Here is a 144,179-nt window from a genome sequence, read left to right on the forward strand (position 1 = left end):
TTAAGAAGGAGGATGTGCTGGAAATTTTGAAAGACATGAGGATAGATAAGTCCCCGGGGCCAGACGGGATATACCCAAGGTTATTACGGGAAGCGAGGGAAGAGATTGCCGCGCCTTTGGCGATGATCTTTGCGTCCTCACTGTCCACTGGAGTAGTACCAGATGATTGGAGGGTGGCAAATGTTATTCCCTTGTTCAAGAAAGGGAATAGGGATAACCCTGGGAATTACAGACCAGTCAGTCTTATGTCAGTGGTGGACAAATTATTGGAGAGGATTCTGAGAGACGGGATTTATGATTATTTGGAAAAGCATAGTTTGATTAGAGATAGTCAGCATAGCTTTGTGAGGGGCAGGTCATGCCTCACAAGCCTTATTGAATTCTTTGAGGATGTGACAAAACACATTGATGAAGGAAGAGCAGTGGATGTGGTGTATATGGATTTTAGCAAGGTGTTTGATAAGGTTCCCCATGGTAGGCTCATTCAGAAAGTAAGGAGGCATGGGGTATAGGGAAATTTGGCTGTCTGGATACAGAATTGGCTGGCCCATAGAAGACAGAGGGTGGTAGTAGATGGAAAGTATTCAGCATGGAGCTCGGTGACCAGTGGTGTTCCGCAGGGATCTGTTCTGGGACCTCTGCTCTTTGTGATTTTTCTAAATGACTTGGATGAGGAAGTGGAAGGCTGGGTTAGCAAGTTTGCCGATGACACAAAGGTTGCTGGAGTTGTGGATAGTGTGGAGGGCTGTTGTAGGTTGCAAGGGGACATTGACAGGATGCAGAGCTGGGCTGAGAAGTGGCAGATGGAGTTCAACCTGGAAAAGTGTGAAGTGATTCATTTTGGAAGGTCGAATTTGAATGCGGAATACAGGCTTAAAGACAGGATTCTTGGTAGTGTGGAGGAACAGAGGGATCTTGGGGTCCACGTCCATAGATCCCTCAAAGTTGCCACCCAAGTTGATAGGGTTGTTAAGAAGGCGTATGGGGTGTTGGCTTTCATTAACAGGGGGATTGAGTTTAAGAGCCGCGAGGTTATGCTGCAGCTCTATAAAGCCCTGGTTAGATCACACTTGGAATATTGTGTTCAGTTCTGGTCGCCTCATTATAGGAAGGATGTGGAAGCTTCAGAGAGGGTGCAGAGGAGATTTACCAGGATGCTGCCTGGACTGGAGGGCATGTTTTATGAAGAAAGGTTGAGGGAGCTGGGGCTTTTCTCATTGGAGCGAAGAAGGATGAGAGGTGACTTGATAGAGCTGTACAAGATGATGAGAGGCATAGATAGAGTGGATAGCCAGAGACTTTTTCCCAGGGAGGAAAGGGCTATCACCAGGGGGCATAATTTTAAGGTGATTGGAGGAAGGTTTCGGGGAGATGTCAGAGGTAGGTTCTTTACACAGAGTGGTGGGTGCGTGGAATGCACTGCCAGCGGTGGTAGTAGAAGCAGATATATTAGGGACATTTAAGCGACTCTTGGATATGTACATGGATGATAGTAGAATGAAGGGTCTGTAGGTAGTTTGATCTTAGAGTAGGTTAAAGGGTCGCCACAACATCGTGGGCCGAAGGGCCTGTACTGTGCTGGACTGTTCTATGTTCTATGTAACAATATCTTTACAACTCACCAACCAATCACCTATCTTCTCACCTAATTAATGCCTCTGGGCTTCAGCTCTCAGGTCTCGCTGTCTCCTGCTCACTCTCTTCGATCACCCGTTGTTCTGTAAAAGACCAGAATAACACCTCCTCCCTTACTGCACTGAGTTCCCTCACTTAACAAATTCCCCAAGTTAAGCACTCTGTCATGCAGCATTCAGTTGAGCTGGACTTTGCTCACCGGTTGAGCAACATTATTAACTGACTTTTGGAAGCCCATCGAATCCATACACATTCCCTTGTCCACTACTTTTAGTCATTTCTTCAAAAAATTCGATCAGATTTTCAGCCATGACCTATCCTTTACATATCCATGTCGGCTCTCTCTCATATGTTGAGTCACCCTATCCTAAACTATAGACTGTGTTTACCTTGTTGTTGTGACATATGTGGACAGCTTATTGTAGCCAATTTGAGTGAGTTAGAGCAGAATAGTCAATGGCCTAAATTACTGCATGGAGCTTGGCATACTGTCCTGTATTTCCTTATGGAGTAATCAGCGCAGTTTGGATTGAGTTCTCCAATCCAGCCTCGTCCACATTGAGAGGTATAAACGTCTTCAGTCAATGACCCAAGAACTTCAGAGGATAATCTCAACTGGAATAACAGGGCATGCATTTTTGCCGCCAAAAATTTACACACGGTGAGTTTCTGGCTATGCTGCTGTGTGGAGTCACTAAATGAAAGTTCAGAAACTTTGTTTTTCTGGAGGATATGATAGAGAGGCATAATCAAAATTCTGGAATTTTCTCAATATTGCAAGTATAAGTGACAGCTTTAAGAGCATATCTCCAATCCATATGGAAGGTGATCTCCCCCTGTAAAGTGACATGTTACAAACTGGTTTGCCAAACGTATGACTTTCTCTTATTTACCTGCCCCAGCAAGTAGTAACGTCACGTGACCTGCGTGACTGGCTCGCCCCGCCCCCCACCCCCCCCGTTCATCGATCCATGTCCCAACTCGGCGCTCGATTAACTCGTGAGGAAGGAAAATGGCGGACAAAACAGTGCGGTGCTTGGGGAAACATGGTGTGTACAGCGGTCGCAAGGTAAGCGAGAGGCGGCGGGCGCGGCTGGGGAGTCGGCTAATTCATCGCAGCCCAGGGCTGACGTTGCCTTATAATCTTGTTTTGGAAGGGTCGCGGCGAGTTCCGGGCCTAAGAGCCCGAGTACACGCGAGGAGGCCTGAGGCATGGGCCGAGAGGAGGGGAGGACGGCAGCTCCTTGCCGGGGTTGGGGGCAGAGGGCACCGTTCCTACCGGCGTCTTTTAGTCATAGGACAGCGCCACGGTGCCGTATCCTGCCGAAGCTGCGGCTTTAAAGTCTTGATTTGTAAAATATTGTGTTTCTTTGTTGTTTGGTGTTTTTACCCGAGATGGGAATTTAATCAAAGCGCAACTATCCGCATCCATCTCGCACAACCCAGGAGGATGTGGATCGCCAAACTCAGGCCTACTGCAATGCTTCAGTCACCTCTGTAACTGTCACACTTAAGAGCATGTTTGTTTAAAGCGCCAAAAATAAACGTTAAGCTCCAAGAGCGCATTCTCCACAATGAATATGTTTTTTAAACTAAGCAAATGCTCAAAAGTAAAAATCATTATTTTGAAATACTTTTTAAAAGTACAGTTCTCGGGATATAACTGAGGGTTCACTTCGGGCTAATTTTGTAGACAGGTGGAAATGGGTGCTGTTTTATGTCATTGGGCTTTTTCCTGATTGAAAAGCTGGACAACTTTTGGAAAGGAAGAGGATAGAATATTCCATAGATGAATCTTATTTTAAGTGTCTCAGGTGTTGCTGTTGTGGAATGTCAGTCATTTTGATGCAATTTAAGCTCGACTCAACAATGTTACCTTAAATTTTAGTATATGTTTTGTGAAATCTATTTTTTTTGAGAAAATCTATTTTCTTGTCTTGTGCTTGATGATTTAGTGATGTGATAGGCTTTATTGAAAAAAGTGTTTCAGATTTGCTAAACATCAATACATTTTTCAAAGTAAATTGAAAGCTAGTTAATTTTACTTCCCAATTTCTCCAGTTTGTTGCCTCTGCTTGACCTACCTAATCAGATCTGGCTAAATTTAGGAGCTCAGTAATTTTGGGAAGAATTGTGGAAGGAAGGTGCTACATCCCATCATTCTGCAATGTGCTAGTACATGATGTGGATTAAGATTGTTCAATTAATTAGAAAACTGATTGTGGGCAAGGTTGTGTTAAATGTTTGATTTATTTCCACAGGTACAAATGATGCATTGCTGAGTTGTCCAACTCCAAAGTTACAAGGACTTGTGTGTTATACAAACAGGCATGTACTATTTTTTTCATATGGCAAGTTTTAAACTTTCATGAAAATTGCAGGTAATTTTCAATAGAAATGTCATCCATGGATATTTGAACAATTCTTTGAATAGTGTTTAGGAAAATATCCAATTTTTGATTGATTTATCATTGTCGTGTGCTGTAGTTACTTTTTCATAAGCAATTTTTCTTCGAGTACCTTGATCAGCAATGTACTGAGTAGTCCTTGTATTTGCGTTAGTTTAATATTTGGATGCTTGGGGATATACTTGAATTGAGGTTAGATACCATTGTGAACCCTAACCTTAAGTCTTCAATAGTTCATAAATATCTGAATAGCTGATCAGATAACCACCTTGAACTCAGATTGCATCTTGTCTTACATACCATAAAACATGTTTTGATGATCAATATATGCGCCGGTGTGGAGAAACATTTGCTTCTGAAGTAAAAGTTGTGGGTGTGTTTTGCTTTTATATTTGTGTATATGCCTGTTTTTAATATTGTTTATTTTACAAACTTTTATACTAAATTGGAAGCTACAACCAGCCTTGAGTTCAGCATGATGAAAATCTATACTGAGATTCATGAGAAGGTTTAGTACCTCGTTTATTGTGGAAATATTGTCACGAATTAAAAAGCCTTGTGTACAGTCCATATTCTGAAGGTACAGTGAATGATGGAGAGATGTTTGAGCTGCTTGTGCTTCAGTCAATTTAATACATACAAACATATGAATTAGGAGCAGGAGTAGGCCACTCGGCCCTTCGAGCCTGCTCCACCACTCAATAAGTTTACGACTGAGCTGATTACTCCATATTTCCACTTACACCTGATAACCTTCCACCCCCTTGTTTATCAAGAATCCAACTACCTCTGCCTTAAAAATATTCAAAGACTCTGCTTCCACCACCTTTTGAGGAAGAGAATTCCAAAGACTCACGACCCCCTTAGAGAAAAAATTTCTCCTCATCTCTGTCTTAGTGAGTGACGCCCCTTTTTGAATAGTGACCCCTAGTTCTAGATTCTCCCACAAGGGGGAAACATCCTTTCCACATCCACCCTGTCAAGACCCCTCAGGATCTTGTATGTTTCAGTCAAGTCGCCTCTTGCTTTTCCAAATTCCAGCAGATACAAGCCTAGTCTGTCCAATCTTTCCTCGTAAGACAGCCCGCCCATTCCAGTATTAGTCTAATAAACGTTCTCTGTACTGCCTCCAACGCATTTACATCCTTCCTTAAATAAGGAGACCAGTACTGTACACAGTACTCCAGATGTGGTCTCACCAATGTTTTGTATAGCTGAAGCATAACCTCCCTACTTTGTATTCAATTCCCCTCGCGATCAATATTAACATTCTATCAGCTTTCCTAATTATGTGCTGTACCTGCATACTAACCTTTTGCGATTCATGTACTAGGACACCCAGATCCCTCTGCATCTCAGAGCTCTGCAATCTCTCACCATTTAGATAATATGCTTTTTTATTCTTTCTGCCAAAGTGGACAATTTCACATTCTCCCACATTATACTCCATTTGCCAGGTCTTTGCCCACTCACTTAACCTATCCATATCCCTTTGTAGCCCCCATATGTCCTCTTCACAAGTTACTTTCCTATCTATCTTTGTGTCATCAGCAAATTTAGCAATCATACCTTTGGTCCCTTCATCTAAGTCATTTATATAAATTGTAAAAAGTTGAGGCCCCAGCACAGATCCCTATGGCACGCCAGTCGTTACATCTTGCCAACTGAAAATGACCCATTTCTACCCACTTTCTGTTTCCTGTTAGCTAGCCAATCTTCTATCCATGCCAATATGTTACCGCCTACACCATGAGCTTTTATTTTCTGCAGTAACCTTTGATGTGGCACCTTATCAAATACCTTCTGGAAATTAAGTACAATACAGCCACTGGTTTCCCTTTATCCACACACATGTAAACTCCCTCAAAGAACTCCAATAAATTGGTTAAACATGATTTCTCTTTCACAAAACCATGTTGACTCTGCCTGATTAGCTTGAATTTTTCTAAATGCCGTGCTATACTGTCTTTAATAATAGCTTCTAACATTTTCCCTAAGACCGATGTTAAGCTAACTGGCCTGTAGTTTCCTGCTTTCTGTCTCCATCCCTTTTTAAATAAAGGAGTTACATTCGCTATTTTGCAATCTAATGGAACCTTCCCCGAAAGTAAGGAATTTTGGAAAATTAAAACTAACTCATCAACTTTCCCACTAGCCACTTCTTTTAACACCCGAGGATGAAGCCCATCAGGACCCGGGGACTTGTTAGCCCGCAGCTCCAACAATTTATTGAATACCACTTTCCTGGTGATTGTAATTTTCTTGAATTCCTCCCTCCCATTTCCTGACTTACAGCTAATTTTGGGATGTTACTTGTATCCTCAATAGTGAAGACCAAGGTAAAATATCTGTTCAATTCATCTGCCATCTCCTTATTATCCATTATTAATTTCCCAGACTCACTTTTTATAGGACCAAAGCTCAATTTTTAACTTTTTTAAAAATGTCTACAGAAACTCTTACTATCTGTCTTTATATTTCTAGCTAGCTTTCTCTCGTACTCTAACTTTACCTTCCTCATCAATTGTGTAGTCATTCTTTGCTGTTTTTCATATTCTTTCCAATCTTCTGACCTGCCTCCCATCTTTGTGCAATTATAGGCTTTTTCTTTAAGTTTGATGCTATCTTTTGCTGTATTAGTTAACCACAGATGGCGGGTCCCACCCTTGGAATTTTTCTTTCTCATTTAAATGTTTCTATAGCCCCTTAAATGTCTGCCACTGCATCTCTGTTGACCTATCCCTTAACCTGATTTGCCAGTTCACTTTAGCTAGTTCTGCTTTTATGCCCTCATAATTGTCCTTATTTATGTTTAAAATACATGTCTTGGATCCACTCTACTCTCCCTCAACCTGAATGTAAAGTTCAATCATATTATGATCGCTGCTACCTAGGGGCGCCTTAAATAAGGTCATTAATTATTCCTATCTCGTTACTGGACAATACCAGGTCTTGTATAGCCTGCTGTCTGGTTGGCTGAAATACGTATTGTTCCAAGAAATTATCCCGAAAACATTCTGTATACTCCTCATCTAGGCTACATCTGCCCATCTGATTTTTCCAGTCTATATATAGGTTAAAATCCTCCATAATTATCGTTGTACCTTTCTGACATGCTGCCATTGTTTGTTTCTTTTATACCCCGTCCTACAGTGTGGTTAATGTTAGGTGGCCTGTACACCACTCCCGCAAGTGATTTCTTGCCTTTGATTTCTTATCTCTACCCAAACTGCTTCTATATCCTAGTCTCCTGAACTTGGGTCATCCCTCTCTATTGCGCTAATACCATCATTAATTAACAGAGCTACCTTTTCATAGCTTCCTGTCCTTCCTAAAAGCCATATACTCTTCAATATTCAGGTCCTAATCTGTGTCGTCCTGTATCCATGTCTCTCTAATGGCTATCAGATCGTACTTATTTCTATTTGTGCTCTCTGTTCATCTGTTTTGTTTCAAATGCCACGTGCATTCAGATACAGAGCCTTTAGTTTTGTCCTTTTATTACTTTTGTAATCTCTAGCCTTATCTATTTATTTACTCTTGGATTTCATTTCCCATACTAATAGCTTACTCTCTTGTCCCTACTGCTTGATTTACCACATCTTCCCAAATTTGATCTCTCGCACTCACTATTCAGTTTCAAACCCTCTCTACTTCCCTAGTTATATGGCTCGCTAGAACACTGGCCCCAGCATGGTTCAGGTGGAGACCATCCCAACGGTACAGCCACCACTTTCCCCAGTGCTGGTGCCAGTGCCCCACGAACCGGAACCCACTTCTACCACACCAGTCTTTAAGCCATGCATTAATTTCTCTAATCTTATTTGCCCTATGCCAGTTTGCACGTGACTCAAGTAATAATCCAGAGATTATTACCTTTTGAGATTCAGCTTAATTTGGTGCCTGTTTCCTCATACTGACTATGCAGAACCTATTTCCTTGTCCTGCCTATGTCATTGGTACCTACATGGATCACAACGACAGGATCCTCCCCCTCCCACTGTAAGTTCTTCTCCAGCCCTGAGCAGATGTCCCGAACCCTGGCACCAGGCAGGCAACACAGCCGTCCAGACTCTCGCTCTTTGCTGCAGAGAACAGTGTCAATCCCCCTAACTATACTGTCCCCCACTACCGAACAAGAACAAAGAACAGCACAGGAACAGGCCATTCGGCCCTCCAAGCCTGCGACGATCTTGATGCCTGCCAAAACTAAAACATTCTGCACTTCCGGGGTCCGTATCCCTCTATTCCCATCCTATTCATGTATTTGTCAAGATGCCTCTTAAACATCTCTATACCTGCTTCCACCACCCCGCCCGGCAACAAGTTCCAGGCACTCACCACGCTCTGTGTAAAGAACTTGCCTCGCACATCCCCTCTAAACATTGCCCCTCTCACCTTAAACCTATGTCCCCTAGTAACTGGCACTTCCACTCTGGGAAAAAGCTTCTGACTGTCCACTCTGTCCATGCCGCTTATAACTTTGTAAACCTCTATCATGTCGGCCCTCCACCTCCGTCGTTCCAGTGAAAACAATCTGAGTTTATCCAACCTCTCCTCATAGCTAATGCCCTCCAGATCTGGCAACATCCTGGTAAACCTCTCCAAAGCTTCCACGTCCTTCTGGTAGTGTGGCGACCAGAATTGCACGCAATATTCTAAGTGTGGCCTAACTAAGGTTCTGTACAGCTGCAGCATGACTTGCCAATTTTTATACCCTATGCCCCGACTGATGAAGGCAAGCATGCCGTATGCCTTCTTGACTACCTTATCCACCTGCGTTGCCACTTTGTGACCTGTGGACCTGTACGCCCAGATCTCTCTGCCTGTCAATACTCCTCAGGGTTCTGCCATTTACTGTATACTTCCCACCTGCATTAGACCTTCCAAAATGCATTACCTCACATTTGTCCAGATTAAACTCCATCTGCCATTTCTCCGCCCAAGTCTCCAACCGATCTATATCCTGCTGTATCCTCTGACAATCCTCATCACTGTCTGCAACTCCACCAACCTTTGTGTCGTCCACAAACTTACTAATCAGACCAGCTACATTTTCCTCCAAATCATTTATGTATACTACAAACAGCAAAGGTCCCGGCACTGATCCCTGTGGAACACCACAGTCACATCCCTCCATTCAGAAAAGCACCCTTCCACTGCTACCCTCTGTCTTCTATGACTGAGCCAGTTCCGTATCCATCTTGCCAGCTCCCCTCTGATCCCATGTGACTTCACCTTTTGTATCAGTCTGCCATGTGGGACCTTGTCAAAGGCTTTGCTGAAGTCCCATATAGATAACATTCACTGTCCTTCCTTCATCAATCATCTTCGTCACTTCCTCAAAAAATTCAATCAAATTAGTGAGACACGACCTCCCCTTCACAAAACCATGCTGCCTCTCGCTAATAAGTTTGTTTGTTTCCAAATGGGAGTAAATCCTGTCCCGAAGAATCCTCTCTAATAATTTCCCTACCACTGATTTAAGGCTCACCGGCCTATAATTTCCTGGATTATCCTTGCCACCCTTCTTAAACAAAGGAACAACATTGGCTATTCTCCAATCCTCTGGGACCTCACCTGTAGCCAGTGAGGATGCAAAGATTTCTGTCAAGGCCCCAGCAATTTCTTCCCTTGCATCCCTCAGTATTCTGGGGTAGATCCCATCAGGCCCTGGGGACTTATCTACCTTAATGCTTTGCAAAACACCCAACACCACCTCCTTTTTTGATAATGAGATGACTGAGACTATCTACACTCCCTTCCCTAGGCTCATCATCCACCAAGTCCTTCTCCTTGGTGAATACTCATTTAAAGTACTCATTTAGTACCTCGCCCATTTCCTCTGGCTCCGCACATAGATTCCCTTCTCTGTCCTTGAGTGGGCCAACCCTTTCCCTGGTTACCCACTTGCTCTTTATATACGTATAAAAAGCCTTGGGATTTTCCTTAATCCTGTTTGCCAATGACTTCTCATAACCCCTTTTAGCCCTCCTGACTCCTTGCTTAAGTTCCTTCCTACTGTTTTTATATTCCTCAAGGGATTCGTCTGTTCCTAGCCTTCCAGCCCTTATGAATGCTTCCTTTTTCTTTTTGACGAGGCTCACAATATCCCGCGTTATCCAAGGTTCCCGAAACTTGCCAGACTTATCCTTCTTCCTCACAGGAACATGCTGGTCCTGGATTCTAATCAACTGACGTTTGAAAGACTCCCACATGTCAGATGTTGATTGACCCTCAAACAGCCGCCCCCAATCTAAATTCTTCAGTTCCTGCCTAATATTGTTATAATCAGCTTTCCCCCAATTTAGCACCTTCACCCGAGGACTACTCTTATCCTTATCCACAAGTACCTTAAAACTTATGGAATTATGGTCACTGTTCCCGGAATGCTCCCCTACTGAAACTTCGACCACCTGGCCAGGTTCATTCCCCAATACCAGGTCCAGTACGGCCCCATCCCGAGTTGGACTATCTACGTATTGTTGCAAGAAGCCCTCCTGGATGCTCCTTACAAATTCTGCCCCATCCAAGCCCTTAGCACTAAGTGAGTCCCAGTCAATATAGGGGAAGTTAAAATCACCCACCACTACAACACTGTTACCTTTACATCTTTCCAAAATCTGTCTACATATCTGCTCCTCTACCTCCCGCTGGCTGTTGGGAGGCCTGCAGTAAACCCCCAACATCGTGACTGCACCCTTCCTATTCCTGAGCTCCACCCATATTGCCTCGCTGCATGACCCCTCCGAGGTGTCCTCCCGCAGTAAAGCTGTGATATTCTACTTAACCAGTTATGCAACTCCCCCACCCCTTTTACATCCCCATCTATCCCGCCTGAAGCTTCTGAAGCCTGGAACATTTAGCTGCCAATCCTGTCCTTCCCTCAACCAAGTCTCTGTAATAGCAACAGCATCATAGTTCCAAGTACTAATCTAAGTTCATCTGCCTTACCTGTTATACTTCTTGCATTGAAACAAATGCACTTCAGACCACCAGTCCCGCTGTGCTCCGCAACATCTCCCTGCCTGCTCTTCCTGTTAGTCTTACTGGCCTTATTTACTAGTTCCCCCTCACTTATTTCACTTGCTGTCCTACTGCTCTGGTTCCCACCCCCCTGCCACACTAGTTTAAACCCTCCCGAGAAACGCTAGCAAACCTCACAGCCAGGATATTTGTGCCCCTCCAGTTTAGATGCAACCCGTCCTTCTTGTACAGGTCCCATCTGTCCCTGAAGAGATCCCAATGGTCCAGATATCTGAAACCCTCCCTTCTACACCAGCTGTTCAGCCACGTGTTTAGCTGCACTATCTTCCTATTTCTAGCCTCACTGGCATGTGGCACAGGGAGTAATCCCGAGATTACAACCCTAGAGGTCCTGACTTTTAACTTTCTACCTAACTCCCTAAACTCCCCCTGCAGGACCTCATCACTCTTCCTGCCTATGTCGTTGGTGCCGATGTGTACCACAACGTCTGGCTCTTCGCCCTCCCCCTTCAGAATGCCCCCTGTCCGTTCAGAGACACCCTTGACCCTGGCACCAGGGAGGCAACATACCATCCTGGAGTCTCTTTCACGTCCACAGAAACGCCTATCTGTGCCTCTGACTATAGAGTCCCCTATAACTATTGCTCTTTGCTTTGTCCCTCCCTGCTGAACAACAGTGCCAGCCGTGGTGCCACTGCTCTGGCTGCTCCTGTTTTCCCCTGATAGGCCATCCCCCCCAACAGTATCCAAAACGGTATACTTGTTCGAGAGGGGGATAGCCACAGGGGATTCCTGCACTGACTGCCTGCCCCTTCTCGCGGTCACCCATCTATCTGCCTGCACTTTGGGTATAACCACTTCTCTAAAACTCCTGTCTATGACACTCTCTGCCACCTGCATGCTCCTAAGTGCATCCAGTTGCCGCTCCACCTGATCCATGCGGTCTGTGAGGAGCTGCAACTGGGTACACTTCCTGCAGATGTTGTCGTCCGGAATGCTGGAAGCATCACTGACCTCCCACATCTCACAGGTGAAGCACTTCACGTCTCTAACTGACATTTCTAGCACTAATTAATAAAAATAAATACTTATTAAATCCTTACTAAATTGTTATAATTAACTACATGGTCCCTAGTGCTAGATTCCTACTATAAATATTAAATGCTAACTAAATATAGTAATCTCCTCCCTCTGGTTTAGTTACTCTACTTATCAATTAGTTAATTAGGGTTTTAATCAATTTTTACCAATGTTTTATTTTCAAATTCAGTTCAAATTCCCTATCAGCCAATCAGGTCACAGCTTTCCCGTGACGTCACTTTTCATTTTTATTTTACCAGAGGTAAGTTTTTTTTAATACTTGCCAGTCTGGAACTCCGCCCTCCGAGTCTTCTCCGTGAATTCCACTAAATTCCTTTTTTCTCCCTGCACTTGAATGGCTTCCTGTACCATGGTGCTATGGTCAAGTTGTTCATCCACCCTGCAGCCCCCACTCTCATCCAAACAAGCTGAAAGAACCTCAAACCTATTGGACAATCGCAAAGGCTCAGGCTCCTGCACTCCTGCCCTCTGGATCCCCTTACCTGCCTCAGCTGCAGCCACGCTCTCCTGTCCCTGACCACTGGCCAAATCAGAAGACCCTATCCTCGGGTGTTACCGCCTCCTGGTACCAAATGTCCAGGTAACTTTCCCCCTCCCTGAATTGTCAGTGTTTAAAGCTCAGACTCCAATTCAATGACTGAGCCGAAGCTCTTTGAGCCACACTCACTATAGACGTGTTTGCCCTGGATCACACTAGCATCCAGGAGCTCCCATATGCTGCAGCCATGACACATCACCTGTCCTGCCATCCTTAATGTGTTTTAATTAACTAATTATTTTATTCAATTGTTTATTCTCTTTTATATACATATATTTAGCTTACCACTAGTTCCTTTACTATTTTAAACGTGAGGATTAGAGTGGTCCTTAATCATTTACCAGATACTCACCAAACAGGTAGCTACTTCCCAAACCAATCACCTACTTCCTTGCCTGTGATGTTTGATGCTATGTTTGTTTTAAATTAATTTAAAAGCTTACCTGTATAATCACCTGGGCAGCACTCTGTTTCCCTGCTCTCTCTCTCGATTGTGACGCCGCACAATTTTTCTTTTTGCCCTGCTCCACTCCTGTCGTGCTCCCCTCTCTCTCTCGGTCTCCAGTCTCCGACTCTGGGCTTTTGGTGCGCTTTTTAAACCTCCACTCCCGCCGTGCTCCTCTCTCTCTCGCTCTGTCTCCAGTCTTGTTAAATCTTAGATCAATCATTATTGCACTTGTTGGAGAATTTTTAACAGGATTTTATTCGTGCAATGGTACCTTTTTGTTTCTGTAGAATTTCTAATTCTTTTGAGTTTGTCAGGAATCATACTTGCCAACTGCTAATAAAGCATATGTAGACTTTAGTATTGCTTAAGAAAAGGATCATAACTTTCATGGAATATGAGTTAAGATCCGTTGACTGTTGTATGGACCTCAAACTTCAAAGGGAACCCTTGCAACACGAGTATGACATTTCCAGTGTTCATAACAGTTCATACTATGAGTTTTCTGGATAAAACTGGTCCATTGATTTTTCTTCCAGTTTTATGGAATAGATTCACATGCCTAAGGAATTGAATTGTTTTTATCCAGGACTATTAGAGTTGTCAGAGGAGACTTTTTGTATGGGGATGCAGATTTCAGAATTGAAAGGACAAAGTATATGGATTAGCCCCTGGATGTTAGCATGAGTTATTTATGTTAAAGGACCTGACCAAATAACTTGAACTACAAATTTAGTCTGTAGCATTGTCGTAAAGTGCAGTGGTAGTCAGGAAGTTTTCTACTGTGTCCAGGTGAACTGTTCAAAATAAAACTTAAGCTGTCGGGTGCAGTTTGAATTGCGATATTACAGAAAGAACATGGCATTGAAACAAATGCAGCAAAGGCCCAGCTGTCGGATACCTGGCATCAGATATGTGAGGTGCACAAAACTACAGAAGCTGAGTTTGAATGTGCAAAAGAAGATTGCGATGGCATCTTATTAAGGAATTCATAATTCTTAAGTGAGCCATGAGAAACTGTTGACTGTCACACTGAACAGCAACGAGGGGCCATGGGTTGAAGCTTAGTACGATAGAGGCAAATGGACATAAAATATAACTCAGCCATAGGCTGGTTATTATTTGGAATTGACTGCTTAGCGGGTAATTTTTAAGAGGGGTGTTCGACAGGCATTTGGCAAGAAATCGAATGAGGGATTTAGCTAGTAAAACTTTTATTCTGTCTTTGAACTCTTGGGGCTGGCCAGGTGAATTGAAATAATATTTTTTGATCTTGTATATTCCTGTCTTCATTTTGTTTCTACAGTAGCAGAGATTTTCCTTCCAAATTTGGGTTATACTTGAAGAGAGAGCACTTTCAGTTTCATAGCACCAGAGTAAAGTACTCATAGTTACAGCTGTCATTATTCATAGTGTTATTTGGGACTAACTTGAGATGAATTCAGTTATCACAAGAAGTATATTGGCACAGTATTGAAACATGGCTTGTGAGTTTTCCTATATAGTATATTAAATATACTGAATGATATGCTCTGTAGTGCTAATATAAGGCCTCCTTGTAAATATCAGTTTTCAGTTGACTGTACATTTTAAAATAATATGTTTAGGGATGTGATTGTTATTAAAATATGGTACTTTTTAAAATTAAACTGGCATGGTCATTCTTTACTGTGGTGGTGGAATGGTACCAACACAGTCCAGTGGAGCAGCAATCTTCTTGGCTTTGAGATTGTAATATCACATTGACCATACTTTTTATTAAATATTCTTCTATGTCTTGGTGACCTTTTGATGCAGTATTCAGTTGAAATATTTTTTGACTGCAGGTCGGTCAATACCTTAGACTTTGTTGTTAATCTAATTGAAATATAGACAGGGTTGTGGGCAGGAGTGAAGTTGACACACATCTGAATAAGCTCATCTGAAAGGATAAACCTTCGGATTCCCCTCACCAGAAAGAGCATTGACAGTAAAACAAACTTACTTAGATAGTGGCTATGTTCATAGTTCATTTGGAAAATATGAATGACTGTTAGAGGAGCATGTCACTTGAAGAGGGCTGGATTTATATTCAAAATATTCCTCTGCACTTTTTCTTTCAATCTTGATTTTCTCGAGTAAAACCTATTTAAAAAGATAGCTAAATTGGTCTGTTCCCTGAGGGAAGAATATTTGATTCGCCTTAGCAACTGTTGATATAAACTGAGGTTGACATCCGTCCCAACTAAAGGTGCTGGTCCTGTCCTGAAAGGAATTGGAATATTTGGTACTGTCTAGGAGACTCTGCTGATTGCAGTGATAATAGACATGTTGTGCTGCAAGAGGGTAACTGAGATTGCCGCATCTTCTAGAACATAGAACAGTACAGCACAGTACAGGCCCTTCGGCCCACGATGTTGTGCCGATCCTTTAACCTACTCTAAGATCAAATTAACTACCTACCCTTCATTCTACTATCATCCATGTACCTATCCAAGAGTCGCTTAAATGCCCCTAATGTATCTGCTTCTACTACCACCGCTGGCAGCGCATTCCACGCACCCACCGCTCTCTGTGTAAAGAACCTACCTCTGACATCTCCCCGAAACCTTCCTCCAATCACCTTAAAATTATGCCCCCTGGTGATGGCCCTTTCCACCCTGGGAAAAAGTCTCTGACTGTCCACTCTATCTATGCCTCTCATCATCTTGTACCCTTCTCTCAAGTCACCTCTCATCCTTCTTCGCTCCAATGAGAAAAGCCCTAGCTCCCTCAATCTTTCTTCGTAGGACATGCCCTCCAGTCCAGGCAGCATCCTGGTAAATCTCCTCTGCACCCTCTCTAAAACTTCCACATCCTTCCAATAATGAGGCGACCAGAACTGAACGCAATATTCCAAGTGTGGTCGAACCAGGGCCATATAGAGCTGCAGCATAACCTCGCGGCTCTTAAGCTCAATCCCCCTGTTAATGAAAGCCAACACCCCATACGCCTTCTTAACAACCCTATCAACTTGGGTGGCAACTTTGAGCGATCTTTGGACATGGACCCCAAGATCCCCCTGTTCCTCCACACTACCAGAAATCCTGTCTTTAAGCCTGTATTCCGCATTCAAATTCGACCTTCCAAAATGAATCACTTCACACTTTTCCAGGTTGAACTCCATCTGCCACTTCTCAGCCCAGCTCTGCATCCTGTCAATGTCCCGTTGCAACCTACAACAGCCCTCCACACTATCTACAACTCCAGCGACCTTCGTGTCATCGGCAAACTTGCTAACCCAGCTTTCCACTTCCTCATCCAAGTCATTTCTAAAAATCACAAAGAGCAGAGGTCCCAGAACAGATCCTCGTGGAACTCCACTGGTCACCGAGCTCCATGCTGAATACTTTCTATCTACTACCACCCTCTGACTTCTATGGGCCAGCCAATTTTGAATCCAGACAGCCAACTTTCCCTGAATCCCATGCCTCCTTACTTTCTGAATGAGCCTACCATGGGGAACCTTATCAAACGCCTTGCTAAAATCCATATACACCACATCCACTGCTCTTCCTTCATCAATGTGTTTTGTCACATCTTCAAAGAATTCAATAAGGCTTGTGAGGCATGACCTGCCCCTCACAAAGCCATGCTGACTGTCTCTAATCAAACCATGCTTTTCCAAATAATCATAAATCCTGTCTCTCAGAATCCTCTCCAATAATTTTCCCACTACCGACGTAAGACTGACTGGTCTATAATTCCTAGGGTTATCCCTATTTCCTTTCTTGAACAAGGGAACAACATTTGCCACCCTCCAATCATCCGGTTCTACTCCAGTGGACAGTGAAGATGCAAAGGTCATCGCCAAAGGCGCAGCAATCTCTTCCCTCGCTTCCCGTAATATCCTTGGGTATGTCCCGTCTGGCCCTGGGGACTTATCTGTCCTCATATCATTCAAAATTTCCAGCACATCCTCCCTCTTAACCTCAACCTGTTCGAGCATATCAGCCTGTTGCACGCTGTCCTCACAAATGACCAGGTCCCTCTCTCTCGTGAATACTGAAGCAAAGTAATCATTTAGGACCTCCCCTACCTCCTCCGACTCCAGGCACAAGTTCCCTCCACTATCCCTGATCGGCCCTACCCTCACTCTGGCCATCCTCTTGTTCCTCAGATAAGTGTAGAACGCCTTGGGATTTTCCTTAATCCTACCCGCCAACACTTTTTCATGTCCCCTTCTAGCTCTCCTAAGTCTATTCTTCTGATATAATTTTTCTTGGATCTATTTTAAATTAGAGAAGGGGAGGTTGAATGTGGTGACATAACCATGCATTTGGGATAGGAGTGAGGAATCCAAGTTGAATTTGTTACTGAAGTTAGCATCTATACAAAGTGGCATCAGCTTCACATTGGCACAAAATTGTTGTTTCATGTATAATAAAAATGAAGTGCTGGAAATAGTCAGTCTGTCAGCATCTGTGGAGAGGCGAACAGTTGCTTTTCAGGTCAGTGACCTTTTGGCTTTAGGTCAGAGCTAAATGAAGTTGCACATCAGGTTCTACCTAAGTATGGAAGGGGGGGACAAACAAAAGGGAAGGTCTGTGAGGGTGGAAGGCAGGGGAGATTAAATCATCGAAATGTGGAATGGTTACTGTACAGGCAACCATTCGGCCCGTCAAGTCTGTGTCAGCTCTCTGCTAGAGCAGTTTAGCTAGTTCCAGTCCTCTGCCCGTTGTCCCTTAGCCCTGCAAATTTTTTTCCTTCATGTACTTATCCAATTCCCTTTTGAAAGCCACAATTGTAACTGCCTTCACCAAACTTTTAGACAGGGTATTCCAGATTGTCAACACCCACTGCATAAAACGCTTTCCTCATGTTGCCGTTGGGTCTTTTGCAAATCATCTTAAAACGCTGTTCTCTGCTTCTCAACCCTTCTGCTAATGGGAACGGTTTCTCTCGATCTACTGTCTGAATCCCTTATGATTTTGAGTACCCCTATCCCCTCTTTTCCTTCTCTAAGGTAAACAACCTCAGTATCTCCAGTCTATTCAAGTCTGAAGTCTCTCATCCCTGGAACCATTCTTGTAAGTCTTTTCTGCACCCTCTGTAAAGCTTTCACGCCTTTCTTAAACTGCGGTGCCCAGAATTGGACACCAATCCTCCAGCTCTTTGACCAAGCTTTTATTCATCTGACAATATCTCCTTCTGTGGCTTGGTGTCATTTTTTTGTTTATAATGCTCCTGGGAAACACCTTGAGATGCTATCGAATTAAAGGCGCTATATAAAAATAAGTCATTGAGGTCTAATCAGTATATTTTTAAAGTTAAAGTTTGATCATTTCCTTGCTTTTGTACTCTATGCCTCTATTTATAAAGCTCAGGAGCCTGAGAGTCTTTTTAACCACTTTCTCAACTTGCCCTGCCACTGTCAACTATTTATACACATATACCCCCAGGTGACTGTTTCTGCACCCCGTTTAGAATTGTACCCTTTAGTTTCTATCGCCTCTCCTCATTCTTCTTACCAATCTGTCACGTTGCACTTCTCTGCGTTAAATTTCATCAGCAATGCATCTGCCCATTCCACCAGCCTGTCTTGTCCTTTTGAAGTATATCACTATCCTCCTCAAGTTTTCTCATCTGCAAATTGTGAAATTGTGCCTTGCACATCCAAGTCATTAATATATATCAAGAAGATGACAAAACGGATGATGATGCAAGGCAAGAAGAGATTGTAATGGGCCAAGTAAGAAACAAAAGATGGGTCTCGAAGAAGTGCAGATAGAAAAAGCAGCATCATCAACAGCTGCTGTCCAAAAAGATAGCGTTGAGTCCGTAAGGCTGTTTTGAGTTTCATTGGAATGGTATAGGAGGCCTGGGGGGGTGGCAGGTGGGCAGGCAGAGAATTAAAATGACAGGCAACCAGAAGCTCGGCTTCACACTTGTGTACTTGATGGAGATGTTCTGCAAATTGGTTGCCCAATCTACATTTTTTTTCTCCATGATGTAGAGGAGACTGTATTGTGAGTAGTGAATACCGTATACTAAAATAAAGTAAATACAAGTAAATCGCTGATTCACCTGCAAGAAGTGTTTGGTTAGTGAGAAGAGAGGACGCAAAAGGGCAGGTGTTGCATCTCCTGCACTTGCAAGGGAAGACGCTGGGGGAGGGGATGATTGAGGAGGGTGATGTGGAGGGTATGGTCCCTTTGGAATGCTGGGAAGGGAGGAGATGATGTGTTTGGAACAAGTTGGAGGTGGCAGTAATGGAGGACGATGTATGAACTTCTGGTCATTTTAATTTACAGCCCCATTACAGCTCTGTCCTCTGGTTGTATTCCCTTGAATTTAGATGCTAATGGGAAAATTTAATCGAAGTTTCACGATATTAAGGGGAACAGATAGGAAGAAACTATTTCTCCGGGTTGGGGAGTCTAGGACTAGGGGGCATAGTCTAAAATTTAGAGCCAGACCTTTCAGGAGTGATATTAGGAAACATTGATCTTTGAATAGTGGTGTAATCTTAAATTGTAGGAGTCAGATTTGAGATGGGGCTGTTATTTTGCAGATGTGCTGCTGTAAATGGTCCTTACTGATTCGTGTCTTCTGCATATCGCTATCATTCTGTTGAAAAATAAACGCCTAAAAATGGAACTTGTCACAGATCGCTTTCTGCTCTTGCTGCTAGCAGCAGCCATTGCTGGTTTCATCCAAAGGCAGGCAATTTAGGGAGTCATAATCCAATGTGGAAAGGCAATATTTGCTTCAGTCAGTTCAGGTCTTAATGTCCAATTTACAATACACAAGACTGCAGTGTTTTTGTACCATTGCAACTTACAGTGTAACTGGGTGAGGTGGAGTTTGTCAAATTTGTGTTGGATGGGCATAATCTGGCCACTCTATTGGAGTTAGTGGTGTGCTCAATTTCCTGTCATGTCAGACTCTAAATCTACTTGAGCTGAATGTTCTTGGGAGGTTTTCTTCGTTGCATATGAGGGATAAAACCAGCAAAATTTGGGACACCTTTAAGGTAGAACATGCTTATCTTTAGGTTGAAGGGTTTTAGAAAAAAAACTTTATACTAATATAGTGACTTCCATGACCTCGGAATGTCCCAAAATGCTTTACAAACAATGAAGCAGTTTTGAAGTGCAGTCACTGTTGTAATGTCAGCAACACAGCAACCTATTTGGAAACAGCTTTACATTGAATAGAATATACAATACAGAAATGGGCCATTGGCCCAACCAGTCCATGCCTGCATTTATTCTCCACCCGAACCTGTCTTTCCTCATCCAACACTTATCAGCATAACACTCTGCTCCCTTCTCCCTCTTATGCTTATCTTGCCTCCCCTTAAATGCATCTACACTATTTGCCTTAACTACTCCCTGTGGTAGTGAGTTCCACATCTCACCACTCTCTGGGGTAGGAAGTTTCTTCTGAATTCCCTATGTGCTTTTGTGATGATTATCTCATATTGATTGCCTCTAGTTTTCCTCCCCACAAGTGGAGAAACGCTTTGTGTCTACTTTATGTAGAAAAAAAACTTTTTATAATTTTAAAGACTTGTATTAGGTCGCTGTCAGCCTTCCCCTTTCAAAAGAAAAGAGACCCAGCCTGTTCATCCTTTCCTGATAGCTCGAACTATGCATTTCAGGTATCATCCTTTGTCTTTTTGCACCCTCTCTAGTGCCTCTACGTCTTTTTTAATGATATGGTAGCCAAAACTGTACATGCTACTCCAAGTGTGTTCTAACCAACACTTGATTCAAATTTAGCATAATTTCTCTACTTTTCTGTTCGTCTAGAAAGAAACCCTTGTGCTTGGTTTGCTTTTTTAAAATTACCTGATTAATAGTGATTTGTGTTTGTACTCTCACACCTCTTTGCTTCAATACCCCATTTAGATTCTTATTTTCCATGTGAGCATCTAATTTGTTTTCTTACCGACATGTAGTAGCTCCCACTTATCCAAGTTGAAATTCATTTGCCAATGCTTTGCCCATTCTGCAAATTTATTAGTGTCATTCATAATTTGCAGTCCTCTTCAGTATTGATTATCCACCCCAATTTGATGGTGTCTGAAAAATTAGAAATTGTGTTTTTGATTCCAAAGTCTAAATCATGAAATAAATTATGAACAACAATGGTCCCAACACTGATCTTTGTGGGTAAGATGGACGCTGAGAGATTGTTTCTGCTGGTCGGGGGATCTAAAACGAGGGTGTCCAGTATCGGGATAAGGGGCCAATCATTTAGGACTGAGATGAGAAATTACTTCACTCAGAAGGTTGTGAATCTTTTGAATTCTCTACCCCAGAGGGTTGTGGATGCTCCATCATTGAATATATTTAAGGCTGGGATAGAGAGCTTTTTGGTCTCTTGGAATCTAGGGATATGGCGAGCGGGCAGGAAAGTGGATTTGAAGCCATGATTATATTGAATGGTGGAGCAAACTTGATGGACCATATGGTCTACTCATATTTCTTGTGTTCTTGTGAACCCCACTTTCCTTATTTTGCTACACTGAATAGCTACATTTTACCCTACACTGCTTTTTGTCTCGCAGCCAGCTAGCTGTCCATTTTGCTACTTATCCCGATTCCACCTTGTTCATTAGTCTACTATGTATCATTTTATCAAAGGCTTTTTGGAAATGGATATACCTTTAGTCTATTGCATTACATTTGTCTGTCCTCTGTTAGATCTTCAAAGAGTTCATTGAGGTTGGTCATACAGGACTTTCCCTTTTGAAATCCATGCTGACGATTAATATATTTTTGGTTTCTAGATATTTTTCTGTTTTCTCCTTTAGTAAGGATCATAAGAAATATGAGCAGGAGTTAGCCCCTTGAGCCTGCTCTGCCATTCAATACGATCTTGGCTGATTTGATTGTGACCTTAACTCCACTTTCCTGCTGGCCCCCAACTCCACTTTCCTGCTGGCGCCCATAACCCATGACTCCCTTGTAAATCAAAAATCTGACTAACTCAGCCTTGAATATATTCAATGACCCGGCCTCCACTGTTCTCTGGGGAAGAGAATTCCAAAGATTAATGACCCTATGAGAGAAAAAATTCCTCCTCATCTCCATGTTAAATAAGCGTCTCCTTACTTTTAAGCTGTACCCCATAGTTCTAGATTCCCCCATGAAGGGAAACATCCTCTCAGCATCTACCCTGTTAAGCCCCCTCAGAATCTTAAAGGTTTCATAAGACCGCCTCTCATTCTTCTAAACTCCAATGAGAATAGGCCCATCCTGCTCATCCTTTCTTCATACAACCCCTTCATCCCAGGAATCAGCCAAGTGAACCTTCTTTAAACTGCTTCCAATGAAAGTCTATCCCTCATTTGGTAAGGAGGCCAAAACTGTACACAGTACTCTAGGTGCAGTCTTGCCAATGCCCTGTACAGTTGTTGCAAGACTTCCCGATTTGTATACTTCATTCCTCCTTGCAATAAAGGCCAACAATCCATTTGTCTTCCTAATTACTTGCTGTATCTGCATGTCAAATTTTTATGATTCATGTACAAGGACACCCAGATCCCTCCACTGCAGTCCATTTAAACAATCTGCTTTTTCTATTTTTTATTCATGAGTGTTGCTGACAAGGCCACCATTTATTGCCCATCCCTAATTGCCCTCGTGAAGGTGGTAGTAAGCTACCTTCTTGAACTGCTGCAGTCCATGTGGGGTAGGTACGCCCACAGTGCTGTTAGGGAGTTCCAGGATTTTGACTCAGCGATAGTGAAGGAACAGTGATATTGTTCCAAGTCAGGATGGTGTGTGACTTGGAGGGGAACTTGCAGGTGGTGGTGGTCCCATGCATTTGCTGCCCTTGTCCTTCTAGGTGGTAGAGGTCGCGGGTTTGGAAGGTGCTGTCGAAGGAGCCTTGGTGCGTTGCTGCAGTGCATCTTGTAGATGGTATTCACTGCTGCCACTGCTTAGGTGGTGAAGGGAGTGAATGTTTGTAGATGGGGTGCCAATCAAGCGGGTTGCTTTGTACTGGATGGTGTTGAGCTTCTTGAGTGTTGTTGGAGCTGCACCCATCCAGGCAAGTGGAGAGTATTCCATCACGCTCCTGATGTGCGCCTTATAGATGGTGGACAGGCATTGGGGCGTCAGAAGGTGAGTTCCTCGCCACAGGATACCAAGCCTCTGACTTGCTCTTATAGCCAAAGTGTTTATATGGCTACTCCAGTTCAATTTCTGGTCAATGGTAACCCCTAGGATGTTGATAGTGGGGATTCAGTTGTTGTAATGCCGTTGAATGTCAAGGGGAGATGGTTAGATTCTCTCTTGTTGGAGATGGTCATTGCTTGGCACTTGTGTGACATGAATGTTAGTTGCCACTTATAAGCCCAAGTCTGGATATTGTCCAGGTCTTGCTGCATTTCTACACGAACTGCTTCAGTATCTATGGAGTCACGAATGGCGCTGGGCAATGTGCAATCATCAGCGAACATCCCCACTTCTGACTTATGATTGAAGGAAAGTCATTGATGAAGCAGCTGAAGATGGTTGGGCCTAGGACACTACCCTGAGGAACTCCTGCAGTGATGTCCTGGGACTGAGATGATTGGCCTTCAACAACCACAACCATCTTCCTTTGCGCTAGGTATGACTCTAACCAGTGGAGTGTTTGCCCCCTGATTCCCATTGACTCCAGTTTTACTAGGGCTCCTTGATGTCATACTCGGTCAAATGTTGCCTTGATGTCAAGGGCAGTCACTCTCACCTCCCCTCGAGTTCAACTCTTTTGTCCGTGTTTGAACCAAGGCTTCCCGCCAAAGTAGATCTCACATTTTCCTAAATTATACTCCATCTGCCAAATTTTTTCTCATTAACTTATCTATATCACTTTACTGACTGTGTCTTCCTCACAGCTTGCTTTCCTACCTATCCTTTGTATCGTTAGCAAATTTGGGTACAATACACTCAATCCATTCATCCAAGTCATTAATATTGATTGTTGATAGTTGAGGCTGCAACACTGATCTCTGTGGCACTCCATTAGTTAGTTTGCCAACCTGAAAATGCCCCACTTATCCCTTCTTTGATTCCTGATTCCATTATTTTTCCTACCACTGACTGGTTTATAGTTCCCTTAACACTTTTTATCTCCCTTCTTAAGTCCTCTGATATGACATTTTTTCTAATGAATTATTAAATATGAAGGGGAAAAAAAAGGTGGGCTAGCAGTACTGATTAGGGAAGACATTGTGGTGTTGGAAAGAGAGGATGTCCTTGAGGGGGTAGAAATAGTATCTATTTAGTTAGAGTTGAAATGCAAAAAGGGGATGAAGATGCTACTGGGGTATTCTATGGCATCCAAATTGTGAGAGAGAGAGAGAATAGTGGAGGAAATCTGCAGGGAAATCAGAGACGTGCAAGAGCTATCAACTGGTGGTATTGGCGGACTTTAATTCCCCAAATAATCGATTGGGATGATTTACCAATTGGAATTGGTAAATCCCAATTGGGATTGGTAAATAATAAATCAATTGTTTACTCCAAATAATCAATGGGAGTAAAGGGGTGCACATGAGACTTTATCAAATGCAAGAGTTTTTATAAACAAAGTAGTTTTAAATAAGCCTATAGGCCAGTGATGATTGTCAGCTGTTAATCATATTTCCTGGTGTTGCTGTAACTTTACTTTTGAACCAAGTTGCTGTAAAAGCTGCTTTCTATACACTGAAATAATTTTGGTAGGAGATGAATTGGGAAAAATAAATGCTGGAAATATACAGCATGCCTGTCAGCATCTGTAAAGAAATAAGACAGGAAAATATCGGGTGTAGACCTTTAGTCTGAACTGGATTCTGACGAAGGGGTTCTATCAAAAGTTGTCCTATTGTGTCTTTTAACAGGTGCTGCTGGAGTTCCAGCATTTTCTGTTTTTATTTTGCTAGCTGATTAGTTGTATGGAACTTGCAAAGCTATGTGATGCCTTTAATTTGTATAGTGTTAATGTTATTCAGGTGTTCTCTGCTAATTTTAAATGCCAAAATGATTTGCATTTAATTCTCTGTAAAGTTCACATTTGAGAGGATATTGCTTTGAATGTTTACTGCTAGTCATCAGTTGCAAAGATAATTGTGCTTTCTCTTCTTCAGTGTGATTCTGATTAACAAAAAACCTACGGAACTGAGAAAATGACGGCCTCAAAGAGGACCCTTAGTAAAAAGGAACAGGAGGAAATTAAAAAGAAGGTATGGAATTTTTATAGTATACATGGAAGGCGCATTGGGAAAAAAATAAGTAGAAACAAAAAAGGATAAAACTGCAAATCTGAAATGTATACAGAGTGCTGAAAATACCCACTAGGTATGCTAGTATCTGAAAAGAGAAAAAGAGTCCTGCCAAAGGGTCTCTAAATCTTTGTCAACGTATCTTTTTCTGTTCCGGCTGCTTCTATTTTCAGCATTTCCTGCTTGTGTGTGGGAAGAGAGAGATGAAATACCGCTCACAATATAAATAATTCAAAAGTATACCATATTTTACCCACCATACTTGGAGCTGATTTTGATCCTTGTCATTTTTAGTGGTGTGCATTAATTTTTAAAAATCACTTAATGAGAACAGAATTTCATCAATGTTGGTTATAAAGTCACCATAATTCAAAATATCTAAAGAAAGCACACTACATTTTCCAATTTTATTTTTTCACCTAATCTTTCCTGCTTGAGAAACTGACTCATTTAGGCCATGGTTCCAATGGTCCTCTGGTACTTGATTTAAGAACCTGTTTTTAATTTTTGTCTTAGACAGTGACTGTTGGGAAGGGAAGGAGGAAGTCATTACAACTGAGCCCCATCCTTTCCTTATACAACGTCTGTGAAATTGTGCGCTTTGCAGCAAGGGTCATTGGATAGTGACTAGTGACAGGAGCCCCATTAACTTTTTTCCCCCTCCATTCCCCCCCCCCCCCCCCCCCCCCCCCCACAAAGGGTGCAGAAACCAACTGTTGAACCAAATTGCCATCCACAGTGAGATCACCTAATTAGGCACAGAACAGGATATTTTAATCTGCTTGGCTTGGGTATTGTCTTTACCAGCTAGTCATTGAGGAACCAACATACTATTGATAGCAGAAATAATGTAATGAATGACCATAGAGCCTTTTCCTTTATAATTTGCAACTAGGGTGTTTAGACTCTAGGACGTTATTAGATTTCCCTGTCCTTTGAGTTTCCGTGTGTTGCATTAATTTGTGTTCTGCGCATATACGTGTTGTTACAACCAGGTGAGAAGGGGTCTAGGGGTTCCCTGTCAGCCTTTGCCTGGTTTAACCGTAACGGGGTTTAATTTTAGAAACACCGTGATTTTAGCTCCCCCTTCAGTGAATCCTTGTTCGCTGCTCCAATTGTAAGGCAAAAAAATCAGACAGGTTTCCTTAGATTTGAACAAGAAAGGTAGAAGTTAATTAATCTTAAACTCTAATCCGGTTCACAACTACGAATATGCGATGCGACCACGCTAGGATGCATATGTGATAAACACAAACGCAGATAGAGACAGAAAAAAGTAGAAGGAAGAAAGGGGAAATGTTTGAGCCAAAATCTGTTTGTTATAATAAAAGCAAAATACTGCAGATGCTGGAAATCTGAAATAAAAACAAGAAATGCTGGAAATACTCAGCATGTCTGGCAGCATCTGTGGAGAGAGCAGCAGAGTTAACGTTTCAGGTCTGTGACCTTTCATCAGAACTGTTAGTTATTTACTGTCCTTTGAGTTCAATGTAGAGTCTTTGGTTGCAAGTAAGACCTGCTATTCGTTGGGGCGCAGTTCATGCTTCAACTTGTTTTGATGCCGGAGTCTTTTCTCTCTCTCTTGAGATGTATGTGTCTTCTGTGAGTCCGGTAGCTTGGGAGAGGGTGAGGGAGATAGCCAGGAGAGAGGCTTGCTTGTTCCAGCTTCAGTTGCAAAACTGCCTTCTGTTCCTTTCTGTGTGGCACAATTCAAAAAACCCCAGGTTGTCCAGCTGGTTAGTCATGTGACTAGCTCCTTATTTGGAAGTCTCTCCTGTGATGCTTGTGGATTGTATTAAATTAGCAGGCCCTGGAATGTGCCTCTACATACCTTCAATGTCGTGATCAAAATCCATTTGGGTTAATTGGATCAGGGAATAGTCCTTTGTCTCCACAAGCAGCGTCTCTTAGTATGCAAATGTCCTTCCAGCCCAAATGTCTGGTGATCTCTTTAACAAGTCATTTCTTCACTCCAGCAGCAATTAAAAATCAACGTTCATATTGCAAAATTAATATGCCTCATTCTTGGCAGTTGGGGTTCTGCATGACACTCCCAAATCCAGCGGAATGAAATGCGATTTTTTTTTTAAAGAGAGCATTTCGTTAAAAGAGACTAGAGAGATGAGAACAAGAAAACACACATGCACCTCTCTCATTCATTCAGAACCCTAACAATTGTTACAGCCTGTCTTTTCTTGGTAGCAGTGCTGCTTCAAATGACCCTTTTTTGGCATCCGAATAAACATGTTTTTGAGGAAGTTTTTCCAGTTTGCACATTTCCATGACTGCCTAAGGTGTCTTTGTTCTTGTTGAGGTGTGTAGGGGGAGGGTTAGGTTTAGCTAGCCCTAGGTTGGAGTTCTTCTCAGGGGTGGCAGCAGTGGGCTGTTCCGCTCTCAACTCTCAGTGCTTTGATGAATCATGCAAGGGCTTTTCGCCTCGGGATGGCTGGTTTCCTGACTGTCGGGGAGGATTTTTTGCTAAACTTCCCTTTGCCCTCTGGGACACTCCTGCTGCACTTCGATGTGAGGCATCACCCTCATGGTTTCTCTGTCCTCTTGAGGACTTTCTTTGTCTCTGCAGGCTCCTGTAAATGCTCTTAGCAACTCTGGTGTGATGCTTCTAGTGTCTTCATTTATATAGGAGGATGTGGGGTCTAACTTTTCAAATATTTCCGGGTTGGCTGACCGGACAGTAGGGGTTTTCATCCGGGGTTCTTCCTTTAATCTGCCCTCTTGGTCCCTTTTTCGCCATTCCTTTCTAACCTGTTGCTAGCCTTGTGCCTACCGCTCCCCTTCTGTTCTCGGCAGGGGTCCCTTACAGTTCACCAGTCCTCTGCTGGAGGGTCGTCCAAACACCAATACAGGACTTAAGGGTGCAGATTTTACTGTAGGTTGGGGTTTCCCCTCAACCTGGTGCATTTGGCAACTCCTACAGTACTCCACCACATCGTTGGGTTTTGGCCAGTCAAACTGCTGTCTTATGCGGGCTTTGGTTTCTCGTATACCGACATGTACAGTCACTGCAATCTCTTGGGCCATTCATACTATTTCTTTCCAGTACCTCTGCAGTACCACTAACTGGTGAACCACTGTCTACTCCTTGCTCTCAGGTCTGTGAAAAGAACTGGACTTCCTCATCAGTACCTCATTCTTTAAATAGTAGCAATCAGGGACTCCCTCTGCTTCAATTTCAGACTGGGCAACCTGTCCTAACTCTCTCAATACTGGGTCAGTTTGCTGAGCCTCAGCTAGGGAAAATCCATTTAACTCATTCCCTGGGTCTGCTGACTTTCCAAAGAAAGTCTCAGATAGACAGACCTCATGGTCATCTGCCTGCAGTGCCAGTTCATCGTCTCTGGGGGAGCTGGTTTGATCATGGCCTGAGTCATTACACATTCTGGGAAACTGCAGGGGACTGTCTCCTGCCACTGCCTTATCTCTCTGTCCTCCTGCGGTCTTTCTTTTTACTACTGGGGGGACTACCACCTTAATCCCCACCAGATCATTCCCTAAGAGCAGGTCGACCCCATCCACAAGCAAACTAGAGACAATCCCTAAAGTCACCGGTCCTGAAACTAGGTCGGACTCCAAGTGTACCCGGTCTAAATGTACTGGTATACGCTGCCCTCCAATACCATTCACCACCATTCTGGTGTTCACTGCACACTCTTGGGGGAGGGTCAGGCCTTTTCCCAGTTAAAGGGATCTGTTGGCCCCTGTGTCCCAGAGAATTACTATGGGCTTGCTTGCCCCACTGGAGAGGTATGGGGGTTACTTTCCCTTCAGACACAAAATCCTGATAACCTTCAAGAATCCTATTAAATTTTCCTGCACTTGCAGCGGTAGATTTCCTGGGTCAGTCTCTTACTTCAGTTAAAGCCACAGCTTGTTCTGCTGTGCTTTCCATCAGGTTCCTGTCTTCACTGAGCAGGTGTGCCCTGATTAACCCTACAGGTTTTCCCATTAGTTTCCAGCAATCAGCGATTAGATACCCTGCTTTATTACAATGGAAGCACGCAGGTCTACGGGTCTCACTTCTGCTTCCAGCACTATCCTTCTCGGCTGGAGGAGGGCCCGCTGTGTCTCCTGCTTTTCTTTCCCTCCCAGAACTGCTTGCGCTTCTATCACCTTCCCACTCTTCGTCCTTTTCGGATTTGTGGGGGTGATTAGGAAAGGTTTTCCCATGGGAAACTGCCTTACAAATGAGAGCAAATTCATCAGCCAGAACTGCTGCATGCTGGGCTCTATGAGCCCTTTGTTCCTCTACGTGTGTCTTTATGGAGAGTGGGAGAAAGTTTTTAAGGTCCTCTAACAAAATTACTTCTGAGATTTTCATAGCTGAGCTGTACTTTAAGAGCCCTCAGCCACTGATCAAAAGCCAGCTGCTTACTTCTCTCAAACTCCAGGTAAGTTTGATCAGCTTGTTTCTTGAGGGTTCTAAACTTTTGGTGCTAGGCTTCGGGTACTAACTCATGCCCAAGAATAGCATTTTTTGTCAGTTCATCATCTGATGAACTCTCATCTGGCAACATGGAATAAAGCTCGTGGGCTTTTCTGGTTAGCTTACTTTGTAGCAGGAGAGTCCAAGCCTCAGCTGTCCGCTTTAACTGCCTTGTCAGTTTTTCAAAAGACACAAAAAATGCTTCCACATCTCCCTCATTGAATTTTGGGATCAGTTGGGAAAGTTTTAACAATCCTGCACCCAGCCCTGAATTACGCTCCTCCATATTGGCCATGCTTTCACTGGGGTTACTCTGTCGCCCCCTAGTTAACTTGAGTCGCCTCAGCTCCCTTTCTTTGCATTCTTTCTGGAAGGTTCTTTCTCTTTCTCTCTGCTCTCCACCTTCCTTCTGGAAGGCTCTTTCTCTTTCTCTCCTACCTCTTCCTCTCTTTCTCCTGTCTCTTTTTCTTTCTTCAAATTCAAGTTTCTTGTGTTCCAATTGTATCTTGGCTAGCAATACCCTGTCGGAGTCTGCTTCTAACCCTGTTTCTGCTTCAGATTCAAGGGAAAAATGGTTGTCCTTGAAGGGGGACATTTAAACATTGTAAATTTCGAGCTGTTTAAACAAAGAAGTTAGCAGTAGGATTAATAACAATCAGTATGGGTGGAACCCAAGTGTACGTGCCTTGGCTGCAATTGGAGAAGTTGAAAACCACTGTGTGTTTTTAAATATGATTGGATGTTTGAAATGATGCATCATGATGCAATGAGAGGCATAAATATCGCATGGCTCTTTGTCTCGGTGGAGAAACCTCGTGGCTTGACTAGCAGAGCTTGTCTTCCCACCGGTCTAAAAATACAGACTGCTTGGTGATTGAACTACAGACCTGAGATGTCGAGTGATTATTTCAGTCATTCCACCTAACAATTGGCGTAGTCAGCAGGATACAGATGGATGGGGGACACGGATTGGAGAAAGCTGAGTCACCATGTGAGTACATTTAAATTACCACACTAAGTTAGGACGACGTAGAAACCGTTCCGTGTCCGCCACCTGAGTATCCGAATCTGCAGGTCTGGTCAAGCGCCAACCATTGGGTGAAACATTCACGGTTGTTTTGAGTAATAGTATATAACACGTGTCTGGTATTAGTTGAAAGTAATGGTCCCACCCCGGGAGGGAACATAAAAGGGATGTACCGCTGACAACGACTAACCCAGTAAGTTTAAGGATGGCCACGGGTAAAAAGGAAAACATAGAGCTCGATTGGGGACTGGAGGGGTCCCTTGTAAGGTACCTAGGTGATTAAAAACTAGAAAGTAATTGCAAAGGTGATTGGGCAAGATTGGAAACTAAACAATTCACCAGCAGAACAAAAACGTTGATGGAATGCAGAAAAGAAACAAAAGGAATGGAAAGCATTCATATTGATAATGCACGCATGTCGGAAATTATGCCAACAAGTGAATAACAATAAAGGGAAATGCAAGGGAAGGAAGCAATGGCTGGCACCTGTTAAGTCAACCGCGCCAGATACAACTGACGATGACATGGACTGGGGGGCATCAGACTGGGAGGCCGGACAATATGGCCCAGACGAGAACAGGGACCAATGGGGAAACGGGGGTCAACAGTCCCCGTCCGCGCCACCCCCCACGAAACCCCACCCAATGGTAAGGGACCACAAAAACCAGAGCTTATGGCCCCTGTCAAAGTAAAATTTATGTCAGGTGCACCAGCAGTAGTCGGACCGCCTCTCCTCCCTGCGGTAGCGGATCAAATTAAGATGACGTATGTATCATTTACGCCCAGTGATAAATTAAAATTGTTGCAAATGTTAGCCGACCTGAAACCCCGACAGAATAATGGGTTGTTTTGGCAGAAGATGAGAGAAATGTGTATGTGTCACAACAGGGATGTGGCCGGGTTAGTGAGGGCCAAAATATCCAAGGCCAAGTGGTGGGAATTACCAGGCATATACCAGGATGGGACCTGGTGTAATGCGATTGCGCCACCACTGCCCAACAAGATCAAGATTATGATGGCTTTAAGGACGAGATAACCCAAGTAATGGGACGGGTAGCAGTGAATTGGGGATTGATAATAGGGATAACCCAGAACAAAGGTGAGTCCGTACACGACTACGGAGAATGGCTCAGTGGCGCAGTGGTTAGCACCGCAGCCTCATAGCTCCAGCGACCCGGGTTCAGTTCTGGGTACTGCCTGTGCGGAGTTTGCAAGTTCTCCCTGTGACTGCGTGGGTTTCCGCCGGGTGCTCTGGTTTCCTCCCACAGCCAAAGACTTGCAGGTTGATAGGTAAATTGGCCATCGTAAATTGCCCTTAGTGTAGGTAGGTGGTGGGGATGTGGTAGGGAATATGGTATTAATGTAGTATTAGTATAAATGGGTGGTTGTTGGTCGGCACAGACTTGGTGCGCCGAAGGGCTTGTTTCAGTGCTGTATCTCTATGACTCTAACGATAATGGACTAGTATTATTTGTGGAAGGTGAACAATTGTATGATAATGTAAGACATGAAATTGTACCAATCATAGTTAACCTTACCATGTTACAGTTGCCCGAATATTGTAAGACTTTTACGCATTTAGTATGGTTGTACCTGATGAATGTTATGATAAAGCAAGCAGCTGATGCAGCTGGTGCCATGCACTTCAGAGGACATGCAGTATTCCATTGCAACAAGAGAGGCATAGTCAATGATATAGTAACTGGGGTAAACACGGGGAGTTCCCTGATAAATACCCTTGACATACAGCTGGTACAATCAGAGATGGAACGATTAAGGGGGGGTGGGGGTTTTACAGGGACTGATGCGGAGAAGTAACCAGGCTGCTCAGGAAGGGACTATATATACAAGTTTGCTGCAGGGAATACAAGTTCTAGAAAGCCGTGCGCATACAATTAATCAGTTAAACGATAGGGAATACCAAGACGCTAAAGATGGGATCAAACGGGGAATTGTCATGCCTATGGTCAATGGGTGACGGGTCGAGTATGGCACAGTTTGGCACAAATGCAACAGGGGGAGGTACCGGACTGGATTAACTGCTCATACCTCCATAATTTAGCCCAAAGTCCGGATTTAATAGGTGCCTGTACCCTGAAAGGAATGACCAGGGTCTACCCGATGGTCCAAGAGTGCATGGTGGAGGTCATGCAGATGGTGGGGATGGTACTTATGATCCTGGTACTCACACAAAATGCGCACCCAGATCCCCAGTATCGGGTCGAAAGCATTGGCCTGATCCGAGGCGACAAGTACCTCAGATATTACCCCATAGATGCGTATGCTGTCCAGAAGAATGGAGCGGTAAGAGGATAATCTTTGAGTGGGTGCTGCCGAAAGGGGAGTATCACCATATGTCCACACCCCATGGGTACGGGTACAAAGGACGAATGTGGCTACAACAAAACCGAAGGCTGCATGCTAGGAATATCTCACGTAGACCACCATTATACCCATTTGGCTTATAGAGGTCAAGGAGAGTATTGTGTCACCACCACCGAAGTAGAGTACCAGTATGCAGGCCTCATCTGTAACATCGCCATGCCAGACTTTTGCTTTAAGCCACAGGTCTTTGTCATCATCGGCCATGCCCGAATGGTGTATGTAAAGCCATGAGATCAGGTTACCATCAATGTCACAGACCAGCTTGGGGAAGACCTAAGCCAGTATGAGGAGCCCATAGGAGCACCAATTCCCCACTTACCTGAAAGCTTGCAGAACCTCAGGCAATACATAAAGGGTAATAAAACAATATCATGTAATAAGGCAAGAGCTCACTGATTTAGGATCCAATATAGAAACTGACTTGCAAGCGCAAACATGGTATGAGCAACTATGGAATTGGGGGATGAACGTTAACATCCACCCATGGATTTGGATAATAACCCATGTATTAGTCATGATACAGCTCGTTCTAGCGTTAGCATGGGCAACTACCACATGTAGAATGTATAAAACATGAGCAAACAAGCGAAAGGCAAGGATTATGTTACAAGAGCAGCAGTGGTTACTATCTGGGAACTTGGTGATTATGTGAAGGGCAGCACCGAGTCCCCCAAACCAAGTGACTGATCACCACAGTGGGGCAGGGGACATGGGACGAGCAGGAGTAGGACAGGGGGAAAATGTAGAGCCGAGTGTTAGTAATTGGTTAACTTGGGCTTACGCCAAGTACCAAGAGGGGGGACTGAAAGGGGACATTTAAACTTTGAAAGTTTCGAGCTGCTTAAATGAAAATGTTAGCAGTAGGGTTGATAACAATCAGTAGCATGGGCAGAGCCCAAGTGTACATGCCTTGGCTGCGATTGGAGAAGTTGAAAACCACTGTGTATGTGTTTTTAACTGTGATTGGATAAGTTTGAAATGATTCATCATGATGTAATGTGAGGTATAAATATCACATGGCTCTTTTGTCTCGGTGGAGAAGCCTCGTGGCTTGACTTGCCGAGGTTATCTCCCCACCGGTGTAAAAATAAGGACTGCTTGACGTTTTGAACTACAGACCTGAGGTGTCGAGTGATTGTTTCAGTCATTCCACCTAACAGCCTCTAGCCTTAGGAGTTCAGACTTCCTAGCCTTGCCACGTACAGTGATCCCACACTGCTCAGCCATTTTTCTCAACTCCTCCATGGACAGTGCTTTTAACTTATCCCAAGTTACTTCACCCTGGCTTGGGGAGCTACTAGCTTCAGTCGCAGACATGTTAGTATTGTAGCGCGCACAACGGCAAGAAAACCTGTATTGAAATCTTTTCTCTTTTTGTTTGGGATCAGTTTGACTTCCCACTTCCAATTTCTCGTTTGTCTGTGGGTCAAATCCAGGACGCTAGCCCTCAAATTTTTATGAGCAGGTGAGAAGGGGTCGAGGGGGTTCCCCCTCAACCTTTGTCTGGTTTAACCATAGCAGGGTTTAATTTTATAAACACGTTTTAGCTCCCCCTTCAGTGAATCCTTATTCACTGCTCCAATTGTAAGGCAAAGAAATCACAGGTTTCCTTAGATTTAAACAAGAAAGGTAGAAGTTTATTAATCATAAATTCTAATCCGGTTAATAACTGCGAATATGTGACACGACCACGCTAGCATGCATGTGCGATAAACGCACGCGCAGGTAGAGACAGAAAAAGTAGAAAGAATAAAGGGGAAATGTTTGAGACAATATCTGTTAGTAATTTACTGTCCTTTGAGTTCAACGTGGAGTCTTTGGTTGCTGGTAAGTCCTGCTATTCATTGGGGCCCGGTTGACACTTCAACTTGTTTCGATGTCAGAGTCTTTTCTCTCTCAAGGTGTACATGTCTTCCGTGGGTCTGGTGGCTTAGGAGAAAGCCTGGAGAGAGGCTTGCTTATTTCAGCTTCAGTTGCAAAACTGCCTTCTGTTCCTTTCTGTGTGGCACAATTCAAAAAGCCGCAGGTTGCCTCGCACGTTAGTCATGTGACTAGTTCCTTATTTGGAACAGTCTCCTGCGAGGTTTGTGGATTGTATTATCTTAGCAGGCCCTGGAATGTGCCTCTTTACACTTTCAGTGTCTGGTGATCAAAATCCATTTGGGTTAATTGGATCAGGGAATAGTCCTTTGTCTCCACAAGCAGCATTCCTTAGGCAAATGTCTTTCCAGCCCAAATGTCTGGTGATCTCTTTAACAAGTCATTTCTTCACTCCAGCAGCAATTAAAAATCAATGTTCATATGGCAAAATTAATATGCCTCATTCTTGGCAGTTGGAGGTCTGCATAACAGCGTGTATATAAAGAATTCTCTAACTCACCACTAAGTGCCAATATTCAAACCAATGGGACAATTAGTGTAAGCCTCTTATCGACAAAATGATCTTAAATGCATTTTTTGTGGAACACTTGTTTACAAATGCATGAGACTAATGTTAAATACTTCCTTTCAGGAAGATGAGAAGGCAGCTGCTGAAATATATGAAGAATTTTTGGCCTCCTTTGAGGGAGCTGACTCCAGCAAAGTAAAAGCTTTTGTTAGAGGGGGCATTGTAAATGCAACCAGAGGTGAGTTTATGAAATATATGCACCTAATTGTTTTAACCTGGAATGTTGGGGAAATACCACTTTATTGAAATGGGTCATGTCATGGGTCCTTTCATGGACCAGATAGAATTGGAGCAAGTCTTTTATCAAAGGTTTTTAGATAATACTTGAGTAAAAAGAATCTGTTAATCTCCCTACAGAATAAGGCAAAGTCAGCATAAAGAAAGCAGCTGATTGATGAGTAGCCAGTGAGTCTTTTTTCTTTTATTTAAGTAGTTTAATAGATAGAGGCATGGCAGGGCAGCTTCGACTAGTGGAGTGCGTAGCCTGTTCCATGTGGGAACTCCAGGACACTTGTCATGGCCTGCACAGCCACATGTGCAGGAAGTTTAGTCAGCTGCAACAACTTGAGCTCCGGGTTTCAAACCTTGAGCAGCAACTGGCCTCACAAGGAAGCATCTGCAAGGCTCAGATTTTGGTGGATAGTACTTTTGTCGATTTTATATATGTGGTCATCCTGCTGCTTAAGGATATGCAAAGGAGAGGGGGAATGGGTGACTGCCAGACAGTCAAAAATGATTCGGCAGGTAGTGCAGGAATTGACCCGAGAGCATCTCACTCACCAACCAGTATTTTGTTCTGAATACTGTTGAGAGTGGTGCCTCTGGGGTGTGTAAACAGAGTCTAGTCTATGGCACTAGTGCTAACTCAGCTGTACAGGAGGGCAGGAGGAAGATTGAACAGGCAAAAGTGACAGGGGACTCAATAGCTAGGTGTTTCTGTGGCTGCGGACATAAATCCCGGATGGTATTTTTGCTCCCTGATGCCAGTGTCAAGGATATCATTGAGCAGCTGCAGAGCATTCTGAAGGGGGGAGGATGTACAGCCTATTGTCATGGTCCATACCAGTACCAAGGACATGGGTAGAAAGAGGGATGAGGTCCTGCAGGCAGAATTTAGGGAGCTAGGAAAGAAACTAGCAAGCAAGACCTCAAAGGTAGTAATCTCCAGATTACTCCTAGTACCACACGGCAGTGTGAATAGAAATAGGAGGATAGAGCAGCTGAATGCGTGGCTGGAGTGATGGTGCAGTGGGGAGGGCTTTAGATTCCTGGGACATTGGGACCAGTTCTGGGGTAGATGGGTCCTGTAGAGGGCGGTGGGTTGCACCTCAACAGAGCTGGGACCAATGTCCTTGTGGGTGATTTGCTCGTGCTGTTGGAGAGGGTTTGAACGAACATGACAGACATGTGGGAACCAGAAGGCAATATTGGAGTAAACACAGATGCACAGAGAATTGGGAGAGACAGATAGCACTGGAGGGGTCAGAGTATAGAGGGAATGTAATAAGGTCTCGGTTAGGTTTAATGTGCACGTATATGACTTCATGGAGCGGTGGTAAATAAGGTTGGTGAACTGCAGGCACAGATAGCCTCGTGGAAATATGATGTGGCAATAACAGAGACCTCGCTCAAAAGGGCAGGTCTGGGTACTAAATATTGCTGGATACATGGTGTTCAGGAAAGATGGGGAAGGAAAGACAGGAGGAGGGGGCAGCAATGTTGACAAAGGAGAACATTACTGTGCTGGGGAGAGAGGGAGGATATCCCAGAGGGATCAAGGATAGAATCCATTTGGTAAGAGCTAAAAGAACAAAAGTACCATTATATTTCTAGGTGTATTCTATAGACCACCAACTAGTGGGAAAGATATAGAGGAACAGATTTGAAAGAAATTTAGAGAGGTGCAAGAATTAGAGGAGTTATAATGGGGGAATTTTTATTATCACTGTCTATATTAGGATAATTAGAGTGTAAAGGACGGAGAAGAGTAAGAGTTTCTAGAGTGTGCTCAGGAGAATTTTCTACATCAGTATGTTTTCAGTCCAATGAGGAAGGAGGCACTGCTGAATCTGGTTCCAGGGAATGAGGTGGGTTAAGTGAATCAAGTGGCAGTAGGGGAGCATTTAAGGGGCAGTGACCATCTCAAGGTTTAGGTGGGCTATGGAAAAGGGCAAGGGGCAATCCAGAGTAAAAATAATTAATTGTGGGCGGGCCAACTTCAATGGAGTGAGAATGGATCTGCCCCAAATAAATTGGAATCAGATTGGCAGGCAAGACTGTAACTGAACAACTGGCTGCCTTTAGAGAGGAGATAATACGGGTATAGTCAAGGCACATTCTTACGAGGGGAAAAGGTAGAGCACACAGATCCCAGAGCTTCCTGGATGAAGACAGTGAGGTGAAGGAGAAAAAGAGTGCATATAACAGATGTCAGGTGGATAATACAATTGAGAGCCATGCTGAATATAGAAGGTTCAGAGGGGAAGTGAAAAAGCAAATAAGAGCAGCAAAGAGACATTACGAGACAAGACTAGCAGCTAACAGAAAAGGGATCCTAAAAGACAGAAGGGTGGTAAAAATTTACGCATGGAGTGAGGGAACATGGCTAATGTACTAAATGAGTATGTTGCATCTGTCTTTACGGAGGAGGAAGATGCTGCCCAAGTCATAGTGAAAGAGGGGGCAGTTGAGATGCTGGATGGGTTAAAAATTGATAGAGGAGGCACGAGATAGGCTGTCTGTACTAAAAGTTGATGTCACTAGGACCGGATGGGATGCCTCCAAGGATACGGAGAGAAGCATGGATGGAAATTGCAGAGGCACTATCCATAATCTTCGAATCCGCCTTGGATACAGGGGTGGTACCAGTGGACTGGAGAATTGCAAATGTTACACCTTTGTTCAGAAAAGGGTGTAAGGACACTGGTGCAACTATAAGCCAGTCAGTTTAACTAAATTAACAAGCATTTGGACAAATATGGATTAATCAAGGAAAGCCAGCACAGATTTGTTAAGGGCAAATGGTGTTTAATTAACTTGCTTGAATTTGTTGATGAGGCAACAGAGAAGGTTCATGAAGGTAATGTGGTTGATGTGGTGTACATGGACTTTCGAAAAGCATTTGATATAGTGGCACATAACAGGCTTGTCAGCAAAGTTAGAGCCCAGGGACAGTATCATGGATACAAAATTGGCTGAATGACAGGAAGTGCTGAATGGTTGATTTTTGGACTGGAGGAAGGTATATAGTGGGGTTCCCCAAGGTAGGCGCTAGGACCCCTGCTTTTCTTGATATATATTAATGACCTAGACATGGGCACTTGGGGCACAACTTCAAAATTTGTGGATGACCCAAAACATGGAAATTTTGTGAACTGTGTGGAGATTAGCGCTAAACTTCAAGAGGACATAGACAAGCTGGTGGAATAGGCGATCAAGTGTTGATGAAATTTAATGCAAAGAAGTGTGAAGTGATTCATTTTGGAAAAATGAGGAGAGGCAATATAAACTAAAGGGTACAGTTCTGAAGTGGGTGTAAAGAGAATTACAGCACAGGAACAGGCCCTTCGGCCCTCCAAGCCTGCGCCGATCCAGATCCTCTACCTAAACATGTCGCCTATTTTCTAAGGGTCTGTATCTCTTTGCTTCCTGCCCATGCATGTATCTGTCTAGATACATCTTAAAAGACGCTATCGTGTTCGCGTCTACCACCTCCGCTGGCAACGCGTTCCAGGCACCCACCACCCGCTGCGTAAAGAACTTTCCACGCATATCCCCCCTAAACTTTTCCCCTCTCACTTTGAACTCGTGACCCCTAGTATTTGAATCCCCCACTCTGGAGGAAAAAGCTTCTTGCTATCCACCCTGTCTATACCTCTCATGATTTTGTACACCTCAATCAGGTCCCCCCTCAACCTCCGTCTTTCTAATGAAAATAATCCTAATCTACTCAACCTCTCTTCATAGCTAGCGCCCTCCATACCAGGCAACATCCTGGTGAACCTCCTCTGCACCCTCTCCAAAGCATCCACATCCTTTTGGTAATGTGGCGACCAGAACTGCACGCAGTATTCCAAATGTGGCCGAACCAAAGTACTATACAACTGTAACATGACCTGCCAACTCTTGTACTCAATACCCCGTCCGATGAAGGAAAGCATGCCGTATGCCTTCTTGACCACTCTATTGACCTGCGTTGCCACCTTCAGGGAACAATGGACCTGAACACCCAAATCTCTCTGTACATCAATTTTCCCCAGGACTTTTCCATTTACTGTATAGTTCACTCTTGAATTGGATCTTCCAAAATGCATCACCCCGCATTTACCCTGATTGAACTCCATCTGCCATTTCTCTGCCCAACTCTCCAATCTATCTATATTCTGCTGTATTCTCTGACAGTCCCCTTCACTATCTGCTACTCTACCAATCTTAGTGTCATCTGCAAACTTGCTAATCAGACCACCTATACTTTCCTCCAAATCATTTATGTATGTCACAAACAACAGTGGTCCCAGCACGGATCCCTGTGGAACACCACTGGTCACACGTCTCCATTTTGAGAAACTCCCTTCCTCTACTACTCTTTGTCACCTGTTGCCCAGCCAGTTCTTTATCCATCTAGCTAGTGCACCCTGGACCCCATGCGACTTCACTTTCTCCATCAGCCTACCATGGGGAACCTTATCAAACGCCTTACTGAAGTCCATGTATACGACATCTACAGCCCTTCCCTCATCAATCAACTTTGTCACTTCCTCAAAGAATTCTATTAAGTTGGTAAGACATGACCTTCCCTGCACAAAACCATGTTGCCTATCACTGATAAGCCCATTTTCTTCCAAATGGGAATAGATCCTATCCCTCAGTATCTTCTCCAGCAGCTTCCCTACCACTGATGTCAGGCTCACCGGTCTATAATTATCTGGATTATCCCTGCTACCCTTCTTAAACAAGGGGACAACATTAGCAATTCTCCAGTCCTCCGGGACCTCACCCGTGTTTAAGGATGCTGCAAAGATATCTGTTAAGGCCCCAGCTATTTCCTCTCTCGCTTCCCTCAGTAACCTGGGATAGATCCCATCCGGACCTGGGGACTTGTCCACCTTAATGCCTTTTAGAATACCCAACACTTCCTCCCTCCTTATGCCGACTTGACCTAGAGTAATCAGACATCTGTCCCTAACCTCAACATCCGTCATGTCCCTCTCCTCGGTGAATACCGATGCAAAGTACTCGTTTAGAATCTCGCCCATTTTCTCTGACTCCACGCATAACTTTCCTCCTTTGTCCTTGAGTGGGCCAATCCTTTCTCTAGTTACCCTCTTGCTCCTTATATATGAATAAAAGGCTTTGGGATTTTCCTTAACCCTGTTTGCTAAAGATATTTCATGACCCCTTTTAGCCCTCTTAATTCCTCGTTTCAGATTGGTCCTACATTCCCGATATTCTTCCAAAGCTTCGGCTTTCTTCAGCCGCCTAGACCTTATGTATGCTTCCTTTTTCCTCTTAGCTAGTCTCCCAATTTCACCTGTCATCCATGGTTCCCTAATCTTGCCATTTCTATCTCTCATTTTCACGGGTACATGTCTCCTGCACGCTAATCAACCTCTCTTTAAAAGCCTCCCACATATCAAATGTGCATTTACCTTCAAACAGCTGCTCCCAATCTACATTCACCAGCTCCTGCCGAATTTTGGTATAGTTGGCCTTCCCCCAATTTAGCACTCTTCCTTTAGGACCACTCTCGTCTTTGTCCATGAGTATTCTAAAACTTACGGAATTGTGATCACTATTCCCAAAGTAGTCCCCTACTGAAACTTCAACCACCTGGCTGGGCTCATTCCCCAACACCTGGTCCAGTATGGCCCCTTCCCGAGTTGGACTATTTACATACTGCTCTAGAAAAACCCTCCTGGATGCTCCTTACAAATTCTGTTCCATCTAGACCTCTAACACTAAGTGAATCCCAGTCAATGTTGGGAAAATTAAAATCTCCTATCACCACCACCCTGTTGCTCCTACATCTTTCCATAATCTGTTTACATATTTGTACCTCTATCTCACGCTCGCTGTTGGGAGGCCTGTAGTACAGCCCCAACATTGTTACCGCACCCTTCCTATTTCTGAGTTCTGCCCATATTGCCTCACAGCTCGAGTCCTCCATAGTGTCTTCCTTCAGCACAGCTGTGATATCCTCTTTGACCAGTAATGCAACTCCTCCACCCCTTTTACCTCCCTCTCTATCCCAGCTGAAACATCGATATCCTGGGATATTTAGTTGCCAATCATGCCCTTCCCTCAACCAAGTCTCAGTAACAGCAATAACATCATACTCCCATGTACTAATCCAAGCCCTAAGTTCATCTGCCTTACCTACTGCACTTCTTGCATTAAAACAAATGCACCTCAGACCACCAGTCGCTTTGCTTTCATCATCATCTCCCTGCCTACTCTTTCCCTTAGTCACGCTGACTTAATTATCTAGTTCCTTACAGGCTTTAGTTACTACCTCCTTACTGTCCACTGACGACCTCATTTGGTTCCCAACCCCCTGCCACATTAGTTTAAACCCTCCCCAACAGCGTTAGCAAAAGCACCCCCAAGGACATTGGTTCCAGTCCGGCCCAGGTGTAGACCGTCCAATTTGTAATAGTCCCACCTCCCCCAGAACCGGTCCCAATGTTCCAAAAATCTGAACCCCTCCCTCCTGCACCATCTCTCAAGCCACGCATTCATCCTGACTATTCTTTCATTTCTACTCTGACTATCACGTGGCACTGGTAGCAATCCTGAGATTACTACCTCTGAGGTCCTACTTTTTAACTTGGCTCCTAACTCCCTAAAGAGATACCTGGGGGTATATGTGCACAAATCATTGAATGTTGCCAGGCAGGTTGAGAAAGCGGTGAATAAAGCATAAGCGAACCTGGCTTTATAAATAGGGCATAGAGTACAAGAACAAGAAAGTTATGATGAAGAACAAAACAAGTAGGAGCAGAAGTAGACCATACGGCCCTTTAAGCCTGCTCCGCCATACAATACGATGATGGCTGATCTTGGGCTTCAATTCCACTTTCCTGCTCGCCCCCATATCCCTTGTAGAGGCCTGCTCAGGTCGGGGAAAAAAGAACCCACCCAAGCCCGACCTGGCCTGAGTCCCTCCGATTTTGCCCTGAGCCCGACCCGAACTCAACCCGACCCGAGCCTGACCATCCCTTCACTTACCTTCTGACTGGGAAGGTCTACGAAGCTGCAGCGCAGGTGCGATAATGTCATTGTGACGTCAGTCGCTCACTGCGCAGACTCAGTTTCGTCCCGGACTCCCAGCTCAGTTAAGTTTTTAAAATTTCAGTACTTACAGGCAGAGCACTTACCGTGTGTGTCCGGCCTGACCCGACCTGAACCCAGCACGTCATTGGGTCCTGTTGGGGTCGGGTTGCAGGCCTCTAATCCCTTGAGTCCCTGCGAGACCAAAAATGTATTCAATGATGGAGCATCCACAACCCTCTGGGGTAAAGAATTCCAAAGATTTACAGCTCTTTGAGTGGAGTAATTTCTCCTCATCTCAGTTCTGTTTGATCGCCCCCTTATCCTGAGACTATGCCCCCACGTTCTAGGTTCCCCGACCAGCGTAAACAATCTCTCAGCTTCTACCCTATCGAGCCCTTTTAGAATCTTGTATGTCTCAATTAGATTGCCTCTTACTCTTCTAAACTCCAGAGAGTGTAGGCCCAATTTACTCAGCCTCTCATCATGGGGCAACCCCCTCATCCCAGGGACCAATTTAGTAAATCTTCCCTGCACCGTCTCCAGTGCAAGTATATCCTTTCTTAAATGTGGAGACCAAAACTACACATAGTATTCCAGGTGTGGTCTCACCAAAGTCCTGTACAATTTTAGTATGACTTCTTTATACCTGTACTCTAATCCCCTTGCAATAAAGGCCAACATGCCATTTGCCTTCCTAATAGCCTGCTGCACCTGCATGTTAACTGTGCACTCCTGTACGAGTACCCCCAAGTCTCTCCTGAATATCAACACTTACCAGTTTCGCATCTTTAAAAAAAAAATATTCTGCTTTTCTATTTTTACAAGCAAAGTGAACAACTTCACACTTCCCTACATTATACTCCATTTGCCATCTTGTGCCCACTCACTTAACTGGTTTATATCTCTTTGCAGCCTCTGTGTCTTCCCCGCAGCTTACTTTTCCACTGAGCTTTGTATGGTCAGCAAACTTAGATACGTTACTCTTTGTCTCTTCATCCAAGTCATTAATATAGTATGTAAAGTAGTTGAAGCCCCAGCACATAAACTGATATAAAACATTGGTTCGGCCTCAGCTGGAGTATTGTGCCCAGTTCTGGCTGCCACACTTTAGGAAGGATGTGAAGGCATTAGAGAGGGTGCAGGAAAGATTCTTGAGAATGGTTCCAGGGATGATGAACTTCAGTCACATGGGATAGGTTGGAGAAGCTGGGCCTGTTCTCCTTGGGAAGGTTGAAGAGATTTGATAGAGGTGTTCAAAATCATGAAGTCTGGGAAGATTAGATAAGGAGAAATTGTTCCCATTGCCTGAAGGATCCAGAACCAAAGGACACCGATTTAAGGTGATTGGCAAAAGAGCCAGAGGCGGCATGAGGAAAAGCTTTTTTACACAGCGAGTGGTTAGGATTTGGAATGCTGTACCTGAAACTTTGGTGGAGGCAGGTTCATTTGAGGGCTTGAAAAGAAAATTTGACAGTTATCTGAAGAGAGGATTTGCAAGGCTGTGGGGAAAAAGCTGGGTCGTGGGACTCGGCGAGTTGTTCTTCCAGAGATCTGGCACAGACATGATAGGCCGAATGGCTTCCTTCTTTGCTGTAGACACTCTATGATTCTATGAAGTTGTTTTGCAATGTTAATGTCAAAGCTTGAAATATTTTGCTAAAGTAAAATGTCATGAATTAACCCATTTGTTCCATATAGGTAAGGATTGAACCCCAGAAACATAGCATGGTACAAAATGGGCATTTTTGTTGGGCCAAATGGCCTTTGGTGTTGCCAGAGTTTTAGGATCTTTGTTTGCTACTCTATTTGTGAATTCTTTGTCGGCAGGAGTTTTATAATCTTTAAAAAAAAAATCCTCAATTAATAAGTCACATTTGGATCTGTGGCCAAATAGATGATGGGTTTCAAAGAGAGAGGGCTCCAACCTGACTTATCCAAGGGAGTTGGTTTCACAGCAGCCACGTCTCCTTACTAAAGCTGTTCATGAGGGTCTGGATTAAGCAGTTGGTTGACAGTAGGTCTTGTTTGTGGTGCTTTACCTGGGTGTCTAAAACATTGTGACTGACAATATTTGCAAGCAGTTCTATGTAATTCCATCCACTGTGCTGAAGGTGAGCTCTGTCTTTTGGCAGACAAGGAAACTTCAGAGATTTGGGATGACAGCTGGTAGAAGTGTCACCTGGAGGGTAACTTCTGCGAACCTGCCCTCCTACGTTGAGTTTGGTAATGAACGCAATGTCTCACTGTAATAAGCAAATCAGCTGCTTCTAAAGCTTTGCACTTGAAAATAATGGAACAAATTGGGGTGTGCCCATGGTGTGGACAGGAGGATAGTGGCATTCTGTCAAAGAGCCCAAAAGGTGAAGTTTAGCTTGGCAGGACATGCAGTGCTGTAGTTTTATCCTGGACACTTCTTGAAAGTCTCCCTTGAATGCAGAAGTTGAAATACATTTAACCATCAACTAGCTGCTGAAGAGTTGGAATATATCTTGGACCGTGGACAGGCTCTAGTCTTTGCCTCAGGCACATGTACCTTTTGATATTAGCAACTGGTGAGATTGATTTGAAGATATGTTTGGTTGGCTACTGTTGCACAAATCGATGTGCAAAAAATTTGCTTCTATGAACATTATCTCTCCCACCTGTCCCCCTGGACCAGCTAGTTTTAAAATTTAAACTACAGTTTAATTGGTCGCTTTGTAGAATTTAACTGATCCTGCAACATCCAAACTTGCCAGAGCTCTAAATTATGGTTTAAACAAATGCAGATATGAAAAAACTAAGCAGTTCGTTCTTTCTTTTACATGGTTAACCCTTAAATTGCTGGCAGTTGTAGGGCATTCTGTGCTTCATGATCTTGTCCATAGAAGTTACAACAGGAGTTGGATATTGACATTGTAGAGCTACTAGACATGAGTGTCAAACTATTTGTATTGTGAAAAAATACAAGAAGTTAATAAACTTGCAGAATGTGTATGTAATTGGCAAATGAATTTCAATATAGATAAATATGAGGTGGTGCATTTTGGTAGAATAAGGAGGCCACATACTCAAGATAATTCAAGTCTAAGTGGGGTAGAGGAGTAAAGGGATTTAGGGATACAGATCTTAAATGACTGAAATTAGTGACACAGGTTAGTAAGACCATAAGGCAAACCAAGCACTAGGATTCATTTCTAGAAGGATATAATTGAAAAGCAGTGAAGTTATGTTAAACTTGTATTGAATCTTGATTAGATCACACTTGGAGTCCATGTGCACAGTTCTGGTTTCTGCTTTATAAATAGCATAGATACATTTAAGAGGAAACTAGATAAGCAGTGAGGGAGAAAGTAATAGGATATGTTGTTCGGGTTAGATGAAGAGAGGTGGGAAGAGGCTCGTGTGGAACATAAACATCGGCATCGACCAGTTGGGCTGAATGCCTTTCTGTACTGTAGACTCTATGTATGGGTCTCTATGGTCATTCAGATAAACCAGGCAGTGTCAGAGGAATAACCCGAAGTGTGATTTGGGCATGAGTTCCAGACCATGGAACATATCATATCAACCTCCTCACTAAGATCTGTTGCGGGAGGTACCTCATTTCTCCACTCAGCAACTCAGGAGGCCATTGCATGGATCGCCAAACTAGACATCCCATTATAAGCTTTTCCTGTCCTGCAGAAGTAGTAGTTGAGCTAGTAGTCAGTGTCCTATCTAATTGTGAAAATTGGCATAATTACAGCCTCAATGACTAACCCTGTAAGTGAATTCCACAGCCTCAGGCTGTGTGTAAAAATTTTCCTGACCCCTCTTCTCTTGCATTTAATCTTACGGTTAGTCACTCTCAGAAATGTCACATGTAATTGTTGGTCTGATCATACAGGTAATCTGAGAATAGCCTAAGGGATATACCTGTTTTGAATTCCATTTGTAAAGCTTGGACGATCCATGCCCAAGCTGAACATGATATAGGTGCATTGGGAGGAATGTACCAATGTGTGGCAAATGCTGCATTCATAGATGATCTGTAAATGGATTTATAGGAAATTTCAATTGACTTGTAGACAGTGCTCAGGATAGAAACTTAGGTACCTGTCATTCTATGAATGGAGAAAAAAAAATTCTCAATGCTTTGGAATCACAATCAAATTACCTATTTGTCTACTTCCTCCAACAATTCTGAAAGGCACCATGTGCATGGATTGTTAATTTAAGTTTGAAGTTATACTGTAGTCTCTTCAGGAATGGTAGACAGATTGGTGAGATACTCTAGCAAAATTATATGTAACCTTCAAAAAATTAGGAAATTCTGATACAAAATGCTAGAACTGCAGCAAGCAACCAAAATGCCCCATTTCTTCCCAGAACTTTTGTTGAAGCGATTACCAAAAACCGATTGTTCTGCTTTTTATGGCTTATTACCAGGGACCTTTATCAGGACTTGTTAGTTTGCAATCATCAGCATGCTGCAGGTGGATCTATTATGACAAAGGCTGGATACGTGCACTGTCTTTCTCTAGTTGCACTTCTCCACGGGTCACAACATATGTTTAAATGTTTTACCCAGTTCAGAATAACATCCATCAACCAGGTTTTGTTAATAAACAACAAAATTATGCATTTTATGATAAAACAAGACTTAGTCAGTAAAGATGCAAAGCTTATTAACAGGTTGAAATATGAAAGTTCCCTTCTAAATTAACCCAACACACGTGCACACAAACCGGTTAGAGAAAAAATAAAGTAGTTTTCTCCACAGTGATTCACTTTACAAAAAGACAAAAAAATACTATGGCCAAATACTTGTTAATTCTTGAAGAAAAAATCCTGGATTCTCAAGGTTTCTCATAGAGGTGGAAAGAGATGAGTTGGTGACTGAGAACAATATCCAAAAAGGAAACCAACTCTTGACCACCATAAATCTTGACATGTCACTTCTCTGCAAGCAACTAGTCATCAAGGCGCCTGCTGTTTACTTAGCTTAAGACATGTGACTTCCAGTAAGGGTTTGTTTTTAAACCAAGTCCAAAGTCCTTCAAGTGTCTTTTTAAAAAAAAAAGACGTCCAACATCTATGGAATCTCTTCAGTCTTTTAAATGAATCTATTTCCACAATTTTTAAACATGAGTCCTCAAAAAAAAAAATTAAAAATGGGAGCACTTTCATAACAGATCCAATGCCACAATTGGAACCCAGAAATTGCATTATTGTGTTTGTGTGAAAGTAGAGAATTTATTTAATCATAAAGCTTTTTTTTTTCACATTAGAAGAGCGGTTGGAGGAACAGAAAGGAAAACTGTACAAACCTTCCACACGGGTTCCAGAGATCAAGAGCTTAATGCCAGAGAAATCATCTTCACCATCTTTCACATCAGACCCCAAGAAGCCAGTAAGTGTCGCATTTTAGTTCTTGTATAATGCATCAATCTTGATGAGCCATCTTTTTCTAAATTTGCAGAGTACAAGAAGTCAAATGCACTGGAACTGCGTGTGGCCCCAGGGAGATCCTTATAGGTCAAGGGGACACAACAGTAATGCTATGAATTGGGACAGCACAACATGTGGTGGTAATTTATAGACTTGTCCCTGCAGTTCCCGTCACCAAGTTTCCAGCCAGACATTCTGCAGTTGACAGGTGCAGACCAGGTGCTTTCTCTAAGGGAGGGTGGAAAAATCAGATACTTGGTGAATTTGGTCTGTTGCCACACACTTTCAAGTTATCTCTTGTAGGGTACCATTGATTGAGGATTGGAAGTACAACTTTAGCCTTTTCCATCAATAGGTTAAAGTGTGAAGTTGACCTTTTTTTTTGTTAAATCAAAATGTACGTCATGACCCATTTGGATCAGTGAATTTATCCAGCGAGTCAGTTCCTCCTAGTTAGTGGATGGAAATCATCCAGAGTGTTTACTGATCCCCGCTTGAAGGGCATGAGTCGTAAACTGATCTAATTTTGATGATAGTGTTCCCCAGTGGTTGAATAGGATGCCTATGCTCAGACTGGAACAGTTCATAACATTCTGGCTTCAAAGTCGGGTTGTGTATTCAAACCCCACTTCAGTACTTGAGTGCGGAAGCTAGCCTGAAACCTCAGTGCAGTCATGGGTCGCTTGAATGAGAATTGGATGTAAAGATCTATTCAAAAAAGAACATGAAGTTCTCCCAGTTGTGGCTAGCAACCTGGGAGCCTGAGTAGACCATTCATCCCCTCGAGCCTGTTTCACCATTCAATGAGATTATGGCTGATCTGTATCTTAATTTCATCCACTGTTTGGCGCCATGTCCTTTTATACCCTTGTCTAACAGAAAAAGATTTAAATTTAGTAATTGTGGTAGCACCTACTTTTTGCCGACAAGAGTTCCATAATTTACTGCCCTTTGCACAAAGAGGTGTTACCTAACTTCTCTCCTAAATATAACTGGGACATCACTTCTTGAAACCATACTGCCGAGAATAGATAAACTGGTCTTTTTTCATTTGTTGTCTGAGATATTGCTGTGGGCAAATTAGCTGCCATATTTGCCGACGTCGTAGTAAGTGCACTTCAAGTCATTCATTGGATCTGGAACACTTCAACTTTGTATTTTTGACCGTGCAAGCATATGCTGTTTTAGTAGCTTTAACTATTTACACAACTTAAATTTCTCAAAATGCAGATTAATTTTTTTCAATTCTTAATTTCGGCAATACTAATTAATTTTTTTTAGCCCCTAAGAAAGGGTGAAAAGGAGAAGAAAAAAAGTAATTTGGAACTATTCAAAGAGGAATTAAAACAGTAAGTGAATGTTTATCAACCCTTTTTTAAAGTAGTGTGTTTTGACATACTTAACTAAGAGTTAAATCTGCTAACAAAATTTGTAGAGTATAATATGGATTTGATATGGGTTTCAGAATTCAAGAAGAACGTGATGAAAGGCAGAAAACAAAAGGGGGTAAGGATACTTCTTTTCGGCCTAGTCGATTTGAGCCTCTGCCACCAGAAGAGTCTTCACAAAATCGTCGCTCTTGTGAGTAAAATCTTGTTGTACCAGAACTGTAATCCAAAATGCCATGATTCATTTTTAGCAAGGGTTTGGTTGTATTTTGGGTGTCAAAACTAGGTATGTAAATTTAACTTCAATGTCAAAAGCATGTAAGTCCCAGGAGTCATGGGATCAATGCAATTTTATTGTTGCTGACTCTTTTAAAATTAGTTTGCCCACATAGCTTTTGCATTAACTTTATTCCCCTTACCAAATAATTGTTTTAATTTGAAACATCCGAGTGAATATTCTTTAAAAAGTAAGATCTCACCTAAATACGTTGGGGTTAGCCATATTTTAATCGAAATTTACAGTGTTCACTGTTCATTTATTGGACATGTGGTTGCGTCCAAAATTTACTTCATTTTACAAACAGCAATTGTGTACTTTGTGCCCAGCAGTAACTAAAAAAAAAAAATGTGCAGGTGTAAGAAGGCAGTTAGTTTGTGTGACATTCTGGAAAATTGTACATACTCTTGATTAATGTAAGTCAGTCTGTTGCTGAATTTGATTTGCTAATTTGAATATTGAGATACGAGGCAAAAGTTTTTGTAGTACCGTTTTCTCCTTTTATTTGTGATGCCATCCTGTAACCAGCCACTAGGAGGTGCATGAGAGCAGCCTTAAGTTATTTGAAGCAAAAAATATTGAGCAGTGCTTCCTTGCGGCCCAGTATTTGAGAGCTTGTCTCTGTCCTTTGGCCTGTTATTTGCACAGCCTACCCTATTGGAATATTGGCTGAGGGGTTAACATACAAGAGTCTCTGAGGCCCATCACACAGTTATTCATGTCTGTATTATTGGTGAATATTCCCATTCATTTCTAATTGGAATTTTAAGATTACATGGCCTCTGAGGTACTATGGGGAGGAAGGGTGATCAAGAAAAACACATTATTCTTAAAGAATATCTGATTTTTGCCAACAGTAGCTTGAACCTGTAACTGCTTCCCCCCACCCTTGCAAAATCCACCAAAATACAGCTTTAGGTTATTTCCATCGAACAGCTGACACATTCTCTAACTGAAGGATTTTTTGTGACCAGGAAAAGAACACTGAACCCAATAAACCTTTTTGGGCCCTTTTCTGTACATCCACCGACTTGTCTTCTCCACATACCGTATACAAAATTAACTATCGTTCGGTCTCTCAGTGTCCACTTCGGTGGCCTTCATTTGCCACTTGTAACTTGTTGAATTTTACTCATTGGTTGGAAAATATTGTACCTAACTTCCTGTTTTTTTTTAAAACTTGTGTACATAAAATCAGTGTTACAAATGCCAGTTGTCGAGTACATTTGGCAGTGGACTGGCATTAAGTGTGGTAAACACAAGAAAAATTGTAACACATTTTATGCTTGAGTGAGGAATTTTATCCAGTGAGTGTTTGATTCATTGGAGTGGAAAGGAAGTAGTTTGGTCTGTTGGAATTCTGTGTTTGGATCTGATTTGTATTTGCACTAAATGGTCTTTGCAATTTCTGTGGTCAGTACTGCTGATTTGTGGTTGCAGTACATTTTTTTACTTTAAGTCTCGTACATATTTGAAAGTACAACACATTGAAAAAAAATTGTCTCTCTTTTCAGCGGAGTCTTCGAGGAGAAACAGGCAAACAAATGGTAACTATTACATCATATTTTGGGAATGTTTAACTTTTTCATGTATGATTTTGAAAGTTTTATTGAGAATTTGTTTTGTCTTTTAGCACTTGAGGAATTTACTCCTGGTTCACATGATGCAGGCGATCCAACTACTACTAATTTATATATCGGTAACATCAATCCGAAGGTAAAATATTTTTAATTCTAAGTGGCCAAAGCACCCGAGAAAGACGCGTTCACAGTTTAAATCAGAATTCTAAATTAATTATATTTGTGTGGAAAAATGCACAGTCTTGTTTTTTTTTATTCATTCATGGGTTGTGGGCATCGCTGACCAGGCCAGCATTTATTGCCCATCCCTAATTGCCCTTGAGAAGGTGGTGGTGAGCTGCCTTGAACCACTGCTGTCCATGTGGGGTAGGTACACCCACAGTACTATTAGGAAGGGAGTGCCAGGATTTTGACCCAGCGACAGTGAAGGAACAGTGATGTAGTTCCAAGTCAGGATGGTGTGTGACTTGGAGGGGAACTTTCGGGTGTTGGTGTTCCCATGCATTTGCAGCCCTTGTCCTTCTAGTTATTAGATGGCGCGGGTTTGGAAGGTGTTGTCTAAGGAGCTATGGTGCATTGCTGCAGTGCATCTTGTAGATAGTATGCACTGCTGCCACTGTGCGTCAGTGGAGGGAGTGAATGTTTGTAGGTGGGATGCCAATCAAGAGGGCTGCTTTGTCCTGGATGGTGTCGAGCTTCTTGAGTGTTGTTGGAGCTGCACCCATCCAGGCAAGTGGAGAGTATTCCATCACACTCCTGACTTGTGCCTTGTAGATGGTGGACAGGGTTTGGGGAGTCAGGAGGTGAGTTACTCGCCGCATGATTCCTAGCCTCTGACATGCTCTTGTAGCCATGGTATTTATATGGCTTCTCCAGTTCAGTTTCTGGTCAATGGTAGTCCCTAAGATGTTGCTAGTGGGGGATTCAGCGATGGTAATGCCATTGAATGTCAAGGGGAGATGGTTAGATTCTCTCTTGTTGGAGATAGTCATTGCCTGGCACTTGTGTAGCGCGAATGTTACTTGCCACTTATCGGCCCAAGCCTAGATATTGTCGAAGTCTTGCTGCATTTCTACACAGACTGCTTCAGTGTCTGCGGAGTCACGAATGGTGCTGAACATTGTGCAATCATCAACGAACATCCCACTTCTGACCTTATGATTGAAGGAAGGTCATTGATGAAGCTGCTGAAAATGGATGGGCCTTGAACGCTACCCTGAGGACCTTTTGCTGTGATGTCCTGGAGCTCAGATGATTGACCTCCAACAACCACAACCATCTTCCTTTGCGCTAGGTATGACTCCAACCAGCGGAGGGTTTTCTCCCTGATTCCCATTGACCTCAGTTTTGCTTGGGCTCCTTGATGCCATACTCGGTCAAATGCTGCCATGATGTCAAGGGACATCACCTCACTTCTTGAGTTCAGCTCTTTTGTCCATGTTTGAAGCAAGGCTGTAATGAGGTCAGGAGCTGAGTGGCCCTGGCGGAATCCAAACTGAGCGTCACTGAGCAGGTTATTGCTAAGCAAGTGCTGCTTGATGGCACTGTTGATGATACCTTCCATCACTTTACTGATGATTGAGAGTAGGCTGATGGGGCGGTAATTGGCCGGGTTGGACTTGTCCTGCTTTTTGTGTACAGGACATACCTGGGCAATTTTCCACATTGCAGGGTAGGTGCCAATGTTGTAGCTGTACTGGAACAGATTGGCTAGGGGTACGGGAAGTTCTGGAGCACAGGTCTTCAGTACTATTGCTGGAATATTGTCAGGGCCCATAGCCTTTGAAGTATCCAGTGCTTTCAGTCATTTCTTGATATCACGCGGAGTGAATCAAATTGGCTGAAGTCTGGCAACTGTGATGCTGGGGACTTCAGGAGGAGGCAGAGATGGATCATCAACTCAGCACTTCTGGCTGAAGATTGTTGCAAATGCTTCAGCCTTATCTTTCGCACTGATGTGCTGGGCTCCCCCATCATTGAGGATGGGGATATTTGTGGAGCCACCTCCTCCAGTTAGTTGTTTAATTGTCCACTGCTATTCACGGCTGGATGTGGCAAAGCTTGCATCTGATCCGTTGGTTATGGGATCGCTTAGCTCTGTCTATCACATGCTGCTTATGCAGTTTGGCATGCAGGTAGTCCTGTGTTGTAGCTTCACCAGGTTGACACCTCATTTTGAGGTATGCCTGGTGCTGCTCCTGGCATGCTCTCCTGCACTCTTCATTGAACCAGGGTTGGTCTCCTGGCTTGATGGTAATGGTAGAGTGGGGGATATGCCAGGCCTTGAGGTTACAGATTGTGGTTGAGTACAATTCTGCTGCTGCTGATGACCCACGGCGCCTCATGGATGCCCAGTTTTGCATTGCTAGATCTGTTCAAAATCTATCCCATTCAGCACGGTGGTAGTGCCTCACAACGCGATGGACGATGTCCTCAATGTGAAGGCGGGACTTCGTCTCCACAAGGACTGTGCGGTGGTCACTCATACCAATACTGTCATGAACAGATGCATCTGCGGCAGGCAGATTGGTGAGGACGAGGTCAAGTATGTTTTCCCCACTTGTTGGTTCCCTTACCACCTGCCGCATACCCAGTCGAGCAGATATGTCCTTTAGGACTCGGCCAGCTCGGTCAGTAGTGGTGCTACCGAGCCACTCTTGGTGATGGACATTGAATTCCCCAGCCAGAGTACATTCTGTGCCCTTGCCATCCTCAGTGCTTCCTCCAAGTGGTGTTCAACATGGAGGAGTCCTGACTCATCAGCTGAGGGAGGGTGGTAGGTGGTAATCAGCAGGAGGTTTCCTTGTCCATGTGTAACCTGATGCCATGAGACTTCATGGGGTCCGATGTCGATGTTGAGGACTCCCAGGGCAACTCCCTCCCTACTGTATACCACTGTGCCGCCACCTCTGCTGGGTCTGTCCTGCCGGTGGGATAGGACATACCCGGGATGGTGATGGCAGAGTCTGGGACATTGTCTGTGAGGTATGATTCCGTGAGTATGACTATGTCAGGCTGTTGCTTGACTAGTCTGTGGGATAGCTCTCCCAACTTTGGTACAAGCCCCCAGATGTTAGTAAGGAGGACTTTGCAGGGTCGTCAGGGCTGGATTTGCCATTGTCGTTTCCGGTGCCTCGGTCAATGCCGGGTGGTCTGTCCGGTTTTGTTCCTTGTCAGATCTTATTGATAGAATCCATCCATTCAGTCTGGCTGTCTGGTATTTGAGTGGTTTGTGGTAAATGTGTGGCTGTGTCTGTGTGCTTGTCAGGTGTAATGCTTGCATTTGGCTTGCTAGCTCAATGCTGCTGGTTTACCAATTCACAGTTTCCACCCCCCCCCCCAATTCCTCCTGCATGTCTGTCTACCTACTTTGAGCTCCATTGACTTTTTAGGTCGCTTTGTACAAATCAAGTTTTTATTGATGTACTTTGGTTACAAAAAAATTGAGGATTCATGTCATAAACTAAAGGGGGCACCCAAAAGGCCAGTTGAGGTCATAGTGGGTGATGGAAGTGAAAGATGGAAGAGCCAGAGGAGAATGTCTCTGCATTCCAAGATTTGGAAAGGGGAAAAAAGAAGCAAGCAGCAAAGAAATGCAGGCATGAAATGAATATTAAAATGGGGGGGGGAAAAAAATGAAAGAGGGAGGCTCATGAGAACAGAGCTTAATACAGAAGGGAGGGACTTGGAGAAGGAGGAAAACAAAAGAGGAAGAGTCCTCAAAATAGAATAAAAAGCTAGTATCAGTAATGATTGCTTGGTAATTACTGGATTGTTATTAAAAAAAATCCATGTTTCACTAATATCCTTTAGGAAAGGAGATCTGCCATATTTACCAAGTCTAGCCTACATGTGACTCCAGACTTTCAGCAGTGTGGTTGTTCAACTGCCATCTGAAGTGGCCTCTTCGTTGTTAAGAAGGCAGCTCACTATCACTTACTCAAGGGCACTTCGGGGTGGGAAATTTTGGCCTTGCCAGTGATGCCCATGTCCTGGAAATGAATTTTTAAAAAACTGTAAAAATAAAAAAATTCTAGTGATGAAGTTAGAAAACTTGAGTGGTCCATATAGGCAGAATGTACAGTATAAAATACTTGTGCCCATGTATAGGAAACAGGAATTTAAAAAAAGTTAACGCCAAAATAATTATAGGAGCACCAAATGGTTAAAAAAATAAGCTTTTGTGTTTTGGTGCCTTTTAAGTAGGCGAAATCTGTATTTATTTGAAGCCACTTAATAAATCTAGCATGATACATCAATTGTATTCTCTCAGAACATGAACCTGAAATGTTTGAAATTATTGTTGCAAAGGATTTATACTGGTGAGAAGTTATTTTGCTGCTTTGTAGCAAATGATTTTTATCTAATCACTAAATTTAGTTGGCTTACACAAAATGTTTCATTCTGATGTACAGATGAATGAAGAAATGCTATGTCAGGAGTTTGGACGCTTTGGCCCCTTGGCTAGTGTTAAAATTATGTGGCCCCGAACAGAAGAAGAAAGAGCCAGAGAAAGAAATTGCGGATTTGTGGCTTACATGAACAGGAGAGATGCTGAAAGAGCTTTGAAAAATCTAAATGGTGAGATGTTAGAAGTGAATTTAGTGTCTTGTTGGGTAAACTTGTATAGAAAGTAAATTATTTTTCAAAGTATAACTTTTTGTGTGATGATCAAGTTGAAGTGATGGGAAATAATTGACTTCTTCCGACACCCATATTCTGCACTATCTGGATTTATACATCTGAATCTACTTGTGTCTCACTTCTCTATCCTTGTGATAAAGCTTTGACTTCATCCACAGTTGCTGTGATGCATCATTGTCTGCCCCTCTTTGCAGTTGCTACTGCTGTGTCTTACGCTCATTCTGAGCAATACACTGCACTTGGATGGATTTGCTGGCTTTGTGATCTGTTATCTAGCTGGAGTATTACCAGTGGTTTGAATTACTGTTGTCAGTCAGCAGGTTGTTCTGGAGTTCTGCTTACTCATTGCATTCTGTGGGAAGCAAGAGATGTTTAGGCTTCCCCAGCCCACCTTGGAGCAATCCAACAGAGTCCTTGCAAAGGCTCTCAGGTGTACTTGAGTCGTGTACTAGCAACCAATGGGGTGTAGAAATCTAAAGTCTCTCAGAACGCTAGCAGGTTAAATTATTCTCCCATCGCATTGCAGAAGTATTGGTTGCTGTAGTGGCTTTTCGCGCGCTTGCCTGAGTCCTTATCTGTGGTTGCAGAGACAAATGAGAAATAGAGGTAAAAACTGAAGGTGCAGAGGAAAGATATATACCAGAAGAGTGAAGGACTAGGGTGAGGGGAACAGAAATGGAGAAGAGACTGAAGTGAAAGAAAAAGGAGAAAGACAGGCGGAGGTGAAAGTGGTATTTCAACAAAACTCGGTTGAAATAAGCATGGTGTTTCATCAGGATTTGGGCTGATTCAGACAATTGAATCGTATTCAGTGGATTCATTAGTTATGACGCATGGATGCGCCCATTGCTGCAAAAGGCTGGACAACTCAATTGTAACCCATAATACTGCAGTGGTTCTAGGTGCTAGAGGAAACCTAAAATGGGGCTTTTAGTACAAAGTAGAAGTGGTTGCAAAGCATGCACTGATTGGAGGCTGGCTGCTTAATCAAAGGAAGAAATTAAAAGTATCTCTGGCAATCTTGCTTCCTAAGAACTGGTTTTAGAGTATTGGTAGAATTACAAAAATTATTTGTCCTCATTCTTTGTCGACTGCAGATGCAGGGAGAGCATACAAGGGGTAGGAGCGAAACATAACTTCTAAAAGTAGATTAGACGCCTTCAAAATAAAACAAAATATAATGCCGTTCAACAGTTTTAAGTAGGCAACACTTAATACTGCATCTGTACTTCAATTCACGAAGTTTGATCTCTTTCAGGGAAGATAATTATGGAATTTGAAATGAAGCTGGGCTGGGGTAAGGCTGTGCCCATTCCACCTCACCCAATTTATATTCCGCCTGCTATGATGGAGTTGACGCTACCACCACCCCCATCAGGGCTACCTTTCAATGCCCAACCACGAGAGAGGCTAAAGAACCCCACCACTCCAGTGATGCCACCGAAAAATCAAGATGACTTTGAAAAGGTAATTTAAAAAGACTAGGTGAGGACTCTGTCTGATTAGAAATCACTGCAGTTGAACTGTGCATATGTTTATTGTGATTTTAGTGTAGAATTTTTAATAGAAATAAAATTAATTTTATTGGAGAACTGTGCAATGTGATAGGGTTTTGTTAGATATGTCTTTATTGGTTAGCATATGTTTACTAGCATTTCTTCAGGGATAGAAATCAACTTTTTATGTTTTTGAACCAAATATTCTTATAACATCGGTTGCTGCAAAACATTTAAAATGGGAGTACTTATTTCAGCTAGGTAATAGCTGAGCCTGTAGATTGGCTTAAATATAGTTGATACAAGCCTTTACTTCAAGGCACTTAATTTTTACTTAAACTTCCACTGCAAGATATGGAAGGAAGAAAGAACTTGCGTTTATATAGCAGTTAAATATTTGCTCAGAACTGCAAGAGGTTATAAGAATTTAAGGCAAGGAATGAAACAAGACCATTCAACTCATCAAGCCGTTCCTTCCACAGACCATGCACAATTTGCCCTATTATGCATTCTGCCCATATCCTCGATGGAGGTCTGCAAAGTTTCTCTTTACTCAACAAAAGATAGCCGAGCAAACCTCTAGCCCTGTAACCCACACCCTTCATTCTTGAGCTGACTTTGAGGCCTTCATAATCCTAGCAGATGTAGCTGTGTTAAGTAGTGTTTCTCAAGATTGAAATCGATCCTCCAGTGAGGGAGGGCCAATTATTTAAACCCTTACCACATATTTTATCTTCCTATTTTAAATCTGGCCATGAGACAGAAAGCTTGCATTTAACTTTGTAGCTTTTATAAATCTATGACTTATTTCCTTCATTTATTCGTTCTTAATCACACCCCTCCACTTCTGCCTCTAAATATTTGGCGGGGCTTCACTTCCATCAGCTAGCCTTTTTCATTGAAAAAGATGTTGATGACTCCAACAACATATCAGTGTTACTTTGTAAGCTTGGCATGCATGAGCTGATTTTAAGCTTTTTTCCTAAGTACTACTACTTGGTATTCCTATCTCATGGCCTAGAGTGCAGACATTCAACATAGTTTATATTCAGCAGGTGTTGGTAAAAGCCCCTTAAGTGTAGTGATGGATTAGCTTCAGAAATAATGCTTGCCCACCTTTTGTGGGGACGGTTTTGCACAGGTTGCTAGACAATAAGAAAAACTCCAATGGGAGCTCTCATAGCAAAAAGAGGCTACTAGCAAATTTGAGGGTAGATTGTGGTTGGTTGGGGGGGGGGGGGGTTGTTTTAGTTGCTGAAATTTGTCTAGTTGGAGTTTCTTTTACAGTTTTCTCAACTCGTTATACTTTTGTCCACAAAGTCTATTCTGAATTGTAGTAGATAATTTTCACTTAAGCAGGTTCTATCCTGTTCCAGGCATTTGATAGGAAGATGTATTCTGACATTGAATTAATCATTTTAAAGTTAAAATGATTTTTATTCTTCTAACAAATTCAATAAGTAATATCAAGCAGCATCAAAGAATGTTGTGTGATAGTTTCCTAAAGTTTTGCCCGGTTGACTTTGTACATTTTTTTTTAGTATTTTGAATAGCTGTTTAGACATATTTGTCTTTTGACTTGCTTTGTGCATTAGGTCTGGGACAACATATAAGATTATTAATTGGGCACTTTTCTACATTAGAATGTTGGCCTACAGATGAGCTTCATTTAAAATTTATTAGTTTTATAATTGCAAAAGGCAATGCTAGACTGTACTATACTTTCAAAGGATGATGATGGGGTGGTAGAGGAAAGAGATGGGATATGTAGAGTGTGATTATTCTCAAGAAGGTGTAACCTGTAAGCCTCAAGAGTGAGTGGATTGATGTCACAAGTTGAATTATATGTATCCCACCACTTCCAAGTCGAGCACTCTGTGTTGACATATCAACATCATACATTAATAACCTAGATGCATTTGACATGCCTTCTGCCCATCAAAATAACTGAGTGTACCTCACCATTTAATATTCTTTGGATATGGTGTACAAAATATAAGCACCAGGAAAGGTTCCTATATCAGAGGTTTGTCCTAGTTCTAATTCCATTGCCATAGTCAAGACAAATATCTACAGTTATTTCTATCCCTGCTTTTCTATATTAGTGCATTTCAGTTGTCTTAAATACATGCTTATACTTTTAATTTGATGTGTCATTTATAACAGTATAAATGTTGGCTTCTTGAAGGTTTTTAAAATGCATATGTATTTATATATTTGTGTACTTGCTTAAGTTGCCAATACTCATATATCCTATCTTTATTATCTGATGTGACTTCATATACAGACTCTGTCGCACGCCATAGTCAAAGTGGTTATCCCAACAGAAAGGTACACGTTTCTTCATTCATTTTTCATTGCTGCTGATAGTGGAAAGTGTCCCTTGTATAAATTGACTTCTCACATGATTTGTCAATCATGTGCTTTGGGCTGAGTTTCTGGATAGCTGAGCAATGGTTCCCTTGAATGTTTGGGGCTACATCTGTGTAGTAGTTGCTTATAGGTTTTGTAATCGAGAATTCCTGTGTTACAGAACTTCTCACTCTGCCAGTTTACAGTGTTAAATTGGCAAGTTCAATACCTTGCTTAAGCTACAGGATGCGGGTACAAGATTCAGTTGCATTTCTGTTGGTTACAGTTTTCTATGCTTATGCCAAATTGGCTGCAATTTAAATTGTTTGGAGATAACATTGGTTTGTCCCTTTTAAATCTTGCTTGTGTTGTGCTCCATTTTAATGTGATGGTGAAGTTGAGAAATTGAGTGAGTCTTGCCATACATTTAAGCCATGTTATAAAAATTGAACTTGTGTTTACAATAGAGTTGTATGGATTTGGGTTTACTGTGTGCAGTATAATTGTCAATGCACGTAGTTGTATCTGGGTTGGATTGAATTTATCAAGGAGTTAGATGCAAAAGTCCTATTTTAGTTTGATGTTTTGAATATTTAATCCTAAATTTAAAAAAAAATCTATATTCAAGGTGCTTGCAAGCTAAATATCACTTATAAATTTGTTGGGAATTACAAAGTAAATTTAGTGAGATGGCTGCCTAACATGCATTTGACATTTTGCAGTTGATGTCTTTCTAAGTGCCAGCTGCTTGGGCTTGAATGTATTTAACCAGGGTACTTTAAGTCAAAATTGAAACACGTGGTTTATTGTGATGTGCCCTACATAGTGATTGCTGTCTCGATGAGATATGAAGCAGAATTTGTTAGATGATTGCTTCTATTTAATAACCGTGTTACGATATCAAGTGTGCAATTAAGTTTAATTTAGCTGGATGTGATATTGGTCAGAACTTTTAACCTTAAAACATTACTTTTCAAGTACCTTCAGCAAAATTTAGAATTACATCACGACCATTGACAATTCAGTTTAACGGAGATTGATCTATTATATAATTTTCATCAAAGTAGGTTAGACTACTTATATTTGGATAACTGAGAAATTAGCTTTGTATCTGAAATAACCGGTTGTTATCTGTCGTTAACTTGATATAGAGTAGGAGATCGGTAACCATTTTGAGGGAGGCAAGTTCAAGGCTCAGAGCAGTTATCTTCTATTTTGAATGCAGAATACCTTTTGCACCACAGTTTTCTATTGTAATCCTGTTGTCTTCAGACTATAGATTAAGTAGCATGTGTTTGATTTGTCTGTGTGGCTTTGCCTGTTTTGGGGGAGGGGTGTAGAAAGGTAGTGCTAAGGAATCTAATGGAGGCCCTTGCTCAACTGAACTAGAACTTTGCCTTGCACTGCACATTCATTAAAATTCTTAGTGAAGACCATCACCTGAATTTGACCATGTGATGGGCATTGATCTTTTAAATAAACTCTTCATGACGTTTGACCTTGGCCGTGGTGAGCAGCACAAGCTGAACTGCCTGTTGCAGCGAGGGACCTGAACAAAGCACCATGGAATGGATTGGGAAAGTATTCAGATTTTGAAGAGTCATTGGTACGATCAGCTTCATTGACTCTAGTTGAATTGTTTTTTTGAATCCTTTATTTGTTGGCTACCATGGTTAGGATTTTGGTTTCAGGAAAATAAAATCTGCACCATATACCTTTTAGCAACTTGTTGCTTAGATGAAAGGTTCTGGTTACATCGGGAAATCTTTCAATCGTATTGGCCCTAATATTTATTGCACTTTATGGTCATGCTGCCATCTTTTTAAATTTAAATTTTAGTTTCAACCAATTTTTGGCCATTTTAAGAAAGGAGGAGGATGCTAAGCTCTCCACACATGCACTTGCTCCCTAATGGTGATTTCTTGTCCTAAAAATTACTAACTGGAGAAATGTACTGAGGATGCCGAATGTTTCTCACCTGATTACAATACTAACCACACAACTTCTGTTTCATTTTAAAAGTGATGCTATTGCTTTCCAAGAATTAAAATCATGTACAGTGTAGATTTGATGTTTTTATGGCCAACAAAAAATGGATACTGATCTTCAAGTATTAAGAAAGCATCAATGAATAAAAATGGTTTGATGAATGTATGTTTTATATTGATTACTTTTCAGAGCAACATAGTAGTTCATGGACACTTGCATGTTTCACTAAGTCAACTTGGGCATGGTGTGATTGGAACGAGCTTGGACAAAATACTTGCATTTCTTAAATTACAATAATTCCTCCCCTCCCCTCACTCCTAACAAAAAATACAGTCAAAACTATACTTAATACATTTCTTCTATCAGATATTTTAGAGGAACGTATGAGTTTTTAGATTTTGATGTTTTTGCATATTTTTGTAATTTCAAAAGGGATGGCTATGGGGAATGTGATGCCCAGATGAATGAGTTGTGTTATTGAATACTTCAGAACCAATAGGTGAATAAATTTTTTGAGTATTTGAGTGGGTTTAAATGACAGTCTTTTGGTGGCTGAAATTAAATGTTGATCAAGCTATCTGTTTGACCTTAATGAGTTGGGGATGTCATTCAAAATATTAGTACCTGGGCACTGTTTGATTTTTTTTTTAGAAAAATCTAAAACTTGAAACCAGCTGACTGGACTGTAACAGTCGTTGCACAGGTATGGTTTTAGTGCCTTGGTCCTAAACTCGTATTCATTTTCTTGAGATAAATTTATTACATGTGGTATATATTAACATACTGTAGGTTTTCTTTGCCATAGTTTTGAGAGAATGGTTTTGAGTAAGGATATTTCTGTTTAAAATTATAGAAGCCAGCAGGTGGAAGTTTAGATATCCAAATCAAATGCAATTTGCAACTGTATCACATGGAGAAACTTGAAATAAAAAATTCTTGTTGAGTATCTGGTAGTTAATTTTATCTGTATCCTGAAATTGGTAATTTCCAAGGATGGTAAGCCATTTTAGTTTGCAAAGAGAACTGGCTTTTTGTTTACTGGCGTGGCTTCCGTCAAAACTCCAGTACTTTATGTATTGGTACAGTTCCTAATAACTAAAGGAGAATATGGCTGTAGGATAAGTACTTTACATTAGAAGTACTTAATTTTTTTAATTGTATTCTTCCCCACACCACACAATGAATCCCCATTATTTTCAGTGTGTCTTGGAATGTTATAGGAGCCCCACGATGGTACATTGTGGATTTGCACCTTCTAACTCCACATGGTAAATTCCAAATCTTACTGCTGCTGGTGGGGGGAAGCGACAATAAATGAAGTCTAGGGACTTTGTATGCAGAATGGGAAGTTGGTGGGAGAATCCCGTCAAGCAGTTGGTGCTCGTAAGACGCTCACATAGTGATGACCAATATTGATAGAGACCTTGGAGTAGATTCTCTAAACATCTCAGCTAGGGAATGTTGTGTGGTGCGGGGGAGGGAATAAAAGAGGAATAAAAAATTCAGAAGTGGTTGAAAACATTTATTTGTAAATAATTAGGTTGGGACTCCTGTGTGATCCATGTGAATGGGAGACAAAGAATGTATTAATACTTTGAGGTGAGGATTAAATGTAACCAGCAAAGGAGAAGGTTCTTTACATTTAGTGTATTGGCCTGTGTAGTTATTTTAAATTGATATGAATGAACCAGTTTTTATGACGTCTGACTCCTTTTTGTTGTGTTGCAAAAATTCGGTGATAATTGCTTTTGAATTTCCATTTCCGATGTTCTTGACTAGATTCACATAACTATTAAATCGAGACAACTTTTTTGCTGTCCTGCTTAATAGTTATGCATGTAACTAAGTAGACTAAAAAGTAATTTGTCTTTTGACCTTTACTAATAAGATTCCTGCAATGTATAATTTGATAGAATATGGCAGGTTTTTTGCTTCAATAGCAAAATATACTTCCTCGGTTCCACTATTTTCCTTTTTAAAAAAAAAAAATGATGAAAGAAGTTTAATTCGCTCTCTGCTTTCTCATGGGGCATCCCAACTTTGGATTGCAAATTTGTCAAGCAGCTATGGGCTCAGTCAGCAAGTGTAGTCAATCATTTCAGAACAGGATGGACTTTGCTGATCCTGTAGCAGTTTCCTTTTTTAGTTCAACACAGGCTATGTTCTGCTATGTACTTGGCTGGTGGTGAACTACAAAGTGCCTTAACTCAGGGTCTTGCACAGAGAGATGTGCCAGTCCCCCTTAACTCGGCCTGCAACTGACACAACTGAGTAGATTCACAAAATATAGCGTATCAGAATGAGAGGCTTCGGGTAGGGCATTAACAGGAAGTGTAGTCCACCAGGTCCTTTTTATTTAATTATCCTACTGTTAAATGTATACTTTTAAAGGGGAGGGAGTACTTTTTATCAGACTACTTCATTTAATTGGCACTAATATGGTGATGCAGGATTTTTTGGAGGGGAGTATCAGATATGGTATGGCGACCTTAAATCCTCAATTTTATTGACTATATATTTAAACTATAACTTTTACAGTATAATAGGCTGGTACCTCAAATAGTAGGCACTGCACTCAGGAACTGAGCTCTGACAGCTGGCCCACCAAGTAGACTCATGCCTCCACAAAGCATTCCATCTTGGAAGGAAAGTCTGATCTGCAGTAATCCTTCTCCTCCTCTCTCCCTGTGGGATCCTGCTGAATTATAAAACTAATTGTGTAATCATAGAACTGTGCTCCAGGCAACTGGAGTGAAAATCGATCCCCCGAATTCCCAATTCTATAGTACAAAAATGAGTTAGTAAGTGGCACTGTTGGCATAGGATTGGCAAGGGCATCAGTGGTGATGAGAAACTAATTATTTTTACTCTGTTTCCATCACCCCAGTCTTGCAGGCTTTTGTATGTCCTTAACTTTAGCAGTTACGTATGTGTAATTAAGCAGGAGCTTCTATTTTATTCATTTCTCCAGTGCTAGACCATGCCTGCCACCTCCAAGGTGGGATGTAACCTTCTGACATCACTAATACTTATTAACCTGGGAGTGTGGAATTTAGTATTTTTAGATATGTCGGCTAGTCAGATGCTGAATGTTGTCTTGCTGAAATTTGCTGCTCTATAACGTAAGGAAGTTGTCAGTATATAAAAATGTTTAATTAGCTCAGAAACCCCCCTTTTTAATTTCTAATAATCTTCAAACTCTGACCTGAAGCAGCTCTTGGTTATTAGAGTTTCTTTTCCTGAAAATGATAATCACAGTTCAGATTAATCTATAATTGAGAGATTCTGTTTATAAGAATGAACTTCACGTTATGCTTGCTCAGTGGTTCAAAGATTACTTCACACGTAGATATGCCCACTAGCTGCCTGGTTTTAAACAAACCAGCCTTCAGGGTTTGATATATGTTTGAGAATTGATGGCCTTTGAAATGCACAGTGTACAATATATCACAACTCCAGTATTGTCTAGCTGGTTGCTTCAGTTACGCATTTAATCTGAACAGCAACTGTTTGTAAAATTACCGTATTTTATCCTAAAATGAAGGGACAATTTTTCCCATGACGAGTCGTCACAGAATAATGGGTGAGGGAGATATAAAAAGTTTCTTCACAGGAGTTCTTGAAACATGGCATGCTGAGGTAGACTCAGATTTAAAAGTGGGAGAATTTGAAAAGGACGTCTGTAAAAGGATATGTGGGAAAGCAAGGAAATTGTGATAGAGTAGAGAGCTCCAGTTGAAGAAATGGCCTAGGCATGATGGGTTGAATGGCCTCCTTCTGTACTCTAATTTCTGTGAATTTCAAAAAACATTTAAATGATGCTGCAATGCTGCTGGGGTGGAACAGCTTTATATTTGTTATGGGTGGTAGTTAGCTGTATAAATGATCAAGTTAAGTATTCAAATTAAAATATTCTGTGAGGCACCAGTAATCTAAATTTAGATGGATTTTCTCTCCCAGTGGTGTTCCAGAGCTGTAATCAAGCTTCCAGAGTATGCATTGCTACTGTTTTCAGGATTATACATTGGTGTCATTCATTTCTTTAAAAGTTATAGAAATATGGCCATCTAAAATTGTTTCAACACCTGAGCTTGCAAGAAGCCAGTTGGTGATCAGATCAATTAGTGCTGACCAGTTGGCTTTTTGGAGTGGCAATTTAAGGTAGGCCATCACTGATATTTAAGCAGTTGTTATACCTGCAAATGGCCTGATGGTGGGAGACTTATTCTGAAAATTATTTTAGAACACTAGAAGACAAGCTAATAAATCAACCATCGTAAAACTCCTCCAATGAACTGAGAGTAATTGTGGTTGAATAGTGTTTTAGTAGATTGATCATAGGCAAAGACTGCTCCACTAAGTTGAACAGTAAAATCAAATCAATTTGAATGATATCACAGTTATGATCCCGCTAGGGACCGTTCTCTTTTAAAAAGAGAAACTCAAGTTCCTAGTTATTACAGAAAAAATTATGATTTCACATTTTAAGATTTCACATTTTAAACAAAAAAACTTTATAAGAGTTAAACAAAACACTACCAAACACTACAATTTGGAAACAATTATATTTTAAACATAAAATCTTTACAGAACATGAAGTTATATGCGTTAAACCCTAAATCTCAACAGACGCTCCTGTTTGACTGTTACTTCCACCGCAATAATTCTCCAAAATGTTACTGGATCTTGGTTTGTTCACTTCTCCTGGGACCCATCAAAAGTGTACCACAGCTCTTGAGAATTCACTTCGATTTCCGTAATTTCTCAGCTGTCTTCCAAGGTTTGAGATTTTCTGGGGATCTAGCTTCGGCTAGGCAAATCCTGCAACACCTCACACTAGATTTCTCAGCTTGAGCAAGGGCTGCCTCAAAACAGAAACATCCCTGGTTCCTGATGGCCTCTTTGCTCTTGAGTCCAAATGACTTCCAAAAGACAGCTGCTTTTCCAAAAGCAACTGACTGTGTCAGCAAGCACACAGATCAAAAAAATCAACAGGCTCCCCCCGTGTCTTTTATCTCCATGGCGACGTGGTACATCTGGGATGTCCCTGATAGCAATTTAAACTACTTATTTCCAACTTTAAACCCCTGAATGAGGTAGCTGCAGACACAGTCTCCTTCAACAAGAGGGACTCCCGTTGTTTATATACTTCTCAATATGAACTTACTAAATAAACATGGGATACCCTTTGATTTGTAATCGCTCGAGGTTTGTTTACCAGCTTCTCAAAATGGGTGTTTTCATTTGTCGTGCATTAAAAAAAAATCAATTTCCAAATTAAAAATGATCTTTAGAAAAATGATACAAACCATGAACCAGGCGATTGTTAACAATGTGCTTTTTTAAACTTAGATTCTACAAATGGCATTTATTAGAGACGCTATAAACAGTTCACTCTGGTTTCAAAACCTGGTTACAGGTTTAAACCTTGCCTTTGTAGGAGCATTACCATGCTTTTTATGTGTTTTGTTTTTAATCAGTTGCATCTTTTACTAGCCATCAAAGCCTGGAAAGTAATGCATACAAACTGTTATAATTTAACTGTAGCATGTGTGAAACATCGTCCTGTCCACTTTTCTACAGTATGTTCTAGAAATTTGGATGCCTGTTGGTATTAAAACCCTTCATTTAAGACACCATTAATTGAAGTATATTTAAAAATAACTTCCCTTTTCACATTTATTGACTAGAGAACTGCTTGATTTAAAAAAAAATAGTATAGTTAGCTTCACTGATAGGACCAATAAAGTGTTTTCGCGTGAGCTATGGGTGTTACTTGGGCACACTATAGTTCAGAACTATTTTTCGAGAACAAAATGTGGACCAGATAAATTTTGGCATTGCAAATGAAAATGTTGGGTTTATGTATTGAACAGAATCTAGCCTTTTGCTTCCGGGTTGGTCACCAAAACCGATTTAAAATGCTGCTTAGATTACTAAGCTTGGCGATGAAAAGTACCTGCCTGTTGTGTTTTTGAAAATCATTTATTATATAGATTCGTTCTTTAGCTTGTTAAGATGGTGTTCTCTTTGTGAATGGATTATCTTGATTTTGTTTTGTTTAGGAACTTGCTGTGTGTTATTCATCGGATGATCGAATTTGTGGTGCGTGAGGGACCTATGTTCGAAGCCATGATTATGAACAGAGAAATTAACAACCCCATGTTCAGGTTTTTATTTAATTCAATATCATTGAATTACTTATCATTTGCTTAGCAAAAATCATAGTTTAAAAAAAAAGAAATTTTAAGCAACTTTAGCATGCAGAAGTTTGTAAGAAATAATATTGTATTTTTTCCAGATTCCTTTTCGAGAATCAAAGCCCAGCCCATGTTTATTACAGATGGAAATTGTATTCAATACTACAGGTATGTTAGCTTAATACTTCTGAAATACTAAATATTTACAAATAAAGATTCCGCAATACTGATCTGTCTAATTGTTACTTGTTTAACAGGGAGATTCACCAACCAAGTGGCGAACTGTGGATTTCCGCATGTTCAAGAATGGGTCATTTTGGCGACCGCCACCTCTAAATCCATACTTACAAGAAATATTAGAAGAAACAGAGTCACGTGTAGAAGAGAATGTGAAGAAGGGGCAGCTGAAAGAAGAGTAAGTTATACAAGTGTCTCTGCTCTATTTACTAGTGTTATGAAAAAATTTTATGGTTGACTTACCATATTGTAAAACAGCTGCTAAAGTTCCCTAGAAGTTAAGGAAATTGAGCATGAGAGAATATAGCAACTCCTGATTGAATCATAGCAATGTCTTCAATATAGGGATAAGTGACTGTAGTCAAGATTTTACTCAAGTCCTTGCATACTAGTTCTGTGCTGCATGTTTCTTGTGTTTTTACAGTTTATCAAACATTTAATGCATGTCAGTATGACATTTTTATATTGGCCTATGCTAACTTTTCACACAATGAACCAATCAGATTATTGCAGTTCATTATCAGATAGTTCCCAGGTTATCTTCCACACTAGGCATTATTCCAGTTCTGCTACCTCACTGGCACACAGGCTTGCCTTGAATATTCCAGCCTAACTCCTGCTGTTCTCCCACTGAGCTCTTTCACTTCATCCTTTCTTTGTTTTGGTATTAGGTGTGCCCTGGCCATGTCCTGTACTCTGTTCTTCATCTCCATGTCACTCTACCCAGTTACTGCTCATCTTGAAGATGAAATAAAAACAGAAAATCCTGTAGAAACTCAGCAGGACAGGCAGCATCTGTGCAGAGGGAAACTGAGTCAATGCTTTGGGTCGATGATCTGTCAGAAGCACTTGGAGATTTAACAGTTTATAAGCAAGTTACAGAGCCAGTGGAAAGATAGGGGAAGTGAGGTAAAAACAAAAGGAAAGGTCTATAATAGGGTGCAGGGCAGGAATGATTAAATGACAAAAGGGGTGATAGTGCAAGGCAAAAGGGGGTGGTAATGAACTCTTGGAAACCCATATCTTCCTTTTTGTCCATTACCACCCCCATTTGACATGCACCATTGTCGCCTTTGTCATTTATTAATTCGTGCCCTGCACCTTATCTCAAATCTTCCCCTTTATTCTTTCCCGTACTGCCACCACCACCCCCCGACCCCCCCCCACCACTCCACTTCCTATAAGCTGTTAAAGCTCTTAGCCTTTCATCAGAACTGGAAGTTGTTATCGACCTGAAATCGTAACTCTGTTTCTCTCTCCACAGATGCTGCCTGATCTGCTGAGTGTTTCCAGCATTTTCTATTTTTATTTTCCAGCACCTACAATATTTTGCTTAATAGTGTTAGCTCATACCCAGCCACTGCGAAAGTGTGGATTCTGTCAGGATGCCCCTGCCATCATGCTTATTTAACTGCCTTCTAAACTTCATCCTTGAACTGACACTCATTTCCACGAGATCCTCACTGCCTTTGCACTCGGATTCTCCCCATTTCCAAGCCTTTGCACAAATCTGCCTTCCCCTCATTTGATGGAAACACTTCCCAGCACTCCTCAATCTGTCACTAATGAATTGGGAAATCAGTCAGTCAATGGGTAAAAGTTTTTTTTTGCATGATTTAGTTTAGTGAATGCTGTGTACTCCTTATGATTCAGTCACTTCTTGTGCTTAAAATATTAATTATCCATTCATTTGAATTAAGCAAAAATAATGCAGCAAAATGATAATTTAGTATTAAAAATTGAACTGCCAGGTAACTTTAATTAAGCAGCTGAATTAAGAGTACACTGTACCAAGATTAGAATGGGAATCCCAAATGAGTTGCTGTTGCCTGTCATTATATCAAGTTGACATCTGGTGGCTTGAAAAGAAACAGCACCTTGAAATGATGTATGAAATGTATTTCCCTGGAATGCTGAAACAGTTGCTTAGTTCAAAGGTGCATTTTTAATGTGTTATAATAAATCTGTTATTATTGACCATTGGAAAATATTATTTCACTTCCAATGAACCAAAAATAACGATTGTTTTCTGACAATTGACAGTTATCAAAAAACTTGACACAAATTTTGTTCAAAATTGTACTTCAAGCTTCCTAATTATAAGGAGTTATATAGAAGATTATCTTTTATTATAATTGTGTAAAATATTTTCGATTTCATTTTAGTCAAAGGGATAAATTGGAGGAGCTCTTGCGGGGACTGACCCCACGCAAAAATGACATTGGTGATGCTATGGTGTTCTGCCTGAATCATGCTGAAGCTGCTGAAGAAATTGTGGAATGTATTGCCGAATCTTTGTCCATATTGAAGACTCCATTACCTAAAAAGGTTTGTTCTATCTAACTGTAGTAGATATGACATCATCCTGAAATCCTTTTGAAAAATACACTTGTAATATACCCAATATTTTTGGCTGCCAGGGTGCAGAGTTTTTGCAGTACTACCTATAAATTCTTATCACTGGCTCATTCATTTGCATTATACTTGGACACTTTTTGTATATGGCTTGATACCAATTTACTTGGCTTCTAAATAAGGGTTAGAAATTTGTGGATAAAAGAGCAGCTGCTTCATGATATACAGTTGACCTCCAAAGTTATGGTTTTGGACAAGTCAGTAACGTTCTTATTTAAGAGCCAAAATTATCTAGAGTCTTGCTTGTTTGCAAGGTCAGTTTGGTATTAACTTCATCTGAAGTGATTAAACTAGTGAATACAATCCATAAGGTAGATTGCCTACTGCATGAATTAACTATTGGAGTATGGTTTAAACTGTTCGAGATGCTAGTTAGGTAAGACAGTGTTAAGTCTGTGTCCTCAAGGTGTTTCTTTTTGACAGCTTAAGAGAATTGAAGGGCTGCATTATTATCTGTTAGCACTTTCATCAGGTTTTGTGCCACAACAATATATTTAAAACCAAACCAATCATTTTATTTTTAAAATCACTTTTTTTATTCCAGATTGCTAGGCTTTATTTGGTGTCCGATGTATTGTACAATTCTTCTGCTAAAGTTGCAAATGCCTCGTACTACAGAAAATTGTAAGTATTCATGCTTACTCAATTTAAGATTTCATCCAATTATCTATTTTAGTGTCTTTGTGAATAATTAAATGGGAAGCTGCTTCCTGGGTATGTTATGACATGCCCTATTCAAAGTACTGCAGTAGCACCTTGCATTTCTATAGTACTACTACCATACAGAAGATGTTCAAGAGCTTTTTGGAGCAGTGGAAAAAAAGTAGCTGTCAAGAAGGAGGAAAAGAGACAGAAGGAGGTGTTGCCAAAAGTATAATTCACAAAGAGGGTTTTTAGAAGGCCTTTGAAATGGGGGAAGGAGGTGGTAGGCAAGAAGATTGAGGGAGTGAGTTCCATATGCGAGTATTTTCTGGTAATCTGTATGTGAAGAAATTGGTAGCACACCAGTTGCACAATCTTTCTGGGCTTCCATCAGTATTGTCCTTTAGTCTTATTCAGAAAGGTTTTTTCAACTTTGTAGGGTAAACTAATTATCCAGAACATGAGTCTGCCAATACTCAGCATTTTCAGCATTTGTGCATTGTTAGGCCAGGTTCATCTATTGGATAGATGTGATGGTATCTTGTATTTATCTTGCAGAAAGTTTAATGCAGCAGTCAAACTTGCAGTTCAGCTGACATTTGAGTATCGACAGCAGGCCTTTTCACAGGCATACAAACATGGTCTAGCACAAAATTTGGTGATACATTTAAGATGTATGATGTGGCTTCTGTAATGAGGGGCCTGTGAGGGTGGTGTTGAATATCCAAAGCTGTCAATGTTGTGATGAACCCAATTTATGGCAAAGAACTGATTTTGAAATTGCTTCTATGGAAGCTTCGCTGGACAGTTTCACCTATAGTTCTGCAAAATTGTCAAAATCCAACATTTTAAGGGATAAGCTGTTTTGGAGTATATAATTGTCATGTACAGACAGTTTTCAGCTCATTGAAACCAAAGAAATCAAATGCTGAAAATTTCCAATTAAGTTTGGTGTGGATTTGTCAAGGTAACAAATGTAACAATTTGCAGTTGTATAATGTGCTTAATATAGAAAAAGATTCTAAAGTACTTCACAAAAACATGAGCAAGATCATCAATGTTCAGCCAAAGACTGAACAATTAGGAAGGCTGACCAATTAGGAAGGATTGGCTGAAGAGATGGGTTTTAAGCCTGTTCTTAAAGGAAGAGTGTATAACGGCATATGTAACTGGTCCGCTTTCACTGGATTGGGGAAAGATGTGATTTATAACTTGCCTGCAGTAGCACAAAAAATTGAAACTTCACAAACAACATTGTTCAGACTGATCCATTTTCTTCAGGTAGGTACATATATTATGGTGTTGATTTAAACATAACATTTTGTTCATGCAGTTTAATGATTGGGCCTGCATTTATTCATTTTATAGGTTTAATTTCCTTTGTGCACAATTTTTAGTGCAACGTTCAATATGTTTGCAAAGTTGATGTATGCACTTTTCAACACAATTATTCTGTCAAAATAGCACGGGCAGAAATTCTGTGAGAATTTCGAACTAATCAAAAATAGAGCACCCCAAATTGTTTCACATTTCACTTGTAATTACATAAAACATTTTTCTCAAGGGCAAGGACACTACTTGTGCAAAAACAAATCTTTAACACAGTAGCTAAAATATATCTATCCTTGGCCCCCTCATATTTCTTATCTACATGCGGCCTTGGGCGACATCATCCGAAAACAGTTAGTTTTGACAAAACCCAGCTCTACCTCAACACCACCTCTCGACTCCTCCACTTTTGCATATTATTAAACTGCTTGTCCGACATCCATTATTGGATGAGCAGAAATTGGTCCCTACTAACATTGGGAAGACCGATGCCATGGTCTTCAGTCCCTGCTCCAAACTTTGTTCCTTTATCTACCCACTCCATCCCTCTCCCTGACAACTGTCTGAGACTGAACCAGACTGTTTGCAACCTTGGTGTCATATTTGACTCCAAGATGAGCTTTCAGCTACATTTCTGTGCCATCACTAAAGCTGGCTATTTCTACCTCTGATGTTGCTCAATTCTGCCCCTGCCTCAACTTATTTGAAACCCTCATTCATGTCTTTGTTACCTTTAAATTTGTCTCTTCCAATGCCCTCCTGGCCTGCCTCCCATATTCTATCCTCTGCCATTTTGAGGTCATCCAAAACTCTGCAATCAATGTCCTCATTCATCTATCACCCCTGTGCTCACTGACCTATATTGGCTCCTAGTCAAGCAATGCCTCAATTTCAGAATTATCATGCTTATTTTCAAGTCCCTCCATGGCCTCGCTCCTCCCTATCTCTGTAATCTCCTCCTGCCCCACAACCCTCTAAGATATCTACACTCATCTAGTTCTGGTCTCTTGAGCATCCATTAGTTTAAATGCATCACCATTGGTGGCCATGTCTTTAGCTGCATGGCTCCTAAGCTTTGGAATTTCCTCCCTAGGCCTCTCCGCCCCTCTACCTCTCTTCTTCAGGATGCTCCTTAAAACCGACCTCTTTGACCAAGCTTTTGGCCATTTGTCCGAATACCACCTTATGTGGCTCAGTGTCAACTTTTGCTTCATAACAGTCCTTTAAAGTGCTTTGGGATGTTTTGCTGCATTAAAGGTGCTGTACAAATACAAGTTGTTGTACAAATAGTGTAAAATTTCATATTAAACATGGGCAAAAGTTAGCAAATATGATTCTAATATTTCATGAATGTTTGGTTTGTTTTGGCACAAGTCACTATTTATGTTTCTCTTGCAGTTTTGAATCTAAGTTGTGCCAGATATTTGCAAATCTTAATGCAACCTACAAGTCAATACAAGGTCACTTACAGTCTGAGAATTTCAAGGTAATGATTTCTCTAAACTATTTGCTTTTATTGATCATAGTCATTTTGAAACGTCACGTATGATCAGGTTACATAATATACTTAAGCTGCCAAATTGGTCAAAGTTGCTGCCCTGGTCGTCCTTTTGAATCTTTTGCTTACCATATTTCTCAACAGTTAATTGTGTGTGTAGTTTAACTGTTAGTAATGCTGTATATTAAACCTTTCAACTTGACTTTTATTAGGAAGTTAAAACTTTTTAATCAATTTGGCCTTGATTTATTTCATATAAAATTCTAAGATTGCTTATTCAAGCCCATTTAATAATTGCATATTTTATAGAATTAATTCTTGAGGATCTGCCAGAAGCTGTTAAATTATATGAAGGCCACTGTTCAGCTAGCCATGCTATTTTTGTCGACATCCGTCACTTCCTGTTATGTTCACGAGCTTGAATCCAAGAGCATGAAGCTAAACAATATAATCTAGAGTCGTAAAGTCTTCCCAGATGGCTGAACAAGTTTATCCATTGATTAGCAACGATACAGACCTAGAAAGTTCTGGATTTGATTCTGGCCAATGCTAAATTAGATGGCCTCAACCAGGTCTGCAGTGGGGGTCCTACAGTATGCCTCAGCACCCTTGGGTTAGCGAGGGAAAATTAGCCATGGTTCCCACTTCTGCTTGAAAATCAGTGACCTATTCAGGAAGGTAAGTGTGTGTGAATGTAGGGTGATGGAAGAATATGGCTCAATTATTACCTTAACTGGGCTACTGTTGTTTCTGACCATTCCTGTCTAGGCTTAATCATGAATAAAGGCTACTTGAATGAGGATGTAGAGAGACCAGTGCTTGCAAAACTATATCCCACCAAATGAGTTCAACTTGGGGAAATAAATGATCATCAGGACCTTCTGAAGACTTTAGGAATAAGCCAAAGCTGAATTGCATATTTTACTTGTAAATAAGAGAAAATTAGCATTTCAGTGGGGAGGGCAGAGAAATAAAATAAAGAAGCAAGCTGACACTGAATGGAGAGAGAAAAATTCCACAAAAAGAACTGCTTATATTTATGTAATGATTTTAACTTAATAAAACATCCCAAGGTGCTTCACAGGAGCATTTTTTTTATTTGTTCGTGGGATGTGGGCGTCGCTGACTAGGTCAGCATTCATTACCCATGCCAAATTGTCCTAGAACTGAGTGGCTTGTTCAGCCACTTCAGAGGGCGCTTAAGAGTCAACCACATTGCTGTGGGTCTGGAGTCGTATGTAAGCCAGACCAGGTAAGAACAGCAGATTTCCTTCCCTAAAGGACATTAGTGAACCAGAGAGGTTTTCACAACAATCGACAATGGTTTCATGTCACGATTAGACTAGCTTTTTAATTCCAAATTTATTAATTGAATTCAAATTTCACCATCTACAATGGTGGGATTCGAACCCATGTCCTCAACTCTAGCCTGGGCCTCGGATTACTAGTCCAGTGACATTACCATTACGCCACCGCCTCCCCGCATTGTTAAGCAAAAGTGACACCAAGCCACATAAGGAGATATTAGGTCAGATGAAGGTCTGCAGTGAGTGCTGCTAGAGTATACAGCGTGTGAAAAAGGGAGTTTGGTAAGTGACGGGGTTTTAAGGGTTAATCTCTCAAGTCTAGTTTTTGTTCTATTTATATTTAGCAATTAACTAGAATTACTGTTTAAGTTAAGAGGGAAGTTAGGTTTCTTAGAGTTTAACCGGGTATACAAGCTCTGAGTAGTTCTAGCTAGTAAATTAGGTAGCTAGCTTAAACTGGTTTCTGAGCTTTAGCAAAGCTGGCACATCATTGTTTTCAGAGAGTATAAATTCAGGGGACTCTCAGTGCTGCTGGAGTGCACAGAGTGTGAAGAAGGGAGTTTGGTAAGGAGGGGCACTATAAATGAAGAAAAATAAATTAAATTTAATTAACACAATATAGATGGCAGGGCAGTTGATGTGTCATTGCTGCAATATGTGGGTGCTCCTGGATGCCACGGCAATTTATGGCAACCACATCTGTAGTAAGTGTCTGCGGCTTGCGGAGCTTTGGCTCGGAGTCATGGAGACTGAGCTGCAGACACTGCGATGCAGCAGGGAGGGGGAACGTTACTTGGGCACTTTGTTCCAGAAGGCAGTCATACCCCTTAGGATAGGGGTTTTGGTCAGTGGTTAGGGACAGGAGGGTGGGACTGCGAGTCAGGCAAGTAAGGGGATCGAGAAGGTGGGAGTGGAGGAGCCTCAGCCCTTGAAATTGAGCAACAGGTTCAAGGTTCTTGCCGCTTGTATGGACAAGAGCGAGGGCTGTAGTGTTGATAAGCATATTGACCATGGCACCTTGGTACAGGAAGCCATTCAACAGGGGGGAGCAAAAGGGAAAGTAGTGGTAGTAGGGGACAGAATAGTGAGGGGGATTGACACTGTTCTCTGCAGCAAAGAGCAAGAGTCCAGAAGGCTGTGTTGCCTGCCAGGTTTCAGGACATCTGCTCAGGGCTGGAGAGGAACTTACAGTGGGAGGGGGAGGATCCAGTCGTCGTGGTCCATGTAGGTACCAATGAAATAGGCAGGACAAGGAAAGAGGTTCTGCATAGTCAGTGTGAGGAGTTAGGCACCAAATTAAGAAGTAGGACCTCAAAGGTGGTAATATCTGGATCATTAGCTGAGCCATGTGCAAATTGGAGTAGGGAAAATAAGATTAGAGAAATGAATGCATGGCCCAAAGACTGCGGTGGTAGAAGTGGGTTCCAGTTCGTGGGGCACCAGTACTGGGAAAAGTGGGGGCTGTGCCATTGGGACGGTCTACACCTGAACCATGCTGGTGCCAGTGTTCTAGCGAGCCAAATAACTAGCGAAGTGGAGAGGGTTTTAAACTAAATAGTGGGAGCAAGGGATCAAATTTGTGAAGATGTGGTAAATCAAAGTAGAGACAAGGCAAGAGAAGGGTATTAAATATGCAAAAAAATAAATTGGATTGTGATAGCAAGGGACAGAGAGTACAAATCTAAGAGTAAATCAGACAAGGCTAGAGGTTACAATAATAAAAGGACAAAACTAAAGACTCTATCTGAATGCATGCAGCATTCGAAACAAAACAGATGAACTAATAGCGCAAGTAGAAATAAATAAGTACGATCTGATAGTCATTACAGAGACATGGCTGCATGATGACAAAGATTGGGACCTGAATATTCAAGATTACATGACATTTAGGAAGGACAGGAAGCTAGGAAAAAGTGGAAGGGTGGCTCTGTTAATTAATGGTATTAACACAATACAGAGGGATGATTTAAGTTCAAGAAATCAGGATGTAGAAATGGTTTGGGTCGAGATGAGAAATGATAAATGCAAGAAGTCACTTGTGGGAGTGGTGTATAAGCCCCCTAACAGTAACCATGTAATAGAACAGGGTATAAAGGAAGAGATAATGGGTGCTTGTCAGGAAGGTACGACGACAATCGTGAGCGATTTTAATCTACATGTAGATTGAAAAAGTCAGATGGGCAGTGGTAGCCTAGATGAGTTCATAAAATGTTTTCGGGGTAGTTTCTTAGAGCAGCACATTCTGCAGCCAACCAGAGAGCAAACTACACTAGACCTGGTACTGTGCGACAAGATGGGATTAATTAATGACCTCACAGTGATGGCGCCCCTAGGCAGCAGCGATCATATGATTGAGTTTTACATTCAGTTTGAGGGAGAGAAGAGTGTGTCTAAGGCTAGTATTTTAAACTTAAATAAGGACAATTATGAAGGCATGAAAGCAGAGCTAGCTAAAGTGAACTGGTGAGTTAGGTTAAGGGTTAGGTCATTAGAGATGCAGTGGCAGACATTTAAGGGGATATTTCAGAATACACAGAATAGATACATTCCAACCAAGAAAAATTCCAAGGGGGGGGACCCAGCATCCGTGGTTAACTAAAAAAAAAAAAGTTGAAGATAGTATCAAACTTAAAAGGCACGCAATTGCACAAAGATGAGTGACAGGCCAGAAGATTGGACAGAATATAAAAAAACTGCAAAGAATGACTAAAAGACTGATGAGGGAAAAATTAGAGTATGAGAGAAAGTAGCTAAAAATATAACATACTAAGAGTTTCTATAGATATTTTAAGAAGAAAGGAGTTAACAAAATGAGCATTGCTCCTACAGAAAGTGAGTCTGGGGAATTAATGGAAAACAAGGAGATGGTGGATGAATTGAACAGGTGTTTTGCATCAGTCTTAACCATAGAGGATGCAAGTAACATCCCAGAAATAGCTGTAAATTAGGAAATGGAAGGGAGGGAGGAACTCAAAATTACAATTACCAGGGAAGTGGTACTGAACAAATTATCAGAGCTGTGGGCTGACAGGTCCCTGGGTCCAGATGGACTTCATCCGAGAGTCTTAAAAGCAGTGGTTAATGAGATAGTTGGTTTTAATTTTCCAAAATTCCTTAGATTCGGGGAACGCTCCTTGAGATTGGAAAATAGCCAATGAAACTCCTTTATTCAAAAGGAAAGGAGACAGAAAGCCGGGAACTACAAGCTAGTTAGTTTAACGTCTGTCATTGAGAAATGTTAGCTATTATTACAGACGTTATAGCAGGGCGCTTAGAAAAATTCAAGGTAATCAGGCAGAGTCAACATGGTTTTATGAAAGGGAAATCTTGTTTAACCAAGTTATTGGAGTTCTTTGAAGAAGTAACATGTGCTGTGGATAAACGGGAACCAGTGGGTGTACTATACTTGGATTTCCAGAAGGCATTTGATAAGGTGGCACATCAAAGGTTGTTGCGGAAAATAAAAGCTTATGGTATAGGGGTTAACATATTGGCATGGATAGAAGATTGGCTAGCTAACAGGAAACAGGAGAGTAGGCATAAATGGGTCATTTTCTGTTTGGCAAGTTGTAACGAGTGTTGTGCCACAGGAATCAGTGCTGGGACCTCAGTTTTTTACAATTTGTATAAATTGATGAAGGGACTGAAGGTATCATCACTAAATTTGCTGATGACAAAGATAAGTAAAAAAGTAAGTTGTGGAGAGGACATGAGGCTAAAAGGGACATATATAGGTTAAGTGAGTGGGCAAAGATCTGGCAAATGGAGTATAATGTAGGAAAATGTGAAATTGCCCATTTTGGCAAGAAGAATAAAAAAGCATATTATCTAAATAGTGAGAGATTGCAGAGCTGCGAGATGCAGAGGGATCTGAGTGTTCTAGTGCATGAATTGCAAAACGTTCATACACAGGTACTGCACGTAATTAGGAAAGCTAATAATTGAGTACAAAAGTAGGGAGGTTATGCTTCAGTTATACAGGGCATTAGTGAGACTACATCAGGAGTACTGTGTACAATATTGGTCTCCTTATTTAAGGAAGGATGTAAATGTGTTGGAAGCAGTTCAGAGAAGGTTTAATAGACTTAATACCTGGAATGGACGGGTTGTCTTATGAGGAAAGGTTGGACAGGCTAGGCTTGTATCTGCTGGATTTTAGAAGATTAAGAGGCAACTTGATTGACACACAAGATCCTGAGGGGTCTTGACAGGGTGGATGTGGAAAGGATGTTTCCTCTTGTGGGAGAATCTAGAACTAGGGGTCACTATTTAAAAATAAGGGATCGCTCATTTAAGGCAGAGATGAGGAGAAATTTTTCTCTGAGGGTCATGAGTCTTTGGAATTCTCTTCCTCAAAAGGTGGGGGAAGCAGTGTCTTTGAATATTTTTAAGACAGAGATAGATTCTTGGTGAGCAAGGGAGTGAAAGGTTATTGGGGTTAGGCAGGAATGTTACAATCAGATCAGCTATGCTGTTGAATGTTGGAGCAGGCTCGAGGGGCTGAGTGACCACCTCCTAATTTGTATGCTCGTATGACCAAAAGCTTGGTCAAAGAGGTAATTTTTTTTAAGCAGTGTCTTAAAAGAGCAAAGTGAGTTAGAGAGGCGGAGAGATGTTGCAAGGGTATTCCAGAGCTTAGGGCCACCAACGGTGGAGCGATTGAAATTGGGAATGCACAAGAAGCCAGAACTAGAGGAGCGCAGGTATTTCAGAGGGTTGTGGGACTGAAAGAAATTATAGAGATGGAAAGCAGCGAGGCCGTAGGGGGATTTGAAAACAAGGATGAGAATTTTTAAATCAAGGCGTTACTTGACTGGGAGTCATTGTAGGTCAACGAGCACAGTGGTGATAGGTGAATGGGACTTGGTGTGAGTTAAGACATGGGCAGCAGAGTTTTGGCTGATCTCAGGTTTGCTAAAAGTAGAATGTGGGAAATCAGCCAAGAGTGCATTGGAGTAGTCAAATCCAGAGGTAACAAAGGCATGAATGAGGATTTCACCAGATGAGCTGAGACAGAGCTAAGTCGGGCAATGTTAGAGGTGGAAATAGGCGGTCTTAGCGATGGAATGAATGAGGTCAGAAGCTCATCTCGGGGTCAAATATGACACAAGGTTGCGAACAGACTTGCTTAATCTCGGATGTTTGCTTGGGGGGGGGGGGAGAGAAATGTCCAGATGCAGCAAATTAGAATGAAGAGGACAAGGCTGCAGATAGAAAGTGAACAAGAAAACTCAAGTATTGAGTAAATATAAATAGAAAGAAAAGCGGAAATACAAATCTTTTTGAATGGTAAGAGAAAAAATAAATACAAGTAGGGGAGCATTAAATGCATGAAATGGTAAAGCCTGGCTCGGGTATAAAATTAAAACCCGACCCAACCATAGCCAATCTGAACCCGACCCGACACGAATCTCCTTCATCTGTTCCGGCAGCAGGCTATTCCTGCAGCTGGAGTTGTGGGGAGTCATGGGTAAGCCTGATCCCGTGACTTCCCGGAAGCAGTGTCCAGCCCGAGCCCGGATGCTGGACTCGGAATTTCAACCCGACCCGAACCCAAAACATGTAGTCGGGTCTAGTCGGGTAGCCAGGTTTTGGGAAATATTATTGAAAAAGTTTGCAGGTTACAGAAAGACTGACAATTTTACAAGTATAAACTTTATCCTTTTTAATTAGTATTTTGTTAAGGTAGCTGACAAAGTCTATTAGATATTCTAACTTGATAGTAAAATGTTGAAGTATTCAAATTTATTTTACAGCAAAGAGTGATGGGTTGCTTTAGAGCATGGGAAGATTGGACAGTTTACCCTGACCCATTCCTCATTAAACTCCAAAATATCTTTCTTGGACTTGTAGATCTTGAGGAAGAAAGTAAAGAAGTCTGCAAACCCCAGGTATTTATGTATGATAAATGCATTATTTTTGTAAAGTTACTTGTGGTGTACTAGCTTGTTTTGTTCGTGCACACGGCTTGTATTAAAATGTGTAAATATCTTTTGTGACTTTGTCATTTCTGTTGACACCATTCTTCATTAATCTCTAGAATATCTACCTTGGACTTGTGGATGTTGAAGAAATCAAAGAAGTTTCTAAAAGACAGGTAGTTAACTACATGGCAATCCATACATCTTATGTATAGTTTGTGTTTTTAGAACAGGGTTTTTGTGCTGGTGACTATTGTATTTCACAACTATATTTTTGGAATTTTAATTGCCAAAGCACATTTGCTTTACTTTCTCTCTGTCCGCCTCCCCCCAAACCTTTCTGGCATAATCTAGTATTACAAAGTATCTACAGCACAGGAATAGGCTGTTTGGGGCAGCAGGTCCATGCCTGGTGTTTATGCTCCACACAAGCCTCCCCCACCTCCCATCTGACTCCATCATCATATCCTTCTATTCCTTTTCCCCCCTCATGTACTTGGCCTATCTTCCCCTTGAATGCATCTGTGCTATTCTCCTCAACTGCTCCCTCTGGTAGTGACTACCAGATTTTAGCCACTTTCTGGGTGAAGAAATTTCGCCTAAATTCCCCATTTGAATTAGTGAGTATCTTACAATTGTGGCCCATAGTTCTGATCTCGCCCTCAAGTGGAAATAACTTCTCCTTCTGCCTTCTTGGACCCTTTCATAATCTTGAAGACATCTATCAGGTCACCCCTCACTCTTCTCTTGTCTAAAGAAAAGATCCCCAGCCTTTTCAGTCTTTGCTTATGGATATAACCTCAGTTCTTGTGTCATTCTAGTCAATCTTCCTGGCACCTTCTACAGTGCCTCTATATTCTTTTTATAACATAGGGGCCAGAGCTATTCACCGTATTCCAAGTGTGGTTTAACAAAGTTTCTATGAAAGTTTAACATAACTTCTTTGCATTTCAATTGTATCCCTCTGGAAATGAACCCCAGTGCTTTGTTTGCTAGTGAAGTGAGAGTTGTAATTTATACCTAGCTCTTTATGACTAGAATGACCTGAAAGGAAAATAGACCACGTCTAGGTTAAAATTTATACATATGCTTACTCATTATACAGTGCAGAGTTACAATAAATGTTCAGGTATGAATTTATTGTTCATTGAAGAAATGCAGCTGTTTTATATCTGAAACTATCGATCTTAATGTGCAGGAATTCTGGGAAAATATATGTGCACTTGGTAATTAAGTTACAGCCAGCATCGTTGGGGAAAGTGGGTTACATATTTTGTGGCTATGCATTGGAGACCAATGTGTAGATCAGGGAACTATTTGCATGTAAATAATTTCTAAAGTGTTGATTTGTGATTTGGTAATACATCAAGCTGCACTCTACTTAGTTGTGTTCCAATGTTTTCTTCATGCCCATTGGGTGTCTCATTGCTGGGGAAGGATACTTATCCCACTTTAGGTATTCTCTGGGAGTAATCAACCCAAATTAAGGACTTTATTGGGACATATTACTGACCCATATTCAATGCTACCTTCAGAAAAATGACCATCCATGTGGCCACTTAGATTGCTAGTTACATACTGAATTGTAAGTTCTTTGTTTTGAAGCTGTGCTTCACAAATCCATTGATCACTTTGAAATTGATGAGTATACTGTTGAATGTTGCTGTGGATGACCAAAAGATACAGGTGACATTACAAATTAAATGCAAAGACATTCATAGCTGACCAATTTTGGTTACTTTTTGAAAACAGTCTACTGGATTTTGCTCTTAGTGGCAAAGAAACAGCTTTTGCTGTTCACCTTGCATGCAGTTACCTAGAGAATTTTCATGGGCTTGTCAGCAGGGATTTGCACTACTCTTGCATCTGTTTCAGTGTGTTGTCATCTCCTGGAGATCTGTGGTATTTGTGAACAAGACAAGCAACAATGATGCTGTTCAACCATCACTGAGACATGCAGACTGCGAAACCATGAAGTGGAAAAAAAACCCAGGAAATGTAAATTACCTCTAACTTGTGTACAGGAAATTAAGATTGGGAAACACAGATGAGAATAAGGGAGAGAGATAAAAAGAGACAGCAAAAGTGAAGATTTTTTAAAACAACTTAATATATTAAAGGTGCTACATAAATATAACTTCCCAAGGCACCTCACAGGAGCATTATAAAACAAAGTATGACACCAAGCCACAAAAGGAGATATTAGGTCAGATGACCAAAGCTTGGTCAAAGAGATAAATTTTAAGGAGGGTCTTAAAGGAGGAAAACAAGACTGTGAGGTGTAGGGAGGGTATTTGAGAACTTGGGGCCAAGGCAACTGAAGGTGCAGCCACCAATGGTGGAAGATTAAAATCAGGGATGCAGAGGAGACCAGAATTAGTCACGCAGATATCTGCAACATTCATTTTCTTAAGGAATGAGACTCAAGAACATAAGAATTAGGAGCAGGAGTAGATCATGGCCCCTCAAGCTTGCTCTGCCATTCAATACGATCATGGCTGATTTTCTGCCTGAACGCCATTTTCCTGCTTGCTCCCCGTATCGCTTGATTCCCTGAGATCCCAAAAATCTATCGGTCTTAAATAGTAATCCTCTGGGGTAGAGAATTCCAAAGATTCATAACCCTTTGAGTGAAGAAGTTTCCCTTCATGATCATCCGCTTATCCTGAGGCTGTGCCCCGTTTTCTAGATTACCCAGTCAGGGGAAACAACCTCTGTGTCTACCCTGACAAGCCCCTGCAGAATCTTGTCTGTTTCAATGAGATTACCTCTCATTCTTCTGAACTCCAGAGAGTATAGGCCCAACTTACCTCCAATGTAAATATGTCCTTCCTTAAATATGAAAACCAAAAGTGTACACAGTATTCCTGGTCTCACCAAAGCCCTGTACCATTTAATTTAGTTTAGTTTAGTTTAGAGATACAGCATTGAAACAGGCCCTTCTGCCCACCGAGTCTGTGCCGACCATCAACCACCCATTTATACTAATCCTACACTAATTCCATATTCCTACCACGTCCCCACCTGTCCCTATATTTCCCTACCACCTACCTATACTAGGGGCAATTTATAATGGCCAATTAACCTATCAACCTGCAAGTCTTTTGGCATGTGGGAAGAAACCGGAGCACCCGGAGGAAACCCACGCAGACACAGGGAGAACTTGCAAACTCCACACAGGCAGTACCCAGAATTGAACCCGGGTCGCTGGAGCTGTGAGGCTGCGGTGCTAACCACTGTGCTGCCTTGCTGCTTCTTATACTCCAAACCCCTTGCAATAAAGGTCAACATGATTTTTGCCTTCCGAATCGTGAGCAAATTTTGAAAATTACTCTGTATTCCAATAGCCAAGTGGTGGACTAATCACCTTAAACCCAGCAAAATGAGGAGGCTATCACTTGGCTCCGGGGATATGCATTCGCTAAATAATAATAGCCAAATCATATATATATATCAAAAAAAGTGGTCCTAGAATGGAACTTTGGGGAACACCACTGTCTACCATCCTCCAGTCTGACAGCCAACCATTTACCATGACAAGCTGTTTTCTGTCAAACTAATTTTTTATCTAAACTGACACTGTGCCTCCTATTCCATGAGCCTCAGTTTTGTTAACCAGCCTTTTAAGTGGTACTTTGTCAAATGCTTTCTTAAAATCCATATAGACAACATCCATTGCTTTCCCTTCAACCTGCTGTCTTAATTCATCAAAAAAATCAATTAGAATAGCCAGGCACGTTCTCCCTTTTACAAATCAGTGCTAGCTCTCCTTAATTAACTCTCCAACCTCTCCAAGTGCCTATTGATTTTTTTTTCCCCCCCTGATTATTGTTTCTAAAACCTTACCCACCACTGATATTAAACTGATCAGCATGTAATTACGAGGAATGGCCCTACACCCTGCTTTACCTGCTGACCAAAGCTCAACGTCTGGTCGCGATACAGGTACTCATTAAGTATTCTAGCCTTGCCCTGGGCATCTAAGCATACATCACCCTCTTCGTCCTTAATAGGCCCCACCCCACCTTTCACCACGCGCTTACTACTAAAATGTTAGTAGATGATTTTTGGCTTCCCTTTAATGTTGACTGCCATTCTATTCTCAAATTTTCTCATTGCCAGTCTTATTTTCCTCTTCACGTCCTCCCTCAACTTATTGTGTTTGGCCTGGTTCTCACTTGAAAAATTCACATGACATGAATCATACACCCTCTTTTTTTTTGTTTCATCATATTCTCCATCGTCATCCAAGGTGCCTTGGCTTTGATTCTCTTACCTTGCGCTCTTATTGCAATGTACCTAGCCTATACCTGAAACACCTCTTCCTTCAAAGATCACTCATTGTTCCATTGCAGTTTTTCCTGTCAATCTTTGATTCCATTTTGCCTTGGCTAGTTCTCCCCTCATCCCATTGAAGTTAGCCCTCTTCCAATTTAGAAGTTCTATGTTAGATTGTTCCTTGACGTTCTCCATTATTAATCTAAGCCTTATGATACAGTGATCACTCTTACCCAAGTGATCCCCCCCCCTGCAGACACTTGGTCCACTTGGCCCACCTCATTCTCCAGCACCAAATCCAGTATTGCCTCTTTCCTAGTTGGACCGAGAACATAATGGTCAAGGTAGTTCTTCTGAACACACTTCAGAACTGGCTACGTTTGCTGACAACGTAACCACTAGGTGGCACAGTAGTGGCACATGCGCAAATGCAGCCTCATCGACTGAAAAGTCACTGTCTGTGACGTCTCGGACAGCTACCAGTAATAAAGACGCCGCTGCTCAATTTGACACAAAAAAAAATTGAACCTAAACCCCTCGCCCCTCAGTAGCTGCTATAGCTGCTTCCATCCCTCCCAGTAGTATCCCACTGTCTCCTGTGATCACCGCTTCTCTTTGCCACTCATGTCTGCATGCCGTTCCCTCTTGCCGCTCACAGCTCACTCCCACCCCCAGTCCCACTGTTTCTCCGGGCAGTGGGGTGCGAGCGGCAAGTAGTCAAGGGCAGAGGAGAATGGCAGGAGGGAGCAGTGAGCAGTCAGGAGCGGCGGGAGGGAGCACTTTGTGTTCTTGAATATAAGCATGCAGTCTTCACCATTTTTAAGCCACCTTTCTGTTAGTGCCACTACACGTATTCCCACATGGCTTGTAGCTCACCAACCTTACTCACCATACTATTTTTGCATGCATGCATTGTAAACCTGTCTTTGAATTCCTCGTAATCCTTCTTAGTCTGCTCTAATATGGTACTACTTCTTTCTCTGCTACTCCTTTATGCACCTTATTCCTCTTTTCTACTTCTATATGCTGGTGCCCATCCCCTTGCCGATTTAAATTAAACTCTCCCCAGTCACACTTGTGAACCTCCCTGCAAGCACATTGGTCCCAGTCCTGTTGAGGTGCACCCGTCCCTTTTAAATAGATGCCATCTGCCCCAGAACTGGTCCCGATGTCCCAAAAACCTGAAGCCTTCCCTCCTGCACCATGCCTCAGGCTTCCCAATGATCCTCCCTATCTCCCTATTTCTACTCTCACTAGCATCTGGCACTGGGAGTAATCCAGCGATTACCATCTTCAGGTCCTACTTTTTAAATTTTCTCCCTAGCTCCTGAAAATCTGACTGTAGAATCTCAATGTTTACTCTCTCTGTGTCATTGGCACCGACATGTACCACAATTTCTGGCTCACTCCCTTCCCTCTGCAGAATGTTCTGCACCTTTTCCAAAGATGTTCTTTACCCTGGTGTCAGGAAGGCAATGCACTATGCAGGACACGCGATGACAGTTACAGAAATTCCTGTCTGTCCTCCTGGAATTTCCTATACTAACTGCATTTCTACTCTTTGCTGCTCCCTCCTGTGCAGTCCCTTGTCCATTGGTGCCATGGTCTGGACTGTACTCCTTGAAGGTGTCATCACTCCCAGCAATCTCCAAAGCTGAGTACAGTTAGAGAATGGCACACACCCTGAAGGCTCCTGGACATCATGCCTCTTCCTATTCCAGATGCTCGCCCGTCTACTGTCCTGAACTCATTGCCTGTGGGGTACCCACCTTCTGGAACGCATGATCCAGGAAAATCATCTTGTCCCTGATGCTCCACAGTGACTTTAGCTGCCCCTCAAGCTCGGAAATCCTGAGTTCGAACTCGAGCAGCTGGAGACGCTTCCTACACACCTGGTTCCCCAAGACACGTGAAGTGTCCTGAAGCTCCCACATGGAGTAGGAATTACAAGCAACAGGTCTCAGCCGCTCATCCATGATCTTAAAAAAAAACCTTTCTCTCATAGAATCTGGTAAATTTTTTGTTTAAACTATTAATTTTCATTAATGCCTCTAGAAATGTTCTGTCCCTTAAGTTTCTCCCAATACTTTTTTCTCTGCTGGTATTAATTACCTTAAGTTCCTCACTCTTATTAGTCCCTTGGTTACTGGCTGTTTCTGGTGTATAATTTGTGTCTTCTACTGTAAAGACAGACACAAAATATTTGTTCCAATCATCTCTGCAATTTCCTCATTCCGTATGGTCATGACTCCACACTTATGAAATTAATTTGGCAGGGCTAGAGAGGTTGTCAATTAAAAATTCACTTACTACTAAATGCGTTGCCCTAACTTTTTCAAATGTGATAAGTGCAGAGCTAATGCATAAGTACCTGAAGGTCACATCATTACAGTGATTTCAGTGCCCAGTCTATTAGTGAGGACTGCAGAAGCACACCTTGTGGAGGAGCGGAGTATCTTTGACAGCAACTTCTGGGTTTACGTGTTTAAATGCGCAAATGTGAATGCTGGAAGTGCTGTTGGATTTACCCTATAATAATGGTGAATACTGATGGCCTCACCTTTGTTATTGCAGCAAAATGAGGGCCAGTCTAATTTTCAATGCTATTTACATAGTTTTATTTGAGTTTTAGTTTTATACATTTTAATTTAAGTATCCATTGCTGTTTACCTTTCCTGGTAATCCTGGTCACAAATGGAGAAATCTACTGCTATTAATAGATATTGGGTTGTCAAAACTCGTCCAGACAAGTCAAGTGGACAAAGTCCCTTTACTTTTACACTTTGTAAGTTTTAGGTATACATCTCTGGTCAAAAATTCAAACTGGTTTAATAGATCTGGGAGTATTTCATCAGATGACTGTTGTATTTGTATTAATTCCATGGTTTTGGAATTGTCACCAGCATTTGTTTGGCAAATTTTCATTCATAGCTATAGTGATACTTTTTATGACACTCTAAGGAAGCAATAAAGTGCTGCATAAATTTAAGTTGTTATTTTTGCACTCAAAGCTCACATTGGACTTCACTATCTTTCTCATTTCCCCATCACCCATTGATTTTTTTTTTCCAAGTCCTTTTGGTGGCCCTCTTTATTGTTGTTCACCTCTTCTATGCTCCTAAAAAAAAAAAAATACAATTCTAACCAATGCAGAAAAAAAATGAAGTCTCACAAAATTTATTTATACCATCTGAAAGTATATCTCTATCAGTTTTCCCTTCTGGAGGCTTGCCCCTTCTGAGACTTTCTAGTCCAATCTTGAAATTTTAACTTTCAGGCAAATTATGCGTCAATGTTTCATGTGCCTTTGTAAATAGAGGGATCAGTACCTCTCAGCTGCAGACTTCCACGCATACATAATCATAGTGCTTCCCCGCGCTCTAAGGTACATGGATGGCTTCCATTATCTATGCGCAACATCATGTGATATTTTAGTATGTGTTTGATTGTGTTATTTATTAGGAAGCACTTTGGGCTGAATTTTCTTCAGCCCCTAACATCAGGCTCCATGGCGGGGGGGGGTGGGGAGATCGGAGCGGCAGCGGTCCGCCGCGGAGCTCAACATCGGGATTGCTGGACCTGATCTTCCCGGTGGCGGCAAGGCTCCATTGTGAACCCCTGCTGCTCAGTGACGGGACCTGACTTTAAATATTTAAATAAATGTTAATGTATTTAAATACAATTCTCTGTGATCTTAACTGCAGTTTGATACCTATCCAGGGAAGTCTGGCGCCACTCAGGTGGGGAAGGGGGGTGCTTTGCATTTGTAATGTAGTTGGGGGGGGGGGGGGGGGGGGGAAATGGGGTCAAGTCTGCGTTTGTAGCGTGGGGATGGGGGGTGGGGGGGGGGGGGAGTGTGAGAGGGGTGACCTCTGCACTTTGTGCAGTTATGGCGAGAAGGGGTCAACTCTGCAATTTAAGTGCTTTTGGTGGGGAAGGGGGCGGTGGAACAGGGCATTTATTTGCAGTGTAGTGGGGGTGTGGGATATGAGGTCCAACTCTGCAGTCTCTGGGCGTGCCTGGCAGCCCTTTAAAAATGGTGCCTGCGCCTTCACAGAAGCAACTGACACAGTTCTTGGCATCGCTGAGGCTGCCCCCGCCATGTGATTGGGGTGAGGGAGGTGGCCACCCTATGTATTTTAATGTGCTGCTGCGCCTGAAAATCGTGGTGGCGCATGGCCCGTGTGTGAGGGCTGCCGTTTCGGGCAAACAAAATTAAGCCTTTTGAGTTGGCACATATATTCTATAGAGGATACCATGGAAGAAGTTACAGGATGCAGTAAATCTAGCAACTTTAGGTGATATTGTTATGAAAGTACTTCCGTTTATTATGTTTTGAGGTCTCGTGTTTTAGAATTGTGGAGATGGATTCATTGGAGGCCTGAAGTGATTCCATAGACGCTGGACTTTTTTTTAAAAAAGGGTCACTGGAAGGATTCTCAAAACATTTACTGGATGCCACATGTCTTCAGCTAAGTAAACAGGTGCCTTCTGACTGTTGGAGTTGTTTACAAGGTAAGTGGCATGTCCAGATTTATGGTGCTCAAGAGTGGGTTCATTTTTCAATACTGTTTTGAGTCAGTTGGATTTATAGCCTACTGAAAGAAACACTCAGCTCACTTTTTACTCCACCTCTGAGAAACCCTGCAAAAAATCCAGTGTGTGATAGCTGTGATGCCTGATGCCACAGTTCTTCTGAGAAGCTTTTGGAAGACCTCTTCTTGACATCTCCTGAAAGAACTGCTGCTAAAAAGATCCCAGCGACCCATCTATGTGTACTCCGATACCAGACTGTATGTCATTTGGAACATAAAATATCTTATCCTTTTTTCTTCAAGAATGAACAAGTACTTTGGCCAAAGCATCTTTATTTTTCCTTTAACCTGTGTGTGTTGGGCATTTGGAAGGGAATGTATATACTTACTGTCATATTTCAAACTGTGTGTTAAAGCTTTGCCTCTAAGTCTTGTTTTATAATAAATTAGTATTTCTGTTGAAAAGAAACCTGGTTGGTGGATTTATTCTGAAACTAAAATAGAGTATATAATTGGCCGCAAGGGTAACTGGGTGCACATTTAAATATATGGTGTGACCTGTGGAGAAGTGGAACAAGAGAAAGACAATGCACTCCTCCCTCCTTGGTCATAACAATATTCTCAAACCACTCTTGGAAATCATATCTATTTTTCAAATAGATTATAGCTGTGTGTTACTTGCCACTTTTCCAGACTCTCTCTTCTTTAGTAAAAGAAAAATACTGCAGATGCTGGAAATCTGAAATAAAAACAAAGTGCTGGAAATACTCAGCAGATCTGGCAGCATCTGTGGAGAGAGGAATAGAGGTCACAGACCTGAAATGTTAACTCTGTTCCTCTCCCTACAGGTGCTGCCAGACCTGCTGAGTATTTCCAGCACTTTGTTTTCATTTCTGTGTATTCTGTGGTGGTTGTTCAGTTTCTCAAAGATTTCTTCATGCCTCGGAACGAAGTCAGAGCAGTTACATTTTTCTGTAATGTAATGGTGCAGTTCTGATGTGTAACAACTGAGGTAGTTATGGTAATAATGTGGATTATATGTTTGGTAGCCAGAGTCTGAAGACCTAGATGGAGCACCTGTTGAGGACGAGCTTGATGGTGCCCCGTTGGAGGATGTAGATGGAGTTCCAATTGATCTAAGCACTGGTCTAGATGATCTTGACGGTGTTCCTATGAAGGTGCTAGATGATGACCTTGATGGTGTTCCCAGTAAGTGGCTTTAATCTCGCATGCTGCTTGATACACATATGTGAAACAGTTGATGGAATCCAATTCAATTACCTTGGCTGTACTTTATATGTCCCATATTGTCATCGATTGCTTAAAATGTACTTGAGACAGGAGGAGATGAGGCACAGCAACTTTGTTGAAATTCTAAAATGGCAACGGGTAGGTTTTGTCTGAGATTCCAGGATCTTGGCTGTAACATTGTGAAGTAGTACCAACTGGACATGACACTCCTCCGTGGAATCCGAGAAACCAATAGCACAGAAGAAGGCCATTTGGCTCGTCATGCCTGCGTTTGCTCTTTGAAAGAGCAGTCATGCTTATCCTACATTCCTACTTTTTGTTGATAACTCTTAAGTTCCTCATACTCAAGTACCTTTCCAACTACCTTTTAAAATTATTAAATGGAATCAGTCTCCACCACCTTTACTAGTAGAGCGCTCCAGATTCTGACAACTCTTAGTGAAAATATTTCTCCTGATCTCCCTTCTGGATTTTTTGCCAATGATTTTAAATCTATGACCTCTAGTTATTGACCTACAGAGTAGAGAGAAACCTCTAGTAGGTCATCTCTTAACCTTCTCTGTTCCATGGAGAGCAGTCCTAACTTTTCCAACCTCTCCTCATATATGAAGTCCCTCATCCATGGTAAGTAACATCATAGTAAACCTCCTCTATACCTTTTTTCAGGTCATTACATCTTTCCTGAACGGTGATACCCAGGATTGTCCAATACTCCCGCTGAGGCCTAGCCAGTGCTGTATAAAGTTCTAGCATGATTTCTTTGCTTTTATATTCTGTCTATTTATAAATCAAAGTAGCCCATTTGCTTTTTTAACTACCTTATCAACTTGCCCTGCTACCTTTAAGGACATGTGTATATGGACTTCAAGGTATGTCTGCTCATTTGCACTTTTCAAAATCATGCCATTTATAGTCTATACTGGCTTTCCATATTAGTCCTCCCAAAGTGCATCACTTCATACTTCTCTGCATTGAACTCCATCTGCTATGCTTGTGCCTATTTCACCATATCATCTGTCTTTACTTTGCAAAGCTTCAAATCAGAAGACAGAACAGAAGGAGTCCATTTGGCCCATTGAGTCTGCGTCAGCTCTTTTCAATGAGCAATCCAGTTAGTTCCAATTCTTTGCTGTTTCTCCATATCCCTGTAATTTTTTTCTGTTTGAAATATTTATCCAGTTCCCTCTTGAAGGCTACTATTGAATCTGCATTCCTATCGGTTACTGCATTCCAAATCCTAACCACTCATTGCGTAATATGTTTTCCCTCATGTCGTATATGGTTCTTTTGCCAATTGCCTTAAATCAGTCCCCTCTGATTATCAATCCTTCAGCCATTGGCAACAGTTTTTCTTTTTACTTACTCTATCTATAGGCTCCATGATTTTAAACACCCATTAAATCTCCTTTTAGCCTTCTCTGCTCTAAGGAGAACGACCTCAGCTTCTCCAGTCTAATCCCTCATCCCTGGAACCATTCTCAAAAATCTCTTCCGTAGCCCCTCGAAAGCCTTTACATCCTTCCTAAAGTGTAGCACTCTGAATTGACCACAATACTCCAGTTGGGGCCAGCTAGTAATTTATAGCATCTGCTAACTTTATAATGCTTCTCCCTACACCTGAGTCCAGATTGTTTATAAAAATTGAAGGAAGAGTTTAATAATGTACTCAAAACTGACCCTTGAGCATCACTGTAAAGCACCTAAAATAAAAACAGAAAATGTTGTTAATACTCAGGTCAGGCAGCATCTGTGGAGAGAGAAACAGAGTTAACATTTCGAGTTGGATAGGTCTCATTAGAACCATAAAGCACCTCCCAGTCTGAAAATCATCCATCCACCCACCACCCTCTTCTTTGTCACTGAGCCAATATGGTATCCATACTGCCACTTTCCCCTAAATTTCTTGGGCTTCCAGCTTCTTAATAAGCCTCCTATGGGGATGGGGGAAAGAATCTTACAGGTCACCCCATATATATCTCTCTAAATAAATTCATTTCATTTAAATATATATCATGGCAGCAGGTTGTGGTGTCGAGCAGGTTCCCAATCTTCCTTGGCTAAGTGTTTTGTGAGCTGGAAAAGGCATGAATTTTTGTAGCTTGTGTTTTACTAGATATTTAATTGTGTACTAGTAGGAATTCTTAATTCTTTTACAAATATTATGTGGGCTATACTACCATTTGGAAGGAAGGTTGACTTATACAAAAATTTCTAATAATTGACTAATTTAAATTCTGATCAACTTGTGATTTACATCAGTTTTAATGCACCCACGGAAGTCAAGTTAACTCTGAAGCATCTTGACTTCTGGAGGAAGAAGGGACGATAGCGTATGTCAATTTTTAAAATGTCTAATCTAATATCGGGCTTTGGATGATCATGTTAACGGTTTCTCTTTTTGCCAGTTGATGGCCCTGAAGACTCCAAGAAGTTTCAGTCAGTTTTTAAAGTTGCTCCATCGAAATGGGAAGCAGTAGATGAAGCAGAATTAGAATCACAAGGTAATTTGCAAATAAGCCATTAGATGTTAACTTAGTATTTTTCTACTGTACACACAGGTCGATACATGTTTTATACAGCATTAAGCCATATTATAAACCTCTGGTCCAAATTGTAATACTGAGCTTGTACCTAGTTTGGTTTTGGCATGAACAAGCTAAACCTATGACTAGCTACTATCAAGGTAAACTGATTTTACGCCGACTTCAAAGTTCTGTAATTCAAAATAAGCTCATCAAATTTTCGGCTAATCATCTAATGCTTTTGGCAGATGTTTTAACTACATATTAAATTCTAATACTTGAATGAAATGCGTTTCTTGGTAGTCATTGCATTGAGTAATACAGCATACTTTCTTACAGCTGTTACAACTTCAAAATGGGAGCTTTTTGACCAACCTACTGAATCAGAAGAGGATGAACAACCAGCGTATGTTGATATTATGACTTGCTATAATAATGCAGGATGCACAACCAGGGACAATAAAAATTTTTATTTGCTATTAGGAAGTAATTAAATCATGAATGATTCATGAAAAAAATTATTAGTGGAACAAACTAGGTATTGCAGTGTTGTGTATTGTCTTGTGTTTATGCTGTAGATGTTAATGGTTTTATTTAGGCTGTACCATCAAGCCAAAGGAAAAATGCATAAATGGATTATCTTTTAATACTCCCCATTTTTTGATCCATGTAAACCCCAAGTATGGTGACTACTGAGACATGAAATTGTGAATATTTTAGTGCTGTGACTGTGAAGTTTGTCAGCTTTGTCCTTTGCCTCTACAGAAAGATATGCTGCTTGCTTTCTCAACATGGTGTTGCACAACCGTAATCAAAAAAAACTGAGTACAGTGGATTTACACCAGTAATCAAATTGCAAATGTGTTTAATTCATTTGTTGTAACATGTTAGTCAATCAAAATTGATTTACTTCAACACCAGCTGTATAAATAACAGGAATTTGTGAATGAGTGATTCCTGGTGGCCTTCTTGGAATGTAAAGCACATTCTTGTTTTACTCAATTTATTTTTAACTACTATTAGAATGGAAATTGTTTGTAATTAACAGGGACAGTACATTAAAGGAAAGCGATGATGAAGATGATGATGATGTTGATGATCAAATGCCTAGGTCAGAGGAGTTGCTTTATTTTACTAACCCAATAAAAGAAGAAACAATGGAATCCAAACCCTTTCTTAAGTATTCAGAAATGTCTGAAGAAAAGCGAGCAAAGCTTAGAGAAATAGAGGTACAGATATTCGGTCTTAGTCTGCTTTTAGCAAAATCACTTTGGGCTGCTTTTGTGAATATATTTGTATCTACAAATAAACTTGACCTTTTTTTTTTATAGCTTAAGGTAATGAAGTTCCAGGATGAGTTAGAATCTGGGAAAAGGCCTAAAAAGGCAGGTCAGACCATGCAAGAGCAAGTGGAACATTATAGAGACAAACTGCTCCAGAGGGTGAGTGCAGCATATTTTGATTAACTTGCATTAAATAGATTTTGTTCCTTTATTGCTTCACTTGATTGAGTTTGATTTGTCTTGCTCATAAGACTGTTATTAAACTAATGAGTGTAATTATAAACGTAGATCGTGAGGATGCCAGTTTGCTGATATTCTGGCATCTGTGACGAACATTACATTTGTGGATTTATTTGTTATCTTTTAATATCTGTAAACCAATTGAAATGCACAAACTGGCTCTTGTACACAGTGAAAAACAAATCTATTTCTGTCCTGTAGCCCAGAAAATGACACTTTCAGCTGATTTGATTACAGCCTTGGTCTAGTCCTGTTTTGCATTCAATAAATCTTCTGTTGGCACAGCATAAAGGAATGTTGTGCGCCGGAGACCATAATTTGAGTTGGTGCTGCTCCCCTTCTTTCATCAACAGCCCCCCTTTCCACAACACCCCACCCCCATTGAGAGCCATACGTGAAATTCCCAATTTCGAGCATGTTTTGGGGGCAGTGGGGTGGAGAATTGTTGCACATAATTCCCTATACCTGTAACTGGTCAGCTACAGAACAGCATTGATGGAAGCAGTTTTGCATGATTGTGCACTCTGATACACCATATTCACATTATGTTCCACATATGTCTTGATATTTCATTCAAATGTGTGGTATTCATGTCTAAGCCCTGATAGCAAATGTCAGCAGCTGCTTTTATCATGAAGGCATTACAGCCAATCCAGAGCATGTCTTTACCCAGAGTCCATGAAGGACTGGGGGATTGCAAATGATACATTTTTGTTCAAAAAAGGGGAGAAGGATAAACCTGAAAATTACAGGTTGGTCAGTTTAATGTTGGTGCAGAAGCTTGTAGAACAATAATGCAGGAGAAAATTAACCAGCACTTGGCAAGCATGGACCAATAAATGAGAGCCAACGTGGATTTGTTGAGGGCAAATCGTGTTTTGCTAACTTGATTGAGGTTTTTGTGGGGTAATGGAGAGGCTGGATGAGGGCAGTACAGTAGATGTTACGTATATGGACTTACAAAACGTGTTTGATAGAGTACCACATACTAGGTTTGTTAGCAACATTGAAGCCCATGGGATTAAAGGAGCAATAGCTGCATGGGTGCAAAGCTGGCTATGGGATAGAAAACAGTTGTGGTGAATGACTGTCTGTCTGTTTTTCAGACTAGAGGGTAGTATATAGTGGAGTTCCCCAAAAGTGAAACGCCTTGGAACTTGTGCTGTATTATCGGGGTTATATTAATAGGAGGTATATTAATAGAAGCTGTTGTTCAGTACAAGGACCGCTGTTTTTATTGTGCATTAATGACTTGGACTTGGGGCTGCAGGGCATAATTTAAAAGATTGCCGATGACATGAAATTTAGAAGTGTAATGGTGAGGAAGATGGTAATAGACTTCAAGAGGACATAGGCTGGTGGAATGGGTGGACATGTAGCAGATAAAATACAGTGCAGAAAAGTGTGAGGTGATATATTTTGGTAGCAAGAACAAGGAGAGACAACACATGCTAAATGGTACAATTTTAAGATGGTACAAGAACAGAGGCAGCTGGGGTGTTTGTGCACAAATCTTTGAAGGTGGCAGGACAGGTTAACAAAGCAGTTCATAAAGCATATGGGATCCTGGGCTTTATGCATTGAGACATAGATTACAAAAGCCAGGAAGTAATATTAAGCCTGTATAAAGCACTAGTTTGGCCCCAGCTGGGGTATTGTCCCCAATTCTAGGCATCATATTTTAGGAAGGACGTGAAGGGTTTGGAGAGGGAACAGAAGAGTTTTATTCGAATGGTTCCAGAGATGACAGTTAAGTGGGTTGAGTGAAGAAGCTGGAGTTGTTCTCCTTGGAGCGGAAGAGTCTAAGAGATTTGGCAGAAATGTTTAAGAACATGAAGAGTTAGATAGAGTAGGTACAGAGAAACTCTTTTCAGTGGCTAAAAAGTTGATCAAGAAAGAAGACAGATTTAAAGTGATTGGGAAAAGAACCGCATGAGGGAGAACCTTTTTACACAACAAGTGGTTAGGATTTAGGAAGCGGTGACTAATATGTTGGTGGATACAAATTCAACAGTCGCCTCAAAAAGCTAGTTGGATAAATATTTGAAGGAGTAAAGAATTTCAGGGGTATGGGGAAAAAGCGGAGGTATGGGACTAACTGGATTGCTCTTCAAAGGAGCTGGTGCAGACTAGATGGGCTGAATGGCCTCCTGTGCTGTACTATTCCTATTCTATGATTCAATATACGCCCATCCTGGGATCATTGTACAGAGTGATCAGAAGAAGGGAACCCTGACTGACTTTTTTTTCTCCTCTGCTCTGCACAGATTGGGCATCTTTTTATATATGGCACAGTTGCTTGTTGGATAAACTTGCTGAGCAACTGGGGAAATTCATGCTTGCTTTGGGACCTTGTTTGAACTTCTAAATGAGCTGTTTGATGTTTTAATATCTTGATAGCAAATCTGCAAAAAGTTAAATCCAAAAGTTGTTTCTTGCTTTAATGTTTTCCTAAGGGTGGAAATAGGTTTTAACTATATGCTTTGTATTTCTGGGTGACTATTTTAAAATTGTGACCTGAACTTCAGCTGTATGTTATATTGCATTTAGGAGAAGGAGAAAGAACTGGAAAGAGAAAGGGAGCGTGACAAAAAGGACAAAGAGAAAGATGTAATTAAATCAGAGTACCGTATAAAAGATAGGAAAGAAAAAGAAAGCTCCTCGTCCCCTTCGAGCAAAGAGAGGTATTGTTTTAGTGTTTAAATTGCAGTTTCAAGCATTTTAAATTATGCTTATCTAGCATACACCCCGTTTTAATTTTTCTTTTTATCCTTGGAGTGTGGACGTCTATTGCTCTTCAAAAGAGCTGGTGCAGGCTTGATAGGCAGAATGATCTCCTCCTGTGCTGTACTATTCTCTGCTTCAATATGCCCTCATCCTAGGATCATTGTACAAAGTGATCAGGCTGTATTGCCCATCCACCAGGTTTCTGAGGCATTCATGGTGGACCACAGCTGTGAACTTTTGCATTCTTTTTAGTTATGAGGGTTTTATGAAATAAGATATGAAGTGTAATTGTAGAGGATGGTTTCAATGTGGATCACTCACTTGCGTGTTAAATCTGGTTAACTTTGCAAGTTGTGTAATTATTGTTTCACGTTATTAGCCACAAAGTTTAATCTTCAAACAGTAAATAAGACTAACCTTTTTAATTACATGAAGTTTACACCTCAAATATATATATTAGAAAAGGTTCTTAATTATTTCGAGCTAAAGTAGTAATTAATGATTCTGAGAGGTTCATCAAAATGTTGATGCAATTGAAATATGTGGTTGGGGGCATTTGTGTTTTTTTTCCTTGTGTTTTTCTGGCACAGCAAACAGAATTTTTTTGGCAGTGAGGAGGGGAAGCATACTTTTTGGAAATTATGCGCTGCTGCTTGTATGTGGAGACTGACAAATGGAAGAGTATGATGCATCACTCCAAGGCAGGGTACACCCAACAAATGTTGACAGCCTCTTGGACACTGCCAGATTTTTTGGAAAGGCTGCCTGTCAGTTACGAACATACGAATTACGAGTAGGCTATTTGGTCCCTTTGTGCCTGCTCCGCCATTTAATAAGATCGTGGCTGATTTGATTGTGGCCTCAACTCCACTTTCCCGCCTACCCCCCGATACCCTTTGACATCCTTGTTAGTCAAGAATTTATCTAGCTCTACCTTAAAAATAGTCAATGACCCTGCCTCCGCTGCTCTCTGGGGAAGATAGTTCCAAAGACACTCAACCCTCAGAAAAAACTTCTTCTCATCGCCATCTTAAATGGGTGATCCCTTACTTTTAAACCATGTCCCCTAGTTCTAGGGATACATCCTTTCAGCATCCACCCTGTCGAGATCCCTCAGGATCTTGTATGTTTCAATAAGATCACCCCTCATTCTTCTAAACTCCAATGGATACAGGCCCAACCTTTCCTCATAAGATAACCCCTGCACCACCCCCCACCACCCATCCCAGGTATCAGTCGAGTGAACCTTCCCTGCACTGCCTGTAAGGCATTTATATCCTTCCTTAAATAAGGACACCAAAATTGTACACCGTACTTCAGATGTGGTCTCACCAATACCCTATATAACTGTAGCAAAACATCCCTACTTTTATATTCCATTCCCCTTACATTAAACGACAACATTCTATTTGCCTTACTAATCACTTGGCTGAATCTGCATACCAACCTTCTGTGATTCATATACCAGGACACCCAGATCCCTCTGTACCTCAGAGTTCTGTAGTCTCTCTCAATTTAATCTGCTGCTTTACTATTCTTCCTGCCAAAGTGGATAAATTCACATTTTCCCACATTATATTCCATTTGCCAAATTTTTGCCCACTCACTTAACCTATCTATATCCCTTTGCAGACTCCTTATGTCCTCTTCACAACTTACTTTCCTACCTCTTTGTGTCATCAGCAAATTTAGCAACCATGCATTCTGTCCCTTCATCCAGGTCATTAATATAAATTGTAAATAGTTGAGGCCCCAGCACTGATCCCTGTAGCACTCCACTAGTTAAAACTTGCCAACTCAAAAAATACCCATTTATTCCGACTCTCTGCTTCCTGTTACCCAACCAGTCCTTTATCCATGCTAATATGTCACCCCCTACATCATGAGCTCTTATTTTGCTTAGTAACCTTTGATATAGCACCTTGTCAAATGCCTTCTGGAACTCCAAGTACACCAAATCCACAAGTTCCCCTTTATTCATATCGTCTGTTATTTCGTCAAAGAACTCCAATAAATCAGTTAAACAAGATTTCCCCCTCATAAAACCATGTTGACTCTGCCTAATAACCGAGATTTTCTAAGTGCCCCGTTATAACCACCTTAATAATAGAATCGAGCATTTTCCTATGACAGTTGTTAAGCTAACTGCTCTGTCTCCCTCCTTTCTTGAATAGAGGAATTACATTCACTATTTTCCAATCTGATGGGACCTTTCCAGAATCTAGGGAATTTTGGAAAATTTAAAAGCAATGCATCTATAATCTCAGCAGCCACTTCTTTTTAAGACCCTAGGATGAAGTCAGTCACCTCCTGATTCATTATTTCTGGGATGTTATTTGTATTCTCTACAGTGAAAACAGATGCAAAATATCTGTTCAATTCATCCACCATCTCCATTGGTCCTCTCCAGAAAGCATTTGGGGAATTAATAAATGGAAAATAAGCTCACTTTACTTACTCTTTTCCTTTTTAAATACCTGTAGAAACTCTTACTATCACTTTTTATATAGTGAGCTTTCTCTCGTACTCTAATTTCTCCCTTTTTATAGTCTCATTTAGTCATTCTTTGCTGTTCTTTATATTCTGCCCAATCTTCTGACTCATCTTTGCGGAATTATATGCTTTTTCTTTTAATTTGATACTTTAACTACCTTAGTTAGCCACAGATGGAGCATCCTTCTCTGAGAGTCTTACTCTCTCACTGGAATGTATCTTTTCTGAGTATTCTGAAATACCTCTTTAAATGTCTGCCACTGCATCTCCAGTGGCCTAACTTGCCAGTTTATTTTAGCCAGCTCTGCTTTCATGCCCTCATATTTGCCCTTCTTTAAGTTTAAAACACTAGTCTCAGATTCGTCCTTCTCTCCTTTAAACTGAATGTGAAATTTGATCATATGATCACTGCTACCTAGGGCTGCCTTCGCTATGAGGTGATTAATTAATCCTGTCTCATTGCACAGTACTAGATCTATCATAGCCTGTTCTCTGGTTCTAGAATGTGCTGCTTCAAGAAACTGTCCCAAAAACACTCTATGCACTCATCGTCCAGGCTATCTTTGCCAATCTGAGTCGTCCAATCTGTATATAGATTAAAATCACCCATGATTATAGTCGTGCCACTCCCATAAGTGATTTCTTACCTTTACTATTGCTCTCTCTACCCAAACTGATTCTACATCTTGCATCTCTCTCTATTGTAACAGTGCCATCCTTAATTAACAGAGCTACCCCTCCACCTTTTCCTAGCTTCCTGTCCTTCCTCAGTCAGGTACCTTTTGAATATTCAGGTCCCAGTCTTTGTCATCTTGCAGCTACATTTCTGTACTGGCTATCAGGTCATACGTATTTATTGCTATTTGCACCATCAATTCGTCTGCTTTGTTACAGATACAGAGCCTTTAGTTCTGTCTTTTTACTATTTTAGTAACCTCTAGTCTTATCTGCTGGTGCACTCTTGATTTGTACACTTTGACCCTTCCTGCCACACTCTGATTATCATTTGCCTTATTGCTAACTTGCTCCCTTGCCTTGCCTTCTCTACTTAATTTATCACATCTTCTCAATCCTGTTCCCTTGCCCCCACAATTTAGTTTAAAGAACTCTCTACCGCCCTAGTTATACAGTCCACCAGAACACTGGCCCCAGTACGGTTCAGCAGGTGACTGTCCCAACGGTACAACTCCCACTTTTCCCTGTACTGGTGCCAGTGCTGTACGAATCGAAACCCATTTCTCCCACACCGATCTTTGAGCCATGCATTTAACGCTAATCTTACTTACCCTGTGCCAATTTGCTTGTGGCTCAAGTAGTAATCCAGAGATTACCTTTGAAGTTCTGCTTTTTAACTTGGTCCCTAGTTGCTCATACTCACTCAGCAGAACCTGTTCCCTAGTTCTACCTATGTCGTTGGTACCTATGTGGGCCACGACCATTGGGTCCTCACCCTTCTACTGCAAGTTCCTCTCCAGCCCAGAGCCGATGTCCTGAACCCTGGCACTAGCAGGCAGCACAGCTGTCTGGACTCTCTCTCTTAGCTGCAGAGAACTGTGTCTCTCCTCCTGACTATGCTATCCCCTACTACCACTACATTCCTACATAACACCCGCCTCTCTTTCCCCCCCCCCCCCCCACCACCACCACCATGCTTGAATGGCTTCCCGTACCATAGCGCCATGGTCAGTTCGGTCATCTACCTTGCAGCCCCCATTTCATCCTTACAGGTTGTAAGAACCTCGAACCCGGTAGACAGTTGCAAAGGCTGAGGCTCCCCCACTTCCACGTTCTGGGTCCCCATACCTGCCTCACTCGCAGTCCCTGACCATGGCTCAAATCAGAAGACCCTGTACTAAGGAATGTGACCGCCTCCTGGTACAAAGTGTCCAGTTAACTTTCCCCCACCCTGATGTGTCGCAGTGTCTGTAGCTCGGCCTCCAGCTCATAAACTCTGAGCCGACGTTCCTGCACCCGCAGACACTGCAGATGTGTTTGCCCTGGATCTCACTGGCATCCAGGATTCGCAACACATCACCTGCCCTGCCATTTTTATTATGTGATGATTAATTTATTTTTATACTTAATTGACTTATAATTAATAAACCCAACTACTCCCAATAAGCTTTATTAATGCTAGTAAATTTTACTAATAAAACCTTACAATTACTGATAAATTACTTGAATTTTGAAAAATAATTGAGCAAAAAAGCAAAACACTCACCAACTAATCAACTTACGACTTTCCCGTGATGTCACACCTTGAGTTCCTGCGCTGTTTTTAAACTCTGTCTCTCAGTGTGCTCTTTATGTTCTAGAGGAAAATAATGCTATTACAAAGATTACTACTTAATATACGGCAACAAAAACAATTAGCCAATAAGTCCACAAATACAAAAAAATTCATAAATCTAATCTTCTGGTTTCCCTAGATCCTCCTGTGGATCCTTCATGTTCAGGAAGCTTTGTTTGAATATCTAGCAAATACCTTTTTAAGTACAAGCTTCCCTGTTCACTGAGATGCAATCTGTGTCTGACTTCCTACAAGTAGAACTAATGGGTTTAAAAGCTGACCATGTGCTGTATGATTGATTAATTGTCCATGCAGGTCACATCACTGCCTCCTCTGGTGAACCAAACTCAGAAGATATTCAAATCCATATTCCATACATGGCCCAATTGGGGAGGTCACTAGATGTTAAGGAAAGTCTGTAAAGTGGTAGCTTCCCTAGATAATTTTATATGTATTGAGGGTTACCTTGTAGTGAATTACTTAATTGAGAAAATGAGAAAGACCCGAGTAGTATTGAACGAATTGCCCTTCAGTCCAATTAAATTAAGCTAAAGCATCATATACCAGGATGCATATTAGATATTTGAAATTTGAGTCTCATGAAAGAGTGGATTATGCATGTTCTACAGAAGCAATGGGCGTTTTCTCTCATTACTTATATTTGATGCAATATATCTGCCTTACAGATGTGTGACCAATGCCTGCTCAGATGCACCTCATTTAAAGTAGTAATCCTGATATTATTGTTTATTTCTACTCTTTGTATGTTTTATAGTTTGTTGCTGAATTAGGGTTGCTGCTGTTGGACAAGTTCCTGTGACTTCCAAAGTAACCATGTGAAATGGTGAAGCTTAGGCAGCTGGACCCAGTTCTGATTGTGTATTGTGATATTTTGATAGAAAAAGGAAACACAGTGCATCTGTCAGTCCAACTCGCATTACTAGGCGTGTGAAATCGCCATCACCGCGTTCAGAACGGTCAGATAGATCGCGTACCAAAGACAGTCCCCATACCAGGTCGACACATAAAGACACACCTAGAGATACAAATAAGAAGTCCAAAAGGTATGTCGTATGGTAGAGCTCATAATTGTGTTATGCTTTGTATTTCCTCTGTTTATTCATTGCAGTGCTGAATGTTGGAATTGGGGATGCATTCCCTTTTTTTTCTACCTTTTTTATAACCCTTAGATATTGCAGGTAAAGACTACTTCTCCTCTGTGAGCCTTTTTTGTATATAATTGGCCCCTTTTTACCTGGAACGTGCAGGAGATGGGGCTCAATATGACTAATTCATTTTGTTATTTAGTTTTAATTAACTTCAACTGACACCAAAATTTATTCTCCTTTTTTAAACTAATCCAAAAATGTTGCTGTCATTATCAATGTGGATGATGAAAGGCAGAAACAAGAGATTGTAACTAAAGGATTTTACAGAAGAATAATACAGGGAAGTTTGATTGGGTAGATAAAGTATAGTTAAGTTTAATTCAAAAATTGATTGAACAGAAAAGAGGAAAATGAGGGGAAGGGGCAATCGGTGGAACAGAATTAATATTAAAATTGGTTAGTCTTTTGTCATAAATGGTTAACATCAGAGTAATCTATTCTTTGAGGTTTCAGTAACATTATTATTGGAAAAATTTACAAAATTAGTTGACAAGGGAGAATGGTAATTTCTCTAGTCTTGAGGATTAGTATACCTAGTCTCCACTTAAGAATCCCAGGTCACTGTTACCATGACCATTTTGCATATTTATTTTCTTCCTCCTCCGCTAATTTTATTTTACTGTCTTGTGCAGAAATATAGGTCGGAATTTTGCGCCACCCCAGCGAGCTGAATGATGGCTGGGGGTAGTGTAAAGTGGACAGGGAGGGCTCCTTTACGTGGGCCGCAGGGGGGAGCAGGAAAGGGGCCGTCTGCCCCAGGCCAATCGAGGCCCTTAAGTGGCCACAATGTCCACTTAAGGGCCTTTTGGCAAGTGGGTGTCCGGTAGACGTGAAAGTCTGCCCAGTGATACCTGACAGCCTTCCAGCGCACCGATGGGGGCCTGACAATCGGGCATAGGGCGCTTGATTGAGGGCCGCCCCAGCTTCCCCAACTACCTCCAGGACCCAAGACGCCTCCGTTCTTCCCCCCCCCCCCCCCCCCCCCCCCCCCCAACCAAATGACCACCCTTGCCTCACCAGGCCCTGACCAATCTGCCCGGCAAGTCAAACCGGACTTACCTCGGTCCTGGCTCCATGTCCTCGGCTGGGCTGCAGTCCCACTAGTGGCCACTGCTCCCGGTGATGCTGCTGGGACTAAGAGCTGCCGGCCCGATGATTGGCCGGTAGCTCAATGAGGCGGAACTTCCTCCCTCAAGTGGGTGGAAGTCCCGTCTCTGAACAGTTAAAGCCCGGGGACCAGTAAAATGAGGGTCGGATACCCGGGCTGGGCAGATGCAGGTTCGCCACTGACGTAAAAATCGGTGGCCAGCTCCCGTCTGCTCGTCGTAAAGTCCAGCCCATAGTTTCACAGGTAGCTTATACCTTTTGGTACCTGTGCTTCAATACTTAAAGTGAATCTGTAATTTTCTCAGTCAGGTGGCAGTGTGTTCTATAAACTGATGTAATGCCATCAGTTTGATTTCTGTGAAAAAATGAAAAGAATTGTGGAATTGGATCTCCATGACATTGGTGTTTTAAAAAGTCTTGGGAGCCCATTTAATAATTGAATTTGACTTGCTCAGTTGTAAATTAATGGCCCTGATTGTAAACACACAGTCGTGGAGCACCCAGATTTAAAAATCCAGAGTAATAAGAAAATAATTTGACTTAGTTTAGAGATACAGCACTGAAACAGGCCCTTCGGCCCACCGAGTCTGTGCCGACCATCAACCACCCATTTATACTAATCCTACACTAATCCCATATTTTTATCACATCCCCACCTGTCCCTATATTTCCCTACCTATACTAGGGACAATTTGTAATGGCCAATTTACCTACCAACCTGCAAGTCTTTTGGCTTGTGGGAGGAAACCGGAGCACCTGGAGAAAACCCACGCAGGCACAGGGAGAACTTGCAAACTCCACACAGACAGTACCCAGAATTGAACCCGGGTCGCTGGAGCTGTGAGGCTGCGGTGCTAACCACTGTGCCGCCCTAAGTGCTGACTTAAGTTTAGTCTCTCTAAATATGTTGTTCTAATTGATTGTGTAGCAGTTTCTCTTTGCTAGCTTGATTTTCTTTGCAATTGTGTATTTAATACTGCACCATTGCACTTTTTTCCCTTACTTTTTCCTCTACTCTCCTGAAGATAATTTTGCTTTTATATTAATTCCTTGCTGGGTTTTGGTTGCAGGGTACCTCACCTATGGTACCTCAGCCTTAGTGAGTCCTTAGTGGTGAGCAGACTATTCCATTATCAGAGCATCATACTGAGCCTGATCCTGTGTATGCTTAAACAGGGATAATGGAGGGAACTGAAGAGAATTTTGTTTTTAACTAAGGCCAATCGTAGCATCTACACTGATACTCTAGCTGAGATCATTTAATTGCAGATGAGGGATTGAATCTGGGACTTTCCTGGTTTATATCACTCAGTTACTCTTTGCGATCTGATAACTATTTATACGTAAAACATCCCTAAGTGTAAGATTTGATCTTAGACATAATTGCAAGTGTTCTGTCATGAATTTCCCTAACCTATTGCTGATCAATAAAAACCATCACTTAAGCTTTGTGTAACATGAATACTGTCTACTATAAATGTTTATATTTTTAAAGTGTATTGTCATTTTGTGGTTCACTCATCTCTGTGCATATTATGTTTGATTTTCATTTTTAATTGAAATAGCTTTTAACTTTTTACTGCGTTTGCTGCATTAAAAGTAAACCTGCCACCTTGCCTCTCTTTGAAGACCCTCAAAACCCGTCACTTTGACCAAGTTTTTAATTACATCCTAACACTTCCTCCTTTGGCGCACACCAATTGTTAGGTTATGCTTCTGTGCTGATTTCCTATATTAAAGATGCCATATAAATGCAAGTTGTGGTACTGATATACCATATCCAGTTTTGTGAAACTTATGTTCCAAATTCATATGCACAACACCTAATCTGTTGCATCTTTGTGTATTATGTGTACTTTTTAAAAAAAAAAAGTGACCACTCCAGTTGAATTGTGGCAAAATGTGGTTTGAACAGTCAGTAATACATATTTTTACAATTTTCTGTAGATCCCGTTCTGGCTCAAGAACGCCGAAAAGGTCTAAAAGGTCTCGCTCTAGAACGCCCAGAAAATCTTCCAAAAAATCTAGATCCCAGTCCCGATCTCCACATCGATCACACAAGAAATCCAAGAAGAGCAAACACTAGTGAATTGTCCATGACTTTTTTTCTTGTAATTTTAGTTTTGTCCTGTGCCTGAAACAAACTGTTGAGGAAGATCATTCCTGGCTTTTTTTTGAATGCACATATATTCATTATGAATATTCAACTCCAGTCAATCTGTGTGCTTTTTGTATATGAAAACATTTTGACTTCTATAGTGCTATGCCTTCATCATCCCCTAAACTCCCTGTTTGTAGATTGTGTAAAAACGGACCCCTTTTATGTTAGATTTCTCATGAGGATCCTTGTATGTCTCTTCCACCAGCAGTAGCAGTGTTGTATTTGCGGAGGTGTATGAGGAAACCTGAAGCAGAAGTGTTAACCTTTTGTAATTTTTAACATTCAATGAGAGTTGAATAAAAATCAGTACAGAAAGTTACATAATTTCTTGTTTTATAATAAAGTAAATGCAATAATGTTTGAGCTATTCAACTGTTATTTTAAAGTGCTACTTCTCTGGGCATTACACCATACAGCAAAATATGTGCATACAACAGTGAGGCACTTGGCCTAGAACAGATATCTTGTTTGCTCATCTTGGCTGCATTTTAAAACTGCACACAAATCTGCAATCTTGTGTGGCTGAACATAAATGTTACAGAGTTATACCTTGGCTATAATAGCCAACCTATCTAAGCTGAGTATTTAGTCTGTGAATTAGACCTCCAAAATTGTATAAAATACAATGGCTGTTTATATTATCAGTCATTATGGCACAGAAGGACGCCATGCAGCCCATCAAGTCAATGCATTTTCCATTTTGCACAAGTCGCCTATGGTTGGGGTGACCAAGTGTGCAAGCATCTGTGCAGAGGCATTGTTTCTGAGCTGTGGTTGACCAGTATGGCAAGAGACCCCAAAACTTCAGGAGGAGTGAAAAGAAAAAGAATGAATGCTGGAAGTCTGAAGTGGAAGCAGAAACCATAGGAAATGCACAGAAAGACCATCAGCATCTGAACAGCTCTGACAAATTCTTTACCCTTTTTTATGATGCTGACAAAATTGTTATGTATTTCTAATTTTACAGTAGTAAGGGTTCTTAATTTTGGCTATTTTATATCATTTTAGGCAATGTGCTGTCCTTTTTCTAATTTTCTTGTTTAACGATCACCATTTAAACTTGCAGCATCAGAACTTTTTAATTAGATTAGACCTATGTGAAATATGCAAATTTCTCAGAATTAAATATATTTCTTTGCACATCAAGAATTAGATGGGGAATTATACTTGTGTGAACATAACCTTTTATGTCAAAATCTGTTGAAGCATTTTGCACAGCGAATTACTTTTTTGTAATGGCAGTGACTGTTGAGTGGGCAACACATTCTGAATGCAATTATCAAATTGGATCCAGCCCAATGCGTCTGACATTTGTGGTGGTGATCCCTTGTATTTGAATTACAACTTCAGTTTATACCTACTGATGTTTTCTTGTGTTTTCGACGTTGTCAATCTCCAATACCACACCCACCCCTTTCATCGTGCTGATGAACAGAATCCTGGTGGACTTGCAAACAGAGGACCCAAATAATGGAAAATATTAGCAGGCAGTAAAACTGCATCAGCTGAATGAATTCTATTGCTGCTTAGTCCTTTGCTATTACCTATCTGCTGCAAGGTTGTGGGCAAATGAGAGAAATTTGTAGTTGATGACTTCCAAATCTAAAGGTTGTTTCCAAGCATTTTTTTATTTGGTTAGTGGCCTTGACTTTGGAAACAAATTGGCCATGTGTCTGCATTGTAAGATTGAGAATATTTGAAGTTTGTTGGTTAATTCAGAATGTGTGTTTGCCAATATAAAGGACAGTGGCATCGAAATGCAATTTTCTGTGTCTGGGTTACATTTTTTGATCTCATTTGAATGTCTGCATATGTCAGTGGAAAGCAGGTGACCTGTTGCTAGATTTTTCAATGTCTGTCTTTTAGCCTTCCAGGAGGCACATGAATGTAGCCTGTGATAACTAAACTGCGGAAACTTTTGGCCTTGGCACTTCTCTCCTGGTACAGCTCGGATCAGCTAACCATGTGGAAATTTGTACTTGCTCACCAACATTGTACCATTCTGTTTCACTCATGTAAATCTGTAATTTTATTGTTTTTCTCCAGAGTTCAAGTAATTGTAGAAAATGCATTGTTACAATTTTTAAATAAGATAGTGTTGCTGTATTTCTGCCTGGAGGTACAATGCTATGGGAGTGAAAGTTATCTTAATGAAAACAGATTTGAGTTTTCCCTCCTGGGTTTGAAATGTACAATTTGAGAAGGTAATTTGTTAGAGTGCCATTAGTTTAGTTTAGTTTAGAGATACAGCACTGAAACGGGCCCTTCGGCCCACCGAGTCTGTGCTGACCATCAGCCACCCATTTATGCTAACCCGACAATAATCCCATATTCCCTATACTAGGGAGAAAAGCCTGCACTTTTGTTACAGATTTTTACCCAATGTACATTTATCTTGCATTTATATTGCTTTTAAAGCTGAGAGGGTGGTTCTCAAGTAGAGACCCAGCACCTTGTGCCCTACTGCCCCATTTCATTCTTGTCCTGTGTGATGTTAGTCCCAGTTGTAAAGCCTATATAACTCTTCCCTCCAGTGGCTGCTTTTGGAACTTACGAAAAATCATATTTTGGAGTTTACTTCCTTTTAATATATTATGCAGTCAATTGTTCTCCCATACTATTGGTGTAAAAATAATTTTTTATAGGAACTATTACCTTGTTTCAATGTCAAAAACATTGCTGTTTTTGAGTGTCTGCTTTGTCCTCTCCATTTGTTCCACATCCAAGTTAGATTCCTTTGAAAATGGTGATTTGTAATGGAGTTAAGTGCCATCTGAATTATCAACCTCTGATACCTCCTGTTAGCCTTGATGGTGTGTGTTGGCAAGCTATTTATAGGTATCCAGCTGAGAATGATTAGGCATGTAAATTTGCAGCAATGAAAAGGTTTTTTTTTAAAAAAAAAGCTTTTTCAGAGGGGGAGCTCACTGAGTTGGAGCATATACTACTTTTAACAATTGGGTTGCGTTTGCCATGTGGAGGATAACGTCAGAGCCACTGATCTACAGTAGTAAATCAAATTCTACTTTTGTTAAAATCTTAAATGAATGGCCTTTTTAAAATTTGTTTGACCCACAGCAATGCAACTTATCCCAAAGCCACTTCATTACAAAGATTACCTACTTCTACCTCCATGTCAATCTTCCATCTCAGCCAATTTGTTTGTGAGACATTCATGCACAATTATTCTAGCACTCTCTTGACCAGCCTCCCATTTTCAACCCTCTGTTTTGCTTTAGTTTATACAAACCTCTGCTGCCTGCATCCTATCTTGCCCACCTATCACCCGTTTATTTGATTGGCTGCTGGTCCTCCCAATGCCTCATATTTAAATTTCTTGACCTAGTGTTAAAATCACCTCATCTTGCCATTCCTTTCTCTAACTCCTCCAGCCCCACAACCATTTGAGAATGTTATCCTCCTCTAAATCTAGCCTCTTATGTATTCCCCATTCTCTTCACTTCAACTTTGGCAGTTGCCTTCAACTGTGTAGGCCTCAAGCTCTGGAATTCCCTCTTTAACTAAGCTCCTTTTAAGACCCTGGTTCAAACCCAATGCTTTGACCAAGCTTTTGGCTGCCCCTCCTAATAATTAGCTTGGTATACATTTTTGCCAGCTTAGTCTTCTGCTGACACACCTTGGGACTTTTCCCTATATTAAAGATGATATATAAATTGTAAGTTGTATTTATATAAAATATTCCTTTTAAAGTGTATAATTTTTTAACCTTTACCCTTTAAACATGCAAAGATGTACCCTTTGGAATTAGATATCTGGTATTTAGTAGTACTGGGAGGAAATGGGATTTGTCTGGGTATGGTCTTGGACTTCTGATAGGACTGAGATGTTCCTAGTATGGTGATCCTGGAGTATGTTGCTCTTGGGGTTGCTGGGGTTTAGTAGCATGTAGGTTGGAATGTACATTTTGGCTTACTGGTGAATTCTTGGTGCTTGTCAGCAGTGAGGGAAGGGCATGGACCATGGTTTCCATATCTGACAGCCCAGTCATTCCCTGTACAGCTTTGCAACTTGGAGAGAATTTGGTGTTTCGTGATTTCCCCCTCCCTCACGCACTTGCAAGCGTGTTGTTAGAAAGTGTAAACACTAACTACTAAGGTGATAATTAAATTTGGATGATGAAAGGCAATCCTCTTGGTGCATTTGCTAAAGTTTAGAACTTAAAGCCAAGAAAAGCTGTAACATATGAAATCAATGTTGTCTTCACTCACTGTCACACTTTGTCACATTAGCACTGCTGGGAGAGGCTGAAGTCTTCAATTAAAAACACTAGGAAAGGTATTAAAAGACCAGGTGCTTCAATGGCTAAATATAATCAATTGTGTAATATGTAACTTTTAATTTTGTGTTCAACCTTATTTTGGACATTAGATATTTCACTTGGAGAAAAAGGCATTTTCCCCCAAAAAATCATTGATGAACATAATAAATCACTCAATCAAATGTGATAGTGACACGTTTACATGCCGACGAAGGGTTTTCCCATTCTAAATGTTTATGCAGAAATGCTCATTGTAAGTTTTTTACATGGTGAGTTTCCATTTTCATGTTATTCAAAAGCTGTGACAAAGGAATATAAAATATGTGGGCAAAGTGCCAAACCCAAGACTTTCAATAATATGTAGATGTATACTTAGGAATGTTACAAGGCAGTAATGTATTGGAGTTCATAGGATCTTAATAAATTGCACAAGCTTTACTATTACGGTTTGCTTTGTGATATTATTAGGCATCTATTATCCTTTACGTAATGTACTGCCGTGAGAATGTAAGTCTTGGAGGGAAACAAACTGATTCACATTAAATTTAAGGTAATCTAGGAGTCAATTCCTAAGATGTGGTGTTCTCGCTTTTTAATAATATTGATGCTTATTGGTTCAGCAGTATACGACAAATGAATGGAAAACTGATGTGAATGTCAGAGCAGTGATTAGCCTGGACTGAGCAGACTTGTCGGATACTTTGAGCAACCAACGATTCTACCAAAGGTGGAAAGAAACCCAATGCAAGCATCCTAGGAGATTTGTACATTGCTGAATATTTATCTAGCTTCTGTATTTTTAAGCAATACCTAGTCCTTTTTGTAGGATGCCAAGCAATTTGCAGGATGTATTTCACAGAATTCAGTGAAATCTATTAATACGTAAAATTGAAAACGTGATTATCATATGTAATTAATGAGCAGCTTAGTCAGGATTAATGGGAAAGCTTGGTTCTCCTGTTGGCAAATGATCAATCAGCACCAAAAATAGTTATAGCAAGTATGTTAAAGGCAAAAAAGTGACATGAAGGCGGCCAGATTTGTTTATGAAATAGGAGCTGGATCACAATGACTTGAATGGTCTTGTCTCACTCTTCCACTGACGTGTGTTGTACTGAACCATATGTATTAGGTATCAAGTTTGTTTTTTATTCTATGCTGAGTTAGCTGATCTCAGTTGGCATATAGGTCTGGATGCTGCAGGCGGCCTTATTGCGCTGGATTATGGGGAAATTGAGCAGATTTCCTGTACTTAATTTCTATCCAGTGATGTCTGACGGAAAGTGGCTTTGTGAACTTAGATTTATAACCAGCATTAGTCTGCCAACACTTGCTAGCTGGATTCACATGAAGGATGGCCACCTGCATATGAAACCAGAGGATGACCAGTGCCCATAGAACTGTAACCCAGCAGAGAAGTTGGTTAAAAAAAAGATGCCAACGGTGTGAAAAAGTTTTTAAAATAATTTAATACCTTGTACCGCATTGTAAGTGTCTATGAGGCAGTAAAACCACTTGCACAAATATTAGTGAAACTGTTTTCTCCTGTGCGGAAGGCAGAACAAGGTGCATAACCTTGAAATTAGAGCTAAGCTGTTCATGGGTGATGTCAGGAAGCACTTCTTCACGCAAAGGGCAGTGGAAATCTGGAAAACTCCCCCCAGAAAAAGATATCAAGGATAGGTCAATTGAAAATTTCAAAACTGAGATTGCTAGATTTTTTTTCTTAGGCAAGAACATTAAGGGTTATGGAACTAAGGTGAACAGATGGAGTTAGGATATAGATCAGCCATGCTCTAACTGAATAGTGGAATATGCTTGAGGAGTTGAGTGGCCTTCAGTTCCTATGTTTCAGTGTGGTAGGTGGGGACCATTTGTTACCCTGGGTCATTAACATCATTTTATTTATTTATAGATACAGCACTGAAACAGGCCCTTCGGCCCACAAAGTCTGTGCCGGCCAACAACCACCCATTTATACTAATCCTATATTAACCCCATATTCCCTACCACATCCCCACCAGTCTCCTACCACCTACCTACACTGGGGGCAATTTACCTATCAACCTGCAAGTCTTTGGCTGTGGGAGGAAACCGGAGCACCCGACGGAAACCCACGCGGTCACAGGGAGAACTTGCAAACTCCACACAGGCAGTACCCAGAACTGAGCCCGGGTCTCTGGAGCTGTGAGGCTGCGGTGCTAACCACTGTGCCGCCCTATTTTGCAAATAGATGAACTAGAAATTGCCCTCCCATTGTCTCTCTAGCAACCAAGCTATGTGTAAGAAATTGAGGGCGTAGTCTGCATTAATGAGGGTTATTTGGACATTCTTACAAAAACATTTTGAAATTAGTAGGATTGTACATGGAGATAAATGCAAAAGCATAGAAGCTCTGCACAATGCCCTTTGCCAAATTGGAGTCGGACTCCTCCATACTACAGAAAGTGGAGGGGTGAAATCAAAAAGGAAATTAGGAAAGCAAAGAGAGGGCATGAATATTAGCAAGCAAAATCAAGGTGACCCCAAGGATGTTTTGTCAATACATTAAGAGTCAGAGGATAACTAAGGAGAGAGTAGGATCCATAAAAGGCCAAAAAGGTAACCTATGTGTAGGGATGGAAGATGTTGGTATTGTTATTAATAAATATTTTGTGTCTGTCCTCACAGAAGAGCAGGACGATGCAGATATTATAGATAAGGAAGAGGGGTGTGAAGTATTGGATGTGATCAACATAGGGAGAGAGGACGTATTAATGGGATTTGCATCCTTGAACGTTGATAGATCATCAGGGCCGGATGAAATGTACACCAGGCAGTTAAAAGAAGCAAGGGAGGAAATATTGGAAGGTCTGAACACCATTTTCCAGTCCTCACTGGATACAGGTGTGATGCTGCGGGATGGAGGACTGCTAACATTGTACCTCTGTTTAAAAAGGGAGCGAGGGATAGACCAAATAATTACAGGCCAGTCAGTCTAACCTCAGTAGTGGGCAAATTATTGGAATCTACAGGACAAACTGTCACTTAGAAAGGCATAGGTTAATTAAGGATAGTCAGCATGGATTTGTTAAGGGAAGATCTTGTATGACCAACTTGATTGAATTTTTTGAAGAAGTAACAAGGAAGATAGATGAGGGTAGTGCGGTTGATGTGGTCTACATGGATTTTAGCAAGGCTTTTGACGAGGTTCCACATGGCAGACTGGTTTTAAAAAATCCCAAGGGATCCAGGGAAATGCAGCAAGGTGGATACAAAATTGTCTCAGTGGCAGGAAACAAAGGGTAATTGTTGATGGCTGTTTTTGTAACTGGAGGGCTGTTTCCAGTCGCATTCTGCAGGGCTCAGTACAGGATTAGAGGGGAGATGAGGAAAAGTTATTTTCACCCAGAGGATGTTGGGGGTCTGGACTCAAAGCCTGAAAGGATAGTTGAGGCAGAAACTCTCAACTCATTCAAAAGAAGTCTGGATGTGCACCTCAAGTGCTGGAAGATGGAATTAGAATGATTGGAGCGTTTTTTGGCTGGCCTCTTCCAGTGTCATAAACTTTCTATGCTTCTATATGCTCCTTGATAGAGATTGGAGGCTGTCTGTCAGGCCAGCCAATACACCAATCATCTCAGTATGCAAAACCATCAGTGTTTTCCTATATGTCATCCCATTGAAGTCCTCATCTGTGCCCACTGTATTAGGACTCATCTGCAATCTTGTTCTCTGCGGAGCTGGCAAACAAACCATTTTGCCTGGCTGCAGCCCACTAGTACCTCACCATGTGGGACTCGCCATGTGCAGATCCCAAATTAATACTAGCCTATAAGGGACCTGCAGTGCCAGTATCTGAGATGGTGGCTGTGTGTGCTAGATCAAGTGATGGTGCTTCTTCAACAGTGCTGTGGTATTGCTCTTTCTCTTCCTCCTAGGCATACTGTGGCTGGATAGGTAATGGTTCTTGGGTGTCTGAAAGCAGAAAATCAGAAAGGGGAAGGTTGGGGTGAGGCAAATTGGGCAGGGTGGAAAGCAAGAGGTTCTTGGTCACACCATCAGCAGCTTGCATATCATGCCAATTAGGATGAGGGTGAGCTGGGAGTTTAGAAGGGGCATAAAACAGGAACATACGGTCATCCCCAATATTCTCAGCACCATCCAATGCCACGGGCTCAGTCGTAGCCGACTCCATGAAGCAGAGAATCATCTCCTCCATGGGGTTCAGGAGATGCAGGTGTCCTTGCCCCACACCAGTTCTGCTCTCCTATTATGTGTGACCTTGTCCAGCAAGAGAGAGGGCAGAATGTCAGTGATTGTGTAGCACTGTGTTTGAGTGACATGGCTGCCATAGCTGAATAGATGGAGTTATGGGCAGGCAACAAGAGTTAAGTGAGAGGTTGGCATCATTGGAATGTGGCTGAGGTGGAGTATCTGGATGTTAGACATGCATCCTGAGTGCCAGGGATTGCTGATGGGGGTGTGGTGCATTGAGCAGCGTGAGAGGTTGGTGGAGCAGTGGGAAACGCAAGCCTTAGATCACGATGCCTGGAGATGCTACATTGGGAGGGCTACAGATGCCTTTGAGACTGAGCGAAGAACCAGCATGAAAGAGAAAAGTAATAAGTTCAGCCATAAACTTATTGAATGGCGGAGCAGGCTTGAGGGTCCAAGTGGCCTACTCTTGCTCCTAATTCGTATGTTCATATGACCTGCTGAGTATTTCCAGCATTTTTTGGTTTTATTTCAGAATTTCCTCTCCTTCTCTACTCTTAGCACTCTATTTCTCCCAGACTATATTGTTATGTAATATTATTACTAATTTTATTACATGCCATTTAAATTTGCCAACAAATATGCTGATCTATCTCCTTCTCACTATTTGGAGCTCTACATAGAGGCACCCAGCAATCTTCCCCACTGTTTCTTAACTCAAGCCAAATAGATTCAATCCTGGAACCATGTATATCCTTTCTATTTAGAACTGTAACATCAGACTTAATCAAGACTGCCATACCTGTACCTCTTTGTCTGACTCTGCCATTCCTGAACACTTGGTTACCAGAAATATTATGAACCCATTCCTGGCCTTGTTTGAACCATGTCTCTGTTGATATAACCATGTCATAATCCCATATGGCAACAACTTGTGTATGCAGTTCGCCAGCCGTTAGTGTACACACAGTACACTCCTACATTTAGAACAGTGGTTTGAAATCCCTTTATATATTTTCGCACCAATCTAAGTCATGCTAAGGTTTCAGATTTGAGCTCAATTTTCATATAATACTTAGACATAACTGTGGTAATGAGCAGGATTTAAATCGTATTCATGATGCAATTATGACAGAGAACTGTTCCCAGTGACAGCTCTGACTTTGGAAGCCATGTTATAAAGTAAATGAGACAATGGCATTGGTTCCAAAATCCATCCAAGGAGGTGGCTTTCCCCAGTGCCCCTACAGGGTAAATATTTTTGCATCTGTGCTCCTAGCACTTGCCAATAATCCATCATTTACTGTCCAGCAGCCCTTAAATTCTTGTTGGGCGGGGGGGGGGCGGGGGTCCCCTGCTCTCCCATAATAACTTCAGGGAGAAACCAGCCATCCTCCCTCTACACAATACCCGCCTCCTCCCCACCCCACCACCCACCCCCCCCCCCACCCCCAGAGAAAAAGCAAAATTGGTTTATTAATTCTCTGAAGTGTTTTGCACGTCTCCTCCCAAAGTTACAATGGGAGACCAGAGACCAGGAAACACTGATAAGATTTCAAAGCCATTAATTTTAATAGATGCACAATTAAATATATGCTTCTGGCATATTGGGCTTCACTTCAGCTTTCCAGGCATTAACCTTAATTCCCTCTCTAAACCACCCCACCTCTCTTCCTTTAAGATGTTCCTTAAAACTTACCTCTTTAGCCAAACCTTTGGTTACCTGTCCTAATATCTCCTTACGTGTCCAATAACATTCCCATGAAGTGCTTTGTGATATTTTACTATGCTTAAGGCACTATAGAATGCATGTTTCTGTGCTGGGTGTATGGAAGCAGAATTTTTGTGTCATAAATACTAACATCTAGCAGGGGCCATTATAGTCTGGCTGCTTACAGGCTGAATGCTCACCTTCCCAGCATAGGCAGACAATGCCGTTTCCTCAATCGCTTACCTGGGCAGGGACCAAAGACGATCCTACAAGAAGGAGTGAAAGTCCTGAATTGCAGCTTTCAAGCAAGTATATATACACCCTAATTTTTTTGTTGATGCTTCTATTACATTCTGTTGTTGATGACTGCTCCACAGTATAAATGGTCTGTTTCCATAGCAACTGGAGTCACAGTCATTAAAACGCTTCTTTGAGTTAATCCAGTGCTGTAATATAAACTCAACACATGATACCTTGGAAGGACATACTGGATGGACTTTTCATTTCTCACTTACGTTAACTTGGAATATTTTGGCAGTTGTACTGCACATAACTTTTACTACCTTATACTTGTATTGATTCCCAGCCAGGCGCTGCGGAAACATCAGAGGAATGTATGATGGCATGAAGAGAGCTTTTGGGCCAACCATCAAGAAGATCGCCCCCCTCAAATCTAAATCAGGGGAAACGATCACTGACCAATGCAAGCAAATGGACGACTGGGTTGAGCACTACCGAGAACTGTACTCCAGGGAAAATGTTGTCACTGATACCGCCCTCAATGCAGCCCAGTCTCTTCCAGTCATGTATGAGCTGGACGAACAGCTAACAAAGTCGGAACTCAGTGATGCCATTGATTCTCTAGCCAGCGGAAAAGCCCCTGGGAAGGACAGCATTACCCCTGAAATAATCAAGAGTGCCAAGCCTGCTATACTCTCAGCACTACATGAACTGCTATGCCTGTGCTGGGACGAGGGCGCAGTACCCCAGGACATGCGCGATGCCAATATCATCACCCTCTATAAAAACAAAGGTGACCGCGGTGACTGCAACAACTACCGTGGAATCTCCCTGCTCAGCATAGTGGGGAAAGTCTTTGCTCGAGTCGCGCTGAACAGGCTCCAGAAGCTGGCCGAGCGCGTCTACCCTGAGGCACAGTGTGGCTTTTGTGCAGAGAGATCGACCGTTGACATGCTGTTCTCCCTTCGTCAGATACAGGAGAAATGCCGTGAACAACAGATGCCCCTCTACATTGCTTTCATTGATCTCACCAAAGCCTTTGACCTCTTCAGCAGACGTGGTCTCTTCAGACTACTAGAAAAGTTTGGATGCCCACCAAAGCTACTAAGTATCATCACCTCATTCCATGACAATATGAAAGGCACAATTCAACATGGCGGCTCCTCCTCAGAGCCCTTTCCTATCCTGAGTGGCGTGAAACAGGGCTGTGTTCTCGCACCTACACTGTTTGGGATCTTCTTCTCCCTGCTGCTTTCACATGCGTTCAAGTCCTCTGAAGAAGGAATTTTCCTCCACACAAGATCAGGGGGCAGGTTGATCAACCTTGCCCGTCTAAGAGCGAAGTCCAAAGTACAGAAAGTCCTCATCAGGGAACTCCTCTTTGCTGACGATGCTGCTTTAACATCTCACACTGAAGAGTACCTGCAGAGTCTCATCGACAGGTTTGCGGCTGCCTGCAACGAATTTGGCCTAACCATCAGCCTCAAGAAAACAAACATCATGGGGCAGGATGTCAGAAATGCTCCATCCATCAATATTGGCGACCACGCTCTGGAAGTGGTTCAAGAGTTCACCTACCTAGGCTCAACTATCACCAGTAACCTGTCTCTCGATGCAGAAATCAACAAGCGCATGGGAAAGGCTTCCACTGCTATGTCCAGACTGGCCAAGAGAGTGTGGGAAAATGGCGCACTGACATGGAACACAAAAGTCCGAGTGTATCAGACCTGTGTCCTCAGTACCTTGCTCTATGGCAGCGAGGCCTGGACAACGTATGTCAGCCAAGAGCGACGTCTCAATTCATTCCATCTTCGCTGCCTCCGGAGAATACTTGGCATCAGGTGGCAGGACCGTATCTCCAACACAGAAGTCCTCGAGGCGGCCAACATCCCCAGCTTGTACACACTATTGAGTCAGCGGCGCTTGAGATGGCTTGGCCATGTGAGCCGCATGGAAGATGGCAGGATCCCCAAAGACACATTGTACAGCGAGCTCGCCACTGGTACCAGACCCACCGGCCGTCCATGTCTCCGCTTTAAAGACGTCTGCAAACGCGACATGAAATCCTGTGACATTGATCACAAGTCGTGGGAGTCAGTTGCCAGCGTTCGCCAGAGCTGGCGGGCAGCCATAAAGACGGGGCTAAAATGTGGCGAGTCGAAGAGACTTAGTAGTTGGCAGGAAAAAAGACAGAGGCGCAAGGGGAGAGCCAACTGTGTAACAGCCCCGACAAACAAATTTCTCTGCAGCACCTGTGGAAGAGCCTGTCACTCTAGAATTGGCCTTTATAGCCACTCCAGGCGCTGCTTCACAAACCACTGACCACCTCCAGGCGCGTATCCATTGTCTCTCGAGATAAGGAGGCCCAAAAGAAATTCCCAAGATATTGGCATTAAGGTTTTCAAAATCCTCCTCAGTAGTCCTTCATTCTAAGTATGATCTCTGTGCTAACACTTAGCAATTTACAATTCCAGTAGGAATACTTACAGCCTTGAGGCAAATTAATGCTGATGCTAAATGGGCATTGCACCCGGACCAGCTAAAATAACATGGGGAAGTGTTCCTCAGATCCATATTTGGAAATTGTTGTGCTGAAGGAAATAAAAATATTAATTATTTGGTGCTAATTAGATATTTGTCTTGAACTAGTGAAGATTGCAAGCAGTGCACAATCGGAAAAGCTACTGTCCTCCTGGCCAAGCAACTTTAATTAATAGCTTTCTCCAGTGACTGAATCTGAATTCTGAAGGTGGACTGGAATTTTTTTATGTATCTGGTCAGCTAATTTAAAATTGTTGTGAATGATAATGGGTTGTCAAGTACTGAGGTGAGACAAATGCCTGAACCGGCAGCTGTATTGTCTGTGATTAGCCAGCTAGGACTATCCTGAGGCAACTGGAGGTGGATTCTAAGTGTCGGCATCTGCTTGAAATGCAATTAAATGTTTACAAGCATAATATTGGTACATTCTAAAAAGAGAAAAGCTTGCTATCTGCTTCGGAGGAGCTAACTGGTTTTTGATCATGTCGTGATATAAAGCAGCCCTTTGCATTTTATAGTCTCTCACAAATAAATAAATAAATTATATATAATTAAAATGGCCCTTCAATTATCTTTTGTTAAAGTCATAAAGCAGGACTGGGAATAATATTAATTTCCCATCTGCATTCCACCCATCAGTGGTGTAGCTTCACTGTTTTTGATGTTCATGTCGACTATAAAATGGTGAGGATTCAAATTCACATTGAGATCATGGTGCCTGGTGCGATCAGCTTTAAAGATGGATAGCTTTATAATGTCAGTAGTATTTGATTTCAGAAGGCCTACAGATTAGTTCTGAGTGATTAATCCTGTTACAAACAGACAGCCCTTCTACTCAACCTCTGCTCGTCCCCCTTTCTCCCGGTTATGACCACCTCTCCCTTTTGATCATTTCCTGCCGCCCTGTCCCAGGATCCAGCCCGCAATTGTAATCCTCTGTCAGTGAGTGCCTGAAACCAATATGGGGTGTGCCTTGGGCCTACCCATTTCACCACAGAGTATTTCTGTAGTCTTATACCAATAGTAATTTCCAGGCTACAATTAATTAAAGATGTTGTCTCAAACCTTGCTTAAAAGATAATGGTGAGATCACGCTGCATGCCGTTCTTCTTCTTCTTCTTCTTTGGCCTCCTTGTCTCGAGAGACAACGGGTAATCGCCTAGAGGTGGTCAGTGGTTTGTGAAGCAGCGCCTGGAGTGGCTATAAAGGCCAATTCTAGAGTGACAGACTCTTCCACAGGTGCTGCAGATAAAATTGGTTGTCAGGGCTGTTACACAGTTGGCTCTCCCCTTGCACTTCTGTCTTCTTTCCTGTCAACTGCTAAGTCTCTTCGACTCGCCACACTTTAGCCCCGCCTTTATGGCTGCCCGCCAGCTCTGGCGATTGCTGGCAACTGACTCCCACGACTTGTGATCAATGTCACAGGACTTCATGTCGCGTTTTCAGACGTCTTTAAAGCGGAGACATGGACGGCTGGTGAGTCTGGTACCAGTGACGAGCTCGCTGTACAATGTGTCCTTGGGGATCCTGCCATCTTCCATGCGGCTCACATGGCCAAGCCATCTCAAGCGCCGTTGGCTCAGTAGGGTGTATATCCTGGAGATGTTGGTCGCCTCGAGGACTTCTGTGTTGGAGATACGGTCCTGCCACCTGATGCCAAGGATTCTCCGGAGGCAGTGAAGATGGAATGAATTGAGACGTCACTCTTGGCTGACAAACGTTGTCCTGGCCTCGCTGCAGTAGAGCAAGGTACTTGAGGACGCAGGCTTGATACACTCGGACCTTTGTGTTCCGTGCCAGTGCGCTATTTTCCCACACTCTCTTGGCCAGTCTGGACATAGCAGTGGAAGCCTTTCCCATGCGCTTGTTGATTTCTGCATCAAGAGACAAGTGATAGTTGAGCCTAGGTAGGTGAACTCTTGAACTACCAGAGCGTGGTCGCCGATATTGATGGATGGATCATTTCTGACGTCCTGTCCCATGATGTTCGTTTTCTTGAGGCTGATGGTTAGGCCAAATTCGTTGCAGACAGCCACAATCCTGTCGATGAGTCTCTGCAGACACACTTCAGCGTGAAATGTTAAAGCCGCTTCGTCAGCAAAGAGGAGTTCCCTGATGAGGACTTTCCGATCTTTGGTCTTTGCTCTTCGATGAGCAAGGTTGAACAACCTGCCACCTGATCTTGTGTGGAGGAAAATTCCTTCTTCTGAAGACTTGAATGCATGTGAGAGGAGCAGGGAGAAGAAGATCCCAAACAGTGTAGGTGCGAGAACACAGCACTGTTTCACGCCACTCAGGATAGGAAAGGGGTCTGATGAGGCGCCGCTATGCTGAATTGTGCCTTTCATATTGTCTTGGAATGAGGTGATGATCTTTAGCAGCTTTGGTAGACATCTGATCTTTGCTAGTAGCCTGAAGAGACCACGTCTGCTGACGAGGTCAAAGGCTTTGGTGAGATCAATGAAAGCAACGTAGAGGGGCATCTGTTGTTCGCGACATTTCTCCTGTAGCTGGTGAAGGGAGAACAGCATGCCAATGGTGGATCTCTCTGCTCGAAAGCCACACTGTGCCTCAGGGTAGACACGCTCAGCCAGCTTCTGGAGTTTGTTTAAAGCAACTTGAGCGAAGACTTTCCCCACTAGGCTGAGCAGGGAGATTCCACGGTAGTTGTTGCAGTCACCGCGGTCACCCTTGTTCTTATAGAGGGTGATGATATTGGCATCGCGCATGTCCTGAGGTACTGCTCCCTCGTCCCAGCACAGGCAAAGCAGTTCGTAGAGTGCTGAAAGTATAGCAGGCTTGGCACTCTTGATTATTTCAGGGGTAATGCTGTCCTTCCCAGGGGCTTTTCCGCTGGCTAGAGAATCAATGACATCACTGAGTTCCGATTTTGTTGGCTGTACGTCCAGCTCATCCATGACTGGCAGAGACTGGGCTGCATTGAGGGTGGTTTCAGTGACGTTTTCCCTGGAGTACAGTTCTAGGTAGTGCTCCACCCAGTAGTCCATTTGCTTGCGTTGGTCAGTGATTGTGTCCCCTGATTTAGATTTGAGGGGGGCGATCTTCCTGATGGTTGGCCCAAAAGCTCTCTTAATGCCATCATACATTCCTCTGATGTTTCCGGTGTCAGAGGCTAGCTGAATATGACTGCATAGGTGTTGCCAGTAGTCATTTGTACAGTGCCTGGCTGTTCTTTGTGCAGCGCTTCTGGCTGCTTTAAGTTTTTTTTTAATTTCCAAAATATACTTTATTCATAAACATCTGTAAAATTTACAATGCCAGACAGTTTCCAAACAGCACCAAAAAATACAAACGTTGCAAGGGAGATCAGTTTCCTTCAATACTGTCATGAGTTTCTTCCCAACCCTTCCGTTTCACAATTGTCATGTCAATTACAGTTTTACATTTACAGCAATTGAGAATATTAACGATACAGTTCGAGGGGTTTCCCATGGATCCAGCCCCTCAGTCCAGCTTGGTGGGGGCACCTTACACTGTGGTCTTTCCCCATTGAGCCTTTGCTGCGACTGCCCCAAGCTTTAGTGCGTCCCTCAGCACGTAGTCCTGGACCTTGGAATGTGCCAGTCTGCAACATTCGGTGGTGGACAACTCTTTGCGCTGGAAGACCAGCAAGTTTCGGGCAGACCAAAGGGCGTCTTTCACCGAATTGATAGTCCTCCAGCAGCAGTTGATGTTTGTCTCGGTGTGTGTCCCTGGGAACAGCCCGTAGAGCACAGACTCCTGTGTTACAGAGCTGCTTGGGATGAACCTTGACAAAAACCACTGCATCTATTTCCACACCTGCTTTGCAAAGGCACATTCCAGGAGGAGGTGGGCGACCGTCTCTTCCCCACCACAGCCAACGCGGGGGCACTGTGCGGAGGGGGCGAGACTTCGGGTGTGCATGAAGGATCTGACGGGGAGGGCCCTTCTCACCACCAGCCAAGCTACGTCTTGGTGCTTGTTTGAAAGTTCTGGTGATGAGGCATTCCGCCAAATGACTTTGACGGTCTGCTTGGGGAACCATCCGACAGGATCCACCGTTTCCTTTTCCCGTAGGGCCTTGAGGACATTCCGTGCAGACCACTGCCTGATGGACCGGTGGTCAAAGGTGTTTTTCCGCAGAAACTGCTCCACGAAGGATAGGTGGTACGGCGCCGCCCAACTGCATGGTGCGTTCCGCGGCAATGTGACCAGGCCCATCCTTCGCAACACCGGGGACAGATAGAACCTCAGCACGTAGTGACACTTGGAGTTTGCGTACTGGGGATCTACACATAGCTTGATGCAGCCGCACACGAAGGTGGTCATCAGGATGAGGGCCACGTTGGGTACATTTTTCCCGCCCATGTCCAGAGATTCGAACATCGTGTCCCTCCGGACCCGGTCCATTTTAGATCCCCAGACGAAGCGGAAAATGGCTCGGGTGACTGCCACGGCGCAGGAGTGGGGTATGGGCCAGACCTGCGCCACGTAGAGCAACAACGTGAGCGCCTCGCACCTGATGACCAGGTTCTTACCCACAATGGAGAGAGATCGCTGCCCCCACATGCCCAACTTTTGTCGTACCTTGGCTACTCGCTCCTCCCATGTTTTGGTGCACGCCCCGGCCCTTCCGAACCATATCCCCAGCACCTTCAGGTAATCTGACCTGACGGTGAAGGGGACAAAGGATCGGTCAGCCCAGTTCCCAAAGAACATGGCCTCGCTCTTGCCGTGGTTAACTTTGGCTCCCGAGGCCAGTTCGAACTGGTCGCAGATGCTCATCAGTCTGCGCACGGACAGCGGATCCGAGCAGAAGACGGCGACGTCATCCATGTACAGGGAGGTTTTGACCTGAGTGCCTCCGCTGCCTGGGATTGTCACCCCTCTGATGCTCGCATCCTTCCTAATAGACTCAGCAAAGGGTTCAATACAGCAAACAAACAAGACCGGGGACAGAGGACAGCCCTGTCTGACTCCAGATTTGATTGGGAAACTTTCCGATTCCCACCCGTTGATTGACACTGCGCTACTGATGTTTGTGTAGAGCAGTTCTGGCTGCTTTAAGTGCTACGGATGTTAACTTGCTGGGGGCTTTCTTGTAGTTCAACAGTGCAGTGCGCTTAGCAGCTATGACAGGTTCCACCTCTTCAAAGTGAGATTGAAACCAGTCTGCATTCTGCTTCACATGTTTGCCGTAGGTGGTCATTGCTGAGTCATAGATAGTGTCTCTGATGTGGGCCCACTTGGTCTCTGCATCCCCTGTAGGAGTGTTTTGAAGGGCTTTTTCAAGTGAATTTAGAAACTTATGTAACAGCTGTGGATAAGAAATTCTGCGAGTGTTGATGCGCGGGCGGCCCTTCTGCTTGGAGTGATGCAGCTTCTTTGGTTTGAGTCTAACCTTGCTGCACACCAGGGAGTGGTCGGTGTCGCAGTCCGCACTGTGGAAGCTGCGTGTGATTTGAACGCTGTTTAAAGAGGCTCGCCTTGTGACGATGACGTCCAGCTGGTGCCAACGACATGATCTTGGGTGCCTCCAAGAAACCTGGTGACAGGGTTTAGTATGAAAGAACGAGTTGGTGATGCAGAGGTTGTGATAGGTACACAACTCAAGCAGTCTCTGTCCATTCTCATTCATCCTTCCAATGCCATAGCGCCCAAGGCAGGGGGGCCATGAGTCATGGTCGGCCCCCACCCTGGCATTAAAGTCCCCCAGCAGGAACAGATGTTTGGTATTGGGGATGCTACTAATGATATTCTGGAGTTCCTCGTGGAACTGGTCTTTTGCTTCAGGTGGGGAGCAGAGTGTTGTTAATGCACAAATTGGCAAGCCAGTTCAGTCAAAGAAGAGAAACACCTTCAGTTGCTAATCATCAGGAACTTTATGGGCGATTTGCTCCACTCCACCGTTTGCCTTGTACAAACAGCACCTCGCCCTGAACCTTCCTGTTATTGTTAAGAACTTTCTGGATTTACACATTAATTATTTATTAAACTCCCTGCAGAAAGTTAGGGCTCATACCTAAAGTCATAGAGTCATTTACACACAGAAGGAGGCCATTCTGCCCATCAAGTTCATGCCGGCTCTCCACAGAGCTATGCTGTCAATCCCACTCGGTTCAATCTCCATAGGCTTGCAAGTTTATTTCTCTCAGATGGCCATCCAACTTCCTCTTGAAGTCATTGATTGTCTCCGCTTCCACCACCCTTGTGGGGCAGCGAGTTCCAAATCATTACCCCCACCCACTGCATAAAAAAATGCTTCCTCATATTGCCCCTGCATCCTTTGCCCAAAACTTTAAATCTGTGTCCCCTAATCCTTGTACCATTTGTTAATGGGAACAGCTTGTCCTTGTCTAGGTTATCTAAGCCTGTCATAATCTTGTACACTTCTATTATACCTCCCCTCAATCTCCTTTGTTCTAAGGAGAACAAACCCAGCTTTTCCAGCCTAACCTTGTAACTAAAATCCTCCATCCCTGGAACCATTCTGGTAAATCATCTCTGCACCCTCTCAACTACCCTCACATCCTTTCTGAAATGTGGTGACCAGAACTGGACGTAATACTCCTGTTGGGGCCTAACCAGAGCTTTTTAGAGAATCAATATAACTTCCCCGCTTTTGTACTCAATGCCTCCAATAATGAAGCCCAAGATCCCATATGCTTTACTAACCACACTCTCAGTATGTCCTGCCACCTTCAAAGATCTATGTACATGTACCCCCAGGTCCCTCTGTTCCTGTACAAGCTTTAGAACTGTGCCATTAAGTATATATTGCCTCTCCCTATTCCTTCTGCCAAAATGCATCACCTCACACTTGTCAGTATTAAATTCCATCTGCCGCCTCTCTGCCCATTCTGCTAGCCCTATCTATGTCCCGTTGCAGGCGGTTCATATCATCCTCACTGTTTGCCACACCTCCAAGTTTGGTGTTGTTATTAAATTTTGAGGTTCTACTCAGTATTCCAAGATCCAAGTCATTTATATAGAGCAAAAAAGCAGTGGTCCTAGCACTGACCCTTGGGTAACACCACTGTCTACCATCCTCCAGTCTGAAAAGCAACCATTTACTTTGACTTGCTGTTTTCTGTCCTTAAGCCAATTTTGTATTCAATTGGACACTGACCCTTCTATTCCATGAGCTTTTAAGCAGCCTTTTATGTGGAACCTGATCAAATGCTTTCTTTAAATCCATATAAAGAATATCCACCGCATTCCCTTCATCAACCTTCTCTATTACTTAATCAAAAAATTCAATCAGATTAGTCAAGTATGATCTGCCTTTTACAAATCTATGCTGACCATGCTTAATGAACTCAAACCTCTCCAAGTGTCTGTTGATATTTTCCCTGCTTATAGTTTCTAAAACTTTACCCACCACCGATGTTAAACTAACTGGCTTGCAGTTGCTAGGACTGTCCTTGCACCCATTCCTGAATAAGGGAGTCACATTTGCCACTCTCCAATCCTCTGGCACTTCCCCCGTATCTGGGGAAGATTAGAAGATTATGGCAAGCCCTTCCACTATCTCCATCCCCATGTCCTTTAGCAACCTGGGATGCAAGCCATGGAGCATAAGTTGCCTTTTGACCATGTTACAATTGCTAATGCAACCTCTTTGGCCTGGAACAGGAACAATTTAAACTATTGAGTCTCATTCTAGTATGCCATAAATTGTTACGGGAGATTTTAAAAATGCAAAATTTTAAAATTTAAGAGCGTGAAATTCATTGCTGTAAGGCCGCTGGGGGTGGAGTTAAGGAGGCCTAGTGCCGCTTTGCTGGGACGTGATGCACTGCTGGCCACTTCCAGTGCAGCCCATGTGGCTTTCCTTTAATAAAAGGAAGCACACAGGTGGGGCATCACTTGCGTGCACAGGAAGATTGTTCAACTGGCTGATGTCGCGCCAGGACACCAAATTTGGACCATGTCGGTCCAGGCAATGTTTTCTTACATCACTCTGCAAAAAATAGGTGCCAAGCTGCATGATGGGCCCTGGACTAGAGCTCCTTAAAAGGCCAGGCACCCAAATTGCCGATAAGGTAAAGAAATTTTTAAGAACTTCTGCTATTGCAAAGTGTCTGGAAGTACTCTGGATTGTTTACTGTGGTGAGTTCCTGGATTTGCCAGAGAATGTTCCTTTAGGGATCACAGAGGATTAGGTGACTTCCCCACTCAAAGGCTGCAATCGGTATGGAGGTAGCAGTGGCAGTGCCTCTGGGTCTGCAGCATGACAGGGCACTGGAGCAGAGGTTGCAGAGAGGGACATTTTGACAATGATGGGAGGGCGTCTGGCAGGCCAGTCAATGCATCCAGTATTTTGGTGTGCAGGCGTATCAGCAATCTCCTGTATGCTGCCCCATTGAGGCCTTCTGCAGCAGAACTCATCTGCAACCTCACCCTCAAAGCAGCAGAAAAACAAGCCATCTTTAACCTTTGCCTGGGTGGAGCCCACTCATGCCGGCGTAACTGACTACGTGCTGATCCCAACTCTATACTGCTATCCTAGTGCCAGTATCAGAGCTGGTGGCTGCAAATGTTAGATCAAGAACCTCTTCTTTACTGCTGTGCTGTTTCTCCTTTTCCTCCTCCTGGGGCTGCTTTGGTTGGCAGCTGGCAGTCCTTGGGTGTCTGAAAGCAGGAACTCAGAAGGGGAAGGAAGGGGGTATTGGTTGGGAAGCAAGAGGTCCACCATCTGCAGCTTGCTCATGATGCAAGATAGCATGAAGAGGGTGCGTTGGGAGTTAAGAACGGGCAAAAGGCAGGAACGTACTGTTACTCTCAATGTTACCAGCAACACCAGATGATACAGGCTCTCTCGCTGCTGGCCCCATGATGCTGAGTGCCATCTCCGTCATAGGGCTCAGAAGATGCAGGCATCCTGCTGGTTCTGATCTACTGCCTTCCATTGTGTGCCACCTGTAAAAGAGAGGGCAGAAGTGATGGTGTAGCACTGGGTTTGGGTGATATACCTGTCACAGCTGAACTACTGGAGGGATGTGAGGGCAGCGAGAGGTGAGTGTGATGCTGGTAGGTGTGTGAGGGTGAGGTGGAGTATCTGGATGTTAGACGTGGGTACTGAGTGTTAGGGAGTGCTAGTGGGTGAGTGATGGGTGTATGGTGCATTGAACAGCGTGAGAGGTTGGTGGTGTGCTGGGTTGGAAATGCCATGTGAAAATGTATTCACTGACCTTGACCTCCCACGTGAGGTCATTACACTTATTGTGGCACTGCTGCCAGGTCCTCGAGTCCAGATGCCGGGCATTGATCTCCCTGGCCACCTGCACCCACTCCCTTTTCAGGGTGGTCCTTGAGTGCCTCCTGGCTCCCCAATGGAACCATGGCATCTTTCCACCTGCCCAGCTCCACCATTAATGCCTCCAGCACCATATCCGTCACCCTGGAACCCTCTCTCTGCCTTGGTGTTCACTTTTTCACCATTTAAGTAGTCAGTTATTATTATATAAGGGTGCCATTGTTATCATGATGATAAAACAAGTAATTAAATCATTTTTCATCTTCAGTTCATTTGCGTGACCATTGGGATGTACAACGCAAAATTAGCATGTTACCGTGAGCGTACAAATTGCCATTTAACAAGGAAGGTGCACAGGTTCGGAAAGCTCTAATTATCTGAATATTCAGTAAACATTTTAATCCGTTAGATCATCAAAGTAATTGGGGAGGCTTTAAACTAAACTGGCAATAGGATGGGCACCAGCATATGGAAGTAGAAAAGAGGAGTAAGGTGCATAATGGAGTTAGAGTGAAGGAAGTAGTACCGTATTACATAGGAGTAGACTAAGAAGGACTACAAGGAATACAAAGACAGGTTTACAATGCATGGATGTAAACACACAGTGTGGTGAATAAGGTTGGTGAGCTACAAGCACAAATAGCCATGTAGGAATACATTGTAGTGGCAATAATGAAAATATGGCTTAAAAATCATGAGGGCGAGGTGCTTAATATGCAAGGATGCAAAGTGTTCAGAAAAGATAGGGAAGGAAAAAAGGGATGTGGACTGTCAGTACAGATGAGGAAGACATTTTAGTGTTGGAAAGGGAGGATGTTCTTGAGGGGTCAAAAACAGAATCTATTTGGTTAGAGCTGAGAAGCAAAAAGGGTATGATCACACTCCTGGGGGTATTCGATAGGCCTCCATATGTGAGAGATGGAAGAGCAAATCTGCAGTGAAATCACAGAGATCTTCAAGAAATATAGAGTGGTGATATTGGGGGGCTTTAATTACCCAAGTATCCATTGGGATAATTTTAGAGTAAAGGAAAAGGAGGGGGAGGAATTTCTGAATTGTGTTCAGGAGAACTTCCTTGATCAGTATGTTCTCAGCCCGATTAGAAAGAAGGCATTGCTGAGTCTGGTGCTGGGAAATGAGGTGGGTCAAGCGGACCAAGTGTCTGTGGGGGAGCACTTGTGTAAGAGCGATCATTGTATCAGAACGTTTAGACCTGTAATGCAGAAAAGCAAGGAAAAATATAAAGTAGACAGGCTAGATTGGAAGACGGCTAATTTCAATGTGACGTGATGGGATCTAGCCAGGATAAAATGGAATCAAAGACTGACAGGAAAAACTGTAACGGAACAATGGGTTATCTTTAAGGAAGAACTGTTTCAGGTACAGGCTAGGTACATTCCAACAAGGAAGAAAGGTAGGGGAACCTAAAACAGGGCTCCTTGGATGACAAGAGAGATAGAGATTATGATGAAACAAAAAAAAGGGTGTATGATGCATGTCAGCTGAATTCTTCAATTGACCAAATACAAAAGGTTGAGAGGAAAGGTGAAGAGGAAAATGAGTCTGGCAAAGAGAGAATATGTCAACACAAAGGGAACCCAAAAATCCTCTACCAGCATATAAATAGTTAAGCGAGTAGTAAGAGGTGGATGGGGGCTTATTAGGGACAAAGAGGGTAATATATGCTCAGAGGCACAGGGTAAGGCTAGAATAGTTAATGAGTAATAAAAACAAGAAATGCTGGAAATACTCAGCAGGTCTGGCAGCATCTATGGAGAGAGATGCAGAGTTAACGTTTCAGGTCAGTGACCCTTCATCAGAACTGACAAATATTAGAAATGTAAAAGGTTTTAAGCAAGTAAAGCAGGGTGTGGGGCAAGAGATAACAAAAGAGCAGGTGTTGATAGGACAAGGTCACAGAGAAAAAATGACCAGAAGGTCATGGAACAAAGGCAAACGGTATGTTAATGGTGTGCTGAAAGACAAATTAGAAATGTAAAAGTTTTAAACAGGTAAAGTGGGGGGTGGGGCAAGAGATTAGAAATGTAAAAGGTTTTAAGCAAGTAAAGCGGGGGGTGGGGCAAGAGTAGTTAGTCAGTACTTTACTAAGTACTAAGGAAGAGGAATCTGACAGAATATCAGTAGAAGCGGAAAGAGTAGAAGCAATGGATAGGGTAAAAATTCAGAGGGAGGAGGTACTAAAAAGGCTGGCTATGCTTAGTGTAGATAAGTCTTCTGGTCCAGATGCCTCGCATCCCAGGTTGCTAAAGAAAGCGGGGGTGGAGAGAGCGGAAGGGCTTACCATAATCTTCCAATCTTCCCTAGATATGGTTGGATGTGCCAGAGGATTGGAGAGTGGCAAATGTGACACCCTTATTCAAGAAAGGGTGTAAGGACAGTCCTAGCAACTACAAGCCAATTAGTTTAACATCAGTGGTGGGTAAGGTTTTACAAACAATAATCACGGAAAAAATCAACAGGCACTTGGAAAGGTTTGAGTTAATTAAGAACAAAAATAGAAAATGGTGGAAATACTCATCAGTTCAGGAGCTAATTAAGGATAGCCAACATGGATTTGTAAAAGAGCATGCTTGTCTAATCTAATTGAATTGTGTGATGAAGTAACAGAGAATGTTGATGAAGGGAATATGGTGGATGTTGTCTGTGTGGATTTTAAGAAAACATATGTGGATTTTAAGAAAGCATTTGATAAAGTACCACATAAAAGGCTGTTTAACAAAATTGAGGCTCATGAAATAGGAGGGTCAGTGTCAGCTTGGATAAAAATTGGCTTAAGTACAGAAAACAGCAAGTCATGGTAAATGGTTGTTTTTTAGACAGGAGGATGGAAGACAGTGGTGTTCCCCAAGAGTCAGTGCCACGACAGCTGCTTTATTTTGATAAGTGTAAATTACTTGGATATTGGAATACAGAGTAGAATTTCAAAATTTGCCGATGATACCAAACTTGGAGGAGAGGCAAAGAGTGAGGATGATACGAACTGCCTGCAACTGGAAATGGATAGTCTGGCAGAATGGGCAGACCGAGTGACAGATGGAGACAGACAATACAGACAAGTGTGAGGTGATGTATTTTGGCAGAAGGGATAGGGAGAGGCAATATAGACTTAATGGCATAGCCCTAAAGAGTGTACAAGAACAGAGGGACCTGGGGGTGCATGTGCATCGATCTTTGAAGGTAGTAGGACATATTAAGAAAGTAGCTAGCAAAGCATATGGGACCTTGGACTTCATAAACTGTGGTATTGAGTACAAAAGTAGGAAATAAACTTGCAGGGCTACAGGGATAGAGCAGGGAAATTGGACTGATTGGATTGCTCTCCAGACAGCTGGCATAGACATGATGGGTGAAATGGCCTCCTTCTGTGCCGTAATGACTCTATGACTCTAATTGGTAGGCACAACTCTACTTTAATAGACAAAATGTACTGCGACTTTAACATTTTGCCCCCCCCCCCACCCCATTCAATCTGGTAACTATCCTGTTGCTACACAAAATACCAAGATAGAAATGTTCAAAAAACTATTCCTATATTTGTAGGGATCGCAATAATTATCTTACAGCAATGAATAAAGGATGTCTCTTATCTCCCCAAAGAAGTTTGTCAAGCACAGTTGTTCCTTTCAGAAAAGTGTGCTGGCTTCTTCTGGCTATTTTCTCTATATCTAGTTTTCTGGTGGAAATTATATCCTTAACTAAAGATTCTAAACTTTTACCTACCGACAATGTTCAGCTTACCAGCCTATAATTACCCACATTAGCTCTGCCTCCCTTTTTAAGAATGGATACAGCTTTAGTCTCTCTCTAGTACTCGGCCACACATTCACACTCAATAGAGCCCTGAAATATATATTTTTAGGACCTCAGCAATTTCCCTTTTCACCTCTCTCAGGATCCTAAGATTGGGCCTGGTGCTTTACTTTCCTTTAGATTAACTAACGTACCCAAGATTTTCCTTTCATCCTTATATTATCAATCATTTCAGTCTCAATCACTTTCTGAATCACCTCATCTCCAATATCATTCTTCACTAAAAATTGATGTGAATGCTTATTAAATACCTCTGCCATTTTATGATCATCATTTAAAAATTGAGAACCCACTCCTCTCAGGGGAAGCATCTCAATTTTAACAATTCTCATTTTTTTGTTAGATATGTAAAATACTTTACTGGTACTTCTGACATTTTTTGAACGTTTCCCTCATACTCTCTGTTGGCTTTCCTTATCTTGCTCTTGATCTCTTATTTTCATTTTATTCATTCTATGTGATTCTTACTTTAGCATCTGGGAGGCAACAAAACATCTGTGTTTGTTGGTCTGGACTGCAAAATATTGCATTGGCCCCTCTAATTATTGTCTCTACTCTCGCTACTCCATTTTTAATGGTGTTGCTAATCTATCACACCCCACATTGATCCAGCTTTTCTTCATTGATATTTATTCGATGGTCCTGCCCAGACTCCTAATTTTCTCGACAGGAAGTGAAACAATTTCAGCATGAGTTGTTCTACACATTTTCTAACCTTTCCTTCCCTCCTTTATCCCTTGGAGAGTCACTCATTCTTCCTCTTCCACTGTTGCTCTTTATCTCTCATTGGCATGACTATCCTTTCAAACTTTCATTCTGAAAATTGCTCTCCCTCTGAGATGTGATGATGGATTGTCTCCATCTCTTTCTCAAGTTCTAAGATTTTGAGCTCAAGCAGTATGAGTTGGTGACACTTCCTACAAATGGGTTTTTCCAAGTCAACACCTGGTGATCAGGAAGTCCCACATCTGATGCATTATTGTTTTTGCTATGTTGACATTTTTAGGTTTGGTTAGTTTGTTCCAACTAAAAGTTTCTATTACTTGCATAAAATTTAGCACCTCCTTCCTCACTCTCATTCTGTTCCCACCTCACTCTGTTACCAGGAGTAAAACTTCTATTCGATTTAGATTTTGCATTGGCTGGATTATTGAAGAGCTGACAAAATTAGAGCCTGGTGATCAATATTAATGGTTTCTTTCGCTAGGGTGGGCTTTATGTCTTCTATCACTTTTAAACCATCAACATAAACATAGCTGAGTTATGCTGCTTTGAAATGGCTAGTTACATATGAGAAAGCAACTAAAATAGTTACAATACTGGCATAGCTAACATTACTATATAATATAAATATATATGACATAGAGATTCTTATAATATGAAACTGGATGGATCTTTTTAGTCTGTTATTGCTGTCAATCCTTCAGTGTGTTCTGGCACCAACTGTTGCCACATGGTGAGGGGCGTGAGTGTTTCCCACTGTTCAACTCCCACTGGACTGCAGCAAGTGTTTTTTGTTATTAGGGTTTTAACCCCTTTGTGTTTTACTTGTCAAATAAACAGACCGACAGGTTTTCTTGCAGGTTTAAAACAGAATATCAATTATTTATTGAGCATTACGCCTTATCCTGAAATTGTCGCAACCGCATCTACTTGCGCGCGAGCGCACACACACACACACGTGTGCGCACACACACACACACAAAAGACCGATAGAAAGGAAAAGGGGTATGTGGTTTTCAGGTGAGGTAGGGTTTTGGGTTTCACGGTAAAACTATTGAATTCTCTTGGAAGTCAAATTCTCATTGGTTGCAGGCCTGAAGTGTTTGTAGATTTCTCTCTTTGTTGAAAGTTCAGTTTGAAGACAGAAGATCACTTTCAACTTCATGGCTGCATAAGTTAAGAATGTAGAATTTGCAGCAGGGCACTTCTGTTCTGGCCTTCTGGATTTTCTCCCAGCTCTCAGCTGGACAAGCTACTTGGTGATGCTTTTTTCTGGGTCTCTCTCTCTCTCTCTCTCTTGAGGGCTGCCTTTTTAAGGTAAAAAGTTTGTCACATCATTTGGTCTCAGCCAGGATGCGAATAATTTGGTTATGATGTTTCCACTTCATACCTTCTTTGTTTCAGTAGAACCCATTCAATTCAGGAATGTTTCAGGATGGGTGTAATTGGCACTTTTCAACTTGGTTAGTCATCCTTTTTTCTAAACAGACAGTGTGGCAATGTTTGAATACACACGCGGCCATCTTTTGCAGCACTGTCCATTTAAAAAAAAAAGTAAAATCCATTTTTATAACTCCAGAGTTTGAGTTTGTGTTCTTTCATCGTCCACTTCTCTTAAGCGTGACACTGACCCTTTTCTCTATTTTCTTCAGTATGATGCTTCACGAGGCAAAGGCAAGCTTGGCAGAGGACATTACATTCGCTTCTGATCAGAGGGCAGTCTTTTCAACCTGCAACGATTACTTACACATACCAAAACCATGGAAGAACTTATCGTGGAGCTTCTGTTTGCTGATGATTGTGTGCCAGAAAGGCACAAGGAGGAGACAATGCAGCTCATTGTAAAATATTTCTCTGAGGTAGCAAATGCCTTTGGCCTTACTATTAGCCTAAAGAAAACAGAAGTGCTGTACCAACCGTGGCCCCTAGGAAATTACAATGCACTACATATCAGCATTGACAACAGCAACCTGAATGCGGTAGAGCCTTATCTATCTAGGTAGCATTATCTCAAATAATGCCACTGTGTACAAGAACAATCGACTGTCCACAGCCAACAGCTCCTTTGGCTGCCTCTTGAAGTGTGTCTGGCAACACCATTCACTATGCATCTCTACCAAAATTCAAGTATACAGAGCGGTTGTCATTACCACCCTCTTGTATGGGTTGGAATCATAGGTTCCGTACAGAAAACAAATATGACTGCTGGAGCACTTCCATCAGTGCTGTCTTCGATCCATCATGAACATCATGACAGGACTACACAAAAAACAGTGAATTCCTCAACAGTGCCAATCTGCCCAGCATTGAATGCATTCTCTTACAATGCCAATTGCACTGGCAACGACATGTGTCACACATGGAAGATTCCAGAATGGCAAAAGCAGTGCCTTATGGTGAATTGTGCTGCAGTAAGTGAGATCAAGGTGCACCTTGCAAACACTTCAAAGACCAGCTGAAAAGACAGTTCCCTCTGGCTGACATTGACTAACAGGTGTGGGAGCAGGAGGCTGCAGACAGAGACAGCTGGTGCACAACAGCCAGGAAAGCAGCCTATAAGTTTGAAACAAACCGATGTGAGGCTACTGAAGAAAGGCACAGACAACGGAAGGAGTCGACGTATCCCAGAGCACCTCCAAACCAGGAGTTGCTGTGTCCCAACTGCTCAAGAGCCTGCAGATCAAGAATTGACCTCCTCAGTCATCAACGATCATGCCAAATAGCACAGAGACAAGCCTTCCCATGATCATCGCCTGCGAAGAATCTGCCATCATCATGATATCTGCCAGGTAGCATGGTTGGTGTCAGAGTAAATTTTATAATATAGGGTAGAAAAAGAAGTATTTTCCTTGATATAATTTAAAGATAGTGTGGACATTTGGAGACAAGAGGAAACCCTTTGGAATTCCATTAATCACTTGCCCAAACCCCAAGAGGAACCTTTTAATTTACAGGAGAGAAAAAAAGCATTTTTTTTAGGGTTGGGTATTGGTTAAAATGAATACAACTTGTATATTTGTGATAATTTTGCTGCTTATTAATGGTTATCTTGTGTGGAGAAGTGTAGCATGGTAGATACATTAAGAGCTGAGAATCTAATTGCTAGGAGGAAGATAGCATCTCAGAAATCAATCAGTGCTAGATCTTAAAGCATGAACAGACTGTACAAGGAAGTAGCTACACTATACAAAAAAGACTGCTCCTGAAATACACAGTCTGCATTTCAGGAGTAACCTTTCTTTTCTGTAGGATTTTTCCATGACCCAGCTGACTAATATTTTCTGATCCATTTTGTCTGTAACAGGTAAGAGAATCGCCATGGATTATGTCCAATAGCTAAATTTGTATTCATTTTGTATGGTTACAATTTATTTATTTAGAGATACAGCACTGAAACAGGCCCTTCGGCCCACCGAGTCTGTGCCGACCAACAACCACCCATTTATACTAATCCTACATTAATCCCATATTCCCTACTACATCCCCACCTTCCCTCAATTCTCCTACCACCTACCTATGCTAGGGGCAATTTACAATGGCCAATTTATCTACCAACCTGCAAGTCTTTGGCTGTGGGAGAAAACCGGAGCACCCGGCAGAAACCCACGCAGTCACAGGGAGAACTTGCAAACTCCGCACAGGCAGTACCCAGAACTGAACCCGGGTCGCTGGAGCTGTGAGGCTGCGGTGCTAACCACTGCACCATTGTGCCGCCCACTAGCACTGAAACAAGCCCTTCGGCCCACCGAGTCTGTGCCGACCATCAACCACCCATTTATACTAATCCTACACTAATCCCATATTCCTACCACATCCCCACCTGTCCCTATATTCCCCTATCACCTACCTCTACTAGGGGCAATTTATAATGGCCAATTTACCTACCAACCTGCAAGTCTTTGGCTGCGGGAGGAAACCGGAGCACCCGGCGAAAACCCACGCAGACACAGGGAGAACTTGCAAACTCCACACAGGCAGTACCCAGAATTGAACCCAGGTCGCTGGAATTGTGAGGTTGCGGTGCTAACCACTGCGCCACTGTGACAAACCAAATAACATCCATTACTTTCTGGAATGAAGGGGATACAAACTGAATTTTTGCAAATTCAGTGATAAGGGATTAAGTGTTTTACATTGAAAGTCTTCATCTATTTAATTGTCATTCTCTTTAGAAGACAGAGCAGAATTTGTCAAGAGGACAGTGTTGTTTAAATTAGTTACAGATAGCTGTTATTTATGGCTTTTTCTGAACTTTCAAGCTCTTTAATTCCCCACACTAGCCATTTTTGCCTCCCCTTTTAGTGATATTGCCAATTAGTGGCAAATTCTGTGAATTTTATACTGTGAACTAGGAATGAAATTATTATAACTGGAACATCTTTTAATAATTGTCAGAGCCATCCCAGAAAGTAGTCTTTCACACCATCCTTCTGGGTTGATTTCAAGCTCAGGTGCCAGAGGTGAAGAGATCATTGCATTATCCAGAATCTTCTGATGTTGTATAAGTCTAAAGAATCTAATTGAGTCTTGCTGTGAAAGTACAAAGTGGACTTTTGCTGGGAAGTGACGGTAGCTGTCAATGTATGTGCCAAATGTCAGTGTATTTCTTGTCCTTGATCTCTGATGATATTTATACAGAATATTAATAGTTCGGGGTGTCAAAGTTAGAAACTACTGATAAAATCTACTGAGCATTTATTTTAGTATAATATGGTGTCCAGATTACTCTTGTCATTGTCTCCAATATTGTTAGTTCAAATTGTGACAATGAAACAATCATTTCTAGGAGGATGGTTTAAAACTGTTTTACATGACTATTTTATGGTGCTCATCCTGTTCTTGCTAGGAATTGAACATTTTAAACATTTTACACCAAGTCTCAGCATAAACACTTCTAATTAAGTTATCATTGCAGGGTAAAGTTCCTTCTACACAAACAATGTGCTTTAGTAAAGTACGCATAACTACATTGATGTGAGATTTTCATTCCTCACACCAATCAAATTATGGCTGCTCTGAATAACACTGTTAATTACGTGCTTGTTTGTACCAAATTATAGGCCTTCTAATTAGAATTCAAAGGTGCAGACTCTAAGTATAAGGAACATATATTAGATTTATCTATGTTATGAGTTATGTGAGGGCAAAGAATAAATAAATTGGAGTTAAGCTGCTGGTCAAGTGGTGAAAATCTGTAGTATACATTTGAAAGAATAGAGAGAGGAACCAAGAGCATTTTATGACTGAGTTAGATAGATTCTTGATTGACAAGGGAGTCAAAGGGTATAGGGGATAGAAAGGAAAGTAGATTTGAGGCCACAATCAGATCGGCCATGATCTTATCAAATGGTGGAGCAGGCTTGAGGAGCTGAATTCTCCTAATTCTTCTGCTCCTAATTCGTATGTTTGTATATAAGATGGAAGGATCTTGGGAGGGAACTCCAGATGTTAAGGGCATGGTGGTTTAAAGAGAAGCCACCAATGGCAGAGGGAAGATGATCGGGAAATGGTGAGTAGACTAGTTCCAGCTGAATGTATTGTGTGGACAGAGAGACAGGACAGAAGGATGTCACTGTAGTAAATAGCAGAGGCCATAGAGGCATTGGGAGATGAGAATAAAGATCTTAAAATTGATTTGTAGGAATGTGGGAAGCCAGTGGATATGAGCGCTGACTTGAATTAAGGAAATGCTTTGACCAGACCAGGACACGGGTATTCTGAATGAATTGCAATTAATGCACAGGTAGAAGTGGGGAGAGTAGTTAGGAAAGAATTAGAGAAGCAGAGCCTCTTGGTAATAAAGACACAGGTTAAAGTGTTGGATAATGTTTATCTAAAAAATATATAAACCTTTTTGTGCAGAAAATTACAAAGCAATTGCTTGCTGTGGTTGTGCTTTTTCTTATCTTTCGTGATTTCTTCTCCTCCTTCTCCCCTGAAAGTGTTCAGTCTTGGGAAATGGTTCCATCAGCACCAGTCACATTCTGATATCTTACACAAGTGCCCATTCTGTACTTGTGAGCAGTAACAGGGATTGCTGGCACACTATTCCAGCATAGGTGTGACCATAGCCAAATTCAGTCTTGCTGCCACCTGATGCCCAAACAGTCTCACGGCTGAACTGGATAGTGATTGGCAGTACAATTCAATGGTAGAATTGAGTCATTCATGCAAGGGTCTAGATGGTGAATGTTGGGAAGCTATTTGATCACAGAATGTACAGCACAGCAACAGGCCATTCGGTCCAACCAGTCCATGCTGTTGCTTACACTACATATGAGCCTCCTCCCACCCCTCTTCGTCTAACCCTTTCAGCATAACCTTCTATTCTTTTCTCCACCCTTTGTTTAAATATCTTCCCCTTAAATGTATCTATGCCATTCGCCTCAACCACTCTTTGTGGTCGTGAGTTCCACATTCCAACCACACTCTGAGTAAAGAAGTTTTTCCAGAATTCCCTATTGGATTTATTAGTGACTATCTTATGTTTATGGCCCCTCGTTTGGGTCTCCCCCAAAAGTGGAAATACCCTCACTACATCTATCAGAGCCAAGCCCAATCATGCCCTTAAAGAGAAACCTTGCTGTTTCTTCCTCTCTCTAACCCAGGGATGCTGTGAAAGGTAATTGTTAACACCCCTACTATCACCCATCTGAGATCAACTAACTCAGCATAGACTGAGGATTGAACCCAAGACCTTCCTGGTCTGTATGGCTTAGTTATTCATTAGATGCAACCTTTACTACACTGTGCTATTGCTTAGGAAAGATTAACGATTGGAATCTTTATTATTATTTCTCCATGTGAAAATTGACCAGTAATAAATGATTCATGGTTTATAACTGATTATTAAGATGTATCTGTTTGAGACTGAGTGCAATCAGGTTTCCAGCAATTTAACGTACTGAGATAATGACCGGAATTTTACGTTGCAGTAAAGGCCCCGCCCACTGGCCAAAAAGTTGGGGGCGAGCCCGCCTCGGCTGGGCCTGGAAGCCACGTCGTAATTTTACGTGGCCCAGGCCCTTAATTGGCCTCGGGTGGGACTTCCGCCCCTCTGAAGCAGAAGTCCCACCTCCAAGAGCTGCCAGCCAATCAGAGAGCTGGCAGCTCCTCAGTCCCAGTAGCGCCACTGGGAGTGGTGGCCACTGCTCGAAATATGCCCAGCCTGAAGAGGGCTGTGGATGTCAGCCTCCATAAAGGTGAGTGGGGCCTCAGACCTCACCAGGGACAATTGGCTGGGCCCTAGCGAGGGGGTGGGGACCATTCAGGAGGGGAGGGGAGGTGCTCCACTGAAGGTGGCCTGTGCTGCTGGAGGGGACCCTCTGTGTGGCATAGGCTGCCCATTCAAGAGGGCCCCCCCCACCCCAGGCCCACAAGAAGGTCATCAAGTTTTATCTGGCAGCCTCCTCAGATGCTGATGTTCCCGGCCATTGCTGGTTAAAAAACCAACAGCAGTGGGAGGAGGCTCTTAAGTGGCAATTAATTGGTCACTTAAGGACCTCAATTGGCCTGGGGTGGGCAGGCCATTTGTCATCTCCTCTGCCACTCATAAAATTGTAATGGGGGTGGGAAGGTGACAGGAACGGCACACCCCCACCTCCCACGCAATTTTATGCCCCCCTTGCCTCTAGCGCACTCCTATGAGAGGCATAAAATTCCAGCCAATGGATCAACAAACTGTGATAATAGACTTGTTACCTATTCCAGTGATTTCCAAAATGGCTCTGATGTGTTGATTACGATGATGAAGGTGCAGTGTCCAACAGTCATAAAGTCATTACTTTTTTTTATTTGTTCAAGAGATGTGGGCATTGCTAGCCAGGCCAGCATTTATTGCCCATCCCTATGGCACAGAAAGAGCCCATCGAGTCCATGCCAGCTCTCTGTGGAGCAATTCAGTCAGTCCCATTCCTCCGCTCTACTCTCGTTGCCCTGAAAGTTTATTTTCATCATCTTTCCTGAAGTTTGGTGCCAAGAACGGGATGCAATATACTAGTTGTGGCCTAACCAGAGCTTTATAAAGGTTCAGCATAACCTCCCTGCTTTTGCACTCTATTTATGAAGCCCGAGATCCCATGTGCTTTGCTAACCACCCTCTCAATATATACTGCCACCTTCAAAGATATATGCACATGAACCCCCAGATCCCTCTGTTCCTGCATAATCTTTAGAACTGTGCCATTAAGACTATATTGCCTCTCCCTATTCGTTCTGCCAAAATGCATCACCTCACACTTGTCACTATTTAATTCTATCTGCCACTTCCCTGCCCATTCTGCTCGCCTATCTATGTCTTCTTGCAGTTGATTTGTATCATCCTCACAGCAGTGAAGTTAGTTTTCATTGTGACTCACAAATGGCTCACAGTTTTACAGTAAATTATTTTATCCTTAATCAATTACCATTCCAAAAGTGGCACTTTACAATATTACTCATATAATATTGGAATGGAAATTATTCTGCAAAGTGATGCCTCTGTCGGTACTTCTAAATGCGTCTGCTTATACCATGACGAGAGGTCAGAAGCCAGTGGCCATGCTCCAATAATTGTGCTACTTAACCGTTCTGGGTCAGGACCCTCTGCGCCATTGGCTGAAAATTCACTTGGCTCAGCAATGTCGTATTGCTGGCCCCTAGACGAGGGCTGAGATCACAACATAGGTCGACTGATAGCCGGTGCTGGGCACTTGTGCTTGCACTGAAGCAGTGAATAAATCACTTTATTGAGGGGTGTTCTCTGCATCTGGATCAATGCACATCTCCTCCTTTTATGTCACAGCATTTGCCTCAGGAATATAAAACCACTGGCTGGCTTGACAGAAGACGAAAGCAAATTTGTGACTTTATTTGGAGTCATATCAAATCAAAGTTCTTTTTAAAAAAAAAAGCAACTGGGTACAGATAACATCTGCTATTAGCAAGGCAAAGCGTTTGATCAAACAGTATTGGAAACACTGTAATACTGCAATGTTTAAACCTGTATCAGTAATCCAGCATTCATGACATCCTAATTCATTAATAGCCTCTGGGAACGTCATCTTGCATCAGTTACCGAGGTGCCCTGACAGGGTGTATGTGTGTGGTATATGGAGAGATGTTAATAGAGAAATAGCACTAGAAGCTGTAGGTTGTGGGGGCTGGACTGTTTCCAACTTTTCTGTGCCCACTGTATGGCTTTTGCCTGGTTATGTACCTCAGCGAAGTCTGTACTTTACCAGTTTAACAGTGGGACAGGGAAGATCCCAGACTGCTACTAAAGCCACATTACCATTATGTTGTATATTACCACATGTTTTTTTAATGACACATTCACAGCCAAGATTTTAATGGTACAAAACCTTTAAAAATAATCGAGGGGCTCAATGGTTAAGAACAGCACATCATCTCTGGGACGTGGGACATATTCAACCACAGTGGACGCAGTGAAAGTCTTCCTCTCCCTATTGACTGTAAAAGTCCTCAGTGAAGAGAGTTGGTTCTGTAACTGTTGTTAACCAGTGCAAATTCACAGTACAAAGCTGCCCACAAATTGGTTGTCTCATTCAGAGTAGCTACAAAGCAATCTCAAACAGGCGGAACAGAAGTGAAGCCTCTGATTGCTGGCAGGTAAATTTAAATAACAGTGTATTTTGAAAAATTCTGAGTATTTATATTGCTGGTGATTACTACAGACTATGAATGTGTTTGTATCTGAGTGAATTTCAAAGGAACCTCCCATCAATTTAATCATGCAGCTCCACTCAGTGTGGAGATTGGGGT

The 144,179-nt window shown here is 42.1% G+C and overlaps 1 protein-coding gene across 3 annotated transcripts; it reads left to right on the forward strand.

The window, feature by feature from the left end:
* Positions 1-2,603: 2,603 nt before the first annotated feature.
* On the forward strand, positions 2,604-108,010 carry u2surp (U2 snRNP-associated SURP domain containing). 3 transcript variants are annotated; one of them, XM_068042589.1, is made up of 28 exons: positions 2,604-2,704; positions 3,897-3,963; positions 25,203-25,298; positions 35,703-35,817; positions 48,164-48,285; positions 49,605-49,672; positions 49,789-49,904; positions 51,503-51,535; positions 51,622-51,704; positions 55,984-56,149; positions 57,471-57,679; positions 59,996-60,039; positions 68,115-68,219; positions 68,351-68,417; positions 68,507-68,664; positions 70,652-70,814; positions 71,446-71,525; positions 74,271-74,358; positions 81,434-81,568; positions 81,718-81,774; positions 91,461-91,620; positions 94,068-94,163; positions 94,524-94,590; positions 95,233-95,413; positions 95,516-95,626; positions 98,258-98,391; positions 104,117-104,281; positions 107,441-108,010. In XM_068042589.1, exons 3-28 carry the CDS (start codon positions 25,242-25,244, stop codon positions 107,577-107,579), a joined length of 2,919 nt encoding a protein of 972 aa, XP_067898690.1. In that variant the 5' UTR covers positions 2,604-2,704; positions 3,897-3,963; positions 25,203-25,241; the 3' UTR covers positions 107,580-108,010. The 3 variants fall into 3 exon arrangements, with proteins under 3 accessions (XP_067898690.1, XP_067898691.1, XP_067898692.1); XM_068042590.1 differs by lacking the exons at positions 98,258-98,391; positions 107,441-108,010 and having other exon boundaries at positions 104,117-104,249; XM_068042591.1 differs by lacking the exons at positions 2,604-2,704; positions 3,897-3,963; positions 25,203-25,298; ... (6 more) ...; positions 55,984-56,149; positions 59,996-60,039 and having other exon boundaries at positions 57,570-57,679.
* The last annotated feature ends 36,169 nt before the right edge of the window (positions 108,011-144,179 follow it).

This window comes from Heterodontus francisci, chromosome 11 (genome assembly GCF_036365525.1).
Source record: "Heterodontus francisci isolate sHetFra1 chromosome 11, sHetFra1.hap1, whole genome shotgun sequence".
Lineage (NCBI taxonomy): Eukaryota > Metazoa > Chordata > Chondrichthyes > Heterodontiformes > Heterodontidae > Heterodontus > Heterodontus francisci.

Coding starts and splice junctions, on each gene's coding strand:
- u2surp (XM_068042589.1), top strand. CDS start 25,242: ATGACGGCCTCAAAGAGGACCCTTAGTAAAAAGGAACAGGAGGAAATT. Junction 70,815..71,445: donor AGACTCCATTACCTAAAAAG/GTTTGTTCTATC, acceptor TTTTTATTCCAG/ATTGCTAGGCTTTATTTGGT. Junction 95,414..95,515: donor CAAAGCTTAGAGAAATAGAG/GTACAGATATTC, acceptor TTTTTTTTATAG/CTTAAGGTAATGAAGTTCCA.